The following is a 121,896-nucleotide window of genomic DNA, read 5'->3' as shown; positions in this document are numbered from 1 at the left end:
GCCACACAAGTGCCCAGCTTCCAGGGGCGCTAGCTGGGGTGAGGGTGGAATGTGAGCCCACCCCACAGCACAGAAAGCCTAGGCAGGGCGCTGGCATGAAGGAGTGTCTCTGTCACAGCTGCAGCCGGGGTACAGCCAGACTGGTTCCTGACAGCCCAGCTCTGACCTTCACTGCCCAGCCTGAACACAGGCAGCTTCCCCTTTGTCCCAGCAGGCAGAACTAGTATGTGCTGAGCCCCCACCCCGGAGTGGGGCCCGATCCCCTGGAGGAGGGCTAACTAAATCCTTGAAAACATGAGTCTTCCTAATGGCACCTCAGAGCAACCCCCTGCTGGGCCATTTTCACCAGAGCAAGGCAGGGTGTAGACGAGAACCCAGGAGTCCAGGCTCCCAGCCCCCCCTCGCTGCCCTGGCATGAGGCAGGAGGCCAAGTTGCAGAAAACAGTCTTCTGCCCTGCAGCCTCCCTGGCACAGAGATCCCCAGGGACGTGGCTGCAGCATCACTTTTGCTGGGCATTGGGAGGCGTCCATCCGTCCGCACTGCCGGCGCACAGCGAACAAGGGGAGCTCAGTCCCAGGAGATGCTGGGCCAGCAGGCCACAAGCTGTGTGCATGGCTGGGCAGGCTGCAGTGGGGCTGGGAGTGCAGGGAGGCCACATGTGGGTGCTGCACTGTGTCCTGCCTGGGCACCGGGAGACAGCTGCTTCTTGGGAGCCAGGCTGGGGGAAGGTGCCAAAGCTCCTGGTCTGTGTGCTGAGGAAGGTCGCACTAGGAAATGGTTCCTTGCTTCCTCCAGAGGTTATACCCGCCGGCTACGTCTACACTAGCATGATTTTCCGGAAATGCTTTTAACGGAAAAGTTTTCCGTTAAAAGCATTTTCGGAAAAGCGTGTCTAGATTGGCAGGACGCTTTTCTGGAAAAGCACTTTTTCCGGAAAAGCATCCATGGCCAATCTAGACGCACTTTTCCGCAAAAAAGCCCCAATCGTCATTTTCGCGATCAGGGCTTTTTTGCGGAAAACACTACTGTGCTGTCTACACTGGCCCTTTTCCGGAACAGTTTTCCGGAAAAAGACTTTTGCCCGAACAGAAGCAGCATAGTTTTTCCGGAAAAGCACTGATGATTTTACATTAGATCGTCAGTGCTTTTCCGGAAATTCAAGCAGCCAGTGTAGACAGCTGGCAAGTTTTTCCGGAAAAGCGGCTGATTTTCCGGAATAACTTGCCAGTGTAGACACAGCCGCCCAGCCTCCAGCACAGTTTGTATGTGAGCAGATCACCCCATCTCTGGGGCCCAACAATCACCCTGCAGGTCCCAGACCTCGTCTGCTGCTAGCCCAGAGCAGCCCCACTTACCTCTCTGTTTGGTGCATGGGACCAGCCACATATAGGGGTGTTCAGCTCTCCCTGAGCCGGGCCGAGGGAGGGCTTGGTGGAGAAGGTTTGGCCACTTGGCCCCTTTGTCTATGTCCACATGACAGGAGAGCAAATAGAACCCAGGAGTCCTGACTTCCATCCTGCCCCCTCTGCTCTAACCACTAGACACCACTCCCCTCCCCTCAGGGCAGAATCCAGGAGTCCTGACTCCCAATCTTCTCCCTCTTGCACCCTGCAGAAGTGGATCCAGGGCCATTTGCTGCCAGAAGTGCCAGCTCTGACCTCACTCTGGAGTGGGGACTGGGCTACGGACCTTTTCCCTGAGAGTAGGAGGCACTAGCTCCAGCCCCAGGACTGGGAGGAGGTGGGCTAACTGGTCCAAGGTGGGTGAGGAATGAGATCCAGGCCCTTTCAACCCTAGGGAGTATGTGGCCTGATTCAGCCCCTGGGCAGGAGGACTAGCTGAGACCACCCCAGCCCCCTTGGGCCTGACTGCGGCAGCAGCCCCTCCGCCACCCTCAGCACCAGTTCCCACATGCGCCTTCCCAGGATGAGTCACTGTATGCTCCCAGCTTCTGCTGCAGAACAAGCAGCTCCCTCCACTGGGCTCCTCTCAAGGGCTGCTATGCAACAATGCTCCCCCAGATTCCAGCAGGGGGCGAGGAGGGGCCAGAACCTGAATCCAATCCCAGCCATGAGAGGGAAGTGGGGTCTGGAAGTTAGAACAAGAGGGCTGGGACTCAGAACTCCTGGGTTCTGCCCTGAGGGGAGGGGAGTGGCATCTAGTGGTTAGAGCAAAGGAGGCCGGATGGAAGTCAGGACTCCTGGGTTCTGTTTGCACTCCTGCCATGTGAACATAGACAAGTGCTTTCCCCTCACTGTGCCTCAGTTTCCCCCTTGGTGTGAGTGAGTGTGAAGGGTTGTGTGACCGTCAAGAGGCTGATCCCAGATTACCTTCTCACTCTGCCTTCCTGACTGGGGCCTACCTGTGCCCCAAAGCCTCCTAATATACTCATCTCCTGTGTGGCACATTCAGCCCAGCCCCAGGGATCCTGCAGGGACCACCTCCCCCGCCTTCATGTGTGTGGTGAGTCTGCCGGGTTTCAGCTCAGCTCACTGTCCTCCTACGTACTAACTGACCCCCTCAATCTGACGGCTGCGGAGGCCCAGGCCCTTGGAGAGGGGGTGCCAAGTTTGCCTGCCAGGATAAAGGGCGGATTTAGCCCTTGTTCCTGCAGGGAGCTGGCCCCTCACTCCCCCATTCAGACACATACCCCATTGTCCTCAGCCCCAGATCCAGTGTCAATTCCCAGCTATTCCCTGCAGTGGGAGTTTCCAGCCACAATGGTGGCTTTGTGGACCAGGCAGTAATGTGAGAAACCCTACTGCCCCGCCTGGCACCATCCCCAGGTACCCTTCTCACATGCTGTGGCCCTGCAAGGTGCACTCCAAGGGAAGAGGGTGCACTGAGGGGGGGTGCATATGCAAGAGGGAGGTCGGATGTGTGTGCATGAGTACGTGGGCGCAATTGTGTGTGTGCAGGAGCAAATGAATTGTTGTGTGAGTGTGTATACACAACAGAGACTGTGTGTGATGATGTCTGTATGGAAGACTGTGTGTGCAGCCCAAGTGTGTGTTTGAGAGGGCGACAGAATGTACACAGCAGCATGCAGTGTGTGCAGCTGTTTGCAGTGTATGTAGTTGTGTGCATAGCTGTGTGTAGTTGTATGTAGCTGTGTGTAGTGTGTGTAGAAGCATGCAGTGTATCTGAGCTGTTTTTGCAGTGGTTAGCTGTGTGCTGTGTGCAGTGTGCGCAGTTGTGTACACTGCTGTGTGTAATACTGTCTGAGGTTGTGTGTACAGCAGTGTGCAGCAGTATATGTGCTTAGCTGTTTGCAGTGTTTATAACTATACATTGTGTGTGGTTGTGTATATCTACGTGCAGTATGTGTAGATATGTGCAGTGTATGTAGCTCTGTGCAGTGTTTAGAGATATGTACAGCGTGTGTGACAGTGTGCAGTATGTGTAGCTCTGTACAGTGTGTGAATTGCTGTGTGTGTAGTGTGCAGCTATGTGCAGTGTGTACAGCTGCGTGTAAAGTATGTAACTATGTGCATCATATATACAAAAGAGTATGCAGTGTTTGTAGCTATGTGCAGCGTGTGTGACAGTGTGCAGTGTATATAGCAGTGTGTGTAGCTTTGTACAGTGTATGTAGAAGTGTGCAGTGTGTGGTGGCTCTGTGCAGTGTGTGTAGCACTTTGTGTGAGTAGCTCTGTGCTGTGCGTGTAGCTCTGTTCAATATGTGCAACACTGCGTGTGTGTAGCTCTGTGCCGTGTATGTAAAACTGTGTGTGTGTGTGGCTCTGTGCTGTGTATGTAGAAGTATGCAGTGTATGTACCTCTGTGTGGTGTGTGTGTGTAGCACTGTGTGTATGTAGTGCTGTGCAGTGTGTGCAGCACTGTGTGTAGCTCTGTGGAGCATGTGTACAGCTGTGTGTGTGGCACTGTGTGTGTAGCTCTGTGCAGTGTGTAGCTCTGTGCAGTGTGTGTAGCTTTGTGTGTGTAGCTCTGTGCAGTGTGTAGCTCTGTGCAGCATGTGTACAGCTGTGTGTGTGGCACTGTGTGTAGCACTGTGTGTGTAGCTCTGTGCAGTGTGTAGCTCTGTGCAGCGTGTGTACAGCTGTGTGTGTGGCACTGTGTGTGCAGTTCTGTGCAGTGTGCCGCTGTTTGTGTGTGGCACGGTGTGTGTAGCTCTGTGCAGTGTGTGTAGCTGTTTGTGTGTAGCGCTGTGTGTGTAGCTCTGTGCAGTGTGTGTAGCTGTTTGTGTGTAGCGCTGTGTGTGTAGCTCTGTGCAGTGTGTGTAGCTGTTTGTGTGTAGCGCTGTGTGTGTAGCTCTGTGCAGTGTGTGTAGCTGTTTGTGTGTAGCGCTGTGTGTGTAGCTCTGTGCAGTGTGTGTAGCTGTGTGTAGCGCTGTGTGTGTAGCTCTGTGCAGTGTGTGTAGCTGTTTGTGTGTAGCGCTGTGTGTGTAGCTCTGTGCAGTGTGTGTAGCTGTTTGTGTATAGCGCTGTGTGTGTAGCTCTGTGCAGTGTGTGTAGCTGTGTGTAGCGCTGTGTGTGTAGCTCTGTGCAGTGTGTGTAGCTGTTTGTGTGTAGCGCTGTGTGTGTAGCTCTGTGCAGTGTGTGTAGAGCTCTGTGCAGTGTGTGTAGCTGTTTGTGTGTAGCGCTGTGTGTGTAGCTCTGTGCAGTGTGTGTAGCTGTTTGTGTGTAGCGCTGTGTGTAGCTCTGTGCAGTGTGTGTAGCTGTTTGTGTGTAGCGCTGTGTGTGTAGCTCTGTGCAGTGTGTGTAGCTGTTTGTGTGTAGCGCTGTGTGTGTAGCTCTGTGCAGTGTGTGTAGCTGTGTGTAGCGCTGTGTGTGTAGCTCTGTGCAGTGTGTGTAGCTGTTTGTGTGTAGCGCTGTGTGTGTAGCTCTGTGCAGTGTGTGTAGCTGTTTGTGTGTAGCGCTGTGTGTGTAGCTCTGTGCAGTGTGTGTAGCTGTGTGTAGCGCTGTGTGTGTAGCTCTGTGCAGTGTGTGTAGCTGTTTGTGTGTAGCGCTGTGTGTGTAGCTCTGTGCAGTGTGTGTAGCTGTTTGTGTGTAGCGCTGTGTGTGTAGCTCTGTGCAGTGTGTGTAGCTGTTTGTGTGTAGCGCTGTGTGTGTAGCTCTGTGCAGTGTGTGTAGCTGTTTGTGTGTAGCGCTGTGTGTGTAGCTCTGTGCAGTGTGTGTAGCTGTTTGTGTGTAGCGCTGTGTGTGTAGCTATGTGCAGCGTGTGTGCAGCTGTGTGTGCGAGGCACGCGTGCTGCGTGCGGGACTCGGTGCGAGGAGGACGCGGCCACCTGACCCCACAAAGGACGCGGCTCCGGCTCCCTCGCTCGCTCGCTCGCCTTCCCAATTCCCCCGGCTCGGGTCCCCGCACCGCCGGCAACATGGCGATGGGGCGCTCGGCGGCCGCCCGCTAGCGCGGGGACCCGGCTCCGGCCGCCCGGGGGACGATGCTGCCGAGGCGCGCCCGGGACACTTCGCCGCTCGCCTCCTGCGCTCGCCCGGCCCGGTGATGCCCCGGCCGCGGCGGGACTGAGACCCGCGCGCTCCCGCACGCCCAGCGCAAGGTGAGTCCGGGGCCCGGCCGGGGCAGTTCGCCCGCAGCCCCCAGCGGGCCACCGGGTGGGTTTCCGCCGGGCCGCGGGCTCCGAGCCCCCCTGCACTGCCCGGAGGGGGAGGGGGGCTGCTTGGAACCCCGATCCCAGGGCTGCTACTGCAACGATCTCTTCCAGCCCCCCCTTCCAGACCCCCTTACCCCGCCTGGCCGGCGGGGGCTGTTCTGTGCAGTGTGATGTGATGGGGGCTTGTTTTGAGGGGTGTTCTGAAGGGGGGAGCTCCCATCCCCTGGCACCAGGCATGACATGGGCCAGGGGTGACTGAACCTGCCAAGGGGGGGACACTGATCCAGCCCCAGCTTGGGGGAGTGTGGGGGTGTGCAAATATAGAGCCCCCAGGTGTCCCTGGGCTCGTCTTGCGGTACCACGCAGCCCCCCTCCATGCCCCGAGATAGAGGTGTGGGCACATGCACATGCTAATAACAGCTCAGCTGCCCTGGGGCCAGTATGTGCGCAGGGGCCAGACACGGGGCAGGCAGGCTGTTTGCACCACATCCCGATGCCCAGACGCACCCCTCAAGAGGGATTCTGAGCATCGCCAGCTCTCCTGGAGCCCACATGCTCAGGGCCTTTGAAAATTAGGCCTATCAATTGCCAGACTATCCCCTCTGCATATCTCTCACCATACCCCGATTCCCTCTGCATATCTCTCACCGTACCCCCATTCCCTCTGCATATCTGTCACCGTACCCCCATTCCCTCTGCATATGTATTGCTGTACCCCCATTCCCTCTGCATATCTATCACAATGCCCATTCCCTCTGCATATCTATTGCTGTATCCCCCCCCCCCCCATTTTCTCTGCATAGCTTCCTATTGCCCAACCCCAAATCCCTTTGCATAGCTCTATCACTGTACATCCACTCTCCAGTATCCTGAAGAAGGGCCATTGGGGTGGGATTTGGCCCCATGTTTGCTGACAAGATAGACTTTTCTGAGATGGGACATTAGGAATAAAAGGAGAACCAAGGACAGTGAGCTAAATCAAGATGGCATGTACTTCAGACGGCTTGTGCATCTGTGTATGAGGTCTCCAGGCTTGCACATATGAATATGTCCATGTATGTGCCTCTGTGTGTGTGTTTGAACCTGTGTATGTTTCTGCCCAAGTGCATGCCTGCCTGCTCTGTGAGCATGTGTACACACACACACATTTCACATAGATCTGTCAGGGGCTGGAGGTTATTTCCATTGTTGGCTTGTTTAGATTAACAGGCAAATCAACCCCCAAATAATTCAGTGTATCCGCAATGCCTGACCCAGGTGGGGGTGCAGCAGGGGCGGAAGGGGGAGACTGAGCTGGAGATAGGCAGCACAGGGACATATCTCAGTGAGGCTGCATTTCCGGATCCATGGCAGAGCAGGGAGCGTGGGCTCACATGTGCATATCCACATTCCAAAAGCTCCTACATAGCAAGGATTGGCAACATTAGCAGAGCCAGTGACTTGAGAAGGGGCTGGACTGCTTGCTAGCTAGACAGATGAAGCAGGATTAGGACTGGCAGTTAGATGGCTCGATAGATGGGTACATGTGAAGAGAGAGCCCAAAGGATTAGGACCTGTATCTCTCCATGAGCCCAAATCCCTCTTGTGCTCTCTCATCTATCTAATCTGTGTAGCTGTGTACACAGGCGGGCGGTGCACAGACATACACAGAGCATGGTTCTGCATTTCAGTCATCCCCCTGAACAGTCCTGGGAACTTGCCATGCAAGGCACACAAGGCTGTGTGGGGATGTTGCTATATTAACCCACATAGTGGTGTGTGTGTGAATTTATCTGCATGTAATTTAGCTGTCTCCATAAACACCCCTCCATCCATCCCAGCTCTTATGGGGGAAGGGGCCCTGGTGGCCTCCCTGTGCAGTGTGGGGCTTGGTGCCATTCCTGCCCCATAGAGAGTGGGCTAGGAACATATAGGCTGTGACTGTTCTCTGTTCCCAGGATCTAGCAGTGCCATCTGTCATCTGGAGCAGCCCCCAGGCTGCCCTCATTGATGCTGCTGCCTGTGCACAAGCAGTCAGCATGAATCAGCCCAGAGCCTCTGGAACTCACTGCCACTAGAGGCTGGTGGTCAGTGCTGGAAAAAGGGCAGCTGCTGAATTACTCTAGTATCTGCAATATCTGCGGAGCTGCTGTACTCCCTTATCCAGTAATGGTTACTCCAAGGCCTCACCCCTGGGAAGCCTCTGGCCAGGGGATGAGGTTTGTGAGTGGGGGAGAAGGGTCGGGACATCGGGGGCGGGCGGGGGGGACCAGATCCATTGTGACACTGCAGGGAATGGGGAGCTGGGGAGTGCAGGGTGGGCTACATGCTCCGCTTCACTACTGCAGAGTCTCTTGGGGGTGCTGGAGCTGCACAGGCAGACCCGTTAATGAAGGGTCCCGGGTGGAGGGCAGGGCTCTATCCAGCATTTCCTGTCTCTTTAGTCTGTTTCTCTCTTTGCTGGGGCACGTGGGGGCATCCACACTGACAAACCAGGGAGGAAAACCAACCTTGGTAACAAGGAGCTTTCATTCCTGGTGGGGACGAGGAGGCTTGTTGAGCATCAGGATTCTTGGACTCTATCCAGGGCGTGGGATAAGCTGTGCAGCATGTACCCTTGCTCCTCCCCAGCCCAGCACCGGCCTGTTTGCCCTATTGCCTGGGGCTGCCATCCAAGGCTGCGTGCTGACACATTCTTGCCTGCTGGGCTGGATCCGAGTGCGAGGTGGGGGCGACTGCATGGGCTGGTGAACGTTGTGTGTGTGTGTAGGGCCTTGTTACCACCATCCGCCGCCTGCTCTCTCCCCACCACAGCTGCCCCCGGGGCCTCTCTCAGCTCAGGCCATTCAAAAGTGCATGTAGAGATGAGAAGGATCTTTGTGCAGTGAAGCTGTGTGTGGAATGGACTCGGAGCCTTTCCCTCAGGGACACTGGCTCCAGTCCAGCCCCAGGACAGGGAGACAAGCTGGCTGAGGGGGAGGTGTAATGGGGCCTTTCCCCCTACAGAGTCCAGTAACTGAGAAACTGCACAAGGTCCCCTCAGACAGCGCTAGGGTCAGAACCAACATTTCATTCACTTTGCCGCAGGGCCTCCCCAATGGGCACGCCAGAGCTTTGTGCTTGGCTCTGCCGTGGCCAGCCACGGTGCCAGCAGCTCTGTGTTCCCTGAGCCAGCCCCTCCACCCAGGCTCCGAATGGACATTGCACCCAGGGGCATCCCTGGCTTCTCTCAAGCCAGCCAAGGGATCCACCCTTAGACAGACCTTTATAGGGATGGTGCTGGTATCTCACTGTGTAGCTGCGCCACACATCACACATGCTCAAAACACTGTGCATTGACGAGTTTAAGGAAAATGCCGAGCTGAGCAAATGGAGCATTTTTAATTGGTAGAAATTTGACAGCAAATTTCCAAAGACTAACTAAAAATGGTGGTTTCATTTCAGTTTTGACAAGCAGACAAAAAAAGTCATTTTCAATGTTGGTTCTTTTTGGAGGATCTTTCCCCCATTCTCTCTTTAACCCCACCCTCCCTAGTTCCAGTGGCAGGAAAAAAATGCAGCCAGTTTTTTTAAGAAAGAAGAGAGGAAAACAAAATTCTGACACTTTGATTGCTTGTATTCCCCAAAGAGGAAAAGTTTCCTTGAAGGGAAGCAACGTCCTGTGTTTCCATTTACTCCCTCAATCAAAAAACACCGTCACGCGTTAGATGATTAAAGAAATAAGTGAAAATTCCCTGAGCTGATTGAAGCATCCCCTCTCCAGAGCCAGGACGTGCCCAAGAGGAGGCCAGCCCAGCTGGGCAGGGGTTAAGTCCCTCCCGTCTGGGTGGGGCTTTTGTCTGAGGTGAGTTGGGGAGATGTCTCAGGAGTGGGCTCCCCTACTCCCACTCAGCAAAGGGGCCAAGATCACCTGGGCTGTGGGGACTGAACTGTCCTGGGAACTCTTGAGGAAGCCCCTCGCTGGGCTGGGGTGAGTCTGGCACAGGAGGGTGGGTGGGACACTCCACTGAGGCTGGCTAGAGCACAGGAGACTGCGTGTCGCTCCAGGATCAGAACCCCTATATCTGTTCATCATTCCTGGCCCCAGCCCAGTACCCTGCCCACTGGAACATGCTGTTCCTGAGGCCCACACAAAGTAGGGGCTAGATCAATGCCTACGCTCCCAGCCCTCACTGGGAGAGGTCTGCAGAGGCCCCGAGAATTCAGTCCCCTTGGGGGATGAGATACTGTGTGGGCGGGGGGCCTCCCTGGAGGCATCCCTGTGGGGCCAGATGAGCGAGGTCTGTGGGCGATGGGATGCATACCACTGTTCTGGGAGTGCATTGTTTCAACCCCTCTGCTGCAAGTAGCTCTGCCCTTAGGGACATCACCAGGCACACCAAGGACTCAGCCTTTTCCACAGCCTTTGCCAGCCCTGCTCAGGTATCTGGAGATCTGAATGCCTTTGAGCAGTGTCACAGCCTGGCGTGGCTCCCTGACGTAGCCACAATATAAATATACCCTTGGCAGCCCAGCCACATCCTGCCAGGGGCCAGGGATCTCGATCCAGACCACTCAGATTCTGATCCTGGCACCATCTCAGGAGCCTGGGGTAGGTTTTGATCCAATATGGCCACACCCTGGGGTACTGAGGCTGGGCTGGGACACAGGACTCCTGGGTTCTTTGCCAGCTCTGGGAGGAAAATCGAGCAGCGGGGCTGGGGGCCAGATCTCCTGTGTTCTATTACTAAGGTTAGTGGGGAATGAGGACTAGTGGTTAAAGGGGAGGGTGGGGGTTGGGAGCCTGGACCCGAGTTCTATTCCCAGCTCTCTTGCTAGGGCAGGTTTGTGGTTGCAAGAGCCGTTCAGAGGGATCTGAATTGAGGTCACCTGTGCTGTGTCCCAGCCTTGCTAATACCCAGTAACTCTAGCTGTTGCCTGAGCTGGCAGAGAAGCTGCGCTACAGTAAATCTATCTCTTGCTGCGCCAGGGCAGCAGAGCCCACCCGGCAGCCTCATTGTGTTTCTGTCTGAAAGGCAGCTCCACTCCCACAAATGGCCTGAGCGGGTGGAATCAGTTAGAGTGGGGGGTAGAGTTTACAGCCAGGGCTGGGAGCCCTCCTGGAGCTGGAAATAAAAACCTGGGATTGTGGCTCCCAGGACCTCAGCCCCTGCTCAAACCACTGGATCCCCCTCTCTTGCAAAACCAGGCATAGAACCCAGCATCCTGACTACCTGCCCCTGTCGCTCCCGTCTCAGTTCCCAGGCTTTGCCCTGGATGAGGCGTTAATTAACCAGCTGGCTCACTCTGTGCGGAGACTTTAACAGCCAATCAAGCTGGCTCTGCAGAGACTGGTGCTTGCCTTGGGGGACTGGTGCGGGAATCGGCTCATCACTGGGTGCAGCTGGTGTCAGCGATGCATCTGCCTGCTGTTCATACCCCTGGGTGATAAGAAATGGGAATGGATTTATCGACAGCTGGGTGGGCAGCTCGCTGCACAGTGACATGGGCCGGATTATGCGAGTGGCACGGTGTGGCAGTGGAAGCTTCTGTGGGTGGAACAGCATTGGCCTCCCGCTCCACTCTGCTAGTGCTGCCCTGGGATGGACCCAGGAGTCCAGGGCTGAAGGGATTGAAAGTGCAGGAGGGAATTTTGTGTGGGGAGAGAGAGCTGGCAAAGCTAAGTGTTCTTCTTGTGATCTCTGCATAGGAGCGGGCTCCCCTCTAGGGGAATCAGAGAGACAGGGACTGGGCAAACTCAGTGTAATGTTCAAAAGCTTCAGGGGGTAGCCGAGTTAGTCTGTACAGGATAAACTTAAAAGCCCACTTCTTCAGATGTAATGTATTTATTTACTCTCTATAAGCCAGCCACAATCCACACACAGGCAACACCTATGCCCATCAAGGATCTCAGCTCCACTCTGGGGGACAACCCTGCCCCCAGAATTAACCATGGGGAAGGAGAGTTGGACAGGGAGCAAGCTCCCCTGCTGTTGGCAGCAGCTCCCCAAAAAACGAGGTGCATCACAAACCAAACAATGACACAGCGCTCTTCCAAGGAAGAGCATCACTCATGCTGTTGGGGAAAGAAGGGAAAGGCTTTGGGCAACAGCACCACCTGGTGGCACCCACCACAACAATGTTAACTGCAAAAAGTAACACCCCTGCCCATGTCCTGTCGCTTCCTTTGGCTACAGGAATCTCCTTCTCTTCCTATGCTAAATTGTCACAGAGGCAGACCATCAACTGGAGTAATTTGGGCAGGCTCTGTTGATTTCAACCAAGCTCTGACAGTTTACACCAATCTTGCCTGGAGAGTCTAATGCTAGAAGACAACAATCTGTTCTGATCTTCCAGGCTGACCTCCTACATCATCTAGGCCAGCCCACAGGATTCCCACATCCCTCCCATCACTTCTGTCTGAGCTGGATCAGAGCCTAGAGACATACCCCTGGTCTAGACTGAAAGTCTCCAAGTGATGGACAATTGGCACATTAAACAGCTCCCCACCCCAGAAGCAGCTGCATCTCAGCCATGGATGAGAGATCCCCTGCCTGCCACCCCTGAGGCAGCTGCATCTCAGCAATGGGAGAAGAATCCCTGTATAAACTGTCCCCACACCTCACCTGAGAGGTGGTCACATCACAGTGCTGGGCCAGGGACCTTTCCATGAACACAGTTTGTGTGTTTATTAAAAGCAGTGAGTTTTCTCAATGAAAGGCCAGGTATAAGTAATAGGAATGTAGCTGTGTTAGTCTGGTGTAGCTGAAGCAAAATACAGGACTATGTAGCACTTTAAAGACTAACAAGATGGTTTATTAGATGATGAGCTTTCGTGGGCCAGACCCACTTCCTCAGATCAAATAGTGGAAGAAAATAGTCACAACCATATATACCAAAGGATACAATTAAAAAAATGAACAAATATGAAAAGGACAAATCACATTTCAGAACAGGAGGGGGATGCGGGGGGGGGGGGTATTAGAAGCATTAGTTGCAGAGATCTATTAGCTCTGATTTTTTAACAAGTCTTGGACTACTGGGTAAGTTTCAGAGAACTGGAGAAAAAATATTGCACCAATATCTGAAAAGGGGTAGTAGGACAACCCAGAAAAGGATCTACTATATGCCAGTCTGTGTAGTTTTACAAAACACAGTTCCTATCAAACAAATGTATTGTTTTTAAGATGAGATTACAAGTCTGGTTGATAAAAGTGTTGACGTAGTAGGGTTAAATAAGGCATTTGGTTTAGCCTCATGTGATATTCTGATTGATGTTATCAGCATTTAAATGGCAAAACACTTTGTTAATGCTGCATACAGTTGCCCTCTGATAGCATGTCCTTCAGAATGGCAGGGCGTATAATAGGGGACATGACTGAAAGAGGGCAGAATTAAGGCTTTGTGTTTAGGGAGGGGGTTTCCCTTAATGCTATATTTCCAGCTTTTCACAAGTTTGAGTTTTGCTGATCTCGATATTCTGGATGGGCAGGAGCTGTCGCCAGCCAATAGCTCTCTGTTCACATGCTCTGCCACTGAATGTGGAGGTTTTTTAACCAGAAGGAATGTATGGAGCTAGGAGCCAGTGGTCATTCAGCCAGCTGTTGCTGCCACCTAGGTTTACAGCTGTTCCTGTGGGGAGGTAATAATTAAGAGACCTAGCTTTTCTACAGAGCTTTACATCTGGGGAATAGATAGACTCTGGGAGGCCCTGGGCAAGGTGTGAAGAGGGTCCTGCTCCACACTCCTGGAAGGGGCAGGACCTCAGGCAGAAGGGATGGGGCTGGGGGCAGCCAGTCTTCAGTGACACTTGGAACACAGAGAACCCCTCTCCTAGCCCTCAGAGCCACCCAAGCACATGGCATGGTGCTCCGGAGGTGATTTAAAAGGCCCAGGGCTCTGGCCACTGCCCTTTTTGAATCACCAGGCCCAAGGACAACTGACCCCTTTGGCCTCACCTCTCAGTGAGCCTGCTTTACATCACTATCCCCATTTCACAGATGGGAAACCAAGGTCCAGAGATGGGAAGTGACTTGCCCAAGGTCATCCAGCAAGCCAGTGGCAGAGATAGGGATAGTCCCAGACCAATGGGCTTGCTATTTGGCCACAGTTGTCATGTGGTTCCTCAGGGCTGCTGCCCCTCCTGTATATTGCATTCTAGTGCCATGGGCATACTGGTGGTGCTTGGGGGATGTTTGCCACATGTCACTGCTAACAGGGCTGGGGAGAGAGATCCTGTCGCTGGGCTTTGCCCAAACCTTGGCAGTGTTACCAGCCTTGCCCATGATGTGGCCTCACTTCCAGCTGTGCAGCAGTCTCCCCTGTACCACACTTGTCACATCTCCTGCCGCTCCCAATTTCCTCTGGGGCTGCTGCTGCCAGAGCTTGGCTGGTGCGTCAGGCCAAGCAGGCTCCATAGCTGCTGGGGGCAGAGAAGAGAGCAGGCGCTGGATCAGGCCAGGGAGCAGGTAGGAAGTGGGGTGATGGGGCCAGGAGCAGCTCCCCCCAGTGAGGCAGGCATGCCCTGCCAGGACCCCCTTCCCAGCCTGGAGCCAGTTGCCCCTCCATACTTCCCATCACTCCCTGCCCCCCTGCCAAGCACCCACCTGGGCTCCCCCACCTTGGCTCCCTGGCATGATGTCTGCATCACACAATGTGTCCTGTGGTGAAAGCATTTGACCCCTTCAGCGGAGGCCCTCTTGTCATCTGTGCACCCTGCCCCCGCATCTATGTCATCCCTGCTGTCAGCCTCGACTCAGCTGGGGCCCCTGCACCTGCATTGGGTGGCTGCTGCTCCCAGCCTTGGCTATGTTGGTTGGGAGCCTCCAGACTCAGGCAGAAGGTGGGAGAAGGGAAAATCAGTCAGAAATGGAAGGGGCGGGGCAGGGGCAGACACTTCTGCTGGAGTGGCAGCCCTGCCCTCCTCCCCGCATGGGGAGGAAGCAGCCAGTGACCCCAAGGAAGTGCAGAGGTTCAGGAGTTAGGGTCCACAGGTCATATTCAATGAAGTAGCGGGCCAGAGGTTCTCAACCCCTGCATTAAGCCTGTAGAAGGGTTTTATGTGTAGAAAATTGTTCCTTGCTGGCTCTTGCCATAGGTGTCGTTTGACTTCTGTATTTGGGGGTTGGCTCCAGTCAAGCCAAGTGGACCATGCACAGGGGGAAAATTTGTGACAGCCCGTAGGGGCACCAATTCACATTTTTGGGGTGGGGGGAAGTGTGCAACTAATTCCAGGGACTACTTAGGCAACTGAAAACTCTAGTTGTGCAGATTGTTTCTACGTTATCTGACAGGAGCCCTGTTTCTAATTCCTACATCAAAAAAGAAAATTAAATGGTCGACTCCCTCAGCTCTAATACTAACATGGTTTGACATCTCAGGGCAGGTCACTTAAGGGACACTGGTTTAAAATTGTAATGTCAGTTCTTACTTGGATGCTCTTTCTAAAGTCAGAAGGGACCATCGTGATCTAGTCTGACCTCCTGCACGTTGCAGGGCACAGAACCTCACCCACCGACTCCTGCAATAGACCCCAACCTCTGGCTGAGTGACTGAAGTCCTCAAGTCATGGTATAAAGGCTTCAAGTTACAGAGACTCCACCATTTACACTGGCTGAAACCCTCAAGTGCCTGTGCCCCATGTTGCAGAAGAAATGAAAAACCACCAGGGTCTCTGCCAATCTGACCTGCAGGAAAATTCCTCCTGACCACTCACATGGTGATCAGTTAGACCCTGAGCATGTGGGCCACACCCACTAACCAGGCATCTTGGAAAGTATTATTTGTAGCAACTTGGAGTCCGTTCCATCTAGTGTCCCATCTCCAGCCACTGGGGACATGTCCTGTCCTTCCACCCCTTCCCTCAACTTACCTTACCAAGCTCAGTCTTTAAGCCAGTTAGGTTTTCTGGCCTTACTGCACCTCTTGGGAGGCTACTCCAGAATGTCACTGCTCTAATGCTTAGAAACTTCCACCTAATTTTAAGCCTACACTTGTTGATGGCCAGTTTCTATCCATTTGTTCTGTGGTCCATACTGGTGCTTAACTCTTTTCCTTCCCTGGCTTTTAGCCCTCTCATGTATTCATAGAGAGCAGGCCCACTGACCGGGATGGGGAGCAGGGCAAAGGGGGCAACTATCCTAGAGCCCAGCGATTCTATAATGATACTAAAACACTTCCCTGAACCTTCTGGAAATACCTCGTCAATGCACCACATTGACTGCTCATGATAAATACACCCAGGTCATTCTCCTCTTCTGTCACTTCCAATGGGTAAATCCCCAGCTTATAGCAAAAGTTCTTGGTGTTGACCCTAAATGCATAATCTTGCACTTTGCAGTGTTACATTTCATCTCATTTTTATTATTCCACTTTAAAAGGTCATCGGATCTTCTTGTAGGGCATTCTGGTCCTCCTCCATAATGGCAGAGCCTCCCAGCTTTGTGTCATCTGCAACTTTTAGTAGCAAATACTTTTATTACTGACCTTGGGTCAAAAAGTGGGTATTAAATAAGGTTGCTCCCAAGACTGATCCCTGAGGAGCCCCATTAGTAACCTCCCTCCAGCCTGACAGTTGACTTTTCAGGGTGACCTGCTGTAGTTGCTCCTTTAATCATTTCCTCCTCCACCTTTCAGTTCTCATCTTAGTCCCCATCTTCTCCAGTTTACCTAATAATTCCCCATGTGGAACTGTATCAAATGCCTCTCTGGTGGCCAGATAGATTAGATCTTCTGCATTTCCTATGTCTAAAAAAATCAATTCTGTCCTCAAGGAAAGAAATCTGTAACTTTGTTACTGTCTCCAGTTTCCTAACATAGAAACAACTGTAGAAATTTTTACAATTACTTTCTGTCATTTCAGCTACTTACTTTTTGCAGTTCACCCATCTTGGAACAGATCATTTAACTTGAGGAAATATCCTAAAAGCCTTTTCTAATCTTATGCACCACCAAAACACTTACCCAGAAACCTAATCCTGCAACAAACTCCATTGCCAACTCTGTCCACACATCTATACAAGCAACACCCATCATGGGATCTAACCATGTAATTCAGACCCTCAGGGGCTCATCCACCTGCACATCCACTAATGTGATTTATGCCATCAAGTGCCTGTAGTGCCCCTCTGCCATGTATATTGGCCAAACTGGACAGTCTCTGCACCAAAGGATAAATGGACACAAATCAGACATCAGGAAGAGTAACACACATAAACCTGCAGGGGAACACTTTAACCTCCCTCAACATTCATTTATGGATTTGAAAGTAGCCATCCTTCTACAAAAGAATTTCAAAAACTGGTTACAAAGGGAGACAGCTGAACTGGAATTCAGTTGCAAATTCAACACTAGCATTGTAGGATCAAATAAGGATCTTAACTGGTTACATTAAGCAATTATAAAAGCAATTTCCAATCTCTGAACATTCACATCTCCAGACCAAATGCTATGAATGACCCACTTCCACCCTGACTTGATTAGCTTCATTAACACAAGCAACTTCTTCCATATACATATACATACATACATACACACTCCTGCTTCTGTAACTTCCACTCCATCTGATGAAGTGGGGTTTACCCACAAAAGCATATGCCCTAATAAATCTGTTAGCCTCTGTGCCACTGGACGCCTCATTGTTTCTGCAGATACAGACTAGCCCCTCTGAGTGTGTTAATTACTGTTCATACACAAAATTCTGCATGCCTGCATCAGGGGCCCAGGCTGGGAGAAATCCCCTGTCTCCACTGCAGAACTGCTTACATTGCAAACTCTGGCCATTTCTACACTGACACATTTTGTCACCAAAATCTGCCTTTTGGCAACAAACAGTGAGAGCATTTACACTGCAATGTGACTTTTTTTGGGGGGAAAAAAACTCAGTTTTGGTGACAAAAAACTTCCTCCCCAGTGAGAGACTTTTGTCTTTCCCCCTCCCTTTATTATCTACCAAGAGCCACTGTGGACTCTGCTGTTTGTTTTGTCAAGAGAACTGGTTTCCATCAGTACCCCACAATGCCTGCCCTGATGTTTGTGCTCAGTGTTTTACAATCTCTGCTGCCCTGCAAGCATGCACCCTCCCCTTTCAAAGCTCTGGGAAGTGTCTAACAGCTGAATGAGCTGCTTCCTTTGGGGAACAAAGAACAAATTGCTGAAATGCTCCTGTTCTGTCCTGCTAGGCACAAAGTGTCAGGTAGACTGCTGCTGCCGGGGGACGGCTGTAGAGATTGCTGTGCTACTTTGACATTCCTCAAAGAGCTACGAGGGAATCCCAAGAAACGCAGGAATCAGCTCTGCCTTCCCACAATACTGCACTGTGGGTATGCTTACCCACATTACCATGCTCTATCCATCGACAGGGTGCTAGCAATGTAGCGATGAAATGTCAACAATGGAAGGCAGAAAGTTTGACTGGTTTTCACTTTTGGTGACTTTTGCCTGTCAATGTCACTTCCATTGCCAAACCTTCCAGTGTAGACATAGCCTCAGGCTGCAGTTTGGGGTGTAACCTTTCCCTGCCCCCCAAACCCTGCCCATGGCTCCTGCCCTAATATGCTGAATACACACATCCCAGGCAGCAGCTAATTGAGGGCCACAGACTCCCTTGGTTGGGGACAGGGTCATCCAGGACCATAGGGGATGTGGAGCCCAGGACACCTCCACCAGCTCAGGTCCCACCCCCACCTCACCCCTTCTTCCAAGCCTCCACCCCACCTCTTCTTGCCCATGCTCTGCCCTCTTCCTGCCCCATTCCATTCCTTGCCCCAAGCTCCCGTCACCATTGGTGAGTGCAGGAGCAGGCCCAACCCCTGCAGTTGGCACCAGCCCCAACATCCAGGCCACACTTGACCCTATGCTTTCACATCTCCCTGAAGAGCGAGGCCTCTGGCAGTTGCCCCAAACTGTCCTATGGACAAGGGCTTTGGTTGGGGGGTCTATCCAGAGCGTTAACTTCAGTCCCTACCATGGATCACACAGGGCAGCAGGGCGTAAGGCCCCAAGAAGAGCAGGATCCCCCAGTTCCCAGAACACTGTAGGAATGGGGAGGGTCTCTGATCCCTGCAGAGGGGTGGGTCTCTCCCAGATCCCAGCCCACCCACTGACTTGCTGGGTGACTTCAGAGCTGACAGTCCCCACCCCCAACTTCTCCTGCTACCCCTGACATTCTCCAACCTCACCTATCTTCTGCCCTCCCACTTCCCCCATCCCCTTTCACCTCATTTGAGCACCTAGCCCCTCTTCCCTCCTCTACCACCCATTCCTACATTGCTCCCTGCAGGCCCAAACCCTGCATCCTCTCTGAGCACCTCCTCTTGCTCCCCTAATTACCTCTCCCCCGAGCAGTCACTTAGGTGCTTTTCAGAAATTGTTTCAACACCATGGGAATAATCTGGGGTGATCAGATGACATTTCCACACAATAAATAAATAAAAATTCCAGCTGAGGTAGATTTTTCCTTTCCACTTCCTTCTCAGATTTCTGCCCAGGGTCGCTGTCAAAGAAGAGAGTTGCTAGAGCCTATTAACATAATGAAATGGTGTTGCCTTCCCTCTGCCCCCAGGAGGGCTGTATCTCAGGATGGAACCTTTGGCTCAAATAACACCATGTCTGCATCACTATCCCTGTCCTATGCTCCTGTGAGACACAGCAAATTTCAAGACCATCCATGTCTTGAAAGCATGCAGGCTTTCAGAGCACCATCCATGTCTGAAAGCATGCAGGCTTTCACAGCACTTAAAAGAGGCGTCCTTTTAACTGGAGGGGTTCCCAGTCTTTAAGGGCATGTCTACATGGACAGCGCTGCAGTGGCACAGCCATACCAATGCAGCTGTGCCAGGGGATGTGTGGTAGCACTTGGGAGGTGCACTGCCCCCCTGCCACCATTTTATTTGCTAAATGGGGTGCCCCCACATACCCCCAACCTGTCCCTCTGGATGGCCTTTCCTGCACCCCCACCTCCTGCAGTCACCGGTCACCCTGGCTGTGCTGCTACGGGTGAAGATGCTGACAGGAGAGTGTCTTCTCCATCATGAATGGCTGAAGCTCTGGGGGCGGGAGAAGCTCGCCTGCCAACATAGCGCTGTGCACGAGCGCTCATGGCTCCTGGGCAGATATTCACACCCCTATGACCTAAGTGATGCAGACATTGGCTGCGGTGCCCACCTAGCCTTAGAGCAGAGCTGGCTGGCCTGTGCCATGAGACTGTCTGAAAACAGAGGGAGAACGGAGGGGAGAGACTCTGCGCATCCATCAGCAGCACCGCTGGCTCAGAGGTGACAAGTGGCCCCACACAGCTCAATGAGCTGTCCTCAGCCTAAGGAGGATGCCTAACGGAGAGGAGCACAGCCTGAAGCTGTAGCACTGAGACCTGACTTCACTTGCTCCACACGTGTCAGAGGGTGGACACACAGAATAATTGGCCACCAGTCTCTTGACAACAGCCACATACACTAACACTGAGAGGCCTCACCAGTGTCTTACCCATCACACTCTCAGACGGGCAGCCGTGTTAGTCTGCATCTGCAAAAACAATGTAGGAGTCCCCTGGCACCTTAGGATGCATCTACACAGCACCCTACACTCGAAATAAGATACACAATTTGCGCTATGCAAATTGCATCTTATTTCAATTGTATTTCAGAATAGCTTATTTTGAAATATGGCACGTCTCCCCATGTGTACTGCCTCCCACCTGCTGCACCCCACCCTGCAGAGAGGCAGGACCATGGGGGGGGGGGGAAGGTGGCTCCCAGGGAACCATTGTATGTGGGGCGCCAGCTTTTAAACTGGCTCCCTGTGTACCAGGACCATGTGGCTACTTCTAGACTGCAGGCTTCTTACACAAGAAGCTTTTGTTGGAAGAGATCTTCCACAAAAACTTCTTGCACAAGAGCGCATCCACGCTGCAAAAGTGCATCGAAAAAGCAATGTGCTTTTGCACAAGACAGTGTCCAGACTGCCTGGATGCTCTCTCACAAGTAAGCAGTGATTGCTATAGACAGACTGGCCACCAGGCCACCTGTGCTTTTTCCTATTCCCTCCTCTTGCGCAAAAAACCCTTCTTCCCTGTCCACACACACCTTTTTGCACAAGAGCTCTTACACAAAAAGGCATTCTTCCTTGTAGAATGAGGATTACCAATTGCACAAAAACCCCTCTGATCTTTTGATTTACTTGTGCAAAAACGCACTTGAGGTGTGGATGCTCTGCGAGTTTTTCTGGAAAAACAGCTGTTTTCTGCAAAAACTCTGTAGTGTAGACATAGCCTGTGTGTAACTATGAAGGTAACCAATGAGCCCAGGCCCACCTATCATCCTCAGGTGCTTACACATATAGACCTACTCTCCACTCCATTATCCAAGTCATTAATGGAAATATTGAATCGTACTGAACCAATACTGACCCCTTCTGGACCTCACCAGCTACACTCATGCATTTTGACAATGATCCATTGATAACTACAGTCCTTCAACCAGTGGGCACGCACCTTAGAGTAATTTCATCTTGATCGTATTTCCCCAGTTTGCTTATGAGCATGTCATATGGGATTCTCTTCAATGCTTTAGTAAAAATCAAGATATATCGCGTCTGCTACTTTCCCCCATCCACCAGGCATTTAGCTCAGTCAAAGACTGAAATTAGGTTGGTTTGGAAAGATTTGTTCTTGATACATCCATGTTGGCTGTTCCTTATAATCCTATTATCCTCCAGGTGCTTACATATTGATTTTTAAATAATCTGTTCCATTATCTTTCCAGCTATCAAAGTTAGGCTGACTGGTCTATAATTCCCCGTGTCCTCTTTATTCCCCTTTCTAAAAACAGGTGCTGTGTTTGCCCTTCTCTGTGCTTCCTGGATTTCCCCCATCCTCGTATTAGCTCCCAAAGAGAATTGTTAATGGTTCTGACTTTGCTTTAGCTAGTTCCTTAAGTACCTTAGGCTGAATTTCATCAGACTCCGCTGGCTTGGTCTTGAAAACATCTAACTTATAGCACATTTACCCGGTGTTGCTCGGCTCCTTAAGGAGAGGCTCAGGTATAGTATGCTGAGAGTGTGGGGGTGCAGGAGTCAGGGTTGTGGGTGAGGAGGGGCTCTGGGCTGGGGACTATGTGTATGTGTACATGCGCATAGGGGGAAGAGCTGGGGGTGTAGAGCCCTTTCCCCCCGAGATTCATACCAGGGCTGCTTGCTCTTTCCCTTCCTTTCCCTGTCAGGGAGCAAGAGCAAAATGCACAACTCATCTGCCCCCTGCATTCTCCAGCTAGTGAGGAATGTAGCAAACCGTGCTCTTTCCCCTCACTCCCCGATGAAAGGGAACAGCCAACAATATCCCCGTATGAATCTGAGGGGGTTGCTTCAGCCCCCCGACACACTTCCCAAAGGGCACTTGTGGGGTGGGAGGCTTGGGCCCAGGAGTCCAACCATCCCATTTCACCTGCGTGGAGATTCTGTCTCTTTTCTATATGGTTTCCTGAGAAGCAATCCCATTTCAGGCCCATTCCATTTTCCTTGTACATCCAAACCCTTATCTTTCTTTAAGTTTGATAAGAGGAAGCTGTAGTCGAATTGGGTGGTCCTAGCTCTGAGGAGTTCTTGAACAAGCTCTCTCAAATAAATGAATAGTAGATTATTTAAGCCATTCTTTGCCTATTTCCTCCATGTTAATATTAATTTTATTGAATATCTGGTCATCATTAACATTTTCACTGAAGACTGAAGCATAGGAGGCATTAAGCATCTCAGCTTTTTTGAGTCATCAGTTAACTCTTCTTAACTACTAAATAGAAGACCTGCAGTTTCCTTCCTCTTTCACTTGCTCCTAATGTATTTAAGGAACCTCTTCTTATTGCCTTTTATATCCCTTGCTAGATGTGACTCATTGTGAACCTGATCTTTTCTGATTTTGTTCTTACAGGCTTGTATTATTCGTCTGTAGTCCTCCTCAGCAATTTGTCCATGCTTTCACTTTTTGTGGGGTTGCTTGTGTATTTTAAAGGGCTCTTTATTAAGTCATATTGGCCTCTTACTAATCTTCCCATCTTTCCTTCACACCAGGATAGTTTGATGTCCCTTTAATACGGTCAGTTCTAAGCAGCCCGCTCAGGCTATATCTATGTTGCAGAGCTATTTCAAGATACCTCCAGTATCCTGAAATAGCTATTCCACGCCTTAAAAGCAAGCCCATTATATCGAAATATAACAGGCTCACTATTCCAACATCCCTGTAAACCTCATTGCCCGAGGGTTAAGTGGTGTTTCAGAATAACGAAATAAGCTATTTTGAAATTACTTTGAAATAAGCTACGCAATTTGCTTAATGCAAACTGCATAGCTTTTTTTGATGTAAGGGTGCTGTGTAGACACCCCCCCGGAGAAGTAGGCCTTCCCCAGATCACACTGTGGGAGAGAGATGTAGAGAGTGTACCTCAAGCACTGCTCAACAGGTGAGCCCTTCAAAACCCAGCACACATACAGGAGCCACAAAAGGGGGAGTGTGTCAGGCAGGCAACCCCCCATCCCGGCACACATGAAGTCAGAATTTCTGTGCCCTCCATGACATAGTCTTAGCCACAGTGCTAAGCATTAATCATGATTTTAAAAATACCAGACAGATGTCAGCAATATGCCTCCTGACATCTTTCCGCTTTCTAGTAAGGTAGGGCTTGAACTGATAATGGGGGGTGACTCAGACTATTACCTGCTTACAGCATGAGAGAGCCTTGTCTGTGCCTGCCAACCAGGGATGGGAGGTAACCCTCGGAAGAATGCACCTTTCTACAGAAAGCCTACCCTAGATACGGACAGACTGAGGGACAGCCTCCACCCATGTACATCTCCACTCTACCATGACTAGCTCTGTAAAGCTTCCCCTGGATGACGTACCCAAACACATATTCACTAATGCCTAAAAAGTCACACACCTAAATCTGGGTCAGTGCTGATTACGTACGGTTTATATCTTGTGACTTTCTAAAGCAAGACTTTTAATTTTCAGTAATCCAAACATGACCCCAGATGTACAGAGCCTTACCTCTAAACCTGTGTAATGTGAATGTTGGTTCCAACCATTAGCTTTAATAAAATGTTTATACCTAGCAGGACATGCCTTGGCATATCCGTGTCACAGAGAGTCAGGTTCAGAGGACTGGTGCTTATCTGCTTGAGCTATCCAGCTAAAAACCTGCACATGCTCAGGGGAATCCATCAGGGGTGTGCTTTTGGAACTGTTTGGTGCATTCCTAGCTGAAGAAGCAAACTCTTTTTCAAATAATCTTGTAATTTGACTTTCCCCAAAGGGCTGGCGGGTGTCGTGCACTCTGCTGGGTAGCCCTCGAGTGTTGAGGAACATGGTGCAGCAACCTAAGCCATGGTTTGAGCTCTGTCTGTGTGCTAAAAAAAATGTGGCCAGAATAAGTCAACTTGAAGAAACACTGTTTGGGGAGGAGTTGTATCTCAGGAATCCATTGGCCAAATGGCCCCCGATTTGGATCAGTGACCTGATCATGAACCCCCCACAAGGCCCATCAAATTTAAAGGCAACCCAAGCAACTGTACAGATTAGTGACCACTTAGAATAGTTAAGCTTTAATCAGAAAACTGGTCATAACCAGAGCTATAGCAAAGCTGCCACTCCACTAGAATGCAAAACTGCTGCAGCCCTGCGATGGGGCAGCCCAGAACCACACTGAGGCATGTCTTCACTTAGATCTTCCGGAGTTTGATTTAGTGGGTCTGGTAAAGACCTGCTAACTCAGAGGGCATCCCTGTCAGCGGCTGGTACTCCTGCCCCTGCGAGGAGCAAGGGAAGCCAATGGGAGCATTAGCTCCTGTTGGCCTCCCGCTGTGGGGACAGTGGGGAAGCTCAAATTAAGGTAACGTGGACTCCAGCTATGTAATTAACATAGCTGGGGTTGCATATGTTAATAGGGTTGTTGTCTGGTTTTCACCTGGACTGTCCATTATTCAGGTCCTCCGTCCGTTAAAAAAAAAAAAAAAAAAAATCAGAAAATACCAATATTTCCTGTTTCCCTTGGACGGAAGCCTGGCAGGGACAATTTTCCCCTGCCGCAGCTGGCGGGGACGGGGGAGTGAGGAGTGCGTGTTTGTTTTTTTGGTCAACAACTTTGGTCCCCTCCCCCTTCCCCCCCTTTTTTTTTTCAACAGAATTTTTTCTTGGTTTTTTTTTTGAGGGGGGAGGGGTGTTCATTATTTTATGTTAAACCATCTGGCAACCCTATATGTTAATTCGACCTTCTGCTTTAGGGTAGTCTTGGCCTGAGGCCTGGCCTACATGACAAAATTTGGCTGATGTAAACCGCCTTGTGTCAAGTCATTTGTGCTTATGTCTATAGTGAAATTTGTCCCTACCCAAGGGAGGCACCCCCCAACAGCGACCCACCTCTCTGGCGGCTGTGGAGCCAGGGCTGACCTAATGAGGTCACTGCTGTGTGAGTATAGACTGTGTGTGACCCGTGTCACTCTGAGCAGTCCTCTGCAGCTGTCCCACACTGGCTGTGCCCTGCCACAGTGACCGCTGTGGTGGGCAAGTCTGAACACTGCCCAGTGGCCATGCAGCCCAGAAGCCATGCACCCCTTAAAGCCTCTACCCTTATAGTTTTGAAATGCCTTTACCTGATCACTCAGCTTGGCAAGCACACCTAGCAGCTGGCCCTTGTGTGCCACTGCCTCACTGCCCCTAGTGGTTCTGTGCACTAGACACTTCCTGCCTGCAGTGACAGGAGGGACTGGCTCTCCAGGGGCTCATGGGGAGAAGAGGCTGCATGGGCACAGCTGTGGCGTAGCTGTGGAAACATAGACATCGGTGAAAAGATTGAAGGGGGACTACAGGCAAAGGGGTACGTCAAGGCGCAGCAGCAGAATCCCATGACAGCCAACTGCAGCCAGCATGTACAACGCCATGAAGCACAACTGATGTGGTGCAGTGCGGCTGCTTTTCCCACAGCCTGCAGGCCAGACCTCAAAGAGAGCCCACCAGCACCCCGCTGACCACTGTGAGAGAGCCTAAGACAGAACCTCCTGCTATAAACAGTGGGAAGGAGGAAGACAAGGGATGAATGTGTCGGGGGGGGGGGAGGGGCAGCAGTGCCAGCCACACCATGAGCCAGGACCTATTAGAGATTCCACCATAGTCCAGTCAATCCGACCAGCTGAGCACCGACAAACTCAGGCCCAGGGAAGGGAGCTCAGAGATGCGTATTCATGCATTTGTCTTTATCGTGCTTCGATATAAAGATGGTGCCTGGCCTCTCCTATGCCCCCAGGAGTCCCTTGCAGTCACAATGACATCTCCATGGCAGGCGTGCCTGGACATTGCAGAGCTGGTTCAAGGTGTCCAGAACCAAGTGGCCCAGCTACAGTGAGGAAATACTTTTTTGCACTTGCAGGCTCCAGTGGTCCTGGAACCCCTCCCCCCATTAGGATGAAGTTTAATAAGGACAAATGTAAAGTACTCCACTTAGGAAGGAACAATCAGTCGCACACATACAGAATGGGAAGTGACTGTCTAGGAAGGAGTACTGCAGAAAGGGATCTAGGGGTCGTAGTGGACCACAACCTAAATATGAGTCAACAGTGTGACGCTGTTGCAAAAAAAGCAAACATGATTCTGGGATGCATTAACAAGAGTGTTGTGAGCAAGACATGAGAAGTCATTCTTCTGCTCTACTCTGTGCTGATTAGGCCTCAGTTGGAGTATTGTGTCTAGTTCTGAGCACCACATTTCAAGAAAGATGTGGAGAAATTAGAAAAGGTCCAGAGAAGAGCAAGAATGATTAAAGGCCTAGAAAATATGAGCTATGAGGGAAGACTGAAAGAATTAGGCTTGTTTAATTTAGAAATGAGAAGACAGAGGGGACACGATAGCGGTTTTCAAGTACCTAAAAGAGTGTTACAAGGAGGAGGGAGAAAAATTGTTCTCCTTGGCCTCTGAGGCTGTCTCTAGACTACATCCCTCTTTCGACAGAGGGATATAAATTAGACAGGTCAAAATTGCAAATGAAGCGGGGATTTAAAATGGCAGGCTTTTTCGAAAGATCCATGTCTAGACTGCGGTTTTACTTTCAAAATGGTGCTTTTTCGAAAGAGCACCATGACGCGATTATGCAAATGACACATGGGATATTTAAATCCCCGCTTCATTTGCAATTTTGACATATCTAATTTACATCCCTCTGTTGAAAGAAGGATGTAGTCTAGAGACAGCCTGAGGTTAGGACAAGAAGCAATGGGCTTAAACTGCTGCAAGGGAGGTTTAGGTTGGACATTAGGAAAAAATTCCTAACTGTCAGGGTGGTTAAACACTAGAATAAGTTTCCAAGGGAGGTTGTGGAATCTCCATCACTGGAGAGATTTAAGAGCAGCTTAGATAGACATCTGTCAGGGATGGTCTAGACCAGTGTCTCCCAATTTTATTTGGCCATGGAATCCTTTTAAACTTGAAAGAATTTTGCGGAACCCCTAATAATAGTCTAATATATGGAGCTGAAAAAGTAGACCACAAATAAGTAAGGATAATAATAAACAAATGCTAAATAAGATCACAAGATTAACACAAATGAAAATTGTTTTCAATAAAATTAATAAATGCTTAAATATTAATTATTAGTTTTTAAAAATAATAAAATGTTATTGTAATGGAATTTTCTCACGGAACCCTTATTTTCATTTCTTGGAACCCCGGGGTTCCATGGAGCACCATTTGGGAAACACTGGTCTAGACAGTGCTTGATCCTGCTGTGAGGGCAGGGAGCTGGACTCGATGAGCTCTTGAGGGCCCTTCCAGTTCTAGTGTTCTATAATTTGCTGAGCCAGCCCAGCATGTACAAGATCCGGTTATCAGGGTGGTTTGATGGGAACCCTCAGATCTTGCAGGGGTGTCTCAACAAGGCCACCTGCTGCTCCTGTCATGGCTGGTGATGCACCTGAATGACCAAAGCATGGGAGGGGTTGTCATCAGCTTATTGACAGACAAAGCACTGGCTTGGGCATCACGTTCTGGGGAGACAACTCTCCACGGCTTTGAGGAATCTGTTTGTGTCTTTCCGCTCACATTCGATAATACAACCCATGCCTACTCTGCCAAAATTGCTCAGGGGTTACTCAGAGAAGGCCCTCGACCCTTCGCAGCCTTTGTGTCATCCATTTCCAGCACCCAGTCACTGACATGGTAAATCTACACCACTCTGTTCCCTGCCATTTCTGCCTAGGCCTCGCAGATGAGATTAGAGATGAACTGGTCCAATGCTGCCAGTGCACTTGCACCCTTCCATTGAGTTGTGTATCTGACTGACAGTTGACTGAGTGGTATCAAGAACACGCCCATCCCTGCCTAATGAGCCCCGTTCCCACAGCTCATCCTCCCCTGCAATTACTGGGCCCAAACCCATGCAGGTAGATTTGGCATGTAGGTTAAGAGACGAAATATCGTTGTTTGAGTGGCCTCTGCCTGTACTCTGGGCAACAAGGCCACTTTGCCACTAGGTGTCCCCTCAAGTCCTGTTCCACAGATAATCCAGGAAGACAGATGGGATCAGCCTCTCTGGAGATTTGACAGGACAGAACAGCAACATCAGATTCCCTGAGTAGATACACCTACGAAGCAGAGGGTATCTAGGGTTGCCAGATGGTTTCAACAAAAATACCAGACACACTCGACATTACATCACAATCTCCATTACATCTGATTTAGAAAATACCGGACATTTCTATTTTCTCATTTTGTTTCCCGAACAGAAAGCTCAAATACTGGACTGTCCAGTTCAAAACCGGACACCTGGCAACCCTAGGTGTATCCTAATCAACACGGACAACAGCCAGGCCCCCCTTCAGACAGATTGCCGGCTTGGAACCCTGTCTAACCCCGCAGTCAGCTGGACTCAGGAACATCTAATAATTTCCTGGACACTGGGTTTACTCTCACAAACCAGTGCAAGGGAAGCTCCTCCCACAGTGGTGGCAATTGAGGGAAGCTGCTGTCCTTGGGCCTGGTCTTCTAGGAGACTGCACTCCTCTGGGCTGTAATTCAAAGCCACCAGAAGACCTTGCAATTTCACCTGGCTAACTCACCCACTTCCTGAACCTGCTTGGCATCCCCTGGCTCTCCCGCCACGATACAGGGATTTCCTAGAGAGCAGAAGTGCCGTTTGGGTCTGATAAGTGTCAGCATCCAGGTCTAGTCCAATCTAGTGTTGAGAACATTAGCAGCAGTCTGGGCAAGGTCACCATTTGCTGCTCACAGCAGGCTCTGCGGGAAGATAACGCACCAATTCCGGTGAAATACAAGCACTTTGCAGAAATATAGCTGATAAAAGAAACATTGATGCCCTAGCCCCACTTACACCCAATAGATCTCCTGCCAAAGGCCAAAATCTCCTGTGGGTGAATTCACTCTGTTGGAATCTGAACTGAGGGCCCCGTGAGAACACCTTGATGAAAATCCAGTGCACAATGCTATCTGTCCTTGAGTGGATTTTGCAATTTCAAAACAATTTTCCCCCTCAGCAGTAGCAATTCAGCAGCGCAAACTTCCAAAGTGCAATTGCCACTTGCTTCTTTGCTGTCCACATGCTAGCGGGCAGGGAGGAGCTCGGCACTCAGATTCGGGAACGTGGCCTTTTGCAGCTGAAATTTTTGCAGCCGCTGGTCATGGTTTCAAACCTGAACTAGGATGCGATCCCACCAGTCAGTGCTCATTTCTCGGGCCCAGGCGCAGCTCTCCACCATCTGCAGCCACTCCAGGAATGCTCCCAACAACCTTGGATTGTTCTTCACTGTGTCCCTCAGCAAACTGTCCTCAGATAAATCCTTATGTTCCCCAATGATGCGGTTACTGCACATACAGGAGGACACTGCGTCCTGTATTTACAGCGTTTATGAGAACAGTGCAGAGGAGGGAGAACTTCGTGCTTCCTTCAGAAATGGTGGGCAGAGAAAAGTTCACCTGAGTTTGGGGGATTCAAAACCAGAAAGTGCAAAAAATGATAGGATATGGATGTTATTATGGGATGGAGAAAGTTGCATGCTGGGAACTAGCCCGATCTCCCCAAGATCCCTGGGAGAGCTGGTTCTATCCCATGGCACATTCGGAATATTTTCCCAAGGGCGTCACGGTGGACAGCTCCACACGGCGCACTGGGCTACCTGACCATAGTGCACTGTATTTTGCATTGGCACAAGCCCTACTGGTAGGTACACGCAGCTCCAACGCAAGCAGCCAAGTGTGTAGCACATGAGCAATAAACACACTTTGGCCACCGTGCACCAATGCGAATTACACAGATCAGTTTGTAGTGTCAGCCAGCAAGGGTTACGGAGGTGCTATGAACCCACTCACCCCTCCCCGTCACACGGACACATGCAGTTACCGGGGGAGAGCACTGGAGAACAGCCCAACTGCTACCTGACCAGGGTGCAGAACAGATCTCCTGTCCCTTGCTTCCTGCCCAGCTCAGACCCTCTACAGAGGGTGCTCATGCCAGAGGCCTCCAGAAGAAGCTAAGTCTGGCAAAGAACTATTGAGGCTGGGATTAGGGCTGAAAAAAAAATGTATAAAATAGTAACAATGTGACCAATCAGGATTCCAACTTCCAGCCCCACGCTCCCTAGCAGAGTTTAACCATTAACAGGAACCGATAAGCATCAGCCAATTAAACTCTTACATCCCTGCTTGGGTTTGGGACTATTTCTTTGTTTTATCCCCAAGAAACCTGTCTGGCTAGTTCCGAAGAGCCTCGTGGAGACTGGGGGGATTCCTTGCCCAGGGAGGATGTGGAGAGCTGCCTCAATAAACTCCATGGACTTCTGTTCCCTCTGGAGTCTTCCTGTCATTTGTCCTGAACCCTGAAGAGCACAGTCACAAGCCCCTATTAACTAGATTAAAAACTGTCTAACTGATAGGGCTTGATGGGGTTTGTCAATGGGGGCTTGCCAGCCAATAGGGCTGCTTCTGGTGGGGTCCGCAGGGATGGGCTCACTCACTGGTTGTAACCATAATCTGGGAGGAAATATCAGCTCAGTGCTGGCAACGTGTGCCCATGGCACAGGGTGGCGGAGTGGTAAATGATGCTGGGGGCAGGGCCACCAGACAGAGGGACCTGGCTTACGTGGGGAGCTGGGCGCCATTGAGCAACATGCCTTTGAACCCAGCAACATGCAGGGTCATGGTCCTAGGGCTGAAGAACGTTGGTCCCGTTCCTGAGTTGGGATCTGTAGCCTGGAATGTCCTGTGGTTTGTGCCCACGTGAGTGTGAAGGTCAGTGTGAGTGCACGGGGGGGTGGGGTGTAAAGAGGCCAGGTGTGCCTGTGAAAAGGGGCATGGGCTGGTGGTGAGTGCTGCAAAGGGGCAGGGTGGCGGTGTGAGTGTGAGAAGCGGGCAGGCCAGCATTTCACCTGTCCCTCTTCCCCCAGGCCTCCCTGGTGAGACGTTGGCCCTGCTGCCTGCCCGGTGGCTCCATGATGAAGGAGGTGCCCGGCTGGATGGTGCCCAGGTAGGGGGGAGCCAGCACCCACCATGCCCTATGCTCTCCCTCCTCTGCACTGTGCCCTCAAGACGATGTCCCGTAAGAAGGCCTTGCTGCTGCTGCTGCTGCTGGTGCTCAGCACCCTGAGCCTGCTCATCCATCAGAGCACGCACCTGAACTGGTACAGAGCAAGGAGGGGCAGGGCTGGAGGGCTGAGGCCTTGCAGGGAGCAGAGCTAGAAGAAGGGGTGGAGCTCAGGGAGGGGTAGAGCTAGAGCAGGGGTCCCCAACATGGTGCCCGTGGGCGTCATGGGGCCCGCCGGGGCATTTATGTGCGCCTGCCTAGTGACCAGGGCCGGCCCGAGCCATTCTCGTGCCCTGGGCTCCGGGCACCCAGCGCAAGCGTGGCCCCCGCCCTGGGCACACAGCGCGTGCATGGCCCCCGCCCCCGGGCACGTGGCAGCCACATAAGATTGGGGACCACTAAGCTAGAGGACGGAGCAGGGACACGTTGAGTGGGGCTGTGGGGACAGGGCTAGGGAATGGGCACAGGGGTGGCTGGGAGTAGGGCATGGATGGGTGGGATGATCCAGGGGCCAGTGGGCATGGGGCTAGGAACGGGGGCAGATGAAGTTAGGGTTTGGGAGAAGGCAGAGGGGCGTGTGGAGCTGGGACATGGAAAGGGAATGGATGGTTCCTCGTGGACTGATCAGGGCAGGGGCTCAGAGGGGTGCCAGCCTGGCCATTCCCCTTGCTCTGACCCCTACTTTCCCCAGCAGGTCCCCCAAGCCTTCTTCCCTGGGCTGCCCCCCGGCTCCCTCATCACGCCCCAAGCACACCTCGGTGGCCTTCCTGAAGACCCACAAGACCGCGGGCACCACGGTGCAGAACATCCTTTTCCGCTTCGCCGAGCAGCACAACGTGACGGTGGCGCTTCCCCACCACGCCTGCGACCACCAGTTCTGCTACCCTCGCAACTTCTCTGCCCGCTTTGTGCACCCGCACACCCTGCCGCCGCGCATCATCGCCAGCCACCTGCGCTTCCAGCGCCAGGAGCTGCGCCGCCTCATGCCCAACGACACGCTCTACGTCACCATCCTGCGCGAGCCCGTCGCCATGTTCGAGTCGCTCTTCACCTACTACAACCAGTACTGCGCCGCCTTCAAGCGGGTGCCCAACGCCTCCATGGAAGCCTTCCTGGCCAACCCACTGGCCTTCTACCGCCCCCAAGAGAAGTTCTCCATGTACGCCCACAACACCCTGCTCTACGACCTGGGCGGGGACAACGACCACAGCCCGGCCGACCCCGCCTACCTGCCCCACTTTCTCCGCCAGATGGAAGAGGTCTTCTCGCTGGTGATGATCGCCGAGTACTTCGACGAGTCGCTGGTGCTGCTGCGCCGCCTGCTGGCCTGGGACCTGGAGGACGTGCTCTATGTCAAACTCAACATGCGGGGCCCCCGGTCCAAGGGCAACATCAGTTCGGAGGCGCTGGCCGCCCATATCCGCACCTGGAACGCGCTGGACGCGCAGCTGTATGACCACTTCAACGCCACCTTCTGGCGCAAGGTGGCGGAGGCGGGGCGGGAGTGTGTGGCGGAGGAGGCACGGGCGCTGCGCCGGGCCCGTGACCAGCTGCTGCGCCACTGCTTCGGTGGGCAGCCCCAACTGCGCCCTGCCACGCAGATCAAGAACAAGGAGCTGCGGCCCTGGCAGCCCAGCTCCAAGGTGGACATTGTGGGCTACGACCTGCCTCCGGCCATGCCAGGCTCGGGGGCACCCCCCGACGAGCGCTGCCTGAAGCTGGCCATGCCCGAGGTGCAGTACTCCCGCTACCTGCTGCGCAAGCAGAGCCTGCGGACCCGCCGCAGGGCCATGCCCCACCGCCCGCTGCCCCCCCGGGCCGTCCCGCGCCCAGTCAGGCCCCTCCCACTCCGCCACCCCGCAATGCCCAAGGCCGCCTGAGCAGCAGCTGGGACCTTAGCCTGGACTGGAGACTCACACGTGGGCCTGGAGCTGTGTAGGGATCGTGGAGCCAGCTTGCTGTGCCAGCCTAGCTGCCCACCACCACCCTGGGACCAGCCATGGGGACAGCCCTTTACTGGACCCCCTCTCCCTCCTTCTGACAGGCCCACTCCCTACCCCAGTATCCCATACCCCTTCGTGGGGGGGGCTAGATCCAAACTCAGTTCTACTGGGGCCTGACCTGGCACTGCTGGGAAGCTGCCACTTGCCCTTCCTGAGCCTGCTGCGCGTCGGTTTTGGCAAGTTCTGGATGGTTTGCCCGGGTTCTGGTTTAAAGATCTGCCTGGCACAGCCCTGGGAGTCAGACTGGGGCATCTGGGAGGGACACTCAGCTCAGCATGGAACAACAGTGTCCTTGGTCTGTGGCCAAGATGAGGACTCCTGACCCCAGCCTGTTCTCCCTAATATTCCCCCTCAGCACTGGCCCATGCTTCCCCTTAGCACCACCACTCAGCTGGGCACACAGCACTGCGTGGGAGACACGGGCCCAGCTAAACCCTGGGGAGGCAGGACTCAAACCCCTGCCCAGGCAATCGGGCAGGCCCCTCACAATATTGCCAGGGATGCAAGAGAAAGCCCCCTCCACTGGCACACAGCACCACACCCCCTCCTTGTGCACACAGATACCCCCCATCACTCGCAGAGCACGCTCACACCCCCTCGCCATGGTCAGACATCTGTCCATCACCCAGTCCCCCCTTCGGGCCACACCCCATGTGCTTTAACCACCCATCTTGCACACAGGGCTTCATTTGTAATGGAAAGGTGCCGGGGCTCAAGCAATCTTTTACATTCAGACCTGATGCAGCAAGTCCAGAGGTGCTCGAGCTAGGAATTGCCCAGCTCAGTGGTTCCAGGCCCGAATGAAGCACTTCTGGCACCCAGGCAGTGTCACACATGCAATCACTCACCTGGCCCCTGTGCAGCCAGCCCCACACAGACGTCCCCATGGTGTGGCAAGGAGACCATGTCCCAGCTGGGCGTGACTCCTTCCCCAGGATCCCAGAGCAGGGCACTGCCTGGGCCCTCTCCCCCCCCCCCCGACCTTCTCCCTGGGTAGTGGGTTCCCAGGAGAGGCTGACACTGAGCAGCTGTCAGCAGGATGGGAACTTGCCTCCAATAAAAGACTCTGTGAGGTGCCTGGTCTGCTCTGGTGTCGTGGCTCATTGGGAGCAGGTGGGAAGTTCTGGGGGTGGCTCTTTGTGCCCCTGGACACCACAGGGTGTGACCCCTGACCCTTGGCAGACACTGGAGCCCTAAGCTGGCAGCAGTAGGAGGTTGTTGTCTTCCCTGTGGCAAGAGCTGGAGGTGGGGACTGTCCAGCACACACAGCATGTGTTACCCACACCTGGACCGTGGCTCTAGGGACTGATGCAGCTGTGTCTGGGGAGGAGAGGGCTGGTTCCTGAGGATGGTGACTGGCTCGATGGTACCAATGCGGGGCTAGACTCACTGCAGGCATGTTGCCAGGTAGAGGGGACCAGGTGCCTCATTCCCAGCCCCCCAACTTTGCTCCCCTCCAAGCAGGTCACCCAGGCTTGTGTTTGCTAGGTCAGTGTTTCTCAACTTCTTTTCTTATAAAGGACCCCTTTTTCAAAAAGAAAAATTATAAGTACCCCCAGTACCTACTGTTTTCAGACACACAACAGTTTTTTCTCCATTGCAACACATTTGTTGAAACAACTTAATCGTAGCCAGGCGGGCAATGAAATGTTTGGGTGTAAGAAGTACAAAAATAATAAAGCGCTGCAAAACTTAAAACAAAAATTCAGTTTTCTCCAAATTTCAGTTGTGTTATATACACTGCCCCCCCCCCCCCAAGACTTCTCTCAAGTACCCCGAGGGTACTCGGACCACTGGTTGAGAGACACTGTGCTAGGTCTCAGCCTGGCTTCTAGCAGAACAGGGCCTCCCCTTGCCCACAAGCTCCTTTAGCCAGGGAGCTAAATGGGTTACAGAGATTTGCCCCTGTAGACAAGGGGTCAGTGTGGGGCCAGGGCTGAGGCGTTGGCAGGTGGCAGGGAGGGGGAGCTGCTGATGCCTCAGCCCTGGCTCGCCCTGGCTCACACTGACAGTGAAGGGGCATCTAGTGGGCAGACTGCATGCCCTCAGGGACCTGGTGCTCCCTGTCCTGCACCTCCTTATGCAGAATGTGGGGGAGGGTCCCGGAGTGGAGGACAAGGTGGGCTGAGGGCAGTATGCAGACATGTCAGCCAATAGCTCCAGGGGGCGGGAAGAGCGACCGGCAGAGATGTGGACACCCTGATGGGCAGGGCAGATGAGAACTGGCTGGATCTACTCCTCACTGAAGTCCAGCCACAGCCCCTCGAGGAATGCACTGCTCTGCAGTTGCTTCTGCACAGCTGGGGGAGGGGTTCCCATGTGCACAGGGAGCAAGACTGTCTGGATGGGTCCAAAGCTCTGATGTGGGGCAGCAGGGCAGAGGGGATGCCAGGGTGGATGGGCAGCAGGGCAAACGGGGTGCCAGACTCGTAGCATTAGCAGTGTGCCAGCCCCGTGTGTCCGGAGTCGAAGTGAACTAGCTCTGGCTGATACATCAGCCTACAATCTCTGCACTGATGCAGATTAAAAAGGAACCTTCCATCTCCCAGCGCAGGGGGACTTAGGCAAGTGCCGAGTCACAGGCCTGAGCCACGGGGCTGACGATTATGATCATCACAGATTTCTTACCCTCCCGAGCTTCACTCATCCTGTGCAGAGGAATAGGCAGAGACCCACACAGCGACCCCTGGAGAAGATGCGACACAGCGAAGTACCAGAGCCCAGCCCCCAGGTGGTTGTTTTCTGCAAAAAGATTTGATCTGTCCAGATTTCCCGTGCTTTCAGCACAATAAATGGCTCCCGGCAGCAATAGGAGATCACAAATATAAATGCTACCACTGGCGCATAGCTCACATACGGAAAGGCAGCTGCCTCTGGGGCAGAGCGGAAGGGCTATTTATATAGGGATTCCTCCCCCAGCACTGAGATGCAGCCACCTCTGGAGTGGAGCGCAGGGCTGTTGAACATGCTCTTGTGACAGGGAGTGGGGAAGGACAGAGAGTTTAAGACATAAGGGGGAGTTTTCAGAGCTTGCATTGGGGCAATAGGGCCAGCACTGACTAGGAGGGAAGACTGGCCCCTTACTGAGCCCCATCCCACACCCTGCAGCACAGCGCCCCTTAGCGCCATGCTATGGCCCTGGGCTCAGCACTGCCCGTGTGCCAGGCCTGTCCTGCTTGGTCATGTCCCAGGGCTGAGCAGAGGCTGCAGCTAGTTTAGGCCCTGGCAGCCAGTCCCCGCCAACTATAGCTGCAGAGATTAATCTTGCCATGCAGAGGTGCTGCGGGTGTGGGGCTCCTGAAGAGGGTGGGGGCAGGGCGGAAAAAGCAAGGGTCTATGCACTGGGCCCAGCGCCCCTCTGCTCCCCCTCCCCTGCAGCTGGGGCTGAGACTCTGCAGTGGCGGGGGCAACCGACTTTGCAATGGGATTTTCTCACTAATCCCCGGCGGCCTCCTTTGATTGGCTCTGTCCCACAGCTCAGTGCCTAACTGACGGACACAGCAACTGCCCCCCCACCACCATCAGAGCCAGGTGGCCCCCCGAGCTGACTCCAGGGAGACATCCGGGGATGAGCTGTCCCCCGCCCGGCCCGGGGCAGACCCGCAGGCAGCAACTGAGAAGGTACTGGCACTGTCCTATCTCCCCCATAGGGACTGGCACTGCCCCCACCCCCCTCCACAGAAACCAGCACAGCCCCCACCCCCATAGGACCCAGCACAGTCCCATGTGCACAGCATGCCCTCCCCCCCCCCCCCCGCAGGACCTAGCACAGCCCCCCTGCCCCAGCACAGCCCCCACCCCCATAGGACCCAGCACAGTCCCATGTGCACAGCATGCCCTCTCCCCCCCCCCCCCCGCAGGACCTAGCACAGCCCCCCTGCCCCAGCACAGCCCCCACCCCCATAGGACCCAGCACAGTCCCATGTGCACAGCATACCCTCCCCTCCCCAGGACCCAGCACAGCCCCATCTGCCCCAGTACAGCTCCACCACCTCCACAAAACCCTGAAGAGCCCCCACCCCACTGCAACAATCTCCCTGCACCCAACCAGACAGACCAGCACTGCCCCCCTCCAGCACTCCTTCCAAATGGACTGGAACAACCCCCTTCCCACAGCCCAGTCACCCATAGAGACCAGCACTGCTCTCCTCCTCTAAGGACACCGCCCCACAACCTGGCCTGCTCCCCTCCCCCAGCAGAGACCAGAGCTGCTGCCCGATGCCACTCCCATCCCCTAGGCTCAGTGACAAGTGCTGGATATTCAGGTGACATTCCCTGGCCTGGGTCTTCCAAGAGGCCAGCCAGAGGCTTCTGGATGTAACATTTGTGAACCAACTGTCATGGCTCCTTCCCCACTCTGGCATGATAAATGCAGAAGTGGAGGCCAGAAAGTGTACCCCAAAGCCTTATCTACCAGGCTTTGGTATAAAACTTCCCCCAAAATCTTAAAAAACCTAGATCTTGGGAATAAAACTTCCGCTGCCACCACCCAAATGTTGATAAAGAAATCAGGGGAAAGATCATTTGGGAAATCACACCCCTAAAATAAGAATCAGGGCAAACAATTAACCACTTCCAGGTTAATAAAAGAAAAGAAAGAACTTTTATTATTACAACAATATTCCTGTTGCAAGTATAATGACTAGATGGGAAGGTAACAAAATATACTCATGGAGAAATTCCATGGGCCTAGAACTTAGTTACAAAGAAAAGCCAAAACATCTTTTAAGCAGTGCCAGATCCCAGATCCCATACCCAATCCTTAAAACAATAAAGCCTAACGAAACTACCTAAACTTTATACTACTTACAGAAAATGAAGAATGGTGTCTGGGAGAGAGAGAGACATGCTTGTCCCTCTTTGTAGCTGCAGAGAACTCACCCAGAGTATGTCTACACTACCCCACTAGTTCGAACTAGCGGGGTAATGTAGGCATACCGCACTTGCAAATGAAGCCCGAGATTTGAATTTCCCGGGCTTCATTTGCATAAACTGGGTGCCGCCATTTTTAAATCTCTGCTCGTTCGAACCCCGTGCCGCGCGGCTACACGCGGCACGAACTAGGTAGTTCGGACTAGGCTTCCTAGTCCGAACTACCGTTACTCCTCGTGAACTGGCGGCGTCCAGTTTATGCAAATGAAGCCCGGGAAATTCAAACTTCATTTGCAAGTGCGGTATGCCTACATTACCCTCCTAGTTCGAACTAGTGGGGTAGTGTAGACATACCCCCAGAGAGACAAAAGGGAGAAAGGAAAAAAACCCAAATTCCTTTGTCCTAGTTTGAAAGTCCCACCTACATTCCTATTGATCACTCCACCTGGCTAGGTGTAGTTTACCCCTTAATCCCCAGGCTGCTGGCTAACCCTCATAATCATGACACCAACCTATGAATCTTTCCATTGTCCACGGACCCGCACAACCCACCCAGCCTGCAGCTATCCCCATCCACCCTCCCATCCCACACACTTGGCAGCAGGAATTGGGGGAGGGAGCTGCTGCATCTCTCTGTGCAGGGCAGGGTGGTGCGGATTTGGAGGGGCACTGCTGGCAGGATGGGGGTAGAGCTGACAGGATAAGTGCAAGGTGACCCCCCACTGTCAGGGCTGGGCAAGCAGGGCCCCAGGTGCTTCCCATGGGTGCTGTGTATTAGGGAACAGCCCCAGGTGGGAGCTGACCCAACCCTGCCTCACCCCCAGCCCCAGGGCACAGGCAGCTGAGCTGTGCCGGGTATGGCAGGAGCTGTGTGTGCGGGAGCGCCAGGCACGGGACCGGAACCGCCAGCTGCTGCAGGACTTCGGGCACCTAGAGACCCAGCTGGGGCTGCTCTGGGCCAGGACAGACATGGTCAGGAGGAGGAAGGTGAGAGGGACTCTGGCATTTGGACACTGTGCTGATCGCAGGGCACCCCAGGCCTGGGAGAGTCACAGCCAGACAGGGGACAGCTCCCCCAGGTGGAAATAGACTGAGTCAGGACACCTGGCTTCAGTCCCCTGCCCTCCAAGGGGCTGAGGGCGTGTGTCTGTCTGTTGTGCAGAGCTCCTGGGTTCTAGCCTCCCAGAAGGAGGATGACTTTAGTGCCACCAGGGAGAGTGGGTGGGGGGAGTAATTGCAGGGGAGGGGAAGATGCCAAGCCGCAGGGGAAGGAATTCAGCCCTAGGAGGTCCAGTCAGGGTCTGTGGGAGCAAGGACAGATGTTTGCATCTGCATCTTGCTCCTCTAAGGTGGACTATCAGGAATTTCTGCAGCGGCTGCTTCTACACTTGAGGATGGAGGCAGGGAGCCCGAGCCAGGTCCCTCAGCACCAGGTAGGCACATCCTGCCGCTAAACCTCCTGCCTCCTGGGTGAGAAGGAGTTGGCACCAGAGTGCTGGGGCACTGGGGCCAGCACTGAGGGGAGAGCATCCCCCCCACCCTGCTGCAGCCCCCCACCCTGCAGTTCATGGGGGCTCCCCCTCTCCCAAGCACTGGTCTGGTCTAACTCCATTTAGAGGCATGATGGACTCTGAAATCTCCTAGATACTTGGTTGATTTCTCTTCCCCCCCCTCCTCAGGACTGGGCCTCTGCCCAGATGCTGGACCTGCCTCTGCACTCGCACCTCAGGAGACACCTCCCTGACCCCCCACAGTGGATGGACCATCTCCAGTGTCGGACCTCAGGGCCTCATCCTGTCTCCCCCACACAGTCCCCAGAGCCTGCTGCCTTCCTTGCGTCCACTGGGGCAGGTGGGGCTGGGCCCCCAGAGGGTAAGGAAATAGCCCTGGCCCAGTTCTGGGCCACTTGGCTTGGGACTCCTGGATCCTCCTCCTCTCCCTGCTCAGTGCTGCCTGGCCAGCAAGTCCAGACTCCTGGGTCGTCCTGTCCCCGCTGATGTCTCTTCTCTGCCCCCAGCAGCCCGGCGCAGAGGGGGCCTCCGTTACACCCCCTGGCCCCACAGAGGACCGGTTGCCAAGGACCATGGCTACAGGACACCTGCTCCTAAGCCCCATCAGGAGCCATCCCCACTTCTCCTCCCACATTGGCTCAGGTTCCCCATCCCGGCTGAATCAAAGGGTGTGCCTGGTGAGCCCATGTGGGTGAGGGCCGGGGCCCCTGGGAGGCAGCGTTCCAGACGTCCCTTTGGTGCACGCAGCAAGAGAGCTGATCCTGGTGGCAGGGCCCAGGGGCTTGTCCTGAGAAGTGGAGCATAGAGGGTGGGCACATGGAGGGTGCAGCACACTGAGTATGGGGCCCAGAGGCTGGCACCAGGAACCAACACCGGCCATGTTCATGCAGCACGGAGGGGAGTGAGGATGTTGGGAGAAGGGGTTCCAGGAGGCAAGGATGAGGTGTGGGGTAGCTGGGGGGCTAAGAGGACTCTCTGGGGGGTGGGGTGGGTCCAATCCACAGGGGTTCGATTGCCCAGCCTTCATCCCATCTCCTGGGAGGAGCCCGACCTCTTTGCCACATTTCCCAAGGGCGAGTGCCGCAGCTCTCTGCCTCTGCAGAGCGGCTAGAGCCCAAAGGCCCCTTCTCCCCACAAGTCCACCTGGATGGACAGGGTCTTGCCCTGTCCAGATGTGGGTTAGTCGCCTCCATGCCAGGGTCAGCTCAGCCTGGGAAAGGCAACGTGCGCAGCCAGGGTGCCAGGTGTCCAGGATGCTACCGGACAGTCCGGTATTTGCGCTTTTTGTCCGGTAAAAAAAAAAAATCAGAGAATACCGGACATGTGCAATGTCCAATATTCTCTGATTTTTCCGGCTGTGCACCGGACGGAAGCCTGGTGGGGGCAAGGGGAGTGGCTTGGACTCCCAACCACTCCTCCCGCCCCCACTAGGCTTCTGTGCAATCACAGGCTCCCAGCCTGTCCACGTGTCCAGTATTTTTTGAGAGACCATCTGGCAACCCTAGGGGCAGCTGGAATTCTGTGCCAGGGCGGGGGCTCAGTCCCTTGGCCTTTCAGAGGTGGCTCAGCCTTCTAGCTCCTGCTGCCCACAAATCCTTCTGCCCTATTCCACCCAGGGGCCAGCCCTGTGAGCTGGCCTCCCCCGAACCCTCAGGAATTTCAGCTCCTGCCCCCTCAGTTCGACACGGGGAAACCCTGCTCCTTGCTGGCAACCCCCCTACCCCCATTCCCAAGCCTGGGGTTGTTGGCCTCTTGTCCCAAGCCACTGATTGGCCAGTTAGCCAAGGAGAGGGGGCAGGGGGCTAGTCTGCCCTTAATGGTTGTGGCAGAATGGGGTTTATACACCTCACCGAGGCCCCTCCCCACCCCTCCATATCAAAGCATCTTCACTCCAGGCACCTAAAGCAGGGGCCAGCCCCCCTTTGGGCCCAAACTGATCCAGGCTGCTCCATGCGAGCAGAGGGGAGTTGCCTTGGCACCATGGGCCTCCTCCCATCCAGTCCAGCTATGGGCACGTCACCCCACGTGGGTTACCCAGGGGCCTTCTCCTGCTGAGCCACAGGTCTGTCCAGGCCCCCCAAGGCTGGTGGAGCATCCCTCCAGTAGGGTTTCCATTAAGTTACCCCATTGCAAGCCACAGCTGCAGCCCCTAGACTGACCTGCTTGCTGCCCACTCATGCCCCGTTCAGCTGCAGCCTTGCTCCCGAGGCCTCTGGGATTCCTCCACAGGTGCCAACCCACATCAGGTGCCAGCCACTTCCACCAGCTCACATTTGCCCTAATCCTGCTGGTGGGAAACCTCCAAGTGACCATCTTGCGTGGCCCCAACTTGGGCCGTAGGGCTGCCAGGTGTCCGGTACAGCCAGTCTCCGAGTTGCGAACAGTCGACTTCTGACCATTCGCACTTACGACCGAAGCTGTCGTAAATGGCAGACCCCGAGTTACGAAGGCAATCCATGCTGACAAACAGCGCGGTCGCGTGGAACAACATAGGGTCTGATTTATGAACAAATCGAGTTATGACCAATTGCTTGGTCCGTAACCGGTTCGTAAGTTGGGAAGAGGCTGTATTTTCACCTCTTGTCTGGTAAAAAAAAATAAAACAGAAAATACCGAACACGTGAAATGTCCAGTATTTTCTGGTTTTTTCCCTGCCAGGAGGCGAAAAACTGGACACCTGGCAACCCTACAACACTCAGCAACTGGGCCCAGCCCCTGGTCTCCCCACCCCAGCCCCTCTGCTTATGCAGGGAAGCTCCCTTCTGGCTCGACCAAGAAAACAAAATGGCCATGGCAAAAAAGCTAAAGACCTGAGCAAGGGGAAGCAATGCCTTCCCTGGGTCTTAGTGCTCAACCGCTTCCTAGCCCTATTCTGACTCAGCATGCAATTAAAAGGGCCATTCTGTTTTGATGCTGTTTATTTTATTTATGTATTTATTCTTAATAACTCTTGGGGTCCTTCCCTCCCCCCTTCCCCCCCCAACAGAATTTTTTCCCTGGTGTTTTTTTTGGGGGGAGGAGGTGTTTGGTATTTTTGTTGAAACCATCTGGCAACCCAACGTGGGCCAGTCCCCACCTTTGTTTTGTTCTCAGACCTGGACTTCGTCTTTATGATCTCGTCTGCCAAACGGCCCGTGCTGCGCAGCTCCCCTTCCGCTAACCACAGCCTGAGCGGGTCTGGTCCCCCCAGGCATGACCCAGCAGCCAGAGCAGCGAGCCCTGCCCTGTTGTGCAATGGCTCCCATCACAGTGGCAGCCCCACATATGGCCCTGCTCCATCTGCTGCGCCCCACAGGGGTCAGCCACAAGCAGTCGGGCCTTTGGAAACATCCCAAGTCCACAGTGTGAGCCCCTGGCACCTGCCATTTGACTGCACAATCTGGTGAGCAGTGGGACCTGCTTCAGAGGGCCAGGCAGCAGCTGGGTGGAAGCCTCCGGGGTCTGAGCTCAGTGCACACAGAGACAAACAGGCCGGGAGGCGGAAGGAGCCGGAGAGCTGTGGCATTCGCCCTGGGAAAGGCTGAGTTTGGGGTTTGGCAGAGAAAGAGGGGCCCTCCCAGGAGACTGGATAAAGGCCACGCCAAAGAAGCCTTGCAGAGTGGTGAGAAGGTGGCTCAGGGGGCTGTGGGAAGGGGCAAAGTTTGGGGGCGGCTGTAGAAGTATGTGGGGGTGGGAGGGGTCTGTGGATGCGGGGAGGAGGCCCAGTGCTAGAAGTGAGCTGCTTGGGGCCTTTGTGTCTCTCCTGGGCCTGGCACCATTGCTGCTCTGTGGCACTGATCTGAGAAAGGACCAGGCACTTCACTGGCCATGCCCAGCCCGGCAGCTGCAGCCTGTACCCTGCCCTTAGACCCAGCTGCATTCCCCTCCCTTCCAGGGGCTCATCCCCAGCCCACGCAGACAAGGGCTCATGCAGGAGCTGGGGCACGCACTGCAGATGCCACCAGCTCTGGGGTGGGGCACCGACACCAGGCAGCTAACGGAGCCTCCGGGACACTGCTGAGGAGAGGAGCCTGGACGCGGGACTGCATGGAAACAGCTTGTGAGGAGTTCCGGGTCAGGTACCTCCCTGGAATCCCCCCCAAGGATCCCAGTCATAGAAGAGAACCCCAGGGGATGGTGCATCACCACCCACCCTAAAATGCAGCCCCCTCAGGGGGAGGGGAACAGGGCTGTTTATAGCCCCACACTGAGATGCAGGTAGCCCCGTAGTGGGGCACCAGGAGCAGTTTATACGGGGATCTCTCTCTGTGCTAAGATGTAGGTGCCTTTGGGGTGGGCCACATGAGCTGAGCCCAGCAGTCTCATCTTGTGCTCGACCCGCAGTCTCTCTCTCCTCCCTAGGGTCCCAAGACCGTGGTGCAAGGAGAAGCCAGAGGGAGACACGACAGCCCTGGCTCAGAGGTGGAGCTGGGGCCGGCAACCCGGGGGGGCGCAGGCAGGGGATGACAGGCCGGAGGAGTCTCAGGGGAAGCCCAGGCAGGGGCTGAGGGTCAGAGCGACAGAGCCAGAGGGGAGCAGGCATTGCAGAGAGGGAATGCAGCTGAAGGGAGAGAGGGGGCTTGTCCCCATCCAGGGAGCAAGGCAGCTGGACAAAGGGCAGGGAGGTGAGGGACAGACCCAGGAGGAGGAAGGTCTGGCAGGAGGGTTGGAAGGCCAAGAGAGGGAGGAGGGGAAAGAAGGCCAGGAGGCAAGGGAGGAGGATGAGAAGGGCAAACGGGAGGAAGGCTCTGGAGGGGCAGGGGAGGAGCAGGAGGAAGAGGGGAGGGGAAGAGAGGATGGCTCAGCCTTGGAGCATGTCCAAGCATCAGTAAATGGGGGGGAGGATGAGGAAGGCCTGGTGCAGTGGGGGGGCCAGGAGGAGGAGGGAAGCAAGGCAGAAGGTGGCCTGATGTGGGGGCAGACAGGCGGTGAGGAGGAGGAGATGGAGAATGAGGAAGGTCTAGCAGAGGAGCAGAGGAGTGAGGAAGAGGAGGGCAGCGAGGAGGAAGGCCTGGTGGGGCAGCGAGGGGGTGAGGAGGAAGGAGAGGAAGAGGAGGACAGAGATGAGGAGGAGGGCCTGGTGGGGCAGCAAGGGGGTGAGGAGGAAAAAGAGGAGGAGGAGGAGGAGGAGGAAGGCCTTGTGGAGCAGCAAAGGGGTGAGGAGGGAGGAGAAGAGGATAGCGTGGAGGAGGAGGGCCTGGTGGGGCGGCAAAGAGGTGAGGAGGGAGGAGAGGAAGAGATGGGCAGCAAGGAGGAGGAGGGGGTGAGGAGGGAGGAGAGGAGGAGGAGGGCAGCGAGGAGGAGGAGGGCCTGGTGGGGCGGCAAGGGGGTGAGGAGGGAGGAGAGGAGGAGGAGGGCAGCGAGGAGGAGGAGGGCCTGGTGGGGCGGCAAGGGGGTGAGGAGGGGGGAGAGGAGGAGGAGGGCAGCGAGGAGGAGGAAGGCCTGGTGGGGCAGCAAGGGGGTGAGGAGGGGGGAGAGGAGGAGGAGGGCAGCGAGGAGGAGGAAGGCCTGGTGGGGCAGCAAGGGGGTGAGGAGGGAGGAGAGGAGAAGGAGGGCAGTGAGGGCCCAGCGGTGCGGGGCACTGAAGGCCGTGTGCAGGTGGAAGAGGAGGACGCAGACAGCGACTTAGTGCTGGGCCCCCTGGGAGCTGGTGCCCAGGAGGGCCCAGGCAGTGCTGAGCAAGGCAGGTGAGTTCTCTTCTTACCCGCCTCCCAGGCCATGAGTCCTGGTGAAGCCTCCCCTCCAACCCATCTCTCTTGTCTATCTCATGTTAGGGACCATGGCAGAGAGACCCCTGCCTGGTACGGCTGCATCCCAGAGCCCTCACACAGAGGGGCAAGTGAGTGAGGAGGCTGGTATTCCCCCCGCATCCTCCCTCAGTGAGACCCATGGCCCTTCCAGCCTGGAATTGCAGAACCAATCGGCTTCTCCAGTCTGGCGTCACCCCACCACCCCAGCATTGGTGCAGGAAGTAGTGGTGTGGGGGGTGCTAGAGCATCCCCCCCCCCAGATTTTGCACCCCAGGCCAGGGTTTGAGCCACCAGCCCACACCCAGGAGTCCCACTTCTGTCTAGGGTCCTGGCCATGGCCACCAGCTCCAAGGAGGCTCAGCTGCTGGCCCACTGCCTCTGGGGTTCCAGCCACCAGTCCTGGGGACTGTCCCGTCACCCAGGGTACCGGTGGCTCCACTTCAGGTTCTGGGGCTCTGACTATCGGCCCCATGCCAAGGGCTCTGCAGCCACCTTCAGCTGTGGTCCAGCTGGGTGAGAGGAGCAGACAGGGTAAGGTGGGGTGGGGGAGCACAACTCAGCACCTCCACCCTAAAAATTGTTCCAGAACCACTGCCACCTGGTATGACCTTGGGGTCCCATCAGCCTGGCATCTCCCCTCGGTCCCACACCTGGGTCTGGCATCTCCCCCTCTCCCCACCAGATCAGATCTAAAGTCCCTGGCTGTGTCTACACTGGGCCACTTATTCCGGAAAAGCAGTCGCTTTTCCGGAATAACTTGCCAGCTGTCTACACTGGCCGCTTGCTTTTCCGGAAAAGCAATGACGATCTACTATAAAATTGTCAGTGTTTTTCTGGAAAAACTATGCTACTCCCATTCGGGCAAAAGTCCTTTTCCGGAAAAACTGTTCCGGAAAAGGGCCAGTGTAGACAGCACAGTAGTCTTTTCTGCAAAAAAGCCCCGATCGCGAAAATGACGATCTGGGCTTTTTTTCCAGAAAAGCGCGTCTACATTGGCCACGGACGCTTTTCCGCAAAAAGTGCTTTTCCGGAAAAGCATCCTGCCAATGTAGACGCGCTTTTTCTGGAAATACGTATAATGGAAAACTGTTCCGTTTTAAGCATTTCCAGAAAAGGGTGCCAGTGTAGACGTAGCCCCTTAGTCTTAAACTCCCCTCCCCACCCCCATCCTGTGTCCGAACACTGCCTCCTGCCACCCCACCCAAGAATTTCAACATCTGTATCTGCCATTCCAGATCTAGAAGAGGATTCAGCCTGGGAGGAAGGGGAGAAGGAAGAGGAGGAAGCAGAGAGTGAAGGGGATGAGGACATAGAAGCTGCTTTGGCTCCCCCAGGGAACACAACAGAACCAAGGTTGGGATCAACCATGAATCCTGCCTGAGTGTGGCTCTATGGTGCTCAATGGTGGGGGGTGCTCTCTTGCACTCAGCGCTGAATCCTAGGGGTCCTGTGCTGCAGGCCACGGGGTGGGGACTGTGGCAGGATCCCTAGAGTGAAGCCTGGAACTGTGGGCCCCCTACCTCTCCAGCCTGGGCTGTCTCACAATGCTGTGCCAGTGACAAGCAGCAACCCCTTCCAGGTGCTGTTAGCACTCTGCCCCAGCACATATGGAACCCGACACCCAGCTAGACTGCATGCTTGCTCCCAGAGCCAATCATGAATCACACAGAGAAAGGCACCAGGCCGATCCCCCAGCGATACACCAGGCGATACACCAGGCTTTGTAACCCTCGCCAGAAAAGTCAGGCAAAGCGCACTGGCAAAGAAGCAGTTAAACTAATGGACCGGCTACAAAAGATAGGGGTTATAAGTGTAAGGCAAAGAGTCAGAGTGAGGGACCGAAAGAAATAAAATATAAACATGTAGACTAAACTCGCAACCCTATTTGACTGGTCAACAACTAAATTAAGCAGGTTTTTCCCTCACCCCACTGGATATCACAGGTCTCCCTCTTGAAACCTGAGCCAGTCTCCTCTGCTGGAGTCTTTAGTCTCCTGCGCATCCTTACTGCTTGTGGCATAGGTGGGGGCAGGAGAAAGGCCAAGCATGGTGCCCCTGGGTTCTGGTTTATATCTGTAGTCCATGCGCTTGGAGGACAGAATCCAGGCATATCTGGTGGGCACTGTGGAGTCCCAAGGTGAAATATGTGAGTGAGTCATGGAGTTGCAATGAGGCTGACACAATTGCCTGGCCCCGGGCAAGGTGGGGGGAAGGGTGGCCAGCTCTGTGCTCCCACAGAGGGCGGGGTCTCAGGTGGAAGGGGCAGGGCTAGGGCTAACCTCCCCCAGGCAGCCCTCAGCACCACCTGGAGAAAGCCCTGCAATACTGTGGCGGTGATTTAAATGGCTCAGGGCTCCAACTGTGGCTGCCGCTGCCACAGGAGCAACAGTGACCAGGAGGCCTGGGCCCTTTCAAATCGCTGGGCCCCGGGGCAGTTGCCCCTTTGCCACCCCTGTCAGTGGGCCTGTTGAATTGTAACTCCTCTGCTGGCCAATGGCCAGTGATGTCTGTCCAGCACCCACCGGGGTGTTTCTCACCTCCCTTGGCATTGTCACTGGAGAGCTGGAATCTGGACACTTCCCAAACCCACAGCACATTTTACTGAGAACCAGACAGCACATTCTCATGCCTTGATCTGAATTTAGACAAAACAGTGACTTTAGAGGGATCATAATCCATCCCCTGATACCTCACAGGGCCTGCGTTCGAGGCAGTATCACAATCTACTATATAGTTGAGACAGTTTGGCTGTGTCTACACTGGCATGATTTTGCGCAAGAACTCTTTTGCGGAAGAGTTCTTGTGCAAAAACTGTTCCAGAAGAGAGCGTCTACACTGGCATGTGCCTTTGCGCAAGAGCATCCTTGCCAGTGTAGATGCTCTCTTGCACAAGAACGCTCTGATGGCCATTTTAAACATCGGGCTTTCTTGCACAAGAAATTCATGTTGCCTGTCTACACTGGCCTCTTGCATAAGAACAGTTGCACAAAAGGGCTTATTCCTGAGCGGGAGCATCATAGTTCTTGCGCAAGAAGCACTGATTTCACACATTAGAATGTCAGTGTTCTTGCGCAAGAAGCACTGATTTCACACATTAGAATGTCAGGGTTCTTGCGCAAGAACCCTTGGCCAGTGTAGACAGGCAGCAAGTTTTGACACAAAAGCAGCTACTTTTGCGCAAGATCGCACCAATGTAGACACAGCCTTTGTGTGTCTGTCTGTCTGTTCAAGAACTCTTCCTAACCAGTAAGAGCGAAGCCTACCCAATGTGGACTCGAGGTTAATGTCCAAGGCACCAAGCGGCTAAATAATGTGAGACTATGGATCAAGTGCCCCCTGAGGGACTAAGCATCATCAGGCTGCTTTGATGTAGATGCAGAGCAGCATGGCATTTACACTACACTCTGGCAAACCAGTCTTGGAAACTGCGCTCACACTCCTGCCTGGGGAGGGGATGAGACTGAGGGGTGGCATCACTTGGGTACCAAACTCAAGAGCACCGCTGGCAGCAGCCCTGATACCCTGGTGATGGGTGTGGGATCAGCACCTGAATGGGGCAGAATAGCCAATGAGGCTCTCGGCAGAAGCTGGATGCTGAGGCTTCTCTGTGGTCTCCCCTTTGCAGGGAGAAGAGGACATTGGAGAGCCAGGAACAGAGGGGAAGCAGCCAGGGAAGCTCCTGTTTGGAGGAAGGGTCAAGGAAAGTAAAGGTGGCTGAGGCGCCGCCTGCCAGCACCACTCAGTGGCCAAGGTACCATGGGTAAAAGACAAGGCAGGTTCTGTGGGCAAAGCCTGGTCCAGCTCATCTCTCTTCCCAGGAGGATGAGCTGGAGTCTTCCCAGGGCATCCAGCTCCATGGCTGATGATCGACATGAGGCCTTTCCCTCCTAGAGAGCCCTAGGGTGCTCTGATCTGGTCCCAGAGATCTAGTGGGTGCAGTCCAGACCACTCAGGGGCTGTGTCACCCATGCTCTGCAGCCTCTTAGGTCTCTTGCAGTACCTTGCTGCAGCAGTTCCCACCTGGGCTGCTCACAAACAGCGTTCCACCATGCATGCCACACCCTGCCTGGCTCCCAACCATGCCTGGGTTGCACTCTGGCTTTTATCAGCCTTGGTTACTGCTGCTGGCTGATCCCAACACACTTCCAGGCTCAGATTTTCCCCCAGAAATGTATACCCTGACTGCTCAGCCCTGTAAGTCCATTATTCCTTTAAGGGAATAATATACACACAACTTGCCTCCCTAATGGAGTTACACAGACTCCAAGTTAAACCCACCAGAGTAGATACAACATTCGTTAACTACACAGAGATGTAAGTGATTCTGAGCAATAAACATAAGAGTCAGAGATGGTTACAAGAAAAATAAAGACAAAACACGTTCTAGTGCCAAACTATATGAGATACAAAGTAAAGTTTCTCACCACATGCTTCCAATGGCATTGCTGACTGACTTTTTCAGGTTAGACCCCCTCCCCAGGGTGCAGCAGCTGATTCCTTTGTCTTCCCAGGTGCAGAGAATGAGATAAACAGGGAGATGAAGAAGCATGGGGGGGATGCTTTGTATGGTTTCAGTCCCTCTTTGAAAAGCATTTCCAGCTGAGACCCAAGAGACAGGGAGCTTGGGGGAGGCAGGAGATCTCATGCTCTTTCTGAACATGCAGATCTCATTTAAAGGGCCGTGGTGCAAGGACCCATCAGGGTGTGTCTTCTCTGTGGAGGAGGTGGGTAGCAGGCAGTTCCACGGGGTGGAGCAGGTTGGCCTCATTCTCCTTAGAATAACACAGCCCACTCCGTGGACTGGGGGGAAGGACTGGATGGGCACTGAGGCTGGGATCTACCTGTGTTCAGAATGGTCCCTCGGGGCAAGTAGGGGTTTGCCCAGCTGGGAGTGCCCTGACTCTTCTATGTTTGTGCTTCCTCCTCCAGGATACCATCGCAGGAACCTGCAGCTTGCAGTTCCACAGGTGAGGAGATGCCTACAGACCGAGACAGGCTAATACAGAGCTGGGAATAGAACCTAGGCATCTTGGCCACACCTGCTTACTCCATTTTACCCGAACAGAATTCTGCAGTGACGCAGAGGAGCTGAGAGTAGACCTGGAAATGGTGCTGAGGGAGGACCAGAGCCTGGATGACCAGGACGACTTCTACGACTGAGGGAGGGATCCAGCACAGGTGGGTCCCAGTGAGACAGGGAAGATCTGGGATGTGACTATCTCCACGGCCTTGTGGGACACAGAGACAGTGTTGGGAAGCTGGCCTCTAGGGGTGTGTCTAGACTACAGGGTTTTGTCAACAAAAGTGGACTTTTGTCAACAAAACTATACCTGCGTCTACACTGCCACTGAGTTCTGTCGACATAACGTCGACAGAACTCAGCAGTTTTGTCGATGGCTGTAAACCTCATTCTATGAGGAATAACGCCTTTTGTTGACAGAGTTCTGTCGACAGAAGGCATTACTGCATTTACACTGTCCTTTGCGTCTACACTGTCATGTCGACAAAGCGGCTTGCTTTGTCGACAGAACTGGATGTAGTCTGGGCGCTCTTTGTCAACAGAAGCTTTGTCGACAAAAGCCTGTAGTCTAGACATACCCTAGGGTGGGAGTGACTGTGGATTCCCCTACCTTGCAAAGTATGACCCCTCCTGGGGCAGCCCCTTGAGTTTAGGGGAGGGGTGAGGTGGGAAGGTTCAGACTTGGCACCACTAACTTTGGAAGGAGGGCAGAGTGGAGAAGCAGGAGTTCTGAGGGGTACTTCAGCATCACATCCTCCCTCTCCTCCCAGAATGCATTATGTTACTCCTTCCATGGACCCCCAGCACCCACTTTCATCTTGTGAAAGCTGGATGTAGATTCATCAATGACAGCTAGGTTTGCAAAATGTTTGGGGCTGGTGTAAAAAAAAAAAGCGAAATGATTTACGCTTGCTAAGGGTCTGGCCCTTTAGCCCACCCAAGCATTGACCTCGGTTCTCCTATCCCTTGGCAGCCATGTAAATCCGGAGTGACTGCATCCCTGTCTGCGTGGTTATGCCAGAGTGAAATGAGTGTTGGTGGGAGAAGACTCAATGCGGCTGGATGGAAATGGAGTTAATGTTCATGTTACAGTGCAAAGGTGAAATTAAAGCCTACCAGGAGCTGAGCAATGTGGTTGCAGCACCTTTGAATTTGAAATTGTACCATTTGTGTTTCACTATTTGCTCTCCTGCTGCTCTGGACCATTCAGATTTTCCTACGAAATAATACTAGTCCTTGAAGCTGGTGGAAGGTTTTCCAGATCAATGTTTTTCCAACCAAAAATGGCTTTTTGACTAAATGAAAATCCCATTCTCTCCCTCTCCCCTCACACCCCACCTGCCCCTTTAAAAAGCTATATTTGTCAAAACATTTCCAGGGAAAAACTAAAATTTGCAACTTTCAACGACAACAAAAAGGTGTGGGATTTTTTTGTAGGGAGATGAGGGGAAATGTGGATCAGGTTTGTTTGTCAAGCAGCTGTTCTAGTTACTTTAAGAAGGGCCAACAAATATTCCAGAGTGTCTATGTGCAAGAGAGATTCTATGTTGTTTTTTTATTACAACGAGTAATCCTGTGGCACCTTAGGGTATGTCTACACTGCATTCCTCTTTCGAGAGAGGAATGCAAATGCAGGTGAACTAAATTGCAAATGAAGAGCGGATTTGAATTTCCTGTACTTCATCTGCATAATCGCGTCCGGGCGCTATTTCGAAATACCTTATTTCGAAAAAAGAAACGCTGTCTAGATGCGGTTATTTCAAAAGAAAACCCTTCTTTCAAAATTACCCTTACTCCTTATACAATGAGGTTTAAGGGTTATTTCGAAAGAAGGGTTTTCTTTCGAAATAACCGCATCTACACAGCGTTTCTTTTTTCGAAATAGGGTATTTCAAAATAGCGCCCAGATGCGATTATGCAAATGAAGTGCGGGAAATCCAAATCCGCTCTTCATTTGCAATTTCGTTCACCTGCATTTGCATTCCTCTCTCGAAAGAGGAATGCAGTGTAGGCATAGAGAGACTAACCAATAGGGTGTGTCTACACTTGCAGCCTAATTCGAACTAGGGCTGCAAATGTAGGCATTCAGAATTGCAAATCAAGCCCGGGATTTAAATATCCCACACTTGATTTGCATCTTCTTGGCTGGGCGCCATTTTTTAAATTTACAAGCCCAAAGTAACTGCCCGTGTCTACACGCGGCAGTGAAACGGGTGTTCGAAATAAAGCCCTAGTTCGAACTACCTGTTATTCCTCCTGCAATGAGGTTTAACAGGTAGTTCAAACTAGGGCTTTATTTCGAACGCCTGTTTCACTGCCGTGTGTAGACGTGGGCAGTTACTTCGGGCTTGTAAATTTCAAAAATGGCGCCCAGCCAAGAAGATGCAAATCAAGCACAGGCTATTTAAATCCCGGACTTGATTTGCAATTCCAAATGCCTACATTTGCAGCCCTAGTTCAAATTAGGTTGCAAGTGTAGACATACCGCAAAATACATATAGTATCATGAGCTTTCGTGGGCAAAACCGACTTCTTCAGATGAGACTGAGTGGAATCACTCTCCTATGGTCTCCATTCAAGCTCATCGGAAGAAGTGGGTTTTGCCCATGAGAGCTCATGATATTATATTTATTTTGGTTAGTCTCTAAGGGTGCGTATACACAGCCCCCTTATCCTGAAATAAGCTATGCAATTTGCACTATGCAAATTGCGTAGCTTATTTCAATGTTTTTTCTAAATAAAGCACTATTCTGAAACGTCCCTTATCCCTTGTGCAATGAGGTTTACAGGGATGCCTGACTAGCGAGCCTGTTATATTTCGATATAATGGGCTTGCTCTTAAGACAATCGATATTTTGGGAACCTGGAGGTATCCCGAAATAGCTCCACTGTGTAGACATAGCCTAAGGCACCACAGGACTATTCATTGTTTTTTAAGTCACAGACTAACATGACTATGCCCCTCTGAGATGTTTATTGTACTGTGAGTTTTGTGATATTTGTTTTTTCCCTTTAAACTCCAGCACCTGCACTCTTGGCATTACAGAAGAATCTCAGCATTCATTAAAATAAGTAATTAAAAGTCAGTTCTCCTGAGTGTGGAAAAAAGCTTTCCCAAGTGCCCCGTAAAGACTCAGAAATCAGAAGACAAAAATCATCCCCTCACGTATTTACGTTAAAAACGTATCTTTGCCTGGGTTTTCGGGCCACGCTCTTATGGGCATTTAGGCTTGGCGTTGCTCAAGACTGCCTCTGTATGGCATGTACAGGGAATCTACCCTTTGGGGAAGATGCCGCACATTTGCTAGAAAGCCTGGAGGAGGCGAGAGAAGGCACTGGGAACCGAACACCTTGGGTTACAAAGCTTCAGGGGGTAGCCGAGTCAGTCTGTTACAGACAAAAACAACAAATGGTCTGGTAGCACTTTATAGACTAACAAAACATGTAGATGGGATCATGAGCTTTTGTGGGCACAGCCCACTTCATCTGAAGAATGAAGTATTTTGGGGGGTTATAAAGAATAACGAGCTTGGATGGCTCGAGCTGCTCCCTGGAATAAACCAGAGCACTACATGTTCTTGTCTGTCTCACCTGTTTTGACATGGGAACTACCTTTCCCGGCATGCACCTGTGAGGGGAGACACCCGCTTTCAGCATGCACACGGAGGAAGGAAACTACAACTCTTGCAGCATGCCCTTGCAGTAGCACAGGAAGAGCTAGTGAGAACTACATCGCCCGGCATGCATTTGGGCGCGCACGTGACTGGGAGGGAACTACAGCTCCCGGCATGCCGTTCGCCCAGCCACTTGCCCTAGTATGGCTGCGCCCAGGCTGGGCTGAGCGGCGCGAGCGCGGTTTATAGTGGGGCTGAGCCGGTGAGTTCCGAGCGCGTGGGGCGCACAAGGCAGCAGCCGGGTCCCGGAGGTGGGAGGCAAAGGGGTGAGGTTCAGGGGTTTGAGTAGTATGGTGGGGGGCTGAGCTGTGTGCTTGGGGTGTATGGGGGCCCCGGGGATTGGGGGGCTGAGCTGTGTGCTTGGGGTGTATGGGGGGGCCCCGGGGATTGGGGGGCTGAGCTGTGTGCTTGGGGTGTATGGGGGCCCCGGGGATTGGGGGGCTGAGCTGTGTGCTTGGGGTGTATGGGGGGGCCCCGGGGATTGGGGGGCTGAGCTGTGTGCTTGGGGTGTATGGGGGCCCCGGGGATTGGGGGGCTGAGCTGTGTGCTAGGGGTGTATGGGGGCCCCGGGGATCGGGGGGCGAGCTGTGTGCTTGGGGTGTATGGGGGCCCCGGGGATTGGGGGGCTGAGCTGTGTGCTTGGGGTGTATGGGGGCCCCGCGGATTGGGGGGCTGAGCTGTGTGCTTGGGGCGTATGGGGGCCCTGGGGATTGGGGGGCTGAGCTGTGTGCTTGGGGTGTATGGGGGCCCTGGGGATTGGGGGGCTGAGCTGTGTGCTTGGGGTGTATGGGGGCCCCGCGGATTGGGGGGCTGAGCTGTGTGCTTGGGGTGTATGGGGGCCCCGCGGATTGGGGGGCTGAGCTGTGTGCTTGGGGTGTATGGGGGCCCCGGGGATTGGGGGGCTGAGCTGTGTGCTTGGGGTGTATGGGGGCCCCGGGGATTGGGGGGCTGAGCTGTGTGCTTGGGGTGTATGGGGGCCCCGGGGATTGGGGGGCTGAGCTGTGTGCTTGGGGTGTATGGGGGCCCCGGGGATTGGGGGGCTGAGCTGTGTGCTTGGGGTGTATGGGGGGCCCCGGGGATTGGGGGGGCTGAGCTATGTGCTTGGGGTGTATGGGGGCCCCGCGGATTGGGGGCCGAGCTGTGTGCTTGGGGTGTATGGGGGACCCGGGGATTGGGGGGGCTGAGCTGTGTGCTTGGGGTGTATGGGGGCCCTGGGGATCGGGGGGCTGAGCTGTGTGCTTGGGGTGTATGGGGGCCCCGTGGATCGGGGGGCCGAGCTGTGTGCTTGGGGTGTATGGGGGCCCCGGGGATCAGGGGGCCGAGCTGTGTGCTTGGGGTGTATGGGGGCCCCGGGGATTGGGGGGCTGAGCTGTGTGCTTGGGGTGTATGTTAGAGTGGTTGAGTAGGGGGGTATCTGTATGGCTGTATAAGAGAGCTGGGAGGCACTACGACCATCAAGGTGCAGTGGTTTCTAACTTTGTTGTGGCATGAGCCACAACTTGCTGAGGTCAATGGCACCTCCTCAGTACAAGAGGTGCCCTCCCTAGTGCCAGCTTGGTGGGTGCTAGAGAAAGCTGCCAGTTTCCCTGGGGCTGGATGTGTCCCTGTGACTTCCCCTCACCTCTGTACTCACCTCGCAGCCGAGACTCACCATGTCAAAAATCTCCCGTGCTGCCAAAGCTGTGAAGAAGGTCAATCCCGGGAATGTCATCCGAATGATCATCAGGGCAGGGCAGGCGGTGCCGGGGCCTCCCCTGGGGCCTGTCCTGGGTCAGGTAGGCCAAGCCCCTCACTATATGTGTGAGCTGGGGTGGGGAGTGCAATGCTGGGAGGGTCGGGATGTTTAACAAGTGGCATGGGTTAATGAGGTTCTCTGCAAGGTCAGTGGGTGTGTCTAGGACAGCGATGCTCCAAAATAATTCTCTCCCCAAGGTTCTTGATGCCTCCTATAGCCACTCACAAGATGGGGTGCTCAAGGCTGTGTGATCGGTGGGAGGGATGTAATAGTGTAGTTAACCAAAGCTTATCCATTAATGCTATAGAGTAGACTACATGTGTTTCCCCACCCCCACCCCCACCCCACCAGTAAATTTTTTAGCAGCTGGCCAGCAGCCCGGCTCAGTCCTGGCTTGTGCCAGATCCAGGACCTTCCCCCGCTGCAGCTCTGTGTTTAAAGTGTATTAGGAGCCAGGCAGATAGCCCGGCTCAGTTCTGGCTTGTGTCGGGTCCAGGAGCTCAGACCCACCCTGGATAGGGGCTGCTGCCTCTGTATCAGAGGCAACAGCCGGGGGGCAGCAGGCAGCCAGTATGTGAGGGAAGCTGGTTTTTAAACTGGCTCCCCTTATGGACCAGCTCCTGCCTGGCACCCCCCACTGCTGCCGCTGACACAAAGGGAGTCTGTGGCTTGGAGTCTTGGTGCAGCCCAGGTGTCTTTCTCTAAATCTTCACTCCAGTCAGCAAGCAGCTGTGGATAGGATCCCCGGGGGGGATTAGCCAGCCTGCGTGATACTCAGGGTCAGATGGCAGGAGCTGAACGGGCCCTTCTGGCCTTGACATCGGACTGCACAAGCACCTGCTGCACCCGATCCCACCGTGTAGCTCCCATAGTGCCCAGCACGGTGCCTGCGTGTTGTCACGTTGGCCGCTGCAACCCTGTCCATGCTGCTGGGGCTCCAGGCTCTGCTCAGACAATGGCTAAAGGGCTGAAATGCTCCGCTGGCTGCAGCTGCTGCTTGTACAAAGGTAGAGCCCAGAGGCACCGTTCTGCTGGGCGCTGTGCACACCCCTCTCCTCTGCCCGGCTGAGATCCGCCCGGGTGGTGCAGGGGCTCGGATCATACCCAGCACTGCACAGACTCACCCCAAGAGACAGCCCCTGCCTCAAAGAGCTGACAGGCAGAGACAGCGAGGCTCTTAGCTGGGAGCTGAGGCCCACAGAGCAGCCACAACTCATCCATGGTCATGCAAGGAGTCAGTGGCAGGGATTGCACCTAAGGCCCAGCCCATGCACCCTCCTACCCTTCCCCAAGACCATGCTGCTCCCTGGCACGGGTGGGCCCAGCAGATGGGTAGTGGGCGTCTGTCCCAGCAGCAGGGCGCTTGGCCTCCCTCTGCTGGCAGTGTGGCAAGCCCTGCCAGGCTGCCTTGTCCCCTCCATGTGGATCCCTGCTGTACCAGGGCCCAGGGGTGCCCCACTGGCTCCTGCCCTCAGCTGGAATGCCCCAGCTCTGGAGAAGGGGCTGAGGGTTGCTGTAAATATGAGCTGGCAGCCCTGAGTTCTTCCTCCAGGCCCCTGGGAAAGACTTTTTGAGAGGGACAGAGTGTGGCTTGTTCTTCTCTGTCCCTAGCCCATTTCCCCTCCCCCAACTGCTGGGTGGGACAGAGGGACCAGGGCCTGGGACACGGGGCCTTCCCCTTCCAAAGAGGGAGGGAGCCCTGTTTAAACAGCCCCTTTACCTACCTCAGAGGTGGCTGTCCCAGTGCCGGGGCAGGGGAGTGGTTGCAGGATGGGAGCCGGGAAGGGTCAGTGTTAAGGCCCCTTCTCTTAAGCTGGGGGGGCCAAGCACAGCCAGGAGCTGCTGGTGCTAGGCTGGGCCTGGCTAGTCTAAGGGAACCAATGTGGGAACCTCTCCCCGGAGATGGGAGAGGGGACCCCAGCTCCACGGGCAGCAGCCCTTCAAAGGGGATTTCCCAGCACTCTCAGTGGTCACTCACTAACCGCCCGCCCCTGGGGCGGGAATGCCCTGAACTCTGCTGGGGGAGCTGAGGGCCGGGGAGAGGGACATGAGGTGTCTCAATGAGTCAGTGACTGCGCTGGGCACAGAACCCAGGAGTTCTGACTCCCAGTCTATAATGCGGCCTCCCATCTCCCTGCCGGCTGCTCAGGGCTCCTTCCCTATGGACAGGGAGGGTGCTCCCTGGGGGCACTGGGTGGTGACTGCAGGCTGTGGTGCACCACCGTGTCCAGCCCCAGGGCTCCATGGGGACGGCGCACAGTGGGATCCAAGCTCTGGTCTGTGTTAGCTCTTCTTTATTTCACCTCTGCCCCATGTCCTGCACGGCGCAGTCAGGCCCAGGCACGTGCTCCCTACCTCTCCATATGCCAGGCCCAATGGGCTCGCTGTGCTCATCCCTCACCGCAAGGTCAGCTGGATGTGGGCCCATGTCTCAGACTAGCTGTCAGAGGGGGATGGTGAGTCATGCCGTGGTCGTCAGTGTGCTGCAGTGCGGGGAGGAGCCCACAGGGCCAGGGTGGTTCCTGCCTCGTGCCCCAGTGCTGCTGGTGCCCCTCCATCTCCACCCACAGCCTCTGCTAGCCCAGCCTGGCCTCACTCATACAGCTCTGCCGCTCCCCTCAATGCCAGCCCTGTGCGCCCCGTCTCTCCCAGTGCCTCAACCCCGTTCTAAGCTAGTCCTCCCTTAGTGAATGGGGGTTTGTGCCCAAGGGAAGTTTGTGATCAGAGCTGCCCCATGTGTGTGAGAGCCAGGAGGCCAGTTTAAATCAGAGCAGCTTTGCCAGCTCACCCCAGCTGGGGATCTAGCCCTGTGCCTTCAGGCAGCATCCCTGCAGCTGAGGGTGTGGATGTTCCAGGGTCCCTCCAGCTCAGAACTCCCGGGGAATGAGCCTGGGCCCAGAGGTGCTGTCCGGGCCCCCATGCTGGAGTGTGCGACATGACATGTCCCCAGGGGGTGGTTCCCCCAGCCCAGCAGCCCCATTTCCGTGGTGCTGCAGCGCCGTGCACGCCTTGAGCACGATGGCCAGCAGGTTCTTGGCCATGAAGATGGCTGAGACCCGCTGGTCGCAGTAGAGCAGCAGGTCAGCGGCCCGGATAGCCAGCGTGGCCAGGTTGACGGCCAGCAGGCTGAGCAGCGGGTAAAGCGGGAGGCGGGCTGGGGCGGGCACGCCCATCTCACCCAACGCCACGCAGGGCAGCACCAGCAGCAGGCTGTAGCAGTAGAAGAAAGTTAGCCCCTCAGCCCAGAGCGGCAGCCCCTGCCGCTGCAGCTCCCACAGGCTGGCCTGCATCTCCAGCAGGTCCAGCATGTCCACCACCACCCAGAGGAGCCGGCCACGCAGGTCCTCCTTACGCCGGAAGGCGGCTACGTGCTCCAGGTGCTCGGTGGCCACCAGGACCATGTAGAGGGAGGGGATGCAGATGGAGAGCAGCAGGGTCAGGGTCTGGCGGGCCAGTGGGTCAGGGGCACGCCGGTCGGCCCGGTACCCTTGGTAGATGAAATAAAGCTTGATCTCCAGGGTGAAGACAAAGAGGAACCAGAGGGCCATGGCGTAGCCACGCCGTGGGGCCTGGGCCTCAGCACCCACCCACGCCCCCACGTAGCGCAGCACCAAGAGGAAGCACAGATCACCGGCCAGTGCCAGGGCCAGCACGCTGGCCCGCTGTGCTCCCGCGCTCAGTTCCAGCAGGTACACATCCACCGCCGCCATGGTGGAGACCATCACCACCGAGGACATGCACGCGCCTGGCTTGCTGGCGGCGGGCACTAGTGCCATGGAGCGGGGGAGCTCGGTCCTAGGGGGTGGCCAGCTGGCGGTACCTGTGGGGAGAAGACAGCAGAGCCATGAGAGACCAGGCTGCAGACTTGGGACCCAGCATCCCAGCTAAGGAGGGATCAAGAGCAGACCACAGGGGCCCTGGCTATAGCCAGGGGAACCAAGAGCAGTTGTGGACTCTGGCCATTCTCACACCCTCCTGGGGCTAATGCTGGGCTGCCAGCATGGGTGTGTCTGAACGCCCCTGTGGTTAGTGCTGTGGGCAGGGCGTGGGGACTGGGCTCCCCTCTGCCCCCTGCATTGCAGGGGATTCTTTTCCCCGTTTGCTGCTCTCAGGATTGCAGCCCGTCCGAAGGGCTCCTGGGGAGGGCCTGGCCCAGCACCCTCCTGTAGTTCATCCCTGGCCTTTGCGCCTGCCCCACAGGGAGCTGTCTGCCACACAAGGCCCTCAGTGTTGCTGCCACTCTTGTTTGTGGGAGATGCCTGTAGGGGGTTACCCAAGGGGCACAGCTAGACAGGGTGTTGGGAGTGTTCTGACTGTGTCGGCTCCCATACCTGAGGGGGACCATGAAACTGAGTCAGTCCTGTACCACAAAGGGAAACTGAGGCACTGAGCGAGAGGGGCTCTCCCAAGGACACATGGAGTAAGTGGCATTGCTGGGGCCAGACCACCTGGCTCCCAGCCTGCTGCTCTAGCCACTAAATTCAGTCTCTTCTCAGAGTTGAGTGCAGGGCCTAGCAGTCCTGGTGCTCGGCTCTAACACCACTGGCTCCACCAGCAGCAGGTGTGTGCAGGAGCTAAGCAATGAGTCATCTGGTTACTGATCCCAGCAACCGTCCTCTCATTATTAAGGGGCCAGCAAGGCGCTCCTCCCCTGCCACTCTGCTGTCCCCACAGCACCTTCCCAAGGCAGAGCAGCCAGTGGAGGGAGGAATCCTTCACCTGTGCTGCCCCATAGCAAACACCAGAAATACACACCAGCCATGTGCTTCCCCAAAATAGCTTGACCTGGCCTGGCATTACTGTTGATTAGGTATAAACAGCTGCCCTGCACCAGCCCAGACCCAGCTGCATCTCAGGAGCAGGTGAGGGATCCCTGTATAAAATCTCACACACCCCAAAACCCCTCTCCCCCAGGTGATGGTAGAGACCAAGGATCCAGTTTCTCAGCTGGCCTGATGCTGGTGCAGCTAACAGTGCCAGCTCCTAGCTTGGCAGCAGGATTTATGGATGATGGTGGGGAGGGGAGCTTCAGTGAACTCTTCCCATCACTGCCTTCCTTGCCTCCTCCCTGAGGATTGATCACATGGAGTTTGGAGGGAGTGACAGAGGGGGGTGGCACCTTTGGTGTCTATGGGCTGCTGGGCCGTGATCCAGTCCTGGAACTGTGGGACTGACTGGCTCCGGTGGGGATATCCATCTTCCGTGCCAGGAGGGCTGTGACGTGCCAGCCTGTGTTAGCGGCCTGCGCGCTCTGCCTCACCCCACCCCTGTGGAATCCAGAGCCTTCCATTTGGCTTGCTGGCCACAGGGTGCTCAGCCAGCCACGGTCCTCCCTGCAGGTGGGGGTGGGTGCTGTGCCTGCCCCTCACTCCTTGGTGCCAGCTTTCAGCCCAGCGAGTAGCTCCTGGGCTCCCTGCTTCCATGACTGTCCAGTTCATTTGCCCTGCCAGAGATGTCAGCTCCCAGCACCCGCACAGCAGGACTCTCAGGGACGCTTCCCAGGCTACGAGGCAGCCAGGGACTGTGCAGCATTGACACTAGAGCTGGTTATACAGGGATCTCACCGGGTGCAGAGAAGTAGCTGGTTCTAGGTTGGGGTTGGGAGATTGTTTAGGCTCGGATCCCCTGCTCAGTGCTGAGATGCAGCCACCTCTGGGGTGGAGCTGTGTCAAAGCAGCACTCCATGGGATACTAAAGGGGTCGATGTTCTGTCCCTGGCCTGGAGAGCAACAGACTGACCTGGGCATCCTTGTCCTCCCTGGGAGCAGGCCAGGCCTTGCTCCTCCCCCTGCATCTGTCCAGGGCTTGTGCTCTGTCCATCTGTCTGTGCCCTGCTCCCTGGCATGGGTCAAGCTGTGGGCAGTCCCCAGAGTTTGCTCCGTGCGCAGCCTTCCCTGTGGGGAGTGGTCACACTTTACCATGTGCCCCCAGGTCCTATGATCTCTGGGCCTGACCCCATCACACCTCAGTCCCCAATTCCCCCATTGTCTCCCCCATCCTACTGCCTCTTCACCCCAGCTCCCACTCCATTGCTTCCTCCTCTCCCAACCTCGACTCCCCCATTGCCTCCCCCACCCTATTGTTTCCTCTGGCATGGTGGCAGCTGCTCAGGAGTGGTCCCCAGGGGCAGAGTGGCCTGTTCCCTGCTTCTCCCCCCACCTGTGGGTCCCCAGTGAGGCCAAGGTGGGAGGAGCAGCAGTGGCGCATGTACATGCAGAGGCGGGGCCTCAATCGCTGTGCTGCCCAGTGGGGACGGGGTGAGGAGAAGTAGTGGTCAGAGCAGCAGCTGGGAGCCAGGACTCCTGGGTTCTCATTCCAGTGCTGTAGGGCAGTGGGAGCTAGTGGTTAAAGGGGGGGGGGGGCAGGGAATGAGGTTGTGTTCCAGGCTCTGGGAGAGAGATGAGGGTGGCATCACTGCTGCTTTCTGTGTGTCCTAGCACCTGTGCAGTCACAGCGCTTCTCCTGGGGCCAGGATTTCAGTCCCAACAAGGGCAGGACTGTCCGTGCGGGGGCGGAGTTACAGGTCTTCATCTAGGCCAGTGGTTCCAGACCTTTTTTATACTGAGGACTGGCAAACCCATTCACAAACTTCTGGGCGGACCAGTACCATTATTTGCATATTCATTATAGTGATTAATTTAAGAGGTCACGTGTTGTTTTACATTGCATCTGTGCGCACGCAGCACGTGCTAACGGATCCCAGTTTGCACAGATCCACAACGCTAAAAAGAATCCACAGAAAGAAATCCCCTCTGGCTGCTGGGTGGGGCAGCCCCTCCCCCAGGGCCGACTGGTGCCTGCTGAGGGAGGGGCACCCACAGGGGCAAGGGGCACGTGGGGCACCCTATTTAGCAAGTTAAATGTTGTCAGGGGCATAGGAGCTGGTGCCTCTAATTACTACCACCAGTCCCCCCTGCCCTCCCCCGCTCCTGCCACATGGGGGGAAGGGGGCGCTGCCTGCCATTGTATCTCCGCCCTGTGCCTCTCCCTTCCCCAGCCAGGCTGCTCTTGCTCCCGCAGTCTCCCCCCAGACTCCCCTCATCCCCCTTTTCCCTCCCTGTGACCCCCCCCAGTTTCTCTGCATTGTACCTCTGCTCCCATCTGCCCATAAGTCTCTCTTGAATCTCCCACAACCTCCCTGCATCCCCCACCTGCCCCTGCTTCACACCTCCCTGCCCCCCCATCTGCTCCCACCCCTCTTCACCCCCCCCCCCCCCAGCGCTGACTCCCTCCGCCCCACACACGCTGGGAGCTGGCGGCTCCTTCCCCGGGCCCCGGGCCGGGATCGCAGCCAGCTCCGCTGGGAGCAGCCTGGGGCCAAATCCTCCCACTGCAGCACCGGGGGAGGGGAGGGAGGTGTCTCTTACCTGCCCCCCAAGTGCTGCCCGCCCTGGGGCATCGGCTGGGGCTGGCCAGGCTGGGGGCGCTGCCCTGGGAGATGCTCCTGGGGGAACAGCAGGACTGGCCCTGCTGGAGATTCCCCCTCCCGGCTGCAGCTCGGGCTCCGGGAGCCCCGCAGCAGCCGCCGGCGGAGCTCAGAGATCCGGCCCCAGAGTCCCCGCGAGCAGCGGCTGCGAGTCGCCTGCTGCTGCTGCCAGGCCTGGGCCAGTGAGCGCTTCCCTCAGCTGCCGCTGGGTCCTAGCGCGACACCGGCCCGGCCGGCCCCGAATCCCAGCGCCTCTGCCTGTTACTGCTGGGTCCTAGCGCGACACCCGCCACGCGCAATGTGCCGCGGCTGAGTATCCCGACCTAGGCCATGCACACCGGCGTCAGCCCGTCGGGTGCAGACCCGCGGGAGCCAGCCTGCCTGACAGCTCCGCTGCCCCGAGGGGGAAGTTCTCTGGGGGCAGAGGGTGACGGACGGGGAAGGAGGCGCCACCCCAGTGTCCTCTCGTCAATCGGTAGCTCAGGGCCCTCCTGGAGCTGGGGGAACATCAGATCAGAGCAATGAAGAAAGGGGGTGCAAGGGCCTGGGCCTGGGCCTGGGCTGGTGTGTGCTGCCCCCTGCTGGAGGGAGCAGGTCCTGCTGTGTGTGGGTCACAGACTTGAGTCCAGAAGGGCTCATTGGGGTCGCAGCATGATGTCTCCGGGTATAGAGTTCGCTGGGGGGGGGGTGTCACGCTGGGCAGAGATGCTGGGGGGGTGTCTGGATGGATGAGGGTTATGCTGGGGGTGACCTGGGGTATGTGGGGTTCTCTGGGGAGTGCATACAGGGTGGAGGTTATCTTGTGGAGGTGTCTGCATGGTGGGTTTGCTGGGGGGTACATGCTGGGCAAGTGTTATACTGCGGGGGTGTCTGGGCTGGAGGTGCACTAGGAAGGGGTTATACTGGGGGTGTCTCTGGGAGGGGGAGCAAGTTGGGCAAAGGTAATGTGGGTGTCTCTGGTTGTGGGATTTGTTGGGGTGCACTCTGGGCAGAGGTAACACTGGAGGTGTCTCGGGATTGGGTTTTGCGGAGGGGATGCATGTTGCTGGAGGTGTCTCGGTATGGGGTTCGTTAGGGAGTGCATGCTGGGCAGGGTGATGCTGTGGGGGTGTCTGGGCGGGGACGCGCTGGGCAGGGTGATGCTGTGGGGGTGTCTGGGCGGGGGCGCTCTGGGCAGGGTGATGCTGTGGGGGTGTCTGGGCGGGGGCGCTCTGGGCAGGGTGATGCTGTGGGGGTGTCTGGGCGGGGGCGCGCTGGGCAGGGTGATGCTGTGGGGATGTCTGGGCGGGGGCGCGCTGGGCAGGGTGATGCTGTGGGGGTGTCTGGGTGGGGGTGCGCTGGGCAGGGTGATGCTGTGCAAGTCTCAGGTTGTGTCTCTAGGTGAGGTGTGTGCACGATGGGGGGAGGCTCTGGTTCCTTGGGGGCTCTGCTCCAAGAGGCAGCAAGCGTTGCTCTAAATCAGCTTTATTTGGCCTGATCACTAGTGACAATGTCACAGGTGCACAACTCACCCTGCCTGATCCAGATCCCTGTGTTACACCCTGGGTCCGGGCTCTGCTCCCAGCCCTCACCCCCTCTGGGAAGGATGATCACCTCACTCCATGCCATCAAACAGGGAAGGACTTAGGGGGCAGATACCATGGAAATGTGACCCCAGGGCAGGGGGCTGGCTGGCTCAGGTGTGGGAATGGGATACTGGGCCCTTCCCCTCTAGGTGGTCACACGCGGAGCTGTAGAGAGTCCTGGGGCCTGCAGGGTAGGTGAGCGGTGGATCAGAACAGCCCTGACAGTGTCTCTGCTTCTCTCCCCAGAGGGGTATCCCCATCGGGCAGTTCTGCAAGGACTTCAATGAGCGAACCAAAGACATCAAGGAGGGGGTGCCGCTGCCCGTGCGCATTCATGTCAAGGTGAGAAACCTCCCCCCCCCTCTGCTCCCTCTGTCCCCAGCGCCCACCCTGCTGCCCCACATTGCTCTCCGGCCCCGCCACCCAAGAGTAAAAGTGTCAGGGGAAGCCTGCCTCCCCCCGCCACTGCCCTATCCTGTTCCATTGCTGTTCCACTGGCCAGAGCACACCCTTATGCAGTGGGATGGGGTCTGTGTGTAGCAGGTTACTGGGTGGGTTTGCTTTGGGGCACAGGAGGGTCTGGGCCTCACCTCAGGCAGGACCCCAGTTTAAGCCCCTCCTCCTCAATGTGTTGCAGCCAGATAGAACCTACGAGATCCAGATCAACCAGCCGACGGCCTCGTATTTCCTCAAGGCAGCTGCCGGCATCGACAAGGGGGCAGCGCGGACCGGTGAGGGGTGAACTGGGGTGGTGCGAAGCCAGGGAACACAATGCAGGAAGAGGCCCAGGCTGATGGGGAGAGGCTCACACAATACATTGGCCGCACAGTGTGGTGAGGGTCACCCTGTGTGCTGGGGGTGCCTGTGCTGCCCTGTGTTGAACCCTGCTAGTGCAGTGAGTGCGAGGCCTGTGGAGCGGCACCCAGAGAGGACTGAATTACTTCAGGGCCTCTCCCCCTCTTCCCTGACAGCTGTGTTGCACTGTGAACAGTGCGAGGGGGGGACAGTTGGGCCTCTGGGATTCATCATTCTCCTTGGGGATGCCCTGCAGTGAGAGCACCCCATAGAGAGAGCCTCTGGGCCCCTTGGCTCTGGGCTCTGAACTGCATCTGACTGTGGTCTATGGGGAGCTTCAGGTCAGGATGGAAGGGGCTTCCGGTTGGCTGGAGGTGCTCTGTGGGGGTGCTGTGGGTTGGTACATAGGGGGTCTGCAAGGGGTGGGGGACAGTGGGTCAGGATACAAGGGGGGCTGTGGAGGGGTACCCGCAGGTGGGACTAAGAGGTCTCTGGTTGAGCAGGGCATGAGGTGGCTGGCATGGTGACCCTGAAACATCTGTACGAGATCGCGCTGGTGAAGTCCAAGAACCACAATTTTGTAGTGCAGGACGCGAGCCTGGAGAAGGTGGTGAAATCCCTCATTGGCAGCGCCAGAACGCTGGGCATCAAGGTGGTGAGAGAGTGAGTACCCGCCCAGAGCCCTTGGGACCCCTTGGATCCCAGCTGGGCGTGGAGGGCATGGGTAGAGCTGCGGGCATTTGCAATCAGGGTTCCTGGGTTCTATCCAGGCATGCCTGTGTTCTATTCCCAGGGCAGGGAGTGGGACCTAGTGATTAGAGCAGGTGGGGCTGGGTGTGGACTGGAGGGGAGATGAGGCTGGGAGCCAGGTCTCCCCGTCAGGCAGGTCTGACCCTGTGTTCCTCCCCCCACCAGCCTCAATGCAGAGGAATACGCCATGTTCCAGCAGCAGCGGGAAGAGGCCTTGGCGGTAGCAGCAGCAGAAGCCCAAGCTGCGGAGTTGGCAGCAGCTGCCAAGAAGAAATGAGCTTCAGGACACCAGGCTCCCTAGGGAGCTGCAGGGCCAGCAAGTCCAGATCCCACATTCCTGGCCCCAGGGTCAAAGCCCCACTCTGGGCATGGGGAGCTGGGGACATCCGCTCAGGAGCAGCAAGTCAGTCAGTCCATCCATTCCTCCCACCCCGTTCCCCTATCCTGGCCACCTTTGTCCCATGGATTGCCTCTATGGAGAATGGGAGTTAGCCACCCACCCCTCAGAGCCAGTCCGCCTTTAAAACGTGCCGAGTTGTTTTGGTGCAATTAAAATCTCCACTCAATAAAGCCTCAGTGTGACCCCCCAAACCAGGAGCAACCTCTGTCTTTGTGTCCAGGGATGGAGACCTGGAATATGGGGCCTTTCCCCTTGCGGGTGGGAGGACAGCTCTGATACAGCCCCTGGGCAGGGAGACAGACCGGCTGGCTGTGGGGCAGGGAACAAGACACGGGACTAGTTCAGGCACCTTGCGCTGCCTGGGTTACACGTGGGACAGCTCTTTGGAAATTGTGTTGAGACTCCCAGGGACTGGAAACTGGCTCCTTTGTTATTAATGCTAGTTGCAATTCTAGAGAAGGGGGCGGCTCTATGTGCCGAGACATCCCGGGGGCCTACCTGCCTGCAGTCTGTGAAAGCCGGAAGAGAAGCCATTGTGTTACAATATGTTACATGTATTTCAGTCACCCCATCCAGCCGGGGGAATGGACAAAACAAGCACAAACAAGCATCAAGAATCATAAATCCACTAGAGTGCAAATTGAGGGGAAACATAAGACCCTTGTCCCTCCCCAGAGACTTGGTTTACTGCATTCAATCAGGATAGGGACTAACTAAGGGGTGGGTTAGGGGCTGTTTATACAGGGATCCTGAGACCTGGCCCCCTCTGGGGTGGGGCAGGGGGCTGTTAAAAAGAGATCCCTTGCTTGGTGCTGAGCTGTAGCTGCCTCTGGGCCAGGGCACAGCAGCTGGGTAACATCTCTAGCATCTCTACACAGGATTTTAAAGTGAGACATGAAGAGGAATCCCATCTCTATTTGAAACTATTCAGCAAGTGAACTGACAGATTAGAATTAGCGGGAGCTGTCACAGCCTGGATGCTGGGGCATTCACATGTACTCTTGACTGACCATGAGTTACAGCCTTAAGTGGCATCAATAGGAGCAGGGGAAGGGAAGCCGGGGTCTGGGATTTCCAAGGGTGACAGATTGGGACGGAGGGGCAGGGGGGAAAGGAGAGAGAAGTTGCTATTTCTTCTTGTGCCCAGCAGGTGGCAGAGTTGATCCGCTATTTGCACTGCTCTGGCATGGAGCAGGGCTTGGTGGCTGCTAACTTACTGAAGCCTGGGGGCCTCTGCAGGACCCTCCTGCACCTTTCCCCAGCTAAAGGAGCAGCCGTTGCCTTTTGTTTGAGCAAGATACAGGGTTATGCTGCCTTGAGCTGTACAGCAAGAGAAGAGGGCAGATGTGGAATATGTGGATGTGGTGCAGTGTGTGTTTGCATGCCCAGGTGTGAAGTGAGCCAATGTGAGGGGTGTGATGGGATTGAGGAGAGGAATGCAGGTGTGAATTGGAGCAATGAAGGTGTGTGGATAGGGTTACAGTGTGAGGTGAAGCAATAGGGGGAAAGGACGCTGGTGGGTACAGTGGGAGATGTAGCTTATAGGTGGGATTTGCATAGGGTTCTCTGGCCAGTTCCTTCCCTTTGTATTTATGCTCTGGCTGTGCATGACACCCCCTGCGCAGCTCCCGGCCCAGCCCTTGGCCCAGTGAGGTCCCAGGTCTGTGGGCCTCTGCAGCCAACATTCCTCTTCTGAACTGATCCTAAGGCCAGCCAGCAAAGCCACTCCATGCTGAGGAGAGGCAGCTCCGACACCCCAAGAAAGGGGACCTCTAGGGCAGCCAGCATGGGGCCAATGCCACAGAGCCTCCCCACACCTTGCATCCCCTATCCTATCCCCAAGGAACTCAGCTCTCCTGGCCCTGGCCCTGACCCCTTTGAGTTGGTGCCCGAGGGAATGGAGTTTGTGTGGTGTCTGGCCAGCAATAGGGCTGAGACCTGACAAACTTGTTCCTTGTGAGGGCAGCATGTTTGGATCAGAGCAGACTGTTTCTGAATCCCCTTTTCCTGGGGCTGTTTTGGCAGGAGAGAGGGAGGATCTGGGGGTCAGGGAGTGAGGGAAAGTGTTCAGTTGCGGGGTGAGGGGGTGGGGAAGGACTATGAGATGTGGGGGGTATCTTCCTGCTGTTTTGCCCTGGGGGATTACTGCTCTGTGTTCTTTCCCTACCACCAATGCACCCACTCCCAAGGATGGTTCCTCTCTTATTGGTGCTGCTGCTGCCGTAGCAACGTAAGAGAGTCTCTAGGAGACAGGTTCCTGTTGCTAGGGCTGCGTGGGCGAGGGATGGAGGGGAGGCTGCCGCAGAATGGGGGAGTGGGAGGTCAATCCCGGGGGGGTGCTGTGCCAATTTACACACACACATCACCCCACTCACATTGAGAGACATGGGCTCCCCATGCACACTTACACACACTGCACCCATGAACATCCACCCCATGAGACCTGCAGCACCCCAATCACACGGAACCTTCTGCCATGCACACACAAGTTGCCTAGACATAGACTGGCCCCCAAGCATACGCAATGCCTCTCAGGGACGCACAACCCCCCTCCACCCCACGCACACACATGGACCTCCCATGCACATGCATCTTCCCAGGAAGACATGGGTACTGCCCCGCACATGAATGCCTCCCCCCCACACGCAGATCTACAGGGACAGATTCAGATCTGTCCCTCATGCCTTTTCCCTCCCCCTCCCATTTTCCTAGGCATGACCCTAGTGCCATAGGCCATGGCATGGTTGGGGCATGGTCTCTGCCCCCCATCTATCCCCAACCCAAGACCTTGCTCATCCTCAGCACCTGCTCTGGGGAACTAGCCCCAACTGCCCCCCAGAATGGACACCTGCCCCTTAACTCACAAGTGGGTGACACCAGGCTGGCAGGGCCCATGGGGCTGTGCAGTGTGGGCTGTGGAGCTGAGGAAGCTGCCCCAAGGAGATCAGTGGTGAGGGCAAGGGGCTTCTCAGGATGCAGTGGGCGGAGTGCGATCTGTGGGGAAATTGGGAGGGGGTCGTGCTGGAGTGATCTGTGGGAGGACCAGTGGAGAGAGGTCTATGTGGGGAATGTCTGTAGGGTGGGGGGGTCTGTAGGGTGGGCGGGAGATCAGTGGGAGGTGTCAGTGAGGCCTGCAGTGGTGGGCTATGGGAGGTCTGCGGAGGCAGGGTGTGGGGGTTTGTGGAGATGTGAGGTGGAGGGAGGGGTTTGTGGATCAATGGGGAAGGGTCTGCAGGTGGAGTTGGGGGGGCCTTGGGGGTGGCGTGGGGGCAGCAGAGGGGGAGGGAGCCACTGTCACACCTTGCTCTGCTGTTGCAGTGAACAATCCCCTTGCCCTCTGTATGCTGTTGCTATGGTGATGTGATGCAGGTGGGGAGCTGTGACGTCACAGCTGCATCTCTGCCTTTTTCCTATTTTGGCATCGAAAAGCGGAGTCCCCCCTCCCCCGCCCCACATCTCTCAGCAGTGGCCGCAGGCTGGGGTGTGTGTGTGTGAGAGAATGAGACAACCCTCCCATCCCCAGCTCACTCCTGTCTGTCCATCCCCCCCAAAACCTCCCCCCTCTGTTGCTATAGCGTGGTTCTGCTTCTCTCTTGCTCACCCTGGATCTAAAGCAAGGAGCAGCCCTGGGGGTGCTGAGCTCCAACATAACTCCTTGCTGGTGCTCTCCTCGTGCCCCAGGCCTACCCTAAGGGGTGCTGTGTGCAAGGGGATGGGGAGCTCTCTGTCCTCACAGTCAGTGCTGGCCCCAAGACCCAGCAATTCTCTTTTTATAAACCGTGGCAGAGCATTTCTGTGCAGCATCAGCCAAATGCTTTGTCACACCCCAGCAGCAGCTGCAAGGATCCCTATATAACAGTCCCGCATCAAATCTCAGCAGTGGCCACATCTCAGCTCTGAGTGAGGGATTCCTGGATAAACAGCTGCTGGAACCTACCCCAGAGGTGTCTGCATCTTAGTGCTGGATGAGGGATCAAGTACATGCATAAGCATTGTGCTTTGGGACTGGAAGGGGCTGGGACCCTCCATAGAATGGCCTGGAGCCGCATGGCTCTCCCCACCTCTGCAGTGGAGTGTGTCAGACACAGCTAGATGTAGGTTGCGTTCTGGCTTGGTTATGTCTCTCAAAGTGCAGGCTGGGTCCAGCATGATGCCCCTGTCCCAGGACTCTCAGGAAATTGGGTGACTGGGCTTTAAAACAGCTTAATTTCAGTCCCTGCTGTTTTGCCTTTTATTTACTCGATGTGGTTTCCAAAATAGCTCTGGAAGCTGCTGGCTTTTAATCAGAATTCCTCCCAACTCAGGGCTCAAAGCACCTGACCAGCATATGAATATGAATTGCTTCCTCCACCACTGAGATGCAGCTGCTTCTGGAGTGTAAGGGCTGTTCATACAGAGACTCCTCACTCTGGTGCTCAGATGCAGCACGTCTGGGATGGGACGCAGGCCATTTTCTGCAGGGACGCTAACAGCTGCCCCCTCTGAGGTGAGATGTAGGAGCTGTTTATACAGGAATCCCTTGGCTGGTGCATGGGTGCTGCCACCTCTGGGGTGGGGTGTCAGATGTTTAATAGCTCACAGCAGGGGCAAAGGAGTTTCAGACAGGAAAGGGTGCCTGAGAAGGACAGATGTAGAACAACATGGCATTGGAGTCACTATTCCCTTCCTCTTCCAGTCCCTGGCTCAAGCAGGCTTAAAGGGTAGATAATTCCTGGGAAGGCATAACATCTGGATTGAGGGAAATGTGTGGGGGCTAGTGGTTTGGCAGGGGCTGTTAGGCAGGACTCCTGGATTCTGTTCCAGGGCTGGGAGGGGTGTGGGGCTAGAGGGTCAAAGCAGGGGGGCGGTGGGCCAGAATGGGTTTCATCGGAGTGAAGAGCCAAACCATTGCACCCCTAAAGCCAAGCCCAGTTGTGCATTTGTATAGAGGGTACATGTTGGGGGTGGCTGGGTCTGAACTTCCCATGTTGGGGGGTGCTCTAGCCAATCCCACTGGCTCCAGCCCCCCCCCCCCCCCTCGCCTCCCCTCTCCTTTCGCACATTGGGTCTATAAAAAGCCTCCAACCCCTCTGTATTGCGAAGCCTCTTGTGCTGGGAGGTGAAGCTGTGGGCGGGTCACCATGGCAACTGCTGAGATATTTTCGATGAAGAAGGGACCTTGGTAGATATTTTTCTCGCTCTTCACTCCCGCGCCAGCGGGGTACGTGGGGGGACATGAACGTTCGGAGCTATATAAAACCCCAGAGTGCGTCTAAAAATAGGAGCAAAGAGCCTTTTTTGGTGGGGTAAAGACGCTGGTGGCGATTGCGGGGGGGCACAGTCCTTCAGCCCTTCTGGGAGCCATGGTGCAACAGCAATCCAAGGGGTGCGACCCCCCCCGCATGGGGGATAGAAACCAGGAGTGCTGGCTGCCAGCCCCCCTCACTCTAACCCACTAGCCCCCTACCCCAGAACTGGGAGCAAGACCGATTGAAAACACTAAAACACATATTCGTGGCGCCCTAGAAATGACAGGCCCCATCTCTCATTCCTAACCCCCTGAGTCAGCCAGACCCCTTGCCTTGAAGCCTGACTGGTGCCAAGGTCTGCTAAAAGTGAAAGGCCCCTTGTCCCGTTCTCTGTCCCCATGAGTCAGCCCGTCCTGCCCCCTGCCCTAGGGCCCAAATGGATCTGATGCCCCTAGTGGGGAACAACCCTGTCCCCCATTCTCTGGCCCTTGAGCCAGCCAGCCCCCTGTACCATGCAGGGGTTCTGGGCGTGACGGAAAAGTGGCAGGCTGGACAGCAGAGTAGAAATAGCTCATTTTGTGTCTTCAAAAGCAAGAGATGGAAAGTGGCCGGGGGTGATTTGATTGAAGCAGGGTAGCACAATGGCTTCCCTCCATATGTTCCCTGCCCCTGCAACTGTTCCCCCTCCACATGCCCCCTTCCTACTCTCCACTCACTGCCACTGATCTATGATCTTGCTCCACTGACACACGCTCCCACCCATCTGTCCCTCCCCTGGGTTCTGGTGCGGATAGGACGCTTGCAGCTGCCTTTAGAAACAGTTACCTGGAAAATCATCCTCAGTGCTGGAGCATCATCAGGACATTCGCCAGCGCCCAATAAAAGGAAATGAGGGCAGCTCCCAGGTAGAGAAACTGGCCAAGGCCTAGGCATGGGCCCTTTCCCCTCCAGGTGTGCCAGCTCTGATCCAACCTAGGATTGGCTGGCTCCGGTGTCAGGCAATGGGACATGGGGCCTTTCCCCACTAGGGGGCACCAGCTCTGATCCAGTCGCAAGACAGGGTGCCTGGCTGGCTTAGGGGTGGGGGAAAGGGATATAGGGCCTGTCATTTCTAGAGTACTACAAGCATGTGTGTGTTTTGGCTCCATGTGGATGTTAGAGAGAGAGAGAGACAGTGTGTGTGTGTGTGTGTGTGTGTGTGTGTGCACGCACGCACACACACACAAAAGCCTGTGTGTGTCAATGGCTAACAGCCTGCCTGCACCAGGGGGGCAGTATGTCATGGTTAGCATATCTGGGCCATGGTCGGTGTCTGGGCCATGACTCACATGCCAGTGACTCGCAGGGCGTGTTGCATGTCAGTTCATGACAGCTGCATGTCAGCATGTGGGTGTGTATCGCTGTCTATGGGTGTGTATCGCTGTTTGTCACGCCATGTCAGTGCACGAGGTCTGTGTATATCCATGTCAAGCCCCCCACTCCCCCTCCCGTGGCTTGCCTCATCGTGAGCCCTGCTGTCTGACTGGGATTCAAAGGCGTTGGCCCTCTGTCCTGTTGCCAGCTGGCTGGCACTGTCTATCTCCTTGCCCTCCACCCCCACCAGGCTCTGGCAGGGACTGGCTGTTACAGGGCTGAATCGCTGAGCCATTCACTAAATCACACAGACTCTGGAGCTATTTTTAGCCTCCAGGTTTCTCTTTTTAGTTGCTTGATTCAGATCCTGAATGAAACATCAGGTGGGGGGATGAAAGGACCCAGCAGGCTCCTAGTGCTGATGGGCTCAGGAACAACCACCCAGCCCTGGACCCCTCTCTCCACAAGGGGGTGACTCACCAGTGATACACTCTGAGTCATTTGACTCCCAGATTCCAGACACAGCTGAGGAGCAGAGCTACTCTCCCTCTGCCCCCCCCCCACACACCCCGATCATGTGGACCCCTCACTCCTCACACATGCTGGGGCTGGGCTACTGCAGATGGGTAGGTGCTGAGAGAAGACAGATGCTGGTTTCCAACTCGTTGGAAGGAGGGGGCCCTGTTCAAGTAAATGCTGCAGGCAATAGCACCGCACCCTGTCCAGTGGGAGGCAGCAGTCGGAGAGGGCTGGGGAAGGAGCCTGCAAACACAGCACTTATGGAGGGGGGGCTAGATGGAGCCCTGAGTTTGGACTTTCAGGGCACAAGGTTAAAAGGGCGCTGGTGGTGGAGGGGGCTCTTCCTCATTGGGTAAAATGACTCCTGGAATCCTGGCCACGGGACCCATGGACTGCCTGTGGGAGTCAGGATGGGTAGAGCCTTCCCTCTCCATAGCAAAAAGAAAAGCAAGGGAATGAGGTACATGGTCTTGCCCCTATAGGGAGCGCTGGCTGCCATCTGGCTGCAGCCTACAGGCACTGGCTGGGTATAAGGTTCGGGGAATGGGACACAGGGACTTACCTCTCTGGGGCACCAGCTCTGATCCAGCTCCCAGTCAGGGGAGATTGGCTGGCGGGGGTTTCTCTCCCCAGCTCTGGGAAGGGAATGAGATCTAGTGCATTAGAGTAGAGGTGCTGGGGGGGGGGGAGGTCAGGACTCCGGGGTTCATCCCCAACTCAGAGGGGGTGTCTAGGGCATTGGAGCTAGGGGATAGGGATCAAGATTCCTGGGTTCTATGCCTGGGTCAGTCCCTTTCCCAAGGCACTGGGTGAAAGGTGCTGTTTACTTGCCACACATCCTTGTTGTGCCTTTTCCTAAAGCCAGAGACTCCCCAAAATAGATTTTCTCAGCCTAGATGGAAGTAACCATGCGGCATTGGCAGGGCACTGGCTGCCACTCCCGCTGCTCAGCTCTTTCCTTTTATAGGAGTTAAGGCTTTGGATCCACCCCCACACTCCAAAGTCTCTTTTCTAATTCATGATGCGCCCACTCGGCTTTGAGCTGCGCTGGGGACGCTGCGAGGGCACAGCCCTAGATAACAGGCTGACGTCGGTGCTGCAAGCCAAAAACAGAAAAAAGCTCCTATTGTGTCTATTTATAGCATCACATTCCTAAAGGAAAGAAAACTGGTGGCTGTCTTCCCACAACCCAGATCAATGGTATCCTATAACACACCCAAGGAGACTGACTTCCAGCCCCCCGCCCCACACCACTAGATGCCACACAGCTCACAGACATTGATGCTGCTACACTCTCTGGTTTGAAATGGTTTCCATCACATACAGGATTTTTACACTTTGGTTCAGTGGCTCTCAGCACCCCCAATATAAAAATTGTCCAGTCCCCCTGCTTGTAGAACCCAGGAGAGCTGCCTGCCTGCCCTGCTCTAATACACTAGACTCCACTCCTTTCCCAGAGCCAGGGACAGAACCCAAGAGTCCTGGCTCCCAACTTCCCCTGCTGTATCCCAAGACACCCCTTCCCTTGCTCTAGTGCAGGGGTGGGGGACCTCAGGCCGGATGCAGCTCCTGGCTTTCCTGGATCTGGCCCCCGTGACTCAGGGTCCACCCAGCAGTGGGGAGCCTGCGCTGGCTTTCCAGCCCCCCTACTGCCCCACTGTGGGGCTGGAGCTCACAAGCTAGTAGCCTGGACCCCCCCCCCCCCCGCAGGCTTCAGTGTAGGAGGAGAATGTGGGGAGTGTCTTTCTCCTCAGACAGGGGTCAAAGCAGTGAGGACTTTTGGTTTGGGTTTTTTTGTACTTCTCACTTATGGGTGGCTTCCAACTGATTTTTCTGTGGGTCAGTGGCGCTCAACCCAAAAACGGTTCCCCACCCCTGCTATAGTAGATTCCAGCAGGGTGAGCGGGAAGCCAGGACTCCTGGATTCTGTTGACAGCTCCAAAGATGCCAGGGTTATCTAAACTGCCATCTTACACAACAGAAAAGTGGAGACATTCTGCACTAGACTTGAGTCCAGAGAGTGCCCTGGCCCTGCACAGGGAATTAGGTGAGACTCCCTGTTGTACATTGCGTGACGGTGGGGAAGGGACCATTTGAGAACCTAGAGACAGGGCCTAGCCCTTAAAAGATTATTTTGGGAAGTCTTATCATTCCTTAGGCTGGCTAAATAACGATTGCAGTTTAAACAACTCATCTGCAGCAGCCCTCGTGGGTGCTGAGGGTAGGTGCTATACCCCAGTTTCCTGCATCACTAGAAGTTAAACAAGTGAGGTGTTAGCTGTGAGAGATTTCCAAAAGAGGTGTGAAGGCTTTCTGGGCAGCCAAGGGTTAGTCAGCTCTGTACTTTCTTTCCTAATATGGAAGACGAGATTATGCAAAACCTAGCTACCCAATTTAGGTGACTCCATTGAGCTTCAGCACTGTCGCTTTGTATTCAACACAATTGCTCATCTAACAATGACACACACACACACACCAGTAGGGTGGGACTTCTTTGGGCTTTTAAGAAGTTGGCTTTATTTTTATCTAATGTATTCTAAAATCATTATTTTAATGGCACTAAGATTAGCAAAAGCAATTCCCCAGCCCCACCCCCCAAAAAAACTCACTCATTATCACTCTGTGGAAATGCTCTTAACTCCTAGACAGACATGCTACCTGGGGGAACGAGGGGGAGGTGTCTTAATACTAGACCACCTTATGGAAAGGCAAAGAAAACAATAGCAGCCATCAAAAGGAGTTAGTTGATGAGAATAAAAAATATTTTAAATTATGTTTCAAATATATTCCCCAAGGCATCTAAATAAGACAATGTTTGCATATTTTAGATTAGCTAGCTAGATAAATGGTAGGGGTGGATGGATGAATAGAGAGGTGATAGTATGGGGTGATAGTATGGGGTGGGTGGGTGGGTGGTATAGGGATGGATACTTAAGGGTAGATAGATGGAGTGGGAATCTACAAATAGCTGGCTAGATAGAATGGGGATGGATATATAGAGTGGTAGAGAGGTTACAACATTAAGAATATGCAAATTCTACAGATTGTAATGGTGGTCACTGTGCCTAAGGATAGAGTACCTTAGCTGGATAGAGAGGTAGATAAATTGAAGATGGATGGATAGATGGATGGATAGACAAGTAGATGGATAGAGAGGTAGAGAGATGGAAGGGGATGGGTGGATAGAGGGGTAGGTAGATGGAAGAGGACTGGATGGATGGGGGTAGACAGATGGAAGGGGTTGGGTGGGTAGAAAGATGGGAGGGATGAGTGGGTAGAGGGTAGAGAGATGGGAGGGGTGGGTGGGTAGAAGGTGGAGAGGTAGAAGGGGCTGGATGGGCTGACAGATAAGATTCCCCTCCACAATTCTTCCCTAAGAAGCAGGTGTAAGGGTTAATGTTTGACTGTGGGAAGGCGCAGGGGCAGACTCAGCCTGGAGCAAGACGTGATTCCAACAGTCAAGTCTCTCCTCTAGCTGCTTTTCTCCTAATTCGGTGCAGTGTGTTTCTGTGCTTGCCTCCTCCACTCCCCCCTCACTTGAGCGCGTCACTGAAGAGAGGGTGACGTGTGGCTCCCCCAGCACACAGAAGGAGGGGGAGAGGGGAGGGGGGAGCAGTTTCCCAGCCATGTCCCTCCATTGATCTGAGCAAATCTTCCCGCCCCACTTTCCTTGCCATGCCAGTGCCCACACTCCTAGCAGCCTATAAAAGCCGGGATGCAGGCTGAGGCTGTCAACCAGATCTGCCGGCAGGAATCTGGGAGCCACACAGCCAGCCGGACGGACAGACCGACCGTCGCCGAGCGTGGAGAAGCCCAGATGTATCGCTCCACCAAGGGCGCCTCCAAGGCGCGGCGGGACCAGATCAACGCTGAGATCCGCAATCTTAAGGAGCTGCTGCCCATCGCGGAAGGGGACAAGGTCCGGCTCTCCTACCTGCACATCATGTCGCTGGCCTGCATCTACACCCGCAAGTCCATCTTCTTCCCCAAAGGTAACCGGCACTCGGAGCGTGTGTGACTGGCGGGCACTGGCCCCGAGAAGCCAGGAGCCCGTGTGCCCGGACAGACACCTGTTAGACACCAGCGCCTGCTGGGGGTCTGGCTCTGGGCGCCTCCAGCCCAGGAGGTTGGGGAGGGACGAAAGACGCGTGGCTCTGGCCGTGGTGCTGAAGCTCCACGGCCTCGGACGCTGGGTGCAGGTCGCTGTCCGTGGTACTGCCCAGGTGGTGATGGGTCGCTGTCCATGGTTCTGAAGCAGGCTCCTGACTCAGTGGCTGCAGCAGGTCGCTGTCCATGCTACGGCCCGGGCTGCAATGCATAGAAACGGCTTTGTATCCTGACTCTCCCTTCTTTTCCGCAACAGGTGCCATGGGAGGGCTGGAGAGCTTGCTGTCATCCCAGGACCTGGAAGATTTCTTGCAGATGCTCCCAGGCTTCCTCTTGGTGTTCACTGGCGAAGGGAAACTGATCTACGTCTCAGAGAATGTAGCAGAGCACCTGGGGCACTCAATGGTAAGGGATCAGTCCGGGAGCTGGTGACTGGGTTATCCACACATCAGCTCTTCCACTCCTGTGCATACTACAGAGCCGGGCCACAGGGGGTGGTTGGATAGCTAGATAGAGGGGTGCCTGTGGGGGGGAGGGGAGAGAGAGAGAGAGATATGGGAATGGTTAGGTAGAGGGATGGCTATTTATAGAGGTAAGAAATGAGGAGTTCACTGTGTATTTCCTGTGCCTGTTGTTAAACAGGGTTTCTAATACAGACACTGGTAGCCTGGGGAGCTAGATAGCATAATGCAAAGCTACCTGCTGATGTTGATCTGTGTTATACAGCCACATAGAAAGCCTGGCACACTGATGCCTGTTACAAGCCCTTGCACTTCAGCTATGAGCAGCCTGTTCCTTGTGTTGTATGAAAGCATGATCTAACATCTCATCATTACCTCACCCCCCAGGTGGACCTGGTAGCCCAAGGAGACAGTATTTATGACATCATTGACCCCAATGACCACTTTGTGATGAGAAATCAGCTGGCATTGCCTTCCCCAACTGATACAGGTGAGTCCCTGTGTGATTGCATTGAAATCAAGCTGCATGCGATGGCACTTGGGCAGAAGATGAAACCTGAGAAAGGGCAGAGTGGAGGGTCTGTGCAGCCTGCCAAGGAGGGACAGAGGGTAGAGACATAAGTGTAGAGTGTGTAAATATATACTCATGCCTCTGTAAACTCCACACCAATTCATCTAATGAAGTGGGTTGTGCCCATGAAAGCTTATGCCCTAATAAATCTGTTAGTCTCTAAGGTGCCACAGGACTTCTTGTTGAAGTTTATAGAAATGAGAGAGAGCTCAGATATTCTGGAAATGTGAGAGGGGGAGATGAGTGGATGGTTAGATGCGTTTATATAAGACGAGTGAATAGCTAGAGATGGGCATGTAAGGATAGTTTCACACCTGTACTAATTGAATATTCCTGGAGTTGACAGTCCCCAGTGCATTAAGTTCTTCTATGAGCTCCCTCCCGTCATGCCCAGACTCTCTGTCTTTGCACCATACACTCACCATTTTTTTCCCTTGCTGATTTCCAGACCGCTTGTTTCGGTGCCATTTCAACACCTCCAAGACCGTGAGACGCCAGAGTGCGGGGAACAAGCTGGTGCTAATCCGAGGCCACTTCCATCAACCACCACCTGGCTCCTACTGGTCAACCAACCCTGTCTTCATGGCCTTCTGCACTCCACTAGAGCCCAAACCACGCATCAGCCACAATTCACTCTTCCTGGCCTCCTTCGAGAGCCGGCACACCAAGGACCTGGCCATCCTGGACATCTCAGAGAGGTGAGATGGGGCTCAGCCTTCAACACAAGGGGAAGATGGACCTTCTGGCATGTTGTACTTTAGGACATAAGGAGTTGTGTGAAGGGGCTAGGAAGAAAATCAAGGGGTGGCTTCCCCCTTTCTGTGGGGTGCCTTGAACCCTGATGTGGGTAAAAGATGAGGTACCATGGTTTATGGGCCAGTAGGCTGAGTCTAAAACCAAAGCCTGATCCAGGTGAGGGCCCAAATCATGTTCAGAGTGCCACAGACCCAGAGTGAGGTTTAACTCACTGTCTAAGTATTCAAAGATCAGGAAGGGAAACAGAGAAGCAAGAGGGGGAAGGAATAGCTCAAGGTGAGTGGCAGAGCTGGGAGTAGTGCCCAGGCTCCCAGCCACCACTTCTAACCTGCTAGACCCTCTTCCTGCCCCATGCCAGGAGTAGAACCCCAGTGTTCTGAGTCCCAACGTGGTGCTACCCTGTGGGTCATTCTCTGCTGCTCATGAGTGCTCAATGGTCTCCTCTGCTTGGCTCCCTGCAGTGTGATCTTTCATCTGGGCTTTGAGAAGAGTGAGCTCCTGTGCAGGTCGTGGTACAGCCTGGTGCACCCAGAGGACCTGAGCCATGCCTCAGCCCAGCACTGCCGCTTGTGTGAGTATCCCCTCCTCTCCATCCCAAGTGACAGAGGGCTGGGCTGGTCTCTCCCCAGTGGATCTCTGACACTAACCCCCTTGCCCTCTTTCTCTCCCTGCAGTGGGTGATGCTGGCGAGCCCCAAGTAGAAATGGTCATCCGGCTCCAGACCAAGGATGGTGTCAGCTGGATTTGGATCTACTCCTTGGCACGCATGGAGAGCGCTGAGATCCCCATCATCTGCCACAACTACATCATCAGGTAGCTGCATGCAGCTGGCCTCTTCCTGGTTGCAGGGCCTCGAGTCAGACAGTGCTCCCCTCACAGAGAGTCCTTAGCAGCCCCTAGGATCAAGCCCTGGTTTGGGCTGAAACCCAAGAGCCCCAGACAGGCTCAAGGCCCCCATTGGGCTGGGTATTGCATAGACCCTGACTGGGATCAGGGCCCCATCATGTGGCACCCTGCACAGACCCAGCCCAAGAGAGCGCCCTTGTTCCAAAGAGCTTACAGACTAAATAGGCAAAGGGTGTGAGGGGAAACTGAGGCCCAGAGAAGGAGAAGGGGCCTGCCCCAGGTCGGGGGCCAGGAATAGAACTCAGGAGTCCTGACTCTCTGTCCAGTGCTGGTCTATGTGTTAGAGTGCAATAGGTGGGTGTATTTGAGAGCCCTTGCTGGGGGCATTAAAGGCACAGGGGACATGCACATGGCCAGGGAGGGTCACTCCTGCCATCTCCAGCACTAACCATGCCTCTGTTTGGTCCCCAGTGACTCGGAAGCCTGGTGCCTACGTCAGCAGCTGGCCTCAGAGGAGCCGCAGGTGGCCTACGTGCTAAGTGCTGCACCGCCGTACTCTGAAGGGTTGGTGTCTCCAGCCCAGCTCTCCAGCCCCGACCAGGTCTTCACACCCCTGTCCGGCACCCCCACAAGTGCTGCCCCGGTGCCCACCTTCGATTTCACCAGCCTGGAGTATGCAGAAGGCACCAGCCTGAGTCAGGAGGGCACGTCGATGACCATGGAGCTGGGCAATCTCTCCTCCATGGAGGAGGCACCCAGCTCCACCATGGGACAGCCAGGCAAAGACACCGAGTTCAGCTACATGTTCTTCCCTACTACCTACGAGCCGGCCTTCCGGAGGGACAACCCAGGTGGCTCCTCCAAGGACTTTGTCTGCACTCCCCCTTACACGCCCCATCAGGGCTGCACCTTCATGTTTGGGACCCAGGAGTCGTTCCCTCCCAACACAGCCACCTCCCCTCCTACCACCACTTCCTCTGAGCTCCTCTACCCACCGGAGAACTGCAGTGCTCTCTATGAGAAGTTGCCACCCACTCCTGACAGCCCCGGTAATGGGGACTGCACCGTCATGACGCTGCCGGAGGTCAGAGGCCCCCTCTATATTGATGTGCCCATGGTGCCCGAGGGGGTGCTCACCCCGGAGGCCTCCCCCATCAAACAGACCTTCTTCAGATATTCTGAAAAAGAAAAGACTGAGATTGACCTGCTGGCCAGGCACATCAGCAGCTTGGCTGAAGATTTCAGCTCCTTCCACTCCCCGGAGCTCTCCCTCCAGGCAAAGCAAGGCCCAGTCAGCCGCAGTTCTTCCCTGCCAGCTGGCATGCCCAACCCCTGCCTGGACTTCCAGCCCCTCAAGAGCTGGAGGAGCATTGACTTCTCCTTCCTCTCCTGCCCAGAGGAGAACCTCCTGGAAGAGGACACAGTGGAGAACCTTCTCCAGGACCTGTCCACCTCTCTGTTCGAGAAGAACAGCACCGGTGTCCGGTGCCCCCTCCACCACCACTTCTGTGGTGGAAACGTCAGTAGTCCACTAAGCTTGGACACCGAAGAGAGCGGCAGTGGGACCTTGGCTCCCTCGCCCTCCACGGACCTGTCTCCAGAAGAGCAGTGCTTTCTGGAAGAACTGGCCTCTTATGAAACAGTCTTTGAGACATGTGCCTCAAGGTCGCCCTGTGATGGGTTAGATGAGTTGTATCAACTCCAGAGCCACCTGCAAGACAGCTTCCATGAAGGTAAGGGGCAGGGGGCACTGCCAGATGGGGTGGAGGGTGTGGGGCAATGCAGGAACTCAGGCTGCATGGATATGGGCTGTAGAAATCCTCTGTTGGTCCTCCATGGGGCACATCACTCTTTAGGGATGGCAACTCTGTTCCCTGCTCTCCAGCACATCTGCTACCAGTTAATGCATATGTGTGCTGCTCCCTGCCCTCCAAAAGATAATCCCGCCCCCGCCCTGCTGGTCACTAGTGCCCAGGCTCCAGTTCGGCTGCAGGGCCAATTCCAAGGCTGCTACCAGGGAGCTACGTAAAGGCATCCAGACTGAGATCAGGAGCCCTGTCATGCTGGGCACTGCACAGAGGCGGTCACTGTCCCAATGAGATCATAAGCTGTAGACCTGGACAAGACTAGCCTCCCCATTTTACACATGGAAATTGAGGCCCAGGGAGAATCAGTGACTTGCCCAATATCACATGTGGAGCTGGGAATTGAACCCAGGTGTCTAGGGCATTCCTGGCAAGGCCAGCATTGCTAAATGGTGCTTCTCCTTGGGAAGAGCACATGTGCAACTGCCAAGGGCTAGAGAGAGTGAGGGCCTAACAGGTGGGTTAGCACAAGGGGCTAGGAGTGAGGATTCCTGGGTTCTATCCCAGCTTAGGAGAGGAGGGGAGTGGGGCTTAATAGATTAAAGGAGGGAAACTAGGAGCCGGGACTCCTGGGTTCTATCCCAGTGCTGGGAGGGGATTAATGGTTATAGCTGGGAGCAAGAACCCTGGTTTCTCCCAGCTCTGGGAGGGAAGTGGAAACTGGTGGGTTACAGCAGGGATGGTAGGAGCCAGGTTCTGCTCCCAGTACTGAGTGGATGAGGACTAGTGTTAGAGGCCAGGGTCAGGAGTCGTGGGTTCTGCTCCTGAGACTATCATGCTGCATGTGTCAATTTCCTACTGTGTGAAAGTAGGAGAGCACAAGCTATCCGGGGGAAGTGGTGGAGCAGGTCGCCCTCTAGTGGCAATCCATGAGGAGGCTGGCCCTAGCTCACTTTGGGGAGGGCACTTGATGTCTTTATTGTGGGAGCTGCCCAGGATGCCCCATACCCTCTAACCCTCCTCCCTGCTTTGCTTTGTGTCTCCCTACAGATGGAAGCGAAAGTGACCCTTCGTTCTGAAATAAGTCTGTGACTTACTTCACCAAGTATGGCATATTGTCATATTTTGAGGAGCTTCTTCCACCCATACTCGAGCTGAGACCTGACTCCGTGCACATCCGGAGGGGGCGCCAGGCTGGGCGTCCCTGGGGTGAGCTTTGGGCGAAGAACTAGCATTTTTATAACCCCTCTCAAAAAAAGACCACTGTCGTGCCGTCGAAGCTAGAGTTGCCAACCAGAGCTCTTGAAGGGACCATTGTACGTGGCTTTACACATAGAACTGTATTCACTCGTAGTGAGTATATGTATGTAATTTAATAAGAAATACTATGGTCGCCTCTCCCCAAGGCCTGTGCTCCCATGTGCATTCAACCCAGCGTTGGAACAAGGCACGGGAGTGCCTAGCTTTGGACTTCCCACCCTCTGAACCCCCTAGAGTATGGTGGGTGTAGGTGGTATCTAACCTACCGCAGTAAGGGCCCATGGCTGTTCAGGTGTTTTCTGGCAATTGCATTTCTGTTCCTGACTCAAAACAAATATCCCTAGATTCAACTGGCACAGCTCTGATTTTTCTCAGAGCTGTCCTGGGCAAAATAGTGTTCATAGCTACATCCATTTCACCATGAGGCTTCTGCTGGGATACTAGGCTGGGACTGTCAAAGCTGGCTACATCACAGTCTCTTGCACAGGGGCAGCTGGACAGTGAATAAAGGGCAAATGTTTAAGTGGGAAGGATGATTGACAAATGGCCGGGGGATGTGATGGATTCTCCGTCATGTGGGCTGTAAACCCAGATTGGGTGACTCTTTCTAAAAGGTTCTTTCTCTAGCCTGACCAGAAATCACTGGATTCAGTGCTTGGGCAAAGGGGTGAAATTCTCCAGCTTGTGTTATCTGAGTCAGACCAGATCTGAGCCTAAGAATTCACTACCCTAAGGGACTGACATTCCATCCCTTGGTCCAGCTTTGAGAGTCTCAGCATGGAGTGAGGTTGTTATTCAGCAGGAGTCATTTTAATTTTTGTTTCATTTTGAAATTTCACCCATTAATGTTGACTCACCTGTCTGGAATAATCTCCTGCAAGCATCTTCCAGATCAGAGCTTAACATTGTCACCAGAGTGAGCTACTTAGAATGATTTTTGGCACCAAAAACACCCCTCTCCGCCACCTGGAGTGGGGGAGGAAGGGGTGAAATATACCAATGTAGAACAGAAATGTTTATATATATAAATATATATATATATATATATTTAATTTTTTTAAAAAAAATACAAGAATGATTTTCTAACTTCTCCAGAGTGGGATCCTGAGTCAGAGCGCAGTCTCTGTGCTGCGACAGGGATACGCTGTAAGACATCAGGATCCATGGGGGTTTCCCCCTTTGTTTTTGGAGTGTTGATAAAAAACAAATGTTAAGATGTGACGCCCAGAGAGGCGCCATTGTCGCTAACCGTAGAGTTGTCTACGCTCAAGTATCAGGATTGAATCCTCTCGTTCCCAATTCGCACATTGCCGAAATGTGGAGTATTGTAAGACACATGTATATTTGTAAAGAAAAACGACGGGATTTCTTTTTTTTTCAACAAAAAAGATCATTGTGTCCATCGCTGTACATATATCTCTATATTATATATACGGATCATTGTGCACCAGGTCATGGACAACGTGGAGTCGTTCTTCAGTGTGTGTCACTGTGAGTGCATTTGTAATGCCAAAACTTTTGTAATAAAACTGAAATTAACAGAATCCACCTGGAGCATTTCTTTAGTGACCTCCTAGGGAGAAGGTTGGTCATTGTATTGTGAGGTTGCATTTGAGATTGGGGCTCCCATTGTGCCAGGGGCTACACAGACACCCACCAAGACTGGGGCTCTCATTGTGCCAGACTTTGGATAGACCCTGACCGAGATCAGGGCCCCTGTGGGGCCAGATGCTGCACACAACCAACTGAGCCCAGAGCCCTTGTGCTGTGCATTGCACAGACTCTTAGACTGGGGCCCCTATTGTCCAGTTATCCCCATATCCAGTAAGCCTGAGCAAGGATTCCCCAGGTTTCTGCTACAGGATATGGCATGGTGTTGACCAAGGCCTCCCCACACTTCCCCTGCCATAGCAGTTCTGCTGCCCTCTGCAGGATGGAACCTGACCTAGTATGCTACGCATCAGCCCCCATGTCAGCAGCACCAAGTTCAAGGTGGCTTTGTGCCAAGTTAGCGAGCTAGAGTTCCTGCCATCAGCACATTGACTGGGTGGGGGATTGCTAACCTGTGGCTGTGGGGATGCAGCTACCTCTGGAGTGGGGCACAGGAGCGGTTTATATCAGGATTCCCTCATCCAGCACTAAAATGTAGCTGCTCCTGGGATGAGGTCGGTGGGTTGATTATGCAGGGATCCCTTGCCTAATGTCTGCTGCTGTTTTTAGGGTGGGACATGGGATCTATTTCTATAGGGACCTGTCACACAGCACCCAGATGCAGCTTCCTCTGAAGTGGTATATACAGGGGCTGTATAACTGGCCTAGTGGCTGTGGGAGAAACAGCAAACACACTATATATGAACATTAGACAGTCCCCATGACATTCCTGTGAGCAAACTAGGGAAATACAGTCTAGGTGAAATTCCTATTGGCTGGGTGCACAACTGGTTGAAACTTAATGGGTAGCTCTTGCCAGCTCACTGTCAAACTGGAAGGCCATCTCAAGTAGGATTCCTCAGGGTCTGTCTTGGGTTTGGTACTATTCAATCCTGTAATTAACAACATGGCCGGGAGGGGCTGCCAGCTCCTCAAGGACACAATTAGAATTCAGAATAATCTTGAGACCTTGGAGACTTGGTCTGAAATCAGCAAGATGAAATTCTGTACTGGCAAGCACAAAGTACAGCGGTAGGCAGGAAAGGCAAGGGTACAGCTACATGTGGGATTCACTAGCCAGGCAGCAGTACCATGGGAAAGGATCAGGCAGAGATAGAGGGTCACGAATTAAATAGGAGCCAACAGTGTGATGTTTGAAAAAGGCAAATCTTAGCCTGGGATGTTGGCACTGGCTGACTGGTGGTACCTTTATGAGGTCCAGCCCCACCTGGGACTTATTCATTCCTCCTCCACACCTATAGACCCCTGGCAAATAGTCGTGTGGTTAAAATCAACCTGTTTAGGCTTCTATTTATTACCAAGTGATCATTTGCTAATGCTCCTCCTAGTGGAAATGCTCACACAAGAGGAAATGAAGAATTAAGTTCTCTTCAGCTGGTAGCTAGTGGTCACTTCTCACTGGAAAAAAGCAAAATAACACAGTCACAGAAGAAGCCATGCTGGGTCAGACTGGTGGTCCATCTAGCTCAATGGTACTTGAGTAGGAGTACATGTACCCCTAGGTGTAGGCAGAGGTTTTCCAGGAAGTACATCAATTCATCTAGCCATTTTCCTGGTTCTACAACAGGCAACATAAAAAGCAGTGGTAAAGGCAGTCCAAACTGAAATTTCATGCAGACAATAATTTGCTCATACAGCTTTATATGCTCTCCACTGAAATGTAAGCACAATCTTCATATTCCAATTGATGTCGTTTATGTTTATACAGTGAAAATGAGAAAACAAGCCACCTTTCAGTGACTGTGTGCTGTGACACTTGTGATTTTATGTCTGGTTTTGTAAGCATGAAGTTTAAAATGAGGTGCAACTTGCAGGTATGCAAGACAAATCAGACTCCTGAAAGGGGGACATTAGTCTAGAAAAGTCGTGTGCCACTGATCCAGCCCCCAATCCTGGCTTCTGACTGTGACTGGTGCCAGATGCTTCAGAGACAATGACCAGAACAGGGAAATTATTGAATGATTCATCCTCTGTCATCCCATCCCAGCTTCTATCCGTTAACAGTTTAAGGCAGCATTTCCCAAACTATGGGCCACAGGAAAAAAATACTGGGCCTCAGCATGGCTGCCGTGAGGGGAGCGGGGTGGGCTGGGAGGAGGTGTGTGTGGGTGGGGAACCAGCAACTGGGAAGCAGGGTTGTCTGGCAGAGGTGGGGGGGCCAGCAGCCAGCTGGAGGAAGCAAGGCTGGAGGGGAGGTGGGGATGGGGGGGCTGGCCAGGGGAGATTGGGAGGAGGAGGATGGGAGAACCAGCCTCCGGAAGCAGGCCTGGACGGGGGCAGTGGGGCTGGCTGGGGGAGAATCGGCCATCTGGGAGGGGGTTGGTGGGAGCGGGGCTGGTTGGGGAAGATCGGGGGGGGGGGACCGGCCAGCGGAAGCAGGGCTGGACGGGGAGGGATGTATGAGGGAGATCGGGAGAAGGAGGATGGGAGAACCAGCCAATGGAAGCAGAGCTGGATGGGGGCAGCAGGGCTGGCCAGGGGAGACCAGGAGGAGAAGTGGGGGAGAACCAGCCAGCTGGGAGGGGGGAGGGGGAGCGAGGATGGCAGGGGGAGATCAGTGGTCGGTAGGCTTTCGATAAGGGTAAAGGAAAGTCTACCGACCTCTATGCTTACCTGCATGCCTCCAGCTTCCATCCCGAACACACAACACGATCCATTGTTTACAGCCAAGCACTGAGGTACAACCGCATATGCTCCAACCCCTCAGACAGAGACCTACGCCTACAAGATCTTCAACAAGCATTCTGTAAACTACGATACCCACATGAGGAAGTGAGGAGACAGATTAGCAGAGCCAGACGTGTACCCAGAAGCCTCCTGCTATGGGACAAGCCCAAGAAAAAAACTAACAGAACACCACCAGCCATCACCTACAGTCCTCAGCTAAAACCTCTCCATCATATCATTAGTGATCTACAACCCATCCTGGACAATGATCCCTCACTTTCACAGGCCTTGGGAGGCAGGACAGTCCACGCCCACAGACAACCTGCCAACCTGAAGCGTATTCTCACCAGCAACTATACACCACACCATAATAACTCGAACTCAGGAACCAATCCTTGCAACAAACCTCGGTGCCAACTCTGCCCACATATATACACCAGTAACACCATCACAGGACCTAACTAGATCAGCCACACCATCACTGGTTCATTCTTCTGTAATTTACTAATGTAATATATGCCACCATGTGCCAAGAATGCCCCTCTGCTATATACATCGGCCAAACTGGACAGTCTCTAAGTAAAAGAATCAATGGACCCAAATCAGATATTAGGAATGGCAACATACAAAAACCTGTAGGGGAACACTTCAATCTCCCTGGACACACAATTGCAGATCTAAAGGTAGCCATCCTGCAGCAAAAAAACTTCAGGACCAGACTTCAAAGAGAAACTGCTGAGCTACAGTTCATCTTCAAGTTTGACACAATCAACTCAGGATTAAACAAAGACTGTGAATGGCTTGCTAACTACAAAAGCAGCTTCTCCTCTCTTGGTATTCACACCTCCAGATCAGCTACTAGAAGTGGGCCTCATCCTACCTGATTGGATCCACCTGGTCATCTCCAGCCTGATTCTGGCCTGCATATTTATACCTGCCTCTGGAAATTTCCACTACATGCATCTGACGAAGTGGGTCTTTGCCCACGAAAGCTTATGCTCCAACACTTCGGTTAATCTATAAGGTGCCACAGGACTCCTCGCAACTTATTTGAATATTCATCATTTGCTTAATGAATATGCAAATGAATATTACCGGTCCTCCAAAAGCTCGTGAATGGAGTTACTGGTCCCCGTGTAAAAACGTTTGGGAACCCCTGGTTTAAGGGACACTTGGAACGTGGGGCTGTGTCCAGTGTTTCTGACCATCTCGGCTAATAGCCATTGATGGACCTGTCCTCCAGGAATTTATCCAAAAAACATGGGAGGCTGAGGTTAGGGGGAAATGAATGCACCAATTACATAAATAGCTAAGTAGACAACAGAGACTAGATAGGGTTTTTTATTCAGTGCTTGGGCGAAGTACATTCACCTCAGTAATACTTGTCCAAATTTTGTGACTATTAACATTTGATAGACATGCCTAGTCGTTTAAATATGTGTGTATAGAGATTTCACTCCATTAAAAAAAAATAGCTATAAGAGCCATATTCCAGGTGTTGTAGAAATCAATGCACACTCTGCTAAATAGAAAGATCTAATTACTATAGTACTGTGTACTATATCTTTTAATAAACGCTAACTTTTGTAGAGTGTTTGGCTTCTGATATTTACAAAGTAAAGATTTGTAAGCTTGTTAAAACTTCCTACATAGATACACAACTACTTTTAAAAAGTCAGCACAGGCCTGGAGGTAGAAATGAGAAGTCACCGGAGAGCCCAGGGGCTGTGTGTGGGCACGGAGACAAACAGCTGGAAAGAGATGTGCCTAAGAGATACCTACTTGCTCATGACTTCCCCGAGCCCTGAGGGAAAGGACAGGATTAAAAGTGCCCATGCAAAGAGCTTGATTGAAGGCTGCAGCTGGCTTGAATAATCAGTTGGACCCCCAGGAGTGGCAGGGCAGCTCAGAACAAGGGTGAGACCTGAGGGGCTAAGGACTAATTTGACGTATTGTAAGAAACGAGACTACTCCCAGGGAGACTACTCCCTGTTTAAAGCACCATAGTTGGAGAGTGGCTTCTGACCATGAGGGCAGGAGACTGGACTCGATGACCCCTCGAGATTCCTTCCAGTCCTAGTATTCTATGACCAGGGGCAGATGGGGCCATAGAGGGCAGTGCCTGAGCAAGGCCATGTTGTGCCTCATGGGCGGGGTGACAGGTGAGGGGAGACACGGGAGGGACACAATCGGTCCCCCTGCACCCACCAGCAGTGGCAGGGGAAGTGGAGGAACACAGTCCAGCTTGATCTGCTCCCCCAGCCATGCCACTCTGCTTCCTGTTGGTGAGTGTGAGGGCAATCCTGCCCTTCCCCAGAACAACTTGCCAAGAGAGCAGAATGAGCTGGGGTCTTGCTGCTCTGACTTCCTCACTGCAGCTGGTGAGTACAGAGGGGCTGGACCCCTGCTTTAGGTGCCACGCATTGGGGTGCATATGCCTTCTAATGTCCTGACACCCTGCCCTGCTCATGGGTGTGTGGTCAAGAGAGTTGCCCCAGCACTGATTAACAGGAGTGTTGCCTGCAAGGCATGGCTGGTTACTGCCCTGCCATGCTGGGGTCTGGGGAGATCTCAGCTGTAGATCTGTGCTGATTCTGAGAACCACATGACAAGAAAGCTGGAGAAAAGACGAAGAGGTTTTGCACTCCTGTGCAGTGAGAAAAGTTTTTTAAAAGTTGGGCCTGTTTAGTCTTGAGAAAAGATGACAGAAGGAGGACCAGAGAGCCACATTCACTTACATTTGGGGCTGCTATGAAGAGGGTGGTAAGCTGTTGTTCTTGGCCACCACGGGCAGGACAAGTTTGCAAAAAGGGAGATTGTGATTTGACATTGGGGAAAATTTACTAATCCTTGTTAAGCCCTGCAACAGGTTCCCCAGGGAGGTTGTGGCACCCCCATCACTGAAGGCTTTTCAGATCAGTTTGGACAAACACCTGTCTGGGATGGTCAGGATTCCTGGAGCCTGCTGCAGCACAGGGGGCTGGACTACATGACTCACAAGGTTCCTTCCAGACCCACGTTTCTCAGATTGTGATGTGGGAAGCAGAGAGCAAGGCCCAGCTGAACCTGGGGCCCCATGGGCACTGCAGGGACACAGTGAGAGACAGCCCTGGCTCCAAACAGCACACAGTCTGGATGGGGGGAAACTGAGGCACCGAGTGGAGAAGGAAATTGCCTGATCTCCAGCTAGGGAGAGGGGTGGACCAGGACAGGGATTCAATTCCCCAGAGTCCCTGAACCACAGTGAGCAGTGTGTGTGTCGGGGAAGGCGTGCTCAGGGGAGTCAGAGTGGGCAGGAGGTTGCAGGGGAGGGGGATGTGAAGGAAGGCCGGAGGAGGGGGTGACGGGAGGGGGGGGGGGCTATGGACTGGACAATGCTGCCTGGCCCCGCCCCCTTTCCAGTTTCCAGCATTTGGCGGGAACGGGAAGTTCCAAGTGAAAGCGCAGCAAGAGGAGGTGAGCGCCTGGCACTGAGCAGGGACCCCCCCTGCGATCCGGGCCCGGGTGGGGGCAGCGCCCAGAGCAGGGACCCCCCCTGCGATCCGGGCCCGGGTGGGGGCAGCGCCCAGAGCAGGGACCCCCCCCCCTGCGATCCGGGCCCGGGTGGGGGCAGCGCCCAGAGCAGGGACCCCCCCCTGCGATCCGGGCCCGGGTGGGGGCAGGGACCCTCCGTCCCCTCTGCGCTCCCCCCCCCCCCGTGGGCCGGCGGGTGCTGGATTTACGTGCGGGGCTTTGGAAGGCTTTTCCCGGCAGTGCGCGCGGCGCCGCAGAGCGGGCCTGGCCGTGGCTCGCGCTGACGCTCGACGCTCGAGGCGAAGGTCTCGGGGCCCCCAGCCAGGCCGGCGGGCGGGCAAGGCCGCTGGGGTCGGCCCCTTCCCCCGGGACGGGGACGGCGGATGCGCCACTGGCTCTCCCAGGCGCAGACACGCAGCCGCCGCGTGGCGAGCGGGCCGCGCCAGCAGGTGAGGCGGGCTCGGCCTTGCCGGGCCAAGGAGCCTCCGTGCGGCTGCGGGAGGGCCCGGCCGGCTCCGCGGCACCTTCCCGAGCCATCTGCGGGGCTGGGCCGAAGGGAGCGAGCCGGTTCCGACTCCCCTCCCCTCCCCTCCCCAGCGCTACACGGTAGCCGAGTCGCTGCCCCCGCCGTGTAGCGGTTTCCTTTTCACCCGGGGTCGCACTGGCCAGATTCCCTGAGTGTCTTGGGGGAAGGGGCAGCCCCCCCTTTGCCTTGGGTGTGGTGCAGAGGTATGTCCCCCGGAGACAGAGGGGAGGTGCTCTGCTGGGGGTCCTTGGGTTGTGGGGAGAGGGGTCTGGTTGGGCGGGGTGCCTCAGTGGGGCAGTTGGGTGCCATGTTTGGGAGTCTTTGGAGTGGGGGCTGGACTGTGGTGGATGTTTTCCCCTCCTGTAAGTTTGGGGGGAATAAGGGGTGTCAGGTGTGTGGAGTGAAAGGGGGCTGTTGGCTGCAGAATGTGTGCATGATGTTGGGGGGGGGGGTAACATAGCGCATATTATGCAGACGAAGTGCTGGTGTTTTTCTTCCCAGAGTAAAACTGGGGAAATGCTATTTAAATGAACTGTCAATTAACAGGACACCCTATGGGTGCTAGATGTCTGGTGTAAAACACCTCTGGGCACATCACTTTAACAAGACCTCCAGCACCAAAGCAATACACCCCCTCTGAGTGGAAGCAGCCAGCCCTGGTGTGCGTCTGCCTTGTGGCTTTAACTCCATGACCACAGACTATTTCCCCCCTCAGGACCTTGCTTCATTCAGCCCTCAGTTGAGCACTGACCATTTGAACAAGCATCTCTTCAATATTTTGTTCCCCCCACTGTTCAGTGGATGACCCAGGCTTTCTTCTTTGTTACACCACCCACCCACCCCACCCTGATTTCCTCCGGGCCTTTTCAAGGGCAAATGTTAATACATTTATCTTCTCAGTGCTCCTGTAAGTGAAAGACCCCTCCGCTCCCCCAATGTAACAGCTGGGGCACTTAGAGAGGAAGGTTAAGCATATTCACTAATTTTGGGTACTCAGCTTGAGTTAGCTAGAATCTGTTTCTTCAGTGCCATTCACATTATGTAACAAAATGTGTGTCCACAGCCTCGCTTTCACTGATTTCAGGTGCAACGGGAGTGCTCAACACTTCTGCAGGCCATGCCCCAGGCTCTCAATTCCAACCACCCAGAAATCGAGGAACCTACCATTAGCCATAACTAATGGCTGGGTAATGTGACTTGCCTAGCAGTACACAGGACTTGGTGACAGAGGCAGAGATCGGGCCCATATGCTCGAGGGCAGCCTTCTTCAGCCTGAATCACAGGCCCCTCCTTTCTCATCCTGCAGCCTCTGCCTCCACTGCTCACCTGCCAACTGCTGCAACAAGGGCAGCAAGGTCCCACAAACAGCCTCCTTCACTGCACCCACCTAACTCATCCATAGAGCAGGTCCGGCCTATCTGCTGAATGAGGCAGGGGCTTGTGTGGGAAAACATACTGTGATTAAAGACTCTAGCAACTGCATATGCATGAGGGGCAGAACTAGGCAACCTTAATTCTGGTGCTTCCTAAGGTCTGAGTGCTTGGCTTTCCAATCTTGCCAATAGTCTTTTCACATAGGCGTTTGGTTGTAATTTGCTTGGTTTTTAAAAATGCAGATTCTCTTGTGGCATCCTATTGACACCCAAAACTCATGGTTCTGAGAGTGCCATTTCAGGAGACTGGGTGTGGGGCGTGGAGGGCAGCAGCCATGCCTACCAGGACTTGCTTTTCTTCACGTTCCCCTGATAATAAGGGAGTGAGGGGAAAGTACTTGGATTCCATGAATTACTCCTCTGCTCCTTCCTTCACCAGCTAGGAGTGAGAGGCATGCACAGAATCCAAGTACTTTCCCCTTGCTCCTTTATTGTCAAGGGAACAGGAGAAAAAGCAAGCTTGGTGCCAGTATGCACTGCTGCTGCCTCCTCCCCCGCTCTCCCGAACCGGTGCCCTAGCATGGTTAATCAGCAGAGAGTCCCTCCCTCTTAAACTAATGGAGTAATTGAAAACTGGAATAGGTTGTTCTCTTTTATGCGCCCCAGAGGGATGGAATATTTCACAGCAGTCTCACCATTCCTCAGCTGTTAGCAGAACCAGGGATCTCTAGTGAGGAGTGCAGTCTAGGGGCACAGAGTCTCTTACCCCTTTTTCCCCCAAGATTGACCCCCTTCTGTCCCTTCCCCTCCAACCTGTCCCCCTCCCGTTCACCTCACCTAGTCAGTCCCACGCTCCACTTCTCAGACCACAGGTGCTGGAACTAGGGCCATGGCTTGAAGTGGTTTCCATTATATTCAAGGTGTTTGGTCCAATGGCTCTCGGTACCCTCACTATAAAAACTGTTCCAGTGCCCCTGCCTCAGACTTCTGATCCAAGTCCCTTGTCCCAGTCTCCTTCATTCCCTCTCCGTGGTCTTGATCTTGTCCCCTCTGTATTTGAATAGGACAGTTTCCTCCTCTGTGCTGCCTGGGTGCCGGCAAGGGACTCATTGGCAGCACACGAAATAGGGGCTCTCAGTTCCAATGCTCGGCTCCAGGCAGTCCTTACAGGGAAAAGTCTGGCTTAGCCCCACAAGCCTGAGCTGAAGGGAGAATTCTCTGGTGATGGAGCATGCTCAGTAAGGATGGGCTCTTGGAAATGTTAGTTAGGTTCTAGTGTGTCTCTTCAGAGCACCCATGAGCTGCAATATTTTCCAGTTTTATGGGTATTGCAAAAGGCATGGCCCTGGCACACAGCCCATCCTGCCAAAATCAAGTCCCACTGCAAAGCATCGGGGTGCTAGAGCCAAAGAAAAGATTCCACAATATACATGTTTTGGGGCATGTATTCACACAGGAGGCCAAAACCATGTCTTGTGCTGTAACCTTATTCTCAGAAAGGGTGGAGCTGTTTTGGGGAAAAAATGTCCTAAAAAAATTGGCCTGCTGCCTATGTGTGAAAATTCAGCCTGTCTGGTTAAAGTCTGGTAAAGTTTCAGGCATGTAACATAGCACCCGTCTTAAAATGGAAAAGTGTCAACCCTGCCTATGGAATTCTGTACAGGCAGTCCCCGGGTTATGTACAAGATAGGGACTGTAGGTTTGTTCTTAAGTTGAATCTGTATGTAAGTCGGAACTGGCGTCCAGATTCAGCCGCTGCTGAAACTGACCGCCAGTTCTGACTTACATACAGAATCAACTTAAGAACCCCAGGCGTCCCCAAGTCAGCTGCTGCTGAAACTGATCAGCAGCTGATTCCACGAAGCCCGGGGCAGAGCAACTCTGCCTCTGGCTTCCTGTAGTCAGCACTGGTCAGTTTCAGCAGAAGCTGACTTGGGGACGCCTGGGGCAGAGCAGCTGGGGTGCTGCTGGGTTGCTCCACTAGCGCCGCTCCACTGGACCAACCCAGCAGCACCCCATCTGCTCTGCCCCATCGCTGCCCGAGCCCCTCCGCAGCTTTGCAAAGCCTCGGGGAAGCCGGCAGCGGAGCAGCCCAGGTGCGCCTGGGCTGCCTCGCTGCCCGAGCCCCCCCGCGGCTTTGCTCCGCGTCTCCCTGGTCTGCAGACCAGGGAGACGCGGAGAAAGCCCCGGAGTACACGGGCGGCAGGACCGCGAGGTCCCGCAGTCCGTGTCCTCCGGGGAGGCCCGTTCGTAACTGCGGATCCGACGTAAGTCGGATCAGCGTAAGTCGGGGACTGCCTGTAGTTCAGTCTGATGCTTCTAGTTCAACCATTGGCTGAGTAGCCTGGAAGAAAAGGTGGTAAATTTCAAGTGCAGACAAGACTCCTGTTTGTTGTAATCTTCAGTGCAGCTGGCGCAAGCTGAAGTGATGCCTTGTTGTAGCTGGTCAGAGGAAAACCCAATCCCTTTCCCTTGCCAACCAGGGGAAAAGTAACTTACATTTGTTTCAGGTACTGTTGAGTCACAATCCCCATGGGTGGGCGCCAGGCTGAGAGTGTGGGGGGCACATGAGTTAGGGCAGGAGCCCCTGGGGTGAAGTGGGGCTGAGGGAACGGGTTTGGGGGTGTGTGAGGGGAGTGTCAAGGGGATGGGGAGGGCTCCAGGCTGAGAGCGCCAGTTGGGGGCCCTGGGCTGGGCAGTCCCAGATTCAGTTGGTTATCTGGACCTGCTCTGTGCTGCTTCTGTTCCTGGCCAAAGGAAGCTGTGGCTGGGGGCGGGGGGCTGCATTCAGGCAACATCAGCGATGCGTGAAGACCCCCTGCTGTTCCCTTCCCCACAGGGCCAGGTGCCATGGGGACACCATGTGCCTGCTGTTTCCATGAGCCAGTGTGGTGGCTGCTCGAAGCCCTACCAGGAGCCCAGCTGTGAGCGTGCACCTCCCCCTACAGCCCCCCAGCCAGTTCCTTTCTCTGCACCCATGTGCCTGCTGCTTAGCACAGTGCAGGGCCAGAAGGACAGGCTGAGAGTCGCACTGGAAACTGGGCTGGGAGCATACGCCCCCCTCTGCAGCAGCGCACTGGTCTCCTTCACCTTTGCCTCCAGCCCACTGACACCTGCACGCGCTGCTTGTAGCCTCATCACCTCCACAGCAAACAAACGTGAGGCTGGGACGCTCCTTTGTGTGTGAGCTGGTCGGGCAAAGGCAAGACCCCAGGGCCCTCCGGCTAGGCCAGGGGCTTGTGGCTGGTCAAGTTCCCTGCCGGTAGGTAATGGGAGCTGTGTATGGAATAAAGCCAGGCCAGCACTCAGCTCTGGGAGGCACCGAGTCCCTCCCCTCTTGCCCTGGACTCACCACGCTCTTGCCCTGCACCGAGGTGCCCTGCTGCTGGAGATGGAGGCACGTCCAGTGCAGAATCTCACAAGCAGGCCTGGTGCTGGGGTGTTGCCTGTGCCGCTCCTCCCCCAGTCACTGCTGGCCCAATGCCCCCGCTTGGCAGCAAGGGGCGCTGCCTCAGCAGGAGCTTTCTCGCCAAGGCATCAGCGCTGGCTGCAGTGCCCCTCTGCGTGATGGGGTGCTATGCTGCAGGGAGCGCATGGGGGTGCCCTCCCATCCCTGTGCTGGTTCCAGTGCCCCAGTGCTGTGCTGCAGAGAGCTCAGTGAGGGGCACTCTGGAGCCAGATCTTCTGCGTTTTATTCCTGGCTTGAGGAGGGATCTAGTGAGTTGGGGAAACACCCAGGGTCGTGCCCCAGCTCTGTGGGGTGGGCTGTGAGCCTGCACTCCTGGGATCTCTCCTGGCTATCGGTGGGAACGTGGGTACCCAGGGGTGTGGTTTCTGTTCCTGGAGCTGTCAGTCCTCTGTCTTGCACAGCAGAGAGGGGAGCCTCCCTGCAAGGCCCCGGTATGGACAAGTTTCTCTTTACATCCATTCCCCCCCTCCACAGCTTGGGACTTTCTGTCCCTGGGGCAGGTGGGTAGGTGAGAGCTGCTCCCAAGCTGGTTATTCAGAGTGTTGTGTTCTAGGTGCTGCAGGGAACCAGCCAGGGCTGTCTTCTGCCCCCTCCTTCCCCACAAGGTCTGGAGACGTCCCCCCCTGCAGCCAGATGACTCGACTGGACACGCCCAAGGACCGGTGAGTGGCAGTTCCCCTTTGCTAACAACGGACTCTGGGCACCCTCTAGGTGGGAGTGGAGTTCTGCCCCAGCAGGGATGTTGTCTGGGAACACCATGCCCCATGGGCTGAGCCCTGTGGGGATCAGGTGAGTCAGAGCCTGCAGCTGGGGTTGGAGGCCAGGTATCTCTGTGCTAGGTTTGTGTGTGGGCTGTGGCGGGGGCGTTGGAGAGGAGAAGGCCCACAGAAACCCTTGAAGTAAAGGAGCAGACTGGGGTCCTGGGCAGATGGGGGAGGATTCTGCTATGCACCTTGCCTACTCTGTAACTGCAAGGCGCTCACACTCCCTGAACCCGCCCATGGTGGGGGCAGGAGGAGGGGTTGAGTCCTGAACCAGGCCATTCCCCCATCTGGTTGGAGCATAAACCACTGCCACTACTGTGCTGGCAGGGGGCCTCCAGTGGCTATGCAGTCATTGTTCCCTGATGTGAATGAGAAATGACTGCAGAGCAAGGGCAGTGGCATTAGTGTTAGAGCAGGGGTGGCCGGGAGCCAGGACTCCGGGTTCTGTCCTCAGCTCTGTGACAAGGCAATGTGCAGTCCACACCCCATCCCGCGCTGGGTGCAACTTGAGGGTGAAGAATTGCAGCTCTCCAGGCTGGGAAAGAAACGTACATGTCCAGGTGTGAGCAGCAGAGCCAGGAAAAAGGTGGCACAGGGGGGAAGGGTGCCAGAGTGGGGGAGGGGCTGGCTGTGTGCTCACCAGGTGCCTGGGTTGGAGGTGGGTTAATCTGAGGATTCTAGTCCCAGCACCCCACATAGCTGGTCCTAAATGGAAACAACCATCCCCAATCCAGGACCCCATGGGAGGCAAGTGTGTTGGCTGATCAGAAGCTGAATTTGCCACCAAGACTGAGCCCATAAAGGGGAAATGCCCTGGGGGCTGGATCAGAGCCAGTGCCCCTGGAGGGGGAAAACCTTGTTCCCTGGTGATGGTGTCTCTCCTCCAGGTATCATGCTGTGGGAATCATCTTCTTCATCCTGGGTCTGGGCACCCTCTTGCCCTGGAACTTCTTCATCACGGCCATCCCGGTACTGACCCTGAGGTTCGGGGGCAAGGGATGGTGGGGTGCTGGGGGGAGGGGAATGGGGGTCTGGGGTAGGCGAGAGGCAGACACAGTACTAGGGGGAGAGAACAGAAGGGGAGGGGAAGTGAGGTTCTGGGCTAAGGGGGGAGAGTACTGGGGAGCCAGGGGTTCATAGTTTTGCTGTAGCGCACAGGACAGGGGTGCAGCCCTGTATGAGGGGATCTTGCCAGGGCCTGGGGGAGGTGCCCCCAGGGCTGTGTGGATGGCAGGGTTGCAGCCCCATCTCATTCGTCTCTCTACCCTGTAGTATTTCCAGGCCCGGCTCACCATGGGGGACAGCTTGTTTGTGGGCCTGGTGGGCAACAGCTCTGGGGCCCAGCTGGACCCAGCCCAGGATAACTTCAACTTCAACAACTGGCTGACGCTGCTGTCGCAGCTCCCGCTGCTGCTCTTCACCCTGCTGAACTCCTTCCTGTACCAATGGTGAGAGACCTCGGTCCTGCCAGTGCCTCTCAGTCCTGAGCCACAGCCTGCAGTCCCAACCCAGGGCATTTCCCTCCCCCCCTCCCAGATCAGCTGATGCTCCAGGGCTGGAGCACCCATAGGGAGAAATTAGTGCTCTGCACTCACCGGCAGCCACGTTCCCCCTTCCCCTTGGCCGCTGGTGGCCCTGCTGACCAACTCCTCCCGCGCCCTCCCCCACTTGTGCCAACAGCTGATTCCCAAGATTCCGGAAGCTCGGGGAGCGGGTGGGAGGAGCTGGGATGGGGCATGTCATGGGGAAGAGGCAGTGGGGGCAGGGCTTTGGGGAAAGGGGAAGAGCAGGGGCAGCATCTGGGCGGAAGGAAGGGTTGAGCACCCCTGGCTGGAGGGAAAGTTGGTGCCCATGGGGCTCTCAGCCCTGACCCCCTGCAGCAGCTTCTACCCCTGACAGCCTCATCAGGAGGAGGGGGAAGGGCACTTTATAAGCAACCCCAGAGCTCCAACCCCACCTCGGGAGCCAGCAGGGAAGCCAGACGGTCCCTCTCCCCCTGCGCACCCTTGTGGTCCTGCTGAGCAGCTCCCCCCCGTCCCCAGTCAGCCCCAAAGGGTTAGACCCTCAGACTCTGACTTGCCCTCCCCCGCCACAGCATCCCAGACAAGGTGCGGATCCTCAGCAGCATGGCCGGCATCCTCCTGCTCTTCATCCTCACCACTGTGCTGGTCAAGATAGAAATGCCTCCCCACTGCTTCTTCTCCATCACCATGGGCTCAGTGTGGTTCATTAGCTGTGAGTAGCACCCGGGCAGGGAATGGGACATGGGGGCTTTCCCCTGGGGGTCCCCAGGGAGCTGGCTGGCTGGGGAGGGCAGGGAATGGGGCTGCAAAGATTCCCCCTTCCTTGTGCCCTACGTAGCCCAGTGCAGAGACTCTCAGTGCTCTCCGCCATCCATCGATGGGGAAGATCCGCTCCCTTCTGCGGCTGGGGGTTCCTTGCCTGGGTCGCGCAGCCAGTGCTTCACTTCCATGTGGGAGGCGCAGCTGAGACTGATAGGTGGGGGCGAGCGGAGAGGGCTGGTGTAATTTTTGCGGGAGAGGGAAGCTAAGAGTTGGTGGGGAGATGCTGCTGGGCCTGGCACCCCACAGCATCTGCTCTGATTGTCCTGCCAAGGCCCTGAACTGGGCTCAGTGCCCCTCCCCCCAAGGCAGTGGGCTCTGCAGGGGGTGCCTCTGTGGTAGGGACTGCTCTGACCCACTGTGTGTCTACTCAGCGTTCTGCGCCATCCTGCAAGGCACCCTGTTCGGGCAACTGGGCACCCTGCCCCAGAGCTACAGCACCCTCTTCCTGAGTGGCCAAGGCATGGCCGGGACCTTCGCCGCCAGTGCCATGCTGCTGTCCATGGCTAGTGAGTATGATGGGGCTCCCCCTTGGCATCCGCAGCCCCTACCCTGCTCTGTGCAGCGTGGCCCCCTCCCAACACTGCACTGACTGTATGGAGTGAGTGCCCCCAACGGAGTCCCCCTGTTGCTGCAGCACCTCTCCCCACCCCCACTGCTGCACCAGGACATTGGGGTCAGCGCCCCATAGTGCCGGATGGGCTCCATGTGCTGTGCTGGCTGTTTCAGGTGGCGCAAATGCCCAGACGTCTGCCCTGAGCTACTTCATCACCCCCTGTGCTGGGACCCTCATCTCCATTGTCTGCTACCTGATGCTGCCCCGAATGGTGAGATGCGGTACCACTGCGGTAGGGAATGGGGCATAGGCACTTCCCTTCTAGGGGGCGATGGCTCCAAGCCAGCAGGAGACGCAGCAGGTGTGAGGGCAGGTCTTTGCCAAGCCCCTGGGAGTTAGGGGCCTATAAAAGCAGTGTCCTAGCAGTGCACCCAGCTGGGAGGAGGCTGGGGCTGGGGCCGCTGTTTGGAGGCAGAACCGTGTCTAGCAGCCTGGGGGTGGTCTATTAGCAAGGGGGGATTGAAGTGGCATGGGTGTGGTGCTCTGGGGTCAGATGTGTGCCCTTTCCACAGACCCCTCCTGTCCTGTCGCCCCCTTCAGGCCTTCTTCCAGCACTACCTGGAGTGGAGTTGCCAGCGTGACCCATGCAATGAGTTGGAGACCAAGGCTGGGCTTCTGAGCTCTGGTACGTGAGGCCCTGGGGAATTATGTGTCCCTTTGCTGCAGGGGACACCTCCCTGCCCCCACTGCGGGGGAGGGTTCATTGCTGGACAGGGTGGGCAGGTAAGGCCACCCATGCCCATGTGCTGTGCTCACCCATCCTGCCCTGGTTCCTTGCATGCCCACGTGCTGGCTGACACCTTGCACGCAGGCCCTGGGCACCCCCCCCCCATGGCCCTGGGTGGGGTTCAAGCCCTGGATGTGCCCAGGCTAGCTGTAGGCCTGTGGAATCCCTGTTCACTGTCTCTCTTCCCTGTCCCCCAGAGGAGCAGAATGGGGACCAGTTGGAGGGGCCACAGGGCCCAGAGAAGCCAATTCTAGAAATGGCCAATGGGACAGTCAAGACGTTGGAGATCGATCAGGAGTGCTCCGGGAAGGGAGCCTCTGCTCTGCACAGTGGGAGAGCCACCAGTGCCCCGAAGGGGGGACCAGGACCTGAGAGACCATCAGTGTTCAGTGTGCTCCAAAAGGTAAGGGGCGGTAGAAAAGTCACTGCAGTACGCTATATAGAGCCTCAATACCCCTGCATCTCAGCACCAGGCAGCAGCTCCCTGTATAAACAGTTCCCAGGCCCAATCCCAGAGGTGGCTGCATCTCAGTGCTGGGATCCTTAAGTAAACAGACCCTGCCTTTCCCCCTGGAGACAGCAGCATCTCATTAAGGGGCTGTGCGAGGTGGGTCCCAGCTGGCTCTGACTGTCTTCCCACCCCCCTGCAGATCTGGCTTCTGGCATTCTGCATTGTCATGGTTTTCACTGTCACCCTGTCTGTGTTCCCTGCCATCACTGCCACCGTCACCAGCACCTCGGAGAGCAGGCAATGGCGTGAGTACAGGGAGTGGGGGGTCTCATGATTTGAATGTGGGGGGCTGGGAGCCAGGGCTCCTGGTGTGAATCCCTGGCACTGGATACAGGGGTGATCCCTGATGCCCCAGGGCTGGAGCAGGCGCCCCCTGGAGGTGAAAGCTCATGTTCTGTTCCCCAACCTTCCTCCCTACATAGGTGAGTTCTTCACCCCTGTCTGCTGCTTCCTGTTGTTCAACGTGATGGATTGGCTGGGCCGCAGCGCCACCTCCTACTGCCTTTGGGTGAGTGGGGGGCCATGCCTGGGCCTGGCTGCCGGCGCCTCGCCAAGCTCTGCGCTGACCCCTGGAGGGGTGTGTGCCCCGGAGGGGAATAGATGGGGGGGGGGAGTTAGCCCATGATTTCAGGACTTTTCCCCAACTCCGACCACCCTGTCTTGCTGTTCTCCAGCCAGAGAAGAGGCTGTGGCTGCTGCCCTTGCTGGTGGGCCTGCGCTTCCTGTTTGTGCCCCTGCTGATGCTGTGCCAGGCCGAGCCCCGCACCCACCTGCCCGTGCTCTTCCGCCAGGACGCCTGGTTCATCATCTTCATGCTGCTCTTCTCCCTCTCCAATGGCTACTTCGTCTCGCTCACCATGTGCCTCGCCCCCAAGTGAGTGCTGGACAGGGCCAGGCGCTCGTAGGAACCGCTCTCGCCAAGCAGTGCCCGAGCGCCCTGATCCGGGCGCTGTGCTGCACTGCCGGGGAATGTGGGGAAGTCTCTCGAGGGCGCCCTCGCCATGCAATCCATACTGGCCCCAGTGTCCTGCGGGGGTTGGGGGGAGCTGTAGGAGGTGCTCTTCCAGCGTGCTCTGAGTGGCATCTCGGCAAGGGGAGAGGGGCTCTGATGTCTACAGCTCTCAGCCCCCCCTGAGAAGTGGCTGCATGTCAGTGCTGGGTTTCTCTGCATGCAGGTGGAGTGGAGGGGTAGAGCTCAGCACTGCCCTCCTTCCACCTCACCCCACTCTCCTCTCTTGCCCCATAGGCGGGTCTTGCCAAAGGAGAGTGAGCTGGCTGGAGCCATCATGACCTTCTTCCTGGCACTAGGGCTGTCGTGCGGGGCAGGGCTCTCCTTTCTCCTCAAGGCCCTGCTGTAAGGACCCCTCAGATCCATCCCCTCCTCTTCCTGCGGCATCCACCATCTCCAGGGGCACGGCTGAGTGCACCCCATCAAACTGGAGTGCTTGGAATAGGGTGGTGAATTGGGGGGACCTCAGCAAAGGATTGGCGGGATGTGGAGCTCTGCATAGGAGAGGGATTGGTACCTCCCACCGCCCCTGACTTCCCCCTTTCTTTCAATGGGCATCATCTCAGCTTGGTGGGTGTAAAGATTAGTGCCTTGCGGCTGCTCCCCACCCCGCTGCAAGGCAGATACCCCACCAGGACTCATCCCTCCAGCCCTTTCTGCTCCACCACTCTATAAGAATTGCAGCAACAGGAATGTCTATAGACTGGGCGGGGAGGGAGAAGAAAGAGTTGATGTAAAGGGTGCTGACCAACTGATTGTAAGTTCTTTTGGGTCAGCTCTATCATGTCTGTTCCGTACAGTGCCTGGTGTGCTTTAGGTTAGGGGTTTTCACACTCTTGTACTGGTGATCCCTTTTACACTACGAGCCCCTGTGCGAGACCCCCCCACACACATTAAAATACTTTAAAAATGTATTTAACACTATTATAAATGCTGGAGGTGACGTGAGGTTTGGGGGGTGGAGGCTGAGAGCTTGCAACTCCCCCAGAAAATAACCTCACAACCCCCACTTGGAGAGCGCAACAGTAGTTGGAGCAAGCTCTGCCAGGACTCTTGGGGTCTAGGTTGGGCTTGGGAAGGGGCTGAGAACCAGTCACATGATTCAGTAACTCCGTTTCCCTATGGACCTAGTCAGCATTTGTACAGCACTTTGGAGTCCCGTGCCGGAAGGTGCTGAAGGACAGTAATCTCAGGGCCTGGATAAGGGGCTTCCTTCCCTCAAGCCTGGCTGGCCCAAGTCCCTATGAGCTGGCAGCCAGCTCTCCATTGGCATCCCTAGGGCTGGCACATCCCCTCCCACCAGCCCCCTGGGGCACTGCCTGCTGCAGCGCACAAAAAAGGGAAGAAATCTCTTTTGTTGTTAACTCTCTAGTGCATAAAGGGTTAATTTCTCCACTAGAACCTCTGCCCCTTTGTTTCCCTCCCCAAGTTCTTCTCTCCACTGTAGGACTTTATCCTGTTTAGATCCACCCCTTTCTGCGTACAAACCTTGGACCTCTGAGTCAAGAGTGATTTCTCCTAAAAGTCATCAGTAGGCCTCCCCAGCTGCTAGCAAAATGCCACCAGGAACTCCAGGGTGGCCCCAAAGGCAGGTCTGGCGACTCAGCAGACCTGGGTTTAGTTCCCTGCTGTGCCCTGGATTCCCTCTGTGACCTTGAGCATGTCCCTTAGCCTCTCTGTGCCTCAATGTTCCCATCTCTACAATGGAGAATTAGCACTGCCCTGCTCTGCACAGGGCACCAGGACGTATGCAGTTCATTTTGTGGACCTCTTAAATACCCTCTTGGTGGGTGCTCTAGAAATCCCCATGAAAACAAAGCATTTTCCCTTTAGTTTTATCGTCTGAGTGGGGCTGGGGTGACTGGTTTATTTAATTCCATTGGCTGCTTTGGTCTCTCTTAAATGAGTTTTGTTTTTTATTTTTTCAATAAAAGTGATGTGGGTTTTCTACAAGGATTTGTCTTGGCCTCTCTGTTAACTCCCTGCTTTGGTCATGGGGGATGGGGAGGGGCATGGAACTGGGAAACCAAGGGTAAGCAGCCCCCATCTCACCCTCCACCCCATCCTGATCAGATTTGCTAGGGAGTCAAATTGAATTAGAGCTGCTGGTTTTGCCTAAGTTACTACAGGGAGAAGAGGGGTGCGTGTATCATTATATATGTAAAAAGCTTCCCCTTCTCCCAGTACCCTTGTTGCCTCTACTCCCTACACTGGGTAGGAGCAAGTGTCTCTGGGCCATGCAGATCCAGGGATATTCAGTGTGAATTATTTACATTATACACTCCCGCCATCTAGTGGAAGGGTTAGCTAACCCCTGGGCTTATCCCTCCTCCTAGCAGCCAGTTGCCAAGGAGCAGTTCTGTCCCTAGTCAGCTCTAATCAGACTACAGCCCAGACACCCACACGGCTCCCTAGATCTAGGCCTGACACTGACAAATCAAATCTCTTACTTCTGGGGTTTGGCTGATCACCTGCAAGTGTCAGGAAAGGAGTTTTTTCCCTGATGCATAATCCTCCACGTCCCTCCTCTGTAGCCTCAGGGCACATCTACACTACACGCTTATTTTGAAATTGCACAGAGCTATTTCGAAATAGAGCATCCACACTCATTGGAGCCTGACTCGCATTTAAATCCCCCCAGAAGCAATTCTGGCAGGGCATCAGGACAGCACTCACTTCCTGGAGTGGCTTCCTGAAGCATGTGCTTAAAGAGGACCCCCCCCCCCCTCCTGGTACAGTTGTCTCAGGCTCTTCTCCATTGCCTACCTCCTTGAGGGACAGCAAATTCATCTCACTGCGTGCTCTGGTTGCCCTTGCAGACACCACAGCACTCCAGGCATAGAGCCGGACCTCTTGTAGTTACTGCAGGCTGCCCTCATGGCTCTGCTGGAACAGGACCTGCCTCTCCATGCGGGGCATCTCATCTCTTTCTGTGCTGCTCATGCAGCACAGCTCCTCACAGCCTCCCCTGCACACCATGCACCGCTGCTTCTGGCGACGGGACACCAGTTCCAACTGGTGGGACCGCATCGCCATGGAACAGTGGGACAACCAGCAGTGGCTCCAGAATTTCCACATGTGGAAGGACACCTCCCTGGAGACACCCACGTGTGACCCACTGTGATGTAGTGTTGGTACTTTGCTGGTTGCTAGGCTGGGGCTGTGGGTGACCCCCACGGGCTGCTGTCTGTACTATGGCCCAGCAGAGTAGCTGATGGGACAGGGAGGTAACCTGTTTGACCGGTTACCTCCCAGAGAGAGGAGCAAAGAAAGGAAGGCGGAGTGCAGCCCCTAGCTGGGGGGCAGGGCTAGAAGGGACATTTGGAGGTCTCTGTTTGGAATCATGGAGGAAGCAGCCAAAGCAACAGGCTGGGATTTAGGGGCCCAGTCTCCCCCATCTCTAGGGGGGCTGAGGCATCCTAGGCCTGCCCTGTAACCGGATTGCATCTATGCTGTGCTGTATCCTGGAGAAGCAATAAACTCCCTCTATTCTACTGGCTGGTGGAGTCTGTTTGTGCCACTACGGGGGTGCAGGAGGCGGGGGAACCCCAACCTGCCGCCACACCTGCCATCTCCCTTCAGAAGCAGGTCGCCATCACTATTTGGAAGCTCACCACGCTGGACAGCTACTGCTCCATCAGGAACCAGTTTGACATGGGGAGAGCGACCCCTGGGGCTGTGGTCATGCAGCAGCGGTTGTAACTGCTGGGATGGGGTTCCCTAGGGAAGGGGGGTGGAAGCTCCCTCTCTGCAAGGGTTGTTAGTCCAGCCTTCACAAAGCATGCCAGGGGATGGGGTAAATTGGGGTAGGTCATGATGTGTGGGAACAGTTGGGCTTGGGGAACTCCCAAGGGCCTGGGCAACCCTGTGATTCCCTGCTTGTCTCCTGCAGGTGGTGAGGGCCATCAACACCATCCTGCTGTGCAGGGTTGACATCCTATGCGATGTGGACCCCATCCTCACCGGCTTCGCCGCAATGAGCTTCTCCAACTGTGTGGCGGGGGGGGCACTGTCAGCCGATGGTCAGGGCAGTGTGTGTGTGTGTATGCTTCCGAGAAAAGGTTTAACGTCCGTGTCTTTACTGCTAGGACCGGGGTCCCATCGCAGAGGGTGGCCAGCAGGCCAACAGACGCCCCGTTATATAGGAAGAGCTTATTACACCTTAGATTTTAGCTGCTAGAACACAAAGTTCCTTCGCAGCGGGCAGCCTAGGAAAGGCTGAAAAGGTGCCCCAACGGATCTCGTCACCTGGGAGTGACACAGATCTAAACGCCCAAGCTCTCCCTATGTCTGTCCTTTTATGATCGGCTGAAGTTCTTTTAAATTGTGCTTGGTTCTGTTACAGCAACTGAAGGAGTCAGGTTAAAGCTTAAACAGTTACAGGTTTATTAAAAGACTTATAAAAGCATATGGTTACAATGGCTATTGTATCTATTTCTTAAATGCTAGCAAATACAGATTTTAAAAATGGTTACAAAGAAAATAAAGATAGAAAATAGAAATAATGGTACCAAGTGACAGCTTAATCTTTAAAGAGCTCTAAGTCTATGTATATATGTACTTAAGCAAAGGACCACATCCAGGTACAATTTTTACCCCTTTCTGTGCCTCTCGACTCCAGCGTGTCAGGCCATGGCCGGTCTCTCAATTCCTAGGAAAGACGAATATGAGGTGGGCGTCCCCTCTGGAACCTCGGGAGATCAAACACCTAACCCGACCAGCACATAGATGGTAGATTGACACTCAGAGAAAATGCGCTGCTGGACTCATCTTTATACCCCTGGGGGCCCGTATCCTCTTTCTTATCTAAGATGCCAAATTGTACTGGTCTGTTTTGTGGCGCCAGTTCTTACAAGCAAGTTTCAAGTTAATTTACACTTGCAAGAGAGATAACTAAATTGTGAATACTAGACATTTTTTTACTGGGCGAGAGATTCCTCCCCCCGCGGATGGATGTGTGTTCGTATCAATATGGGTTTGAGTCAAGGGCACTCCTTGGCTGCCTCTTGGTCAGCAATTGGCGTATCTCTGTTTACAGCCATTCACGGTCACACAGCCTGGGCCTTCTGCTCTGTGTGCCCTGGATGCTCCAGGCAAGCAAAAATGGATGTTACAAGGGGGGTTCCTGTCTGGCTACAGGCACTGACAGCACCCACTTCCCCCATCCAGGCCCCCAACCACCAGGCATCGGATTACATCAACTAGAAGGGGTACTGCCCTATGGTTCCACAGGCCCTCGTGTTATGCTTAAACGAAGCACGCGGGATCTTTTATAGGGGAAAAGGCAGTATGCCGCATTTATTGAGAAAACAACAGTTGCATAAGCTTTTCAATTACCCACATGCACAAACACCATGCATACACAGTCCCACCAGATGATATCATAGGGTATATCTACACTACCCCGCTAGTTCGAACTAGGAGGGTAATGTAGGCATACCGCACTTGCAAATGAAGCCCGGGATTTGAATTTCCCTGGGCTTCATTTGCATAAGCAGTGGCTTGTTGAGCGCACAGAGATCACTCATGGCAACAGGGAGAGAGGAGCGGGATGCTGATGCATGTTTCAGGACTAGCAGGGCTTTCCTCATGCCACAAGCCCTTTCCCTTCTGCCTGCACCTTTAAAGGCTGCAGGGGAAAGGAAACTCTGATGAGTGTGGCCACAGTGGCCACTAGGACACCTATGAGAAGCTCTGGAGGCCACTTATTTCAAAATAAGCACCTCTGCGCTGTTTTCACCCAACCTATAATAGGCATTATTCCTCATGAAATGAAGGTTACATATTTTGGAATAAGAAGCCTGTTATTTCACAATTATTTCAAAATAATATGCTTGCTGTGTAATGTGCATTATTTTGAAATAACGGGAGTTATTTTGAAATAATGCTGTGGTGTTCACATGCCCTCAGAGATCAGCCACAATGCGAGACAGGTTGCGGCTGGACAGGCTGGTGGTTCTGGGGATCCCTTTTACAGATGCTGGCTGGTGTCTTGGGCTTGGTTTATGCTAAAGGCTGGTCTCTAGAAAATTAGATCAACCCAGTTACATCACTCAAGGATGTAAAAATTCATTAGTGAGAGACTTAAAAAGCTCCGTCTGTTTATTTTACCAAAAAGGAGAAGTGACTTGATAACCGTCGGTTAGTACATTACTGGGGACAAAGTGCAAAGTGCAAAGTACTAATCAGCTTTTCAACCTAATGGAGAGGTTGCAAAGAAGAGCCACACAAATCACTTGAGGGCTGGAAAAATGCTGCAACAAGAGACTTGAGAGCTTAGTCCATTCAGTTTCTCACAAATAACCAACACAGCAGACTCCGAGAGAGCCCCAAAGACCACAAAATCAGATAAGGATTGAAGGCACCAGCCAGGTTTATTGTCAAATGAAGCATAATAAGAGTTGTTAGTAGACACTACTGAACCACTATAGATATGTACCACCTGACAATGGACACAGCTCACTCAGGGCCAGGAATGCAGGGGTGCCATTTCAGATTTTGGTAGTGGGGGGCTGACTTGTGCATGCTGTGAGGGAGGGAAGAAAGAGTGAGAGCATGGGAGTCAGACTGAGGACAGCGGCTTCAGCAGTGTTACTGAGCAAGCTCAGTACAAACCAAGCACCAAATGGAGAGGTGGGGAACCAACCCCATTCTCCCTCTCCCCACACACATCATGGCTACGTCTAGACTGGCATGATTTTCTGCAAATGCTTTTAACGGAAAAGTTTTCCGTTAAAAGCATTTGCGGAAAAGAGCGTCTAGATTGGCACGGACGCTTTTCCACAAAAGCACTTTTTGTGGAAAAGCATCTGTGCCAATCTCGACGCGCTTTTCTACAAAAAAGCCCTGATCGCCATTTTCACGATCGGGGCTTTTTTGAGCAAAACAAATCTGAGCTGTCTACACTGGCCCTTTTGCGCAAAAGCTTTTGTGCAAAAGGACTTTTGCCCGAACGGGAGCAGCATAGTATTTCCACAAGAAGCACTGATTTTTTACATGAGATGGTCAGTGTTCTTGCGGAAATTCAAGCGGGCAGTGTAGACAGCTGGCAAGTTTTTCCGCAAAAGCAGCTGTTTTTGCGGAAAAACTTGCCAGTCTAGACACAGCCCATCTCTATCCAGGGGCTACCAAGACACTGGAAAACACTGCTTTTTTTGGCAGACAAGTTAGCAGATAGCTGACAGGAGCACTATATCTAACTCCTATATAAAAGAAAGAAAATTAAATAAATATTAGACCCACTCAGCTCTAACACTAACATATTCTGACATCTTGTGGCAAGTCACTTAAGGGACACAGGTTAGCATTAACATTTTAATGCTATATTCTTACTTTGTTACTAACTCTGGGGAGAGAGAGAGACCCTGCCAGGACTCCTGGGCTCGCTGTCAGCTCTGGAAGGAGAGTGGGGTCTAGTGGATTACATGAAGGGGGCGGATACATTTCAGCTCTATATAGGAACATCAGAATAGCCGTACTGGGTCAGACCAAAGGTCCTTTTAGCCCGGAATCCTGTCTTCCAACAGCACCCAATGACAGGTGCTTCAGAAGGAATACACAGAAAAGGCAATCATCATGATCCTTCCCATCACCCATTCTCTGTTTCTGGCAAACAGTCACTAGGGACACCATCCCTGACCATTCTGGCTAGCAGCCATTGATGGACCTATCCTCCTTGAACTTATTTTGTTCTTATTGGAACCCTGTTACAGTTTGGGCCTGTCCACCTTCTCCTAGCAAAGAGCTCCACAAGTTGACCTTGAAAAAATAATTTATTTTGTTTATTTTACATCTGCTGTCTATAAATTTAATTGGGTTAGCTTCTTGTGTTATGTCAGTAAAGGAAAGAATAGCATTTCCTTACTCTATTTTGCCACAGTATTCATGATTTTCTAGATTTCTAACATATCCCTCCCACCTGTTGATCATTTCTTTTCCAAGCTGAAAAGTCCCAGCCTTGTTAATTTCTCCTCATATGGAAGCTGTTCCTTACCCCCTAATAATCTCTGTTGCCCTTTATGTACCTTTTCTAAATCCAATACGTCTTTTTTTAGATGAGGTGACCAGATCTGCATACGGTATTCAAGATGTGGGCATACCATGACTTTATATGGAGACAATATGGTATTTTGTCTTATCGATTCCTTTCCTAATGATTCCCAATATTCTATTAGGGTATGCCTACACTACCCCGCTAGTTCGAACTAGCGGGGTAATGTATGCATACCGCACTTGCTAATGAAGCCCGGGATTTGAATTTCCCGGGCTTCATTAGCATAAGCGGGGAGCCGCCATTTTTAAATCCCCGCTGCTTCGAACCCCGTGCAGCGCTGCTACACGGGGCTCGAACTAGGTAGTTCGGACTAGGGTGCCTATTCCGAACTACCGGTACACCTCGTTTCACGAGGAGTAACGGTAGTTCGGAATAGGCACCTAGTCCGAACTACCTAGTTCGAGCCCCGTGTAGCAGCGCTGCACGGGGTTCGAAGCAGCGGGGATTTAAAAATGGCGGCTCCCCGCTTATGCTAATGAAGCCCGGGAAATTCAAATCCCGGGCTTCATTAGCAAGTGCGGTATGCATACATTACCCCGCTAGTTCGAACTAGCGGGGTAGTCTAGACATACCCTTAGTTTTTAAATGTTTAGACTGCCACTGCACATTGAGCGGCTGTTTTCAGGAAACTATCCACAAGGATTCCAAGATCTCTTTCTTGAGTGGTAACAGCTATTTTAGACCCCACCATTTTTGCATCTATAGTTAGGATTATAATTTCCCATGTACATTACTTTGCTCTTGTCAACACTGAATTCCATCTGCCCTTGTGTGCCCAATCACTCACCCAGTTTTGTGAGATCCCTTTGTAACTATTTGCAGTCAGCTTTGGATTAGTCATTGTTTACTCCAGGGGTCTGCAGTGTATGGCTCTCAAGCCAAGTATGGCTCAATATGGAACCAAATATGGCTTTTTTGTCATTCCCAAAATGCATGCAACTTTTTAAATTAAAATGAAGAATTAATTCAAAATTTAAAAAATGCGTAATTACTAATGCAGCTTGAATACCTGCATGAATCTGAATTTGACCATTTGTGATGTAAACTTCAAAGAAATGTGCAAAAAGATGCAGCAACAGAAGTCCCATTAAATAAAGTCTGTGAATACAATGTTTCATTTATGCTATTATTAATCATTGTCAATTATTAATAATATTGAGTTGTATATTTTCAGTCATGCAAATGAGCATTCTTATACTGCTCTTTTTTGACCACTTGTTCTGAATTTTGATGTAGTTTGTCTCTTTGGTTTGAAAAGGTTGCTGACCCCTGGTTTAACCCTTTTTCAAGAACATTTATGAGAAGTTTAACAGCAGTGATCCAAATGTAGCACAACAGTCATTCCTAAACACGCCTCCCTCCCCCCCATCTGTTAAGTGGAGAAACCAGGCAATGTTTTCACGATGATCTAAGGATCTGCTCTCTTTTTACAAACTCCCTGCCCCAAAGGCAAAGCTGCAAGCTGCCCAAACTGTTGCATTTAAGAAGTGCATCTGGAGTCAGGGCATGCAGCTTTAAGCAGATGTCAAACATGAAATCCAGGGGTTCAAACTCAGGGGTTAAACCCCGTTGCACAAGGGATAAGGAATGGCTCGAAATAGCACATTATTTTGAAATTTGGCACGGTGTAGATGCGCCAAATTTCAAAATAAGTTATTTAATAATAGATTTGAAATAAGATACGCAATTTGCATATCTTATTTCGAGTTTAGGGTGCTGTGTAGACACACCTTTAGGCTACGTCTACACTACAGTGCTATTTCAGGATACTGGAGTGTCCCGAAATAGCTATCCCATGTCTTAACAGCAAGCCTGTTATTTCGGGCTCGCTATTCCAATGTCCCTACAAACTTCATTCCACGAGGAGTAATGGACATTTTGGAATAGCAGGTTATTTAAAAATTTGGCGCTGTATAGACAGCGCCAAATGATTAAATAGGCTATCGTGAAATAACATCAAAATAAGATACGCAATTTGAGTAGTGCAAATTGCATATCTTATTTAGCGTTATGGTGCAGTGTAGACACACATTAATTAGATTGCTCTGGCTTCTGGGGGCAGCCTTCCCCAAAAGCTGTGCCTTTCAGCCATGCAGCCTCCCCTGGGAAACAAGTCTTGCCTAGGGAGGGGAGATTGCTACCTCCTTCTCTGCCATCCCCCCCATGAGAAAGCACACCTATCGCATTCAAGGGTCTCCCACTGGGCCCTCCAGAGAGTGACAAATCACCTGCTGTCTGCACCCATCTAAGTGGGAGTGGTTGGCCCTACCTGCCGCTACAAAAAGCTACCTTGCTTTCATATTGCTAAGGTAGTTTATTGGTAAGTCTAATACAGTTCCCAGCCTGCCACCCCATTGACAGCCCCTGGGCTATAAGTGTTCCAATATGTTATTTCACCCACCTGAAATCCACCCTGATTCTGCAAACACACACCCCTCTACCAGCATTATCCTCAGGGGGAGTATGGGAGCTGAGAGGAGACTACAGTGCATGAATGGAGCCAAGTTGAAAAGCAGGTGCAGTTGCGAAATCCATAAACACCCCCATGCATCCATGTCTCTTTTTTGCACAGGAAATAGTGTTCAGAAAACAGTGCCCGGATATCTCTCTTATGATCCCAAAAAGAACCCGACGAGGGTGGGATTCGAACCCACGCGTGCAGAGCACAATGGATTAGCAGTCCATCGCCTTAACCACTCGGCCACCTCGTCTTCTGTGTGGGAATGCTCCTGTCATTTCCTCATACCCCTGAATGTGTGGAGCGGGCAAGGGTGCACAAGGAGAGGTGGGTCTGCTTGTGTATAGGGGGTGTGATTCCCCCTGCACTGTCTTTTGCACTCACGCCCCTGCCTGAACACCACGTCCCTCTCTCTCTTGCGCTCTCCGAGCTGGGCACTGGGTGCAGCCATGGGGGCGTGAACCAGCCCGGTGCAATGGTCACAAGAATCTCCCCCCCCCCCACCAGGTCACTCCCCTGCACCCCCGTCCCCGGCGGGCGGGGCGCGCTGACGAGCCGGCCTGCAGTGGCTCCTCCCTAGGGCAGGTGGCGCGCTGCCGCAGCGACGGGTGCCTCCATTCCCGGCCTCCCGGCCGGCTGCATACAAGGACAAGGAGCTGGAGCCGCCCGCTGCCTGCGCCGGTCCCCCATGGCGAGCATGGGCGCAGCGAGCCGGGCCTGAGCGCGGTGCCCCGGCCGCGGCCGGCATGCAGAGCCCCGCCAGATGCTCCTTCTTCAAGGTGCTGCTGTGGGCGCTGGCACTGGTGGCCCTGCTGCAGCTGCTCTACCTGTCCCTGCTCTCGGGGCTGCACGGGCGCCAGCAGCGCTCCCGCTACTCGGAGCTGTTCGGGGGGCGCCGGGGCGAGGCTCCCGGCCGGCCCAGCGAGCAGCAGAAGGAGCAGCTCAAGCGCGCCCTGGCCAGCGGCGGGCGGCTGGATGCCAGCGGGCAGTACCGGATCTACACGGACATGCTGGGGCCCCCGGAGCGGGCGAAGCGGGCGCCCGACTTGGTGCTCGCCACACACACCAGCCTGAGCAACCTGTACCAGCTGCAGGAGCTGGTGGGGCGCTGGCAGGGCCCGGTCTCCGTGGCGCTCTTTGCACCGGGCCCCGCCGAGGTGCGGCTGGCTACGCTGATGCTCTACGCCCTGGGGACACTGTGCGGGCCAGTGCGCCAGCTGGTGAGGGCCCACCTGGTGTGTCACTCGGGGGACCTGGCCGCCTTCCCAGAGCTGGAGGACCGGGCGGAGTTTGCCCGCTTGAAGGCCTGTGGGGATGTCTTCGCCAAGCTGGCACGGGCCGGGGTGGGCAGGCGTAACTATGCCCTGGGTGCCAACGCCTCCTACCCCAACAACTTGCTGCGCAACGTGGCAAGGGGAGCAGCCACTGGGCACTACACCCTCGTGCTGGACGTGGACATGCTGCCCAGTGAGGGGCTGCGTGAGGCCTTTCTGGCTCTGGCAGCAACCTTGGGTGCTGAGGGGCCACCGGGTGTCTTTGTGGTGCCCGCCTTTGAGATTCGGCATACCCGGCGCCTCCCAGGTGCCAAGACCGAGCTACTGCAGCTGTATCAGGTGGGGGAGATCCGGCCGTTCTACGAGGAGCTCTGCCCGCGCTGCCAGGCCCCTACCAACTACTCACGCTGGCTGAACTTGCCCTTGGGCAGTCCCCTGAACACCGCCTACGCCGTGGAGTGGAGGGACCCCTGGGAGCCCTTCTACATCAGTGCCAACTCTGTGCCACCCTACGATGAAAGATTCAAGCAGTATGGGTTCAACCGCATCAGCCAGGTACCTGCCTAACTGGGAATGGGGGGGCATTAGTGCCATGGGAGACACCCCAGAAATACACCCAGCCTCCCCAAGCGATGGAGCAGGGTGTCCTGACCCATGGGTGAAACAAATCAGGGAAGTCTCATCCAGGTGATCTCCTGATCACTGGACAGCCTCAGGCCATGCTTACTGAGCCTCATAGAGACACAAGGGCAAGAGGAGTGATTATTTCCTTCCTTGCAAGGGGGTTTTGGCCCTGATCCAATCGTAGTCCAAGAGTATTTGCTGGCTGGAGAAGAGAAGCAGCACAATGTAGGGACATTGTGCTGCAGGGTGGAGGGTTCAGTAAGAGGTGCTTTCACCTTGCATTCAATGCTATCCTCAATGCCCAAGGCTGCACCAGGAGGTGCTGTAAGTATACCTGTTAGTGGCATCCGTCCAATTAGATGTAAAATGCGCCTTGGCCCCTTGTGTTCACTAAAGACCATTTGTCCCTTTTTCTACAGCTTCAATCCAGTGAATTTCCACTTTTTGTCCTGAATTGTAGTGTTCTGTGAAGCTGTGAAATAGCTTCCACATCCCATACTGCATCTGAGCACTGGGTGAGGGATCCCTGTATAAAACAGCTCCAATGCCCCACCCCAGAAGCAGCTGCATCTCAGAACCAGGGGAAGGATCCCTCTATAAACAGCCTGCACACTCCACTTTAGAGGTAGCTGCTTTTCTGCACTTGATGTAACAAAGTGTGGGACACTTCAGAGTCCAATGAGGGTGGGGGTTACTCTGGTTTCTCCTTCACAGCTCTCCTGTCCCCTTTTGTAGGCATGTGAGCTCCATGTGGCTGGGTACAGTTTCTCAGTGCTGAACAATGCTTTCCTGGTGCACAAGGGCTTCAAGGTGCCAAGTGAGTTCCATGCACAGAAGGATGCTGAGAATCAGCGCAACAAGGTGCTCTTTCGCCAGTTCAAGCAGGAACTGAAGCTGAAGTATCCTGGCTCACTGCGCCGATGCTGATGGGCCTGCTGTCTTGGGCACAGCTCCTCAGTTCTGCCTTCCCTATGACTCTTCAACTGTAGCTTTGGTGTCAGTGTTTTTTGGGGGGGCCGTGCCCTCTCTTTTTCATTGAGTCATTAACGCTCACATCAGACAAAGGTTTATAGTTAGGGGGGAATCTTTCCAGTCACATCACTCTGGCTCCTTCACCACTCCCAGCCTATTGCTGGGATTGTGTATCCCTTTATCCCTTTCTTCCAATTCACTTCAGCATTCTCCTCCCACAGTTTTCCATTCAATATCAGACTATCTCAGAACAGAGGACTACCACACCTGGTCTTCTGCCTGTGTGGGTAGAAATCAGCTGTTTCCTCCATCCACAGTTCTCTTGTTATGATTCTTTCCCTCTCTGAGCAGAGAAGGGGGCTGTTCTGGATTCAACAGCTCCCTCTCCCTTTCTGTAAGTGGCTATGGGTTGAGAACCTAATATAGCAATTAGAGGAGGGAGAGTCAGGACTTCTGGGATCTTTCCCTAGTGCTGAAAAGAGAGTAGAGGTTAGTTGTTAAAGAATGACGTGTTGAAATTCAGGACTTCTGAATTCTGTTCCCAGCTTTGTCACTTATTCTATTTGCCCCAAGACCCTTCCACTTTGTGCACCTCATTTTTCCCCTTTGTAAAATGGGAATAAATGCACTGACCTACCTCCTGAGGGCAGGGGGCATGAGGCTTAATTTATGAAGATGCTCAATGCTGTTTGGTTGGGACTGGCAGAGTGCTCTTGTCCTCTGGCACTGTAGGGAATGGCCTGGCATTCCGTCGCCCTGCGTGCAAACTTTAGGTTGGAACAATAAAGTACTGTGGAGGCCAGGAGCTTCTCCTCATGGCTGTGTCCTGCTGTGGGTCCTTTCTGTAGCGCCGGAGGCAATGGTGGAATGTATCTGTCCCGCACAGGGCTTGGCTCACTGTGTGGCACTATGGGTGGGGCTGACTCCTTCATGTGCCAAAGCAGAGGCTCTCCTGCCAATGAATCCATCCTGCTCATGATCAGGAGAAGGGAATTGAGAGCCACACACCCTTGGCTGCTCTCCAGGTACTTGGCTGTTGGGGGCAGTCCCATGACAACACTGTGCTTGTGCACCATGGCAAGGAGGCCAAAGGCATTGTACTGAGGCGGGACTGGGACTGGGTGCCAAGTGTTATAGCAATTCTGGGACTGGAGCTGTGGCAATGCTTCAGTGACACTGCACCAGGCTGTGATGACTCTGCCCAGGAGCCACTACAACACTGACTGGGTCCTCTGGAGATGTCATGACCAAGCACCATGGCATCAACTCGACTAGGTACCATGGTGATGTGTCACAAGCAGGTGCTGCGGCAACACCAATTCGGGGGGTGCCCGCCCTTTAGCCAACTTTCGATGGATGTGGTCATCTCAGGCTAGGCTGTGGGTCTGTTGCCATGGGAACACGTCTCATCCTCCACTATCCCATAAGGCCCGGAGTAGTGGGCAGCTGGGAACCATAGAGTCAACGGCGCGCTGATTAATTGGTGTCCCTGATTGGCTGCAAGAAAATAAGGTGGGGCCAGTAGCTACGGGACTTCCGGGTACGGAGAAGCGAAGCAGCTACGGGAGGGAGGCCGCCGGCCTGGACTCCCGAGGTACGTGGGGCTCAGAGCAGCGGGAGATGGATTCGTCCCAGCTTCCCCCTCATGGGGTGCTGGGTGGTGCGTTCCCCGCTGAGATCAATAGAAGCCAGGATAGAGCTTGCGCAACCCAAGGGAGAAATTCGCTTCCTCCCCTGCTTGTGGAACTTGTTGGTTCCATCCCCGTTGAACTCAAGGGAGGGCAGGCTGGCCCATTACAACCGCAAGGGGGAAACTTACAGCGACGGCCGGCGCAGATTATTGCAACTCAGGGGAAGGTTGCGGCCCCTATGTTGTGGGTATTCAAAGATCCATTCCTCGTGAAACGTACTGGCAGCGCAGACCATTGTAGCTTGGGAAGGGGGTGCACTGTATCCTACTTCACCCCCCTCCCCCATCATGGGGACATGAATGACACCTTCCAAAACAAATTCAATGAAACTGGGAGATGCGAAGAAATCTCGAGGGGAGGGCGAATTGTGGCCTTCTGGTGTGTGTGTATGTGGGCTCAGTGGTATCTTCCCCAACACAGGCATAGACTAGAGCAAACGGTGTCAATTGGAGGGGGCAGTTATAGCATTGGTATGTTCCTCGGAAGTGAGCAGAAAATGGGAAATACCATTCTCATGGAGGGGGGTTCTCCCAGCATTGCGTATGCAGTAGTGAGCCCATTATGGGATATGGGCCAGGCCATGGTTACAGAGCGAGCAGGGGGCTGGGAGCCAGGACTCCTGGGTTCTGTTACTGGCTCTGCCTGTTTTCCCACCCTTAGCCCTAGCTGTCTATGGGGCTTGGGTGCCCCATGGGGTCTTGGGCCTATTGGAAGCCAGGTCCCTGCATTGTTGGCAAGGAGGGAGCAGCTCCCATCCGCAACTTAGGCTCATGGCAGCAGATCTCTGGGGTCCCAGCTCCGCTGGGGTCAGCACACATCGCTGCAGAGTCGCAGCACATGTCACAATGCCGTAGCAATAGCAGCTGCCAGCACCTGGCTCCCTGACAGCATCTCGGCAGCTTTGCGGGGTTTCCCCTACAAGGTGGCTGCACATGACAGTGCAGTGAGAACAAGGAGGCGCTGTCCCTGTGCCAGCCCCATGGCAGGATGACTGGCTGGCTGGGTGTGGGATGGGGAAATAAAACACCTCTGCAAGGTGCTGGCTCTGATCTAGCTCCATGTGAATCAAGTTGTGGGTTTTGGCGTTGCTCCCAATGGAGAAGGTTGCTACTTCCTTGGCCAGTGGGAAGCCTTGGGAGCTCAATGGGCTGTGGCGATTGGGGCCTACTAGCTGAGGTTGCCCTGGGGCAGGGGGATGCAAATTGTCAAGGGTTGCTGTTGGTGTGGTGGAGCTACCCATATTCACAGTCTGGGCACATGGGGTGTCCCATGGTTTTGTGGGTAGCTGTCCCTGGCCAGGTGTGATGGAGGAGGGTGGGAGATGCAGTGAAACAAGACCCTCCTGGATCACCTGCCATTGATCACCTAGAGTGCCCATGCCGGTGCATCCGGTGCCCAAGGAGGCCGAAGAGATGGAGGGGGATGGGGACTCGGCACCTGAGCTGAATGGTGAAGAGGAGGAGAGCGAGGAAGAACGTAGTGCCAGCCCTTCTGAATCAGAGGAAGAAAGCTCAGGTATTTGAGTATGGAAGGGGATACAGGGAGGGGCTTGGCCTTTTATCACAAGGCGGTTCTGGGATGTGGCTCTGCTTCCAGGGTAAAAGCCATGACCCCAGTGTCCTCTCTCTGGACTCCTAAGTTATGTTCCCAGCTCTGGGAAGAGTGGGGGGTATTGGGGGATGGGGCTGTGAATCAGGACTCCTGGGTCCTATTCTTCTATTTACTCCTAGCTGTGTGTGTGTGACCTGGGTGAGTGTCCTGGCTCTGTATGCCTCTGTTGCCCTGGTCTGTGTGTGGCCTGTAAGATACATGTGCTGTGCCCTGCAGAAATGGATGAGGAGGACTGTGAGCGGCGCCGCAGCGAGTGCCTAGATGAGATGTGTGACCTGGAGAAGCAGTTCTCTGAGCTCAAAGAAAAGTGAGTCCCCTCTTGGATTCCCCATCTTTTAGGTGCCTGTATCTCAGTGCCAGGCAAGAGATCCTGGTATAAACTGTCCCTGCTGCACCCCACCCAAGAAATGGCCGCATCTCAGTGCTAGCTAATGCTGTGGGTTGGCAAGGGCTGAGCAGGCTTATGCTGGGTGTGGTGGGCAGAACTGGACCATGCTGGGTGGTGTGAGGGAATCCCTGGGGTGGACAGGACTCTGCTCAGTACCTGCTGGTGCACCCTGCAGGCTGTTCAAGGAGCGGCTGAACCAGGTGAAGGCCAAGTTGGAGGACGTGGCATCGGGGCGGGCTGCCGAGTACCTCGACCCCCTGGGTGTCCTGCAGAACAACATGAAGATCCGTATCGAGGTGGCTGGTGAGCTCATGGCCTTGCCCATGTGTTAGCTGTATCCCCTGCTGCCCCACAGGGGACTGGTTCCACTGCCGTGAGGAGTGGAGGTTCCAGGGCTCAGTACCAGGACCTGGGAGGAGGGGACTGTCCCATGGGCTGTCCTGGTCTGGGCAGGCCTCAGAGGGCAATTGATGGCTCTAAGGGAGCAGCAAGGCTCTGGAGATGGGGCAGTTGGGTTTAGGGGGGCCCAGATGCAGTGTGGCCCCGGGGGGAGTGGGAGGGAAGGGTTCAGAAGAAGGGAGGATGGATGGTAGAGATGTAAGTGCCTGTAGCAGAGGCAGCAAAGGGCATGGGGGAACAGGAGCTGGTGCTGGGGGGGAGATGGCTTAAAAGCCATTTTCCCCCCAAGCACCATCTCTGTGGTGCCGCCTCCCCCCCACCTGCTGCTGCCACTATAAGAGGCAGCAATGAGGGGTAGGTCAGGAGGGGCTGCTGCCATGAAGCAGCCTCTGCCCACGGCCAGCCTGGGCTGCCATGAACAAGACCTGTTGCTAGAGCAGCTTCTGTTCATGGTGGCCCAGGCTGGCCAAGGCATGGGCTGTTGAACCCAGCACAAGCTGGGACTGAGCAAATCTGGCTCAGTCCCAACTTGCGCCAGTCCAGGATTTTAAATGTAGTAAGAGCTGCCCGGCATGAGCTGGGATAGAGCACCTTCCCTCATCGACTGATCGTGTAGTCAGTACAAATATTGACTATGCAATTAGTCAGTCGCCTGCCTCTTAACATCCTTAATATGGAGGTGAGCCTGAGGGAGAGGAAGCAGGTGGGTTCAGGAGAGGCCTGTGGGGTGCTGGCAGGCAGGCCCTAGGAGAGGCTCCAGGGTGGGAAGGTCCAGGCAGGTGGGGGTGGATCACCAGGCCCAGGCTCATGGGAGGAAGAGGTGGGGCCCAGTGAGAGGAGTTGATGGCAAGACCCAGAAAGTAAGAATTTCGAAGGGTTGGGGGAGTGAAGCTTGTGAGGCCTATGCCCATGGTAGTAGGAGGGCAGGGACTTTGGGAGCCTCATGGGAGGTTTGGAGTTAGCCAGGGTGGGTGTTTTGCAGGGCCAATGGTTAGGAGGAGGCGGAGGGGCTGGTAGGTGGACAGGTGTGACTGGCTCCCTCCCCCCACCACAGGCATCTACAAAGGGCTGTGCCTGGAAGTGGTCAGGAACAAGCACGAGTGTGAGCTACAGGGAGCACGCCAGCACCTGGAGGTGAGGGCTCTCACGACCCTCCTCTGCCCCTCTTAGCCCCAGAGCCCCTCGGCATAAGCACCCCAATCTTGCCCCGAGATGTCCCATGGACTGCCCTGGTCTTGCATACCCTCCATCCAGTTCCCTGCCTGCCCCATCCTGCCTGAACCCTCTGCGCCCCAGCCTGGGGGTGATTCCAGCCACTGTTGGGGGGGCCAGGAATGGGACCAGACAAGCCAAGTGGGAGGCTGGGAGCCCATAGCTTGGGGGTGGGGGCCAGACAAGCCAAGTGGGAGGCTGGGAACCCATAGCTTGGGGGTGGGGGCCAGACAAGCCAAGTGGGAGGCTGGGAGCCCATAGCTTGGGGGTGGGGGCCAGACAAGCCAAGTGGGAGGCTGGGAGCCCATAGCTTGGCGGTGGGGGCGGATCTGGCTGTGCCACCAGGGGCTCCCCAGGGTCCTCTGTGCCCTGGGGACCTCTGCTGTGGGGGTGGGTCTATCCTGGCTGCACCCCCAACCCTGTCCTGTCCACACAGAGTGAGAAGCTGCTGCTCTATGACAACATGCAGAGCGAGCTGCTGGAGCGCATCCAGCGCCTAGAGGATGATCGGCAGAGCATTGACATCACCTCAGGTCAGTGAGCC

The 121,896-nt window shown here is 54.6% G+C and overlaps 8 protein-coding genes, 3 long non-coding RNA genes and 1 other non-coding gene across 22 annotated transcripts in view; 9 read left to right on the top strand and 3 right to left on the bottom strand.

The window, feature by feature from the left end:
• Nucleotides 1–5,081: 5,081 nt before the first annotated feature.
• Nucleotides 5,082–34,818, top strand: GAL3ST3 (galactose-3-O-sulfotransferase 3). Of its 2 annotated transcripts, none has more exons than XM_075938967.2 (3): nt 5,082–5,522; nt 30,960–31,193; nt 31,788–34,818. In XM_075938967.2, exons 2-3 carry the CDS (start codon nt 31,063–31,065, stop codon nt 32,974–32,976), a joined length of 1,320 nt encoding a protein of 439 aa, XP_075795082.2. In that variant the 5' UTR covers nt 5,082–5,522; nt 30,960–31,062; the 3' UTR covers nt 32,977–34,818. The 2 variants fall into 2 exon arrangements, with proteins under 2 accessions (XP_075795082.2, XP_075795083.2); XM_075938968.2 differs by having other exon boundaries at nt 5,084–5,522; nt 31,791–34,818.
• Nucleotides 34,819–38,825: 4,007 nt separating this feature from the next.
• LOC149523802 (uncharacterized) lies at nt 38,826–39,837 on the top strand. The gene is made up of 3 exons (XR_016350479.1): nt 38,826–38,958; nt 39,321–39,404; nt 39,651–39,837. It is a non-coding gene; the product is annotated as an uncharacterized LOC149523802 (long non-coding RNA).
• Nucleotides 39,838–39,989: 152 nt separating this feature from the next.
• On the top strand, nt 39,990–44,202 carry LOC149523801 (uncharacterized). The gene is made up of 3 exons (XR_016350478.1): nt 39,990–40,159; nt 43,357–43,540; nt 43,824–44,202. It is a non-coding gene; the product is annotated as an uncharacterized LOC149523801 (long non-coding RNA).
• A 1,479-nt stretch (nt 44,203–45,681) lies between these two features.
• Nucleotides 45,682–51,671, top strand: LOC102453925 (uncharacterized). Its single transcript, XM_089781363.1, has 6 exons — nt 45,682–45,742; nt 46,447–46,564; nt 48,837–48,962; nt 50,141–50,178; nt 50,277–50,389; nt 51,205–51,671. The coding sequence occupies exons 1-5, from the start codon at nt 45,682–45,684 to the stop codon at nt 50,369–50,371; spliced, it is 438 nt and encodes a 145-aa protein (XP_089637489.1). The 3' UTR covers nt 50,372–50,389; nt 51,205–51,671.
• A 2,279-nt stretch (nt 51,672–53,950) lies between these two features.
• On the top strand, nt 53,951–66,767 carry MRPL11 (mitochondrial ribosomal protein L11). Of its 2 annotated transcripts, none has more exons than XM_006129711.5 (6): nt 53,951–54,107; nt 55,546–55,680; nt 64,878–64,973; nt 65,269–65,362; nt 65,930–66,089; nt 66,342–66,767. In XM_006129711.5, exons 2-6 carry the CDS (start codon nt 55,558–55,560, stop codon nt 66,451–66,453), a joined length of 585 nt encoding a protein of 194 aa, XP_006129773.2. In that variant the 5' UTR covers nt 53,951–54,107; nt 55,546–55,557; the 3' UTR covers nt 66,454–66,767. The 2 variants fall into 2 exon arrangements, with proteins under 2 accessions (XP_006129773.2, XP_006129774.2); XM_006129712.5 differs by lacking the exon at nt 53,951–54,107 and adding an exon at nt 54,151–54,171.
• On the bottom strand, nt 57,918–63,257 carry LOC142830939 (transmembrane protein 121-like). Of its 3 annotated transcripts, XM_075938969.2 has the most exons (3): nt 63,008–63,257; nt 61,380–61,534; nt 57,918–59,460 (listed from the first exon to the last, which is right to left on the bottom strand). In XM_075938969.2, the coding sequence occupies exons 2-3, from the start codon at nt 61,483–61,485 to the stop codon at nt 58,508–58,510; spliced, it is 1,059 nt and encodes a 352-aa protein (XP_075795084.2). In that variant the 5' UTR covers nt 61,486–61,534; nt 63,008–63,257; the 3' UTR covers nt 57,918–58,507. The 3 variants fall into 3 exon arrangements, with proteins under 3 accessions (XP_075795084.2, XP_075795085.2, XP_089637308.1); XM_075938970.2 differs by lacking the exon at nt 61,380–61,534; XM_089781182.1 differs by lacking the exon at nt 63,008–63,257 and having other exon boundaries at nt 61,380–62,660.
• A 7,870-nt stretch (nt 66,768–74,637) lies between the features above and the next one.
• Nucleotides 74,638–78,566, bottom strand: LOC149523800 (uncharacterized). Its single transcript, XR_016350431.1, has 3 exons — nt 78,483–78,566; nt 77,611–78,305; nt 74,638–74,772 (listed from the first exon to the last, which is right to left on the bottom strand). It is a non-coding gene; the product is annotated as an uncharacterized LOC149523800 (long non-coding RNA).
• Nucleotides 76,590–85,016, top strand: NPAS4 (neuronal PAS domain protein 4). Its single transcript, XM_006129709.5, has 8 exons — nt 76,590–77,668; nt 78,040–78,188; nt 78,632–78,734; nt 79,264–79,513; nt 80,033–80,142; nt 80,246–80,384; nt 80,889–82,150; nt 83,273–85,016. The coding sequence occupies exons 1-8, from the start codon at nt 77,392–77,394 to the stop codon at nt 83,299–83,301; spliced, it is 2,319 nt and encodes a 772-aa protein (XP_006129771.3). The 5' UTR covers nt 76,590–77,391; the 3' UTR covers nt 83,302–85,016.
• Nucleotides 85,017–91,152: 6,136 nt separating this feature from the next.
• SLC29A2 (solute carrier family 29 member 2) lies at nt 91,153–104,623 on the top strand. 2 transcript variants are annotated; one of them, XM_075938974.2, is made up of 13 exons: nt 91,153–91,276; nt 97,255–97,363; nt 98,353–98,434; nt 98,738–98,913; nt 99,561–99,700; nt 100,182–100,316; nt 100,537–100,634; nt 100,964–101,048; nt 101,348–101,553; nt 101,801–101,906; nt 102,084–102,169; nt 102,336–102,535; nt 102,908–104,623. In XM_075938974.2, exons 1-13 carry the CDS (start codon nt 91,183–91,185, stop codon nt 103,017–103,019), a joined length of 1,629 nt encoding a protein of 542 aa, XP_075795089.1. In that variant the 5' UTR covers nt 91,153–91,182; the 3' UTR covers nt 103,020–104,623. The 2 variants fall into 2 exon arrangements, with proteins under 2 accessions (XP_075795089.1, XP_075795087.1); XM_075938972.2 differs by lacking the exon at nt 91,153–91,276 and adding an exon at nt 91,653–91,782.
• Nucleotides 104,624–113,352: 8,729 nt separating this feature from the next.
• Nucleotides 113,353–113,434, bottom strand: TRNAS-GCU (transfer RNA serine (anticodon GCU)). The gene has a single exon. It is a non-coding gene; the product is annotated as a tRNA-Ser (tRNA).
• A 334-nt stretch (nt 113,435–113,768) lies between these two features.
• Nucleotides 113,769–116,867, top strand: B4GAT1 (beta-1,4-glucuronyltransferase 1). Of its 3 annotated transcripts, none has more exons than XM_089781180.1 (2): nt 113,769–115,010; nt 115,499–115,682. In XM_089781180.1, exons 1-2 carry the CDS (start codon nt 113,928–113,930, stop codon nt 115,547–115,549), a joined length of 1,134 nt encoding a protein of 377 aa, XP_089637306.1. In that variant the 5' UTR covers nt 113,769–113,927; the 3' UTR covers nt 115,550–115,682. The 3 variants fall into 3 exon arrangements, with proteins under 3 accessions (XP_089637306.1, XP_089637307.1, XP_006129820.3); XM_089781181.1 differs by having other exon boundaries at nt 113,770–115,010; nt 115,540–115,696; XM_006129758.4 differs by lacking the exon at nt 115,499–115,682 and adding an exon at nt 115,815–116,867 and having other exon boundaries at nt 113,772–115,010.
• Nucleotides 116,868–117,486: 619 nt separating this feature from the next.
• The window catches only part of BRMS1 (BRMS1 transcriptional repressor and anoikis regulator), a 7,560-nt gene continuing 3,150 nt past the window's right edge, over nt 117,487–121,896 (top strand). The window contains exons 1-6 of one of the 4 annotated variants that reach the window (XM_006129707.5): nt 117,487–117,645; nt 119,112–119,257; nt 119,570–119,660; nt 119,917–120,044; nt 121,195–121,274; nt 121,789–121,885. In XM_006129707.5, the coding sequence (XP_006129769.1) occupies nt 119,119–119,257; nt 119,570–119,660; nt 119,917–120,044; nt 121,195–121,274; nt 121,789–121,885 (535 nt within the window). In that variant the 5' untranslated portion in view covers nt 117,487–117,645; nt 119,112–119,118. Of the gene's footprint in view, nt 117,646–117,719; nt 117,926–118,191; nt 118,213–119,111; nt 119,258–119,569; nt 119,661–119,916; nt 120,045–121,194; nt 121,275–121,788; nt 121,886–121,896 lie in introns of those variants that run through there. The other 3 variants (XM_025188059.3, XM_006129706.5, XM_025188061.3) reach the window with 3 other exon arrangements.

This window comes from Pelodiscus sinensis, chromosome 11 (genome assembly GCF_052426305.1).
Source record: "Pelodiscus sinensis isolate ZL-2025 chromosome 11, ASM5242630v1, whole genome shotgun sequence".
Taxonomy (NCBI): Eukaryota; Metazoa; Chordata; order Testudines; family Trionychidae; genus Pelodiscus; species Pelodiscus sinensis.
This window is presented reverse-complemented; position numbering and strand designations above follow the sequence as displayed.

Bases quoted from the DNA above. Each gene is read 5' to 3' on its own strand.
- NPAS4 (XM_006129709.5), top strand. From the start codon at position 77,392: ATGCAGGCTGAGGCTGTCAACCAGATCTGCCGGCAGGAATCTGGGAGC. The intron at 79,514-80,032 runs GTGAGATGGGGC...GGCTCCCTGCAG, and splicing joins ATCCTGGACATCTCAGAGAG to TGTGATCTTTCATCTGGGCT. The intron at 80,143-80,245 runs GTGAGTATCCCC...CTCTCCCTGCAG, and splicing joins AGCCCAGCACTGCCGCTTGT to TGGGTGATGCTGGCGAGCCC.
- SLC29A2 (XM_075938974.2), top strand. From the start codon at position 91,183: ATGGACTGGACAATGCTGCCTGGCCCCGCCCCCTTTCCAGTTTCCAGC. The intron at 98,914-99,560 runs GTGAGAGACCTC...CCCCCGCCACAG, and splicing joins AACTCCTTCCTGTACCAATG to CATCCCAGACAAGGTGCGGA. The intron at 101,049-101,347 runs GTACGTGAGGCC...CCTGTCCCCCAG, and splicing joins GGCTGGGCTTCTGAGCTCTG to AGGAGCAGAATGGGGACCAG.
- MRPL11 (XM_006129711.5), top strand. From the start codon at position 55,558: ATGTCAAAAATCTCCCGTGCTGCCAAAGCTGTGAAGAAGGTCAATCCC. The intron at 55,681-64,877 runs GTAGGCCAAGCC...TTCTCTCCCCAG, and splicing joins TGGGGCCTGTCCTGGGTCAG to AGGGGTATCCCCATCGGGCA. The intron at 64,974-65,268 runs GTGAGAAACCTC...AATGTGTTGCAG, and splicing joins CCGTGCGCATTCATGTCAAG to CCAGATAGAACCTACGAGAT.
- GAL3ST3 (XM_075938967.2), top strand. From the start codon at position 31,063: ATGCCCTATGCTCTCCCTCCTCTGCACTGTGCCCTCAAGACGATGTCC. The intron at 31,194-31,787 runs GTACAGAGCAAG...TACTTTCCCCAG, and splicing joins CAGAGCACGCACCTGAACTG to CAGGTCCCCCAAGCCTTCTT.
- B4GAT1 (XM_006129758.4), top strand. From the start codon at position 113,928: ATGCAGAGCCCCGCCAGATGCTCCTTCTTCAAGGTGCTGCTGTGGGCG. The intron at 115,011-115,814 runs GTACCTGCCTAA...CCCCTTTTGTAG, and splicing joins GGTTCAACCGCATCAGCCAG to GCATGTGAGCTCCATGTGGC.
- LOC142830939 (XM_075938969.2), bottom strand. From the start codon at position 61,485: ATGCCAGGGAGCAGGGCACAGACAGATGGACAGAGCACAAGCCCTGGA. The intron at 59,461-61,379 runs GTCAGTCTGTTG...TTCTCCCCACAG, and splicing joins GGGAGGACAAGGATGCCCAG to GTACCGCCAGCTGGCCACCC.
- LOC102453925 (XM_089781363.1), top strand. From the start codon at position 45,682: ATGCCAAGGGCTCTGCAGCCACCTTCAGCTGTGGTCCAGCTGGGTGAG. The intron at 48,963-50,140 runs GTACCATGGGTA...TTCCTCCTCCAG, and splicing joins AGCACCACTCAGTGGCCAAG to GATACCATCGCAGGAACCTG. The intron at 50,179-50,276 runs GTGAGGAGATGC...TTACCCGAACAG, and splicing joins TGCAGCTTGCAGTTCCACAG to AATTCTGCAGTGACGCAGAG.